The sequence below is a fragment of the Lissotriton helveticus genome, chromosome 1_1 (assembly GCF_964261635.1).
Source record: "Lissotriton helveticus chromosome 1_1, aLisHel1.1, whole genome shotgun sequence".
NCBI lineage: Eukaryota > Metazoa > Chordata > Amphibia > Caudata > Salamandridae > Lissotriton > Lissotriton helveticus.
Window position 1 is genome coordinate 1,139,389,896 of NC_136057.1, and position 144,179 is coordinate 1,139,534,074.

The window sequence follows — 144,179 nt, forward strand, 5'->3', positions numbered from 1 at the left end:
GCCTTTACCTAGTTGTGGGCAGAAACCAACAGGAAAACCCTCTGCATATCATTGGAGCCCAAATACAGTGGCATCACCTGGGTGGGGGCAAGTGGGGGCCCACGATCCGGCTGCATTCACCCTGATGCTCCATGTTAAAACTGTTTAGCTAGACCTGCAGGAGGAAAAAGTAGGGCAGTGGAAAAACCCAGGGCTAATGAAAATGTAGACAAGAAAAATGATAGAAATGAGGTCAAGAAAAAGAACTAAACTAAGAAAGACAAGGAAGAGAAATAAAAAGCGAGAGAGTAAGGAAGAGAAAGAAATGAGTGGTTGAAGGGAGAATGAATACATGTATGATTAAGATGAAATGGGACAGCATATGTATATATAGGTGTATATATATGTGTGTGTGTATATATATATATATAGAGAGAGAGAGAGAGAGACAGGGGCAGAGAGGGAGAGAGAGAGAGAGAGAGAGAGAGAGAGAGAGAGAGAGAGAGACAGGGGCAGAGAGGGAGAGAGAGAGAGGGGGACGTTTGTCTTTCTTCAAGTCCTACCAGCGTTACAGTTGTGCCCCCATTATAAATCATTTCTAGTGACGCCACTGACTCTTGGTAATGCATCACTATATAAGAGTGCGCAATGCTGAAAACAGAGTGGCAGTCTGTACTCCGAGGCCTAGTGATGGGCGCAGGCCTGGATGGGTGCTGTCCCAGTACTGTCCAATCCGACTTGTCAAGTTCACTTTATGCTTATTTGCCAGCTGTATTTGTTATCCAATCTTTTCCTACCACGTGCCGCCTATATAGTCGTTTCTTCGGCCCTGTCGAATTTCTACTCTAAAGGGGTTTCCGCCGAAGCTCGTCCAAAATTCTGACATCGGGCATCGACCGAATATCGTAATTTGTACTTGTTTTGAATCAGAATAGTTAAGGCGACCGTCCATCCAATGAGGATTCCTGTTAACTAAAAAACCTTCGTCAGAGACTGAACCCGCTTGTTTATAATCTGATACTGTGGGTATTAATATTTTGAACACTTAACAGTACAGTCGAAAGAGGAAGGAATACAAGAAACATTGAAGTAAATATATATTTAAGGAGTTGTATTGCTTTTATGAAGTATATGGGCGTTTTTTGAACCATTTAACTGTGCTTAGATGGTCAAACTGTGCCTACATGTAATCGATAATAATACCGATTTATTACAAACCTGTTTTTGTTTGTTTATCTCAAGGTTCGTCAAAATCAATCTATCCATCTGTCTATCTGTCTATCTATCTATCTATCTATCTATCTATCTATCTATCTATCTATCTATCTATCTATCTATCTATCTGTCTGTGTCTGTCTATCTATCTATCTATCTATCTATCTATCTATCTATCTATCTATCTATCTGTCTGTCTGTCTGTGTATGCCTGTCTGTCTATCTTGCTATCTGTCTATCTACCTACCTAACATATGTCGGGCTATCTAGACCTTTCTGTCTCTGTCTGGCGATCGTTTCAATTATTGGCGCACTTCTAGCTATTTGTGTGAATAATCTAGCAAGACATACAACCTGTCTTTCTGCCTGTCTACATTTACCTGTCTCTGTCCCTCTCTCGCACACGCATGCAGTGTATATTTAAATCTTGCATATATGGTTAAATATGCTCTTTTCCTCTTCCTTGCCACTACAAGACTCGCGCATTGGCCGCCTTCCAAGTACAGGGTAATATAGATTCCTGCCCACGGCCACTGGCGTGATTATGGATTAATTCGCGTGTTCTAGGGGAGGGCGTGTTCCGTGATAGCCAGTGTCGCGACAGAAGGTGCGAGACACCTCTTGAAAAATAGTGTTGTCTTGTGACACACCTGAGAGGAGCCCTGCGCACTCTTTAGAGTGCAGCCATGGAATAGGAGGCTAGCTTCCAACGCCGGAAGTACCAATATGTGTCCTCACTGCCCCTCTAGGTTCACGGGCGCCCCCTTCTGGTCGACCCCGGAAGCTGTAATGGATGCCCATATAATGCGATACTTAGACCGACATTTAATATTGCTTCGAATGCAAAACGGGATTTTTGGCCCAGTCATAAAGATAGCGTCAGGGTTCAAGTTTTTGGACGAGAACTACTACAATGTGACAGGAGAGAAAGTCCTCAGAGCTCGGACCGATATTTTGTCGGCTTTGTCTCTTCACACCTTGAGCACCTTTCAGAGCAAGTTCAACCTTTATAGCCCGCACTCTTAGAAGCAGTCACGCGTCCAGATGTGTGTGCGTGATAACAAAATCCAGCGTGATCACTGATAACACTGAGTAGTGTTTCTCCCCACGAAGCCCGCACCAGACGTGTTAGGCCAGGATTCGCGTTTTGTTATGTGGACTGACTGTAAGGTCTGTGGAAATGTAAAGAGGGGTTTTTGCCGCCCCAGAGCACCCCTCGGCATAGGATGTGACGTTAGGGTCAGAGCTGCTGAGCTGCTGACTTTGGAACAGGGGAACCCGGTTTAAGTCTCGGCGTTGTCCCAGCACCCTGTGATTCCGGACAAATCACTCAATCTCCCAGTACCTAACAATGAATGCGTTCTTGTGTAATGTAAATGGTGCTCACTGCGTATATAAAGCGCGCCGATCAGTGGCAGAACTAGGGGGGTGCGAGGGCCAATACCTTCCGGTCTAGTAAGCGCTATATAATTAAATAACCTGCGAGGAGAGGAGCCCGAAGCACTTGTGCAAATAATACCTGCCGCTCAGGCGCTGTACTAGTGAACAGGAGGCGAGCAGACCGGGCCCTCGCGCGGATACTAGGATGAGCGCTTCAGAGGTGCAAGATGCACAAGTGCACTGTGCAGCGAGCTTCTTGTGAGCCCCACTCACCCGAGACAGCGGCAGGAGGGTATCTTTCCCCCGGCGTTTGAAGTAAAAAGCGTAAATTAATGTACCACGGAGATGTCAAAAGTTAAATCCCGCGGGAGCTTCTCTGACCCCGCTCTGTTTGGCGGAACTCTTTATTTCTTTCCTACTTTCTACCGCTCCTTCTTTCTTCGACGTAATTCCCTTCCGTCCCCTCCCCTTTCTTGTTGCTTTCTGGTATGATTTTTGCGGTTCTTCGGGTTCATCACTTGCAGTAAAGCGCGGAGCTTCCACTGAGGGGAACGAGTGTGTAAACGCGGCACTGTAACCCTGCAGGGCTCACTCTTGGCAGGAGGGGCTTCTGGGCAGACGGAGGGTGCGCTGCAGCATGGGCCCTCCTGCACCTCCAGGGCGTAGGGCCGATGCGCGGATATGTGAGGCCGGGGTTAATTTACAGTAATAATCTGAGGGGAGCTGTGAGGCGACTTCACTGCGCACTCTCGGGCAAACCTCAAACCCACCCCCACCTCAGTGAACTGACAGGCAAACTGTAGAATGTGACGACGGGGTGCGACCCCCAAACTCTGTTTCTGCTAAAGTCCTGGGCTTCGCTCCTATGACGCTGTTAGCGTGCTAAGGGTGCGAGTAGCCCATTTTATGCAGAAATCCACTTTGGCTCATCACAAAAGTGAATTTACACTCACAAATGGGCTTACTCACATATAATTTAAATGTCACCATACATTGAAACCTCACAGGCGTGATCTTCCCCCGCCTGCCCTACCAAGCGCCCGTATGCCACCGCGGGTCATTAGCCGCACTCTACAAATTCACCCGACCATACCATTTAGCCTGTGCGATGGTCTTTTCACAGGGGTAAGAATGAGAGTCCAGGGGTGGCATCCCTCAAAAAGTTGAACATCTTTCGTCTCAGCAATTTTGCAGATTTGCAGTGGTTGACACAGCAGCCACAAGGCGCAGTCCCACCCCCGAATTGGAGAATTATTTCTCTCCGGGACAGGAGCAAATCTACAGCAAGGGTGGGACTGGAGAAGCTCCAACCCCAACACTGGTGTGTGTGAGTGGGTGGGTTTAGGGAGGTGTAGGGAATGCCTTGATTCTTTTCCTTCACAAGGAAAACATTGTGTAAGTGTATAACTCTCTCTATATATAGCTATATCTGGAAATCAGCAAAATAGTAAATATACATCCCACTTATCCATCCAGACAGCTTTCAATCAAGTGAACCGATATGCAGTGCAATTAAATGGGAACCATTTTGAGATCTGTGTTTTAGCAAACAATGTATACATGTGTAAAGGCACACCTGTTATAAATGCAAAAAATGCGTAGGTGTGAAATCTGAAGGCTCAGTCCCTACGCATTTCTGAGTACAGGAAGCAGTACTACTGGTGTACTCTTTTACACACCTTTATGAATAGTAATTGACATGTCAAACTCCGAATTAGCAGAAGTGGCAAGAGGACCCAATCTTTTCTACTTGGGCTAATTTGATATGAGAATTGCGCGAATATCCCCATGTAGCCCCGTTTTATACATTTAGGGCCAATTCATAAAAGCATTTAATAATATGTACAAGTATGTCCTCTTCCACCTTTTTGAGGGTCGTAAATGAATTCCTGGACTTGCATTTGGGACACTCATGCATCCTCTGTAAATTCACACAAAGTTGCAAATGCACTTGAAACAGAAGCAGAAGTGAGCAGGGATCAACTTCTGTGTTTTGTTTTATTCAGTGATTGCTATGTGGTATTTAGGGGCACACTCAGCCATTAATGAATGCCAATCAATGCTTGTCTTTTTTGTGGAAAGGATGTGGAGCAAGAGCCAGAGCTTCCGACTTTACCGCTGGGGAACCAGGTTCCACTCCTGGCGTCAGCTCACCATTCTGAGCCAATCACTTAATCTGCTTGCGCTCACCTAAAATGAATGCGCTCTTGTGAAAGGCAGCTGGTGCTCGGGTAAAGCGCTCAGGTACTTTCATGTCCAAGTGGCGCTATATAAAAGTGCAAAAAACGAAGTACTCCTCTGAAACTGGTGGCGGTGCAAGGAGAGGGGAGAGCGGTTTCCCGGGGAAAAACAAAGGGAAATTGTTTAGGGCATTGATGCGTTGTATTTCCGCATGTGCACATCTACACCTGCCACATTCCCGTATTGGAGAATATTTACGCAAACCCCCAGAGTTTGTGACAGTCTCAAGACCGACGAGTAACCATTGAATTCCGTCTCGAGCCTAGAAAAATTCGAACTTTGCTCCAAACTCTGGCAAATGTCTACCAGAGAAGCATCAGACGCTTAAAAGAATTGTCATACACGGATCGTTATGTTTGAACATCAGTAATGTTGACCTGACATCTAGTCGAGTGATTTACACAATCGTGCTGAATAAAGCGTGCGCTTTCACTAAGCCATGTATATTTATTTTATATTTTTGTACATTAAACCGCTCTTCTATTCCGCCTGACTTTGCTGTTTTTCATTTCGTTTAGTACTTTCTTACCGCCTTTATTTCTTCTTGGACTTAATTTCGTCCTTTTTCTTTCCTTCTGTTTTTTTTTAGTGTTCCACACTTTCTTGCCGTTTCTTTATTTTAATATTTTCCTTAGCTGTCTCTTTTGACATTTTGTCATTTTTGCTCTTTCGTTTCTTGTTCTTTTATACATTTCGCTTTTGTTCCTTCTTCCTTTTTCTCTTTAATTCATTTTCCATTTCTTTATGCCCTTTATACAGTTGTTTAATTCGTTACCCTTCGCCCTCTTCCATTTTTCATCGTTGATTGGCGTCTTTAGTTTTTCTTTCATGTCGAGTCATTTCAAAATGAGCAATTATTCGCTTTCCGAGATTTTTGAACGTTTACTTTCATGGTTTACTTTCTCTGTGTCAGCCCGAGACAGACCTCTGTGCGAGGGGCACCCTATCTGTCCGACAAAACGAACTCAGAAATGGAAAATACATTTTTTTCAAAAATTACGAAGTCCCTGCTCCAGATGAACACCCAGTTTCGCCAACATCCACAACACACAGAAGAGAAAGCAGCCGAATCGGTAATACATGTTAGTAAAATGTTATTTTTTTAAATATAAATATGGGTCGAAAGGACAATATATGCGAAATTACAAATATAAATATAAAATATATAATATAAAAGGTGGGAAACCAAGTGCATCGTCCCTCCACGGGCTTATCTCGAAATGGAGGCATGCTGTTTAAAAAGGTCTCTTGCGATTGGCGCTTCTATATTTTAAAAGTGTTAAACGTGCAAAACCTGTTCCTTGTGACCTTAGATGCCAGCCTTGCCAGGTTTCTCTGTATAATCACGTCCAAGCACTGGAGGGACCAAGAGTACAGATCGCCCTATGTCCAGCCCCAAGCCCCCACCAGCGGCCCTTGTATCAGTGGCGCCCCCTTCCAGCATACCGCTCGCATTTATTGTTTATTGTCTGATGCAAACCCGCAGTCGTGGCTTCTTCATTAACTGCATACTTCTTGTGTGTAACGTTGTCACAGGCTAGTTTCACGGTTTCTCTCTAGCGCCAAGAAGTCTTGAGGCAAACGAGGAGCTTTACAAAGCAAGCTCTTGACTGGGACAAGGATACCATAATTGTTTAGCCAGCACTGGACTCCACTACAGACCCCGGCAGGAGCCCCCTTCGGGAATAATGATTAGAAATTTAGTGCCCATAGTCTGAATACGAAATAGAAGAAAAATGAAAAAAAAAACTACATTTTTGTCCTAAAGCCGCCCTTGGAGCGATGTGTTCTAATGTGCACGCATCCCGGAAGTGCCAACGCGACTTCTGAATGTTTAATCGGTCTGCCTCCTGGCAACAGATGATCATTTGTAGGGACAGGGGCTGAGAAAAGACTGCACGGAAGTCGAAAAGCAATCGATAAGGAAACTAATGGTGGTTTCAGAACAGATGCCTGTGAAGTTTATACTGTCCAGTATTCACATGGGGAAGCGACTTACGGGGCACGTCTGGCAACATCCATCGCTACTGTTTTATCTTATTGTGTATCATTTTAATTGTGCAGCTTCGCCTGCCTACATTCTTGTCTGCGGTGCTGGCAACACGAGGCTCTGGCAGTGGCAATAATGTGCAAATGACATGTTTATAATCGTAAATCGTGCTGGATGGTCCCACGAAATGTAATGTCAGCTCCCGCCATGCACCACAACACAGGGTCCTGTCCGCGAGCTGTATCCGGCTCAGAGAGTGATTCATTACTGTCCTTGGGGCACAATGGAGTCCTCTGAGCAGGGTGTGAAGGTGCCGAGGGTATCCGCGACCACCACAGTCAGCTGCCAGTCCTGCTGCCCTGTGGCATGGGGTGGGCAGTGCTACGTGACATGCAGCGGGCCCTGCAGTGCGGATGGCCTCACAATAGGCGGGGTTTCCTACTGTCTCTGCAGTGCGCTGGGCAGTAAGTCCGATGGCTCGACATAGAGACTGTTGTCCAGCTGGTCAAGCAGAGTCTTGGGCAGTAATGCAGACGGCTCCGGAGTGTGGTGGTTGTCCTGCTGGCTGTGCACTTTTCTGGGCAGAAACGCTGCTGACTCTTCTGTGAGAAAGTGGGTATCCGGCTGGTCATGCAGAGTGTTGGGCAGTAATGCTGGTGGCTGCGGAGTTTGGTGGCTGTCCTACTGTGCAGAACTACTGTTAGTTCATCAGTGTGGATGTGGGTATCTGCCTGGTTCTTTAATGTGCTGGGCAGTAAGTAACGCTGCAGGCTCCCCAGTGAGGTGGGTGTTTTTCTGGCGTTGCTGTGTGCTGGGCAGTAAGTAACGCTGCAGGCTCCCCAGTGAGGTGGGTGTTTTCCTGGCGTTGCTGTGTTCTGGACAGTAAGTAACACGTCAGGCTCCACAGTGAGGTGGGTGTTTTCCTGGCGTTGCTGTGTGCTGGGCAGTAAGTAACACTGCAGACTCCCCAGTGAGGTGGGTGTTTTTCTGGCGTTGCTGTGTGCTGGGCAGTAAGTAACGCTGCAGGCTCCCCAGTGAGGTGGGTGTTTTCCTGGCGTTGCAGTGTGCTGGACAGTAAGTAACACGTCAGGCTCCACAGTGAGGTGGGTGTTTTCCTGGCGTTGCTGTGTGCTGGGCAGTAAGTAACACTGCAGACTCCCCAGTGAGGTGGGTGTTTTTCTGGCGTTGCTGTGTGCTGGGCAGTAAGTAACGCTGCAGGCTCCCCAGTGAGGTGGGTGTTTTCCTGGCGTTGCAGTGTGCTGGACAGTAAGTAACACGTCAGGCTCCACAGTGAGGTGGGTGTTTTCCTGGCGTTGCTGTGTGCTGGGCAGTAAGTAACACGGCAGGCTCCACCGTGAGGTGGGTGTTTTCCTGGCGTTGCTGTGTGCTGGGCAGTAAGTAACACTGCCTGCTCCCCAGTGAGGTGGGTGTTTTCCTGGCGTTGCTGTGTGCTTGGGCAGTAAGTAACACTGCCTGCTCCCCAGTGAGGTGGGTGTTTTCCTGGCGTTGCTGTGTGCTGGGCATAAGTAACACTGCAGGCTCCCCAGTGAGGTGGGTATTTTCCTGGCGTTGCTGTGTGCTGGGCAGTAAGTAACACTGCCTGCTCCCCAGTGAGGTGGGTGTTTTCCTGGCGTTGCTGTGTGCTGGGCAGTAAGTAACACTGCAGGCTCCCCAGTGAGGTGGGTGTTTTCCTGGCGTTGCTGTGTGCTGGGCAGTAAGTAACACTACCTGCTCCACAGTGAGGTGGGTGTTTTCCTGGCGTTGCTGTGTGCTGGGCAGTAAGTAACACTGCAGGCTCCCCAGTGAGGTGGGTGTTTTCCTGGCGTTGCTGTGTGCTGGGCAGTAACCACGCTCTTGTGGGTATTCTGGTGGCTTTATAGTGTGCTGGGCAGTAGTGTTGGTTGCTCCCCAGAGTGGTCGGCATTCTGCTGGCTCTGTAGTTTGTTGCTGTCTTTGTGGAGTTGCAATAGTCTGGAAATTGCTGCTGGCTCCACAGCCGGTTATTCTGTTGGCTTTGTAGTGGCTGGTGTCCCATGCTGGTTCCACTGGTGACGAGTAGTCTGCTGGCTCCGAAAGGCTGGGCAGTGCTGCTGGCCTGTCCTGGACTGGGCAGTGCTGCTGCCTCCTGCAGAGGGCTGGGCAGTGCCGCTCGTTTTGCAGTGGGCTGGGCAGTGCTGCTGGCTCTGTCCTGGGCTGAGCAGTGCTGCTGGCTCTGTCCTGGCTGGGCAGTGCTGCTGGCTCTGCAGTGAGCTGGGCAGTGCTGCTGGCTCTGCAGTGGGCTGGGCAGTGCTGCTGGCCCTGTCCTGGTCTGGGCAGTGCTGCTGGCTCTGCAGTGGGCTGGGCAGTGCTGCTGGCCCTGTCCTAGACTGGGCAGTGCTGCTGCCTCTGCAGTGGGCCTGCTCTGGCTCTAGCAGACCTCGGGGGAGCCTGGGTGGAGTTAGGCCTCCCCGCTTCATATTCAGAAAGGTGGGCGGTCCCAGCTCCATCCTGCGGAGCCTCAGATATAAAGCCCCTTCTCGTCCCTCCGTTCAAGACAAGAGACGTTTAAAAGGCTCCTCACAGCAGCAGCCCCGGCCTCCCCCGTCTCCTCCTCCCCGCGGCCGCCTCATTAAGTGATTATGGATTTTCTGAGCGAGAAGTTTGCCCTGAAGAGCCAGGCCAAAGGCAGCGAGTTCTTCCTGGGCGCCGGCGGCCTGGAGCACGTCATGGAGACGCTGGACGGCGGCGAGGCCTACTACAGCGGCAAGGGCCCCGGGGGCAAGTGCGGGCCCTACAGCGGGCTGCCCCGGGCCGAGCAGCACGGGCGCCTGGACCGGGCCTCCCCCTGCCAGGAAGGTGAGTGCAGCACCGGGCCGTGGGGGCTGGAGGGGCACCGCCCTAAGGTCTGTGTGCCCCCTGTTTGGGCATACCTCTGCCAGGGGCAGTGGAGGGGCGGTACACACCACCCTCACAGGTAAGACTACTTTCCGATCCTCGACATAGGCTCACACCACTGTCTGCCCACTCCTAGGGGCAGCGGCAGTGCAAGGGTGGCGGGAAACCCCCTCGTGCATCACCGAAGCTAGAGTTTCATGTCTCGCTGCCCATTCCTGGGTTTTGCTGCTGGAATGACAACATCCCCCCCCCCCCCGCCCCTAACAGCAACATTTACTTATTTCGCATTTGTGTAATTTCCTCTCCTCTCTATATTTTCATTTTCTGCTGTCCTGTAAATGTATTTTCTGGTTACTGCAGATAAATCTTGTATTATATTTATAAAAAAAAACTGGCGAACCAAAATGTATCTCTCATTTGCAAGCGAATGTACTAAAATGACCTTCGGTGAATGTGACTGCTTTTCACCGCATGCTCACATAGACACTTCTTTGGCGCATTAATTTATAACATTCGGTTGATTTTAAATTCAGTCCGCATCAGCAGTGCGTTCGTCGAGAGATGATGTTTTGGTGACAAGTCCGCTCAGATTTGATAAACACCGCCCTCTCATTCACCTCCGCAAGTGTTATTTCAGATCGTGGAGCCAGAGGAAGGGAGCGTGCAACACTCAAACAAATGTCATTTCTGTCAGCGGCAAAATAAATGCACGTCATTCAGAAGTGTCTGAGCGTGAGGTGAAGCAGCAGGCGCGAGGCCTCCTTCGTCTTCGCACCAGAAATATTGGATTTTAACAATTTCAAATAAATGACCGCGACCCTGATCAAAATGTTCTTTAAAAAGAAGCCCCAGTCTAAACGTTAAAGTTGCGAAATATGGTAATTTAAAACGTTTTGACAGCTGGAATAATACGACATTTGGAAATGGCTTTTAATTTGTCTCTACTTGCTGACAGTATTTTAATATTTTAAATGCGTATTTATTTGTGTGTTTTGTTCTTTTTAATCACCTATCATAGTTCGAGTTAGAAAGCGCATATGTTGGACCTTATTAAGATATAAGAGGTTTAACATGCCACTGGATAAAAATTACAATCAATGGAGATATGATAATAACAATATTATTAATACATTTGTTAACGCTTCATACAGCAGTTTTGCCGTGCTAAATCACGGCAAATAACAGATGTTACTTGTACCCAATTAATGATACTCAGTTTACTGACCTCTAATGGTTATGTGTTGTTTGTAGCTGGAGGCGGGCGCTAAAAGGCTTGCTTTGTATGAAGCCGCCGTGTCCTTCACACAAGCGCTCTATTGTGGCCTCGGCTTAACTCTCAAGAGTGGCTGGCGACCACTGCTTTATTGTTCTCAGCCACTGAATGTTTTGAACTATGTTTTTGTTTCTTATACTTGCATGACAGCTTAGTGTCTTCAGCAATAAATTGTCCCAAGTTCCCAGAGCGCCCAGGTCACTGAGCTCTGACTCTCAGGCGCTATTTTTCAAAGAAGGTATTTTTTCCGGGATATTTGTGCACCGGTGTGCTCTTCAGCCCGTTGTACCGTGTGCCAAAGCGTAGGTTTCGAGCACTGCATTTCATTGCAGGTCAGGACTTAAGCGCGGTATCAGGTCTCGATTTGCACCGCAGGAACTATTTTCCGGAGCAGAACGCCGCGGAGGTTCAGCGTAGGAAGGCGCGGATGGACACAGGCGACTGAGCCGGTCTTGACAGGAGCCGACCTTTGAGGACACCTCTGCTTCTTCGCAGTCTGGCATAGAAGGCGCTGGCCAGACCCGACTCCTCTCTCAGACGGATGAAAGAGGAGCTACATGTCTCCAAACACACAAATCCAAAGTGCTTAACCAGTAAAAAAAAATACTATATATGTATAAATACTATCAAGGTGAGAACACTTCTGTTGTATATCAATTTAAACAAAGGCTGTGTAAAATCTGTAAACAAACAGGCACACGCACATTCCTCGTGTGTTAAATTTGAACCTATCATAGGAATTGTGCGCTTCTTTAAAACACTAATTAGACAATCGATCGTTTTATCGTAAACGTGAACAATATTAATTTAGCTATTTATGATTGAAGCGCCATTTAAATTCAGTGTTTTTTCTTTCAGAAGGCATTTACTAGTTCTCCTAATGTTATGTAGAAAAAATAGCTACATGTATATTTTAAATAATCTTTTGATTCATGCAGTGGGGTGCTTTTCCAAGGGGTGTAAAGAATCGCACCTACCACTATATATATCTTTTTTTATGTGTGTTCCTTTTACTAACGATTACTCTCTTATTTATGCAGAGACATTCACGGACCCCTAATTCTAGTCCCAAATTTGAGGTGTGTTCTCTCTTCCAGAACCGACAGTTTTATTAGCTATCAGGGACCGGCTCCCACGTGTAACTGGAAAACATTTGTATTTTCTTTGGATCAGTCAAGTCCACTTCCGAGTGTCACCTACTAGATCAAGTAGAAAACATTGGTCACTGGGCATAGATACATGATGCGTTTATTGCTCTATCTACGTATAGATGCGTCTACCTTTGTTTAATGTTGTTATTACTGTACCGCAGCGGCGGGTTTAAAGACGACACGTTATTGGGGAAGTTCATCCGTGATTTTGCTTCCAGAATTCACAAACAATAGACCTTTTCTTTATATTGCAATTTTCAACTAATGTTAAACCATGAGCCACATATTATTTTGCGTACCATGCGACATCAAATATGTGTAATTTATTCCATTATTTTGTAAACAAATATGACCTCCAATTGACTGAACTCCGTTATTTGTGGGGATTCTGTCATAGCCAACCGCTATAGAAAATAGTTCACAGGTTTGAATAAAATTCTCTTAAATATGGACTAAAACAACAGCCAAAGTAGATGTCAGTTTATGAAAGCCGCCAGAACTTCGAGATGGCATCACGGGTCGCAATGTGTGGCAGCCGTTTTTTCGCATTCATTTTTACATTTTGAACACGAATTAGGTTTCTCTTATGTTTCAAGGCCCACCTTTCGTGCGTACGACCTTATTAAATGTTATCAGTACATAGCCAAACACATGCGTTACAGTCACAACTTTTTTGAAAATAAATATTGCAAATATTTGCGTTTTATACATAATTCTAAATATTTTTACATCTAACGTGGTAATCAATTCAGTGAATTATGGATTTTACAGCCATTGCTGGGTATGAAATAGCACTTTCTGATCATGTAATCTATGTGTCTAGGTGCCTTTCTGTATGTCAGTCTAATACACACACACACACACACACATATATTATATATATATATATATATATATATATATATATATATATTTAAAAGACTGAAATACAATAATTTATTGTTTGTAGTGATGCATCATCTCATGTTGTTTTCTTTAAATTAAGACTATCCCCCAAATATTTGTACTTCCTACACGATGGGAATAATTAAATGTTTACAGTGCTGCTGTACTAGTTATTGGAGATATTAGTACATTGCATTGTTTGAATACAGCACTTTTGCCTGTACCGGGATACGCTGGGCCAAATTTATGGCATTTTGGCAGAGGGCAGCGAAGAAATGCACTTTGCTGTGCTGCCCTACGCCAAAGTGAAAGGGAAGGAATGCACCGTATCTAAGCAATATGATGCATTTCTGTCCTTTCTGCCTTTGCTGTCACTGTTTTGGCAGCCTAGAGCCAACGTAGTCACCCTTGAACCATTGTGCAAGGCTGCCTCCTTTGCGGGCAGGATTGTTTTTGTGCACCTTCCTGCACAAAAACAATCCAAAGAGGCAGTTTCCATTTTTCTATGTGTGCTGCAAAATGCAGCACACATGGAAAGAGAAAAAACTGAGGAGAAATTAACATATTTCTCCTTGTTGCGCCTCACCTCAGGAGGCGTACTGATTCGGCACATCCTCAGGTTTACATCACTTTGTTCATCTGGGGCAGCATCAAATTCCATAGGTATTCTGTGGGAAAACCCACCGCAATGCCCAATGAACGCCTTCCGGGTGCAGAGTAAGGCGATGCAGCGGTTTCAGCTGCGTTGCCTTACTCATGATTTATGAGGCCACTCCAGCCATCCAGGGTGCCTTTGTGTGGCCTCATGAATCTTTATGAGAGCCATGCGTCATGCATGAACCACTTTACGTGGTGCAAAAGTGATGCGGGGCTCTAACAAATAAGCCCCTCAGTGTCTTCAAAGACATAAACCTGATTGGTTGACACCAATGCTGACCCATCTCCTGCTCTTGGGCTTGATCTCTCTGTCCATCATCTCTGCTATATTCTTGTATTCACTGCAAACACTATATCTGCAACAACAAAAATGAATATTTCACTCGATATGCATGATTTGAATGGAATATTACCAAAGGATTATAAAATAGGCCATGTACTGATAACAGGACAAACTGTTAATCATGCCTCTATCTCCACCTTTCCATTTTTAAAGTGCTTTGACGCGTAACACCAACTATTCACAGGTTTCTGCAGTATTCTTCAATTGGTATCAGCCAATAAAACCAACAACTAAAGAATCAACAGGGTAGACAGGAAGCATCTGAAATTGTGAAATAAAAACAATGCCCCTATTCAGATATAAGGTGATTCTCTACACAATTGTGAAAATTTGGCATCTGTTTTGGAGATCTGCTTAGGCTAAAACGCTGAACTCCATCGTTGTTGAATTAGTGTTTGCGGACGCGAAGTAGAAAGGTTTGTTGGCATCAACGAGAAGAGATTCAGTGTTGAAGTTCGTATCTGTGTTCCATCAGTACTGCCACCATGGAGGTGTATTTGTGCCACGCATTTGCGCCACTGCGCATGGAGAAAGAATAGTGACAGCAATGCAGACAGTACAGCCAGAGCAGACACTAGCTGGGCAAGGGTCATTTCGTATGCCCAGGGACATCTGATTCTCCATGCAGGCAAGCACGGAACAGCTGAAATAATAAGTGCAGTATTTATGTTAAGCACTCTGGGGCATATTAACAAGGGAGATATCACCGCTTTTTCGGCACATAGAGTCGAAAAAGCGGTGATTTAATTATCGCATTATGTACAAGGACACGCAAAAATGGTTTAGCGTGTGTTTCCTTGAATTAGCAACCATTTTTCCCCCACTTTGCATGTCAGCAAAAAATATCACCAATGACATGCAAAATAGGCATTCCTTTCCATTACTCCATGGAAATGCTCGCTGACACGGCATCGTGATAGTTACAAGTCTCGAACAAACCCGCGATGGGATAAAATAAACTGTGCTAACCACGGTTATCACAGGTATGTAATGCCTGGTTTAAAATTTACTTAGCCATACTTATAATGGCAGGTGGCTTGCCAGGTTAGGTCCTCGCTTGCCTATTATCAAGCTTCGCATTAGCGCACTCCCAATATCGCTGGATTCCTCACGCTAATCAGCGCTATCGTTGGATTTACATCTCCTCTGTAAAAAGCGTTGATGATACGCTGCTAACCCGGCACTTTAAACCAGCGATACACAGCAATACAGAAAAACGCCCTAAGCACGTTTTGTGATACTTATCGCATTCTGTTGATGATATGCCCCTCTGTGCCTAAAAAAAAATGCACATGGTAAAAAAAAAAAAATGCACCACGGGACAGTAAAAATGGAGCAAAACAGAAAAACAGCATGGCAGTAAAAAGTATTGATCACAAAATAAAGTGGAGTGAAATGTGTTACCGTGTAGACAGTGTGGCCCAGGAGTGGCAAGGCACAGACTTTAATAACTATGATAGAGTGAATTTTTGTGTGGAGTCTTTGGGCAACGAGTTGCTCGTGTTCTCATGATAGCATCTGCTTCACGGCAAAGCTGCACTCTCTTCACTCCCACCACATTTATAGTGAATATGTGTCCCATAGAGCGCCTCCAGGTGCAGTCAGAGCGCTGTGTGCTGGAGGAAGAGACGTCAACTAGTCCCTCACTATTGAACAGCAAAGTCCAGGATATTATGTCCTTATGTCTGAGGACTAAAATAGGACACTTTGCTAAGCAAGAAAAGAGAAAAGAAAGTGAGTCTTACAGAAAAATGCAGATTAACACACCATTAAATGTGTATTTACGAAACCAACTGGCAGGAAAGTAAACCCCTTAAGGTACATTTGTGCTTTTTTGGAAGCTTGTTATGCCTTTACGGGTATCAGTGTGCCAGCAGTGCGAGTCTTGAAGAAAGGGGCTGATTTAGGATTCACCATGTAAGGCGCGTGTAAAGGAGCCTTTGAACTTACTGAGTGTGAGGATGGGGATTGGTGGAAAGCGGGCAGAGGCAAGTTCCAGCCGCTAGGAATGTTCTGCTTAATAAAGATCTTGCACAAGAGATTATGGGGGAAGTTCTGAAAGTCAAACCACATATAGGGCCCAAAGTAAGCTGAGCAGAGCATTCTGGTTCAGACATTTGGGAGAATTCTTCCCTACAGACATAGTGAGATGGTGTGACCTCATCCCATGTGGGCTCCATACCTCATGGACTAGAGTTTGAAGGTTAGCCCAAGCATGTTCAACGAGGCAGAGTAAAGCTTTTGCGCAGGAAGTGGCAACATCTCTTTTCTGCAGGAACAAATCATGCAACTGATTGCAATTTATACATCGTAAGGAAGCTAAGTGTGTACCTAGACAGTAGGGGGACCAGAATTTTAAAGCTAAAAACCAGGACATTTCACAAAAATAGAAGGACTACAACTGTAATTCAAATGAGCGCACAGAATGACAGCGCTCCTCAAAAGAGAATTACAGAACAGGCAGTAAGAGCGTACATAAAATGCAATTTTCAAACCCAGTAGCTTGCCTGTTAATTAAACTGCTTTCTTGAAACAACTGCTAACTATCCCTGCTTTGTAAAACATAAAAAAGCACCTCCCACCGTTTTCAGTTGACCATCTTTAAAAACAGAGACATGAGCTAAATTTCTTGAAATCTGCCAGGACAGCTTGTGAAAAACAGGGACCATCCTGGCAAATCCGGGATGCCTGGTCACCCACACAAAACATGTTAAAGCCGAGATTGGCATTGTTTAGAACACCAACTACCACCACTTAAAGAGTGGAAACATCTAAGGCAAGATTCTTCTGCAGTGCTTGAGCAAAATGAACAGCGTTGCTTTCTAGATAGCCATTTTTACTTCACCGTCTATTTGCACCCTTTGAATTTTTATTGATTTCACAATCAAATGTTGGTTCTGGATAAAGGCAAGGGTGAAGGGATCTAAGCAGCAACATTTAAAAGTTGTAATAACTGTGGCAAGAGTGAAGGAATCTGAGCAGAAAAGTTTGAAATATGTTCTGAGTTTGGGTCTGTAAAAATACCCGATCTGGGAAAGGTATTTGCATGTCTTCATCACACCGTATTTACCAATGAACTGACGGCATGCCTGCAGTCAGAAGGCATGCCTGCAGTCAGAAGGCATGCCTGCAGTCAGAAGGCATGCCTGCAGTCAGAAGGCATGCCTGCAGTCAGAAGGTATTGTGGCCTTCAAGGACAACAGCAGTTTTCAACTTGAGTCTCTAGTAGGCGATTTTTTCCAGGCACATTTGAACAGAAAAGTTATACTCTTCCTTATCACACATAAAGCAGAATAACACAGATTTTGTAAGCAAGAAAGAATTTGGTATATGTAGAAAACTATGTGGAGGGCCTGGATATGCAAAGGAAACACGTACACAGGAGTGCTCCTCATGGACATTTCCACCCCTGGAAAATTTGCCTGAAGTACACTTCTGGGTTTTGTTAATCAGGGAAAATGCATACATCTGTGTTTTCTGAGGCATAAGTCCAAGCATTAATGATGTGTATCTTTTCTGGTAATCAACCTCCCCTGTGACTTCAAGAAGGTGTTAGGCTGTCTCTCAAAGAGATACAAACTATAGTAGTCTGAGTGTAACACTTAAGCTCACTGGGGAAATTTGATTTTGTTGATGGCCCATTGTAACCTGAGGCAGCAGAATCTTACTAAATACTGAGTGATCACAGGCTCAAATCACCAGCCTCTAAGATTGGCGAATGCTAAAGGATAGCTTTTAAAGAGTCGCTAGTGACATTGGGTTAATGTAATGGGGGCAAAAGAGGCTGCTGGGTCTTTAACAAGAAAAATAGAGGTAGCAATGTTTACCGCTCACTACCTCTGCATTACTACTTGCGTACACATACACCAGACTCGCCAACTTCTAAAAAAAAAAATGGATGAGGTGGGGCCTTGGCAAGGGCGTGGCTTTGAGTCGAGTAAGGTATTTTTACCTCTCTCCCAAACCTTCACTAGGAAAGAAAAAGCTTCTAACTCTGCTGCTGATGTTGTGAGGATGTTTTGCATCCAATAACCGACATCGGCTGTGCAGAGCATGAAGCACAAGATGAAAACCCACTCTGTGAAGGGGTTTGCAACACATCTTTTGTGCCACTCTGTGATATTCAGTGTTCACCAGGAGACCATGTAAAGGGGGCCGATATTGTTTCTCACAAAGTGGTACTATGTGAGTTGTCAGGTCTGATCCACACAGGCACACCTTGTGAAATCCATCTATCTATCTATCTATCTATCTATCTATCTATCTATCTATCTATCTATCTATCTATCTATCTATCTATCTATCTATCTATCTATCTATCTATCTATCTATCTATCTATCTATCTATCTATCTTTCTATCTATCTATCTATCTATCTATCTGTCTATCTATCTATCTATCTAAAGTGGAACACCATCTGAGTAATCTGTGAATAGGATCAAACACATGACATTCTCTCACATTTTCAAGTTATCCAACCCAAGTATACCCAGAATCACATAACAAATCTCAAACATGCTCAAGCAGCAATCCCACCACACTGCTGAATTTTCTGTATTTGTAAGTCTTCTTGACAAACATACATTCATCCAGTTCTGATTCTGTGAGTCAGCGTGGGGAGTCCGTCAAGTGATCATTTTGATCAATGAGATCCAAACTAAGGTGCACAAAAATGTTTTGTGAAATGGACCGTAAAATACCTTTCTTTTCTTAAGAAAATGACTTTTTTAAATCAATACCTATTTAAGTCAAAATACGGGTGATTGTGCGCTTTACAAATGTGGATTATTATCATAAATCACGAGGCCAAAGGCCGAGTGTTTTTTAAATATCACCAGAACCCCAAGTTGGCATTATAGGACTATATTACTTGTGCTTCCCATTTTTTAAATTAATAAATGATGTGTTTATTTTGGAGTAGTTACCTTGAAAGAGCTGTTATCTTTAAAGCATAGCTAACAGTTGACACTGATTGGAATTAGAATATTTGGTTTATATTTCTTTAATGAATAGCTGATAAAACAATGGAGAGTTGCACAGGTTTTATGTGATTTTATGGTGGCCAGCTGTGGCCGGTGGAGGGAGTTCCGTGGGGCAGACAGGTGGGGTGGGGGAGGGGCGGGGTGGGGGGTGGTAAACACCGGAATATGGATGATTGCAGGTAAGTAAACAATTAAATTAAAAAAACGAATTTCGTTGCTCGCCCTGCATCGCAAAATGCGATGCAGGGCGTGCTACGAAATTTGTTTCGCGGCTGATGGTGGCTACTTCTACCAAATAATTATAGATTTATTTCATTACAGCAAAATGTGCTGATTTCAATTTTGTTTTTATTTCAAATGGATAAAAATGACAATGCTAGCGACTGTGCCGCTTAATTTACCTTTTGGTTCGCATAATTTAGACAATGTTGCCAGATAATTGAGATAATTTTGTCATATTATTGTAGTGACCCTGACAGTGGTAAAGCTCTCAGAGGTGGTTAGGGAGCTCTCATGATGATGAAATCTGCATTTCGCGTTGTGCAGCAAAACAATGCTTTGTTGCTCAAAGACCTATACAGCCATGACGCGCTTCAGCCCGTCACAGGCCTTGATCACATGACACGCTCTGTCAGGTTAGCAGTTCTTTATACCGTTTTTTTCTCTTTTTTTACTCAACCAGTGTTTATTTAAAGTGACACGTGCTTAAGTTTAGAATCATGGAAACAGAAGAAAAATTCAAGTTCGAACGGAATTAGGGGAATAATAGCAAAACAGTTCTTTTTTTATAAGAAGTAGACGTTCACGTAAAATACCGTAACTCAATTAATTTTGCTTAAAATTTCCAACAATTGATCAAGAGTTGTCTCAAACAATTTCATCCCATCTGTATTACCCATTTGCTAAAAAATCTTTAAACTAATTGTAAAAAGGCCCAATTTTAGTTTTACATAAAATCATTGATGTAAAACATATTGTTATAAATACCTTAATCAGAATAAATAGTCCTTTAACAGAGTGAAATTTCACAAATCCAGTACATTTGATTTTTTCGTTCAATGTAAACTTGTAGACTTAAAGTGCAAGTGCTTTGCAAATCTATTGATTTTGTGATAAAAAAGACTTTTTAAAACCCTCTATAAAAACGACTCATTTACCCTATGTGTTAGCCAAAACCCATCCATAAATAAGGTCAGGCTCTGACACAACACAGGATATCAGTTACTCAACCACCGAGTTTTTATTCCAGAACTTTAGCCAACATGATGCGTTTCGGCAGAGGCGCAGGCCTTTATCTCATAATTTATGTATATATACATTTTACACAGTAGGTCAGAGTTTCCATAGGAAAAGCATTTTTAGTTTTTTTGTTTCGCTAATAACTTTGGGACTGTTTGATAAATGTGCTCAAATCTTTTAAAAAAAACTTTCAAAAGGTTCATTCACTGTGGCTCCTTCATGAAAAGTTTCATGCCGATCCATCAATCGGGGGTGGGGGGTAGGTGGTGACCAAGAAAAAAAGGGTTGGGCAAAACATTGATTTCCCATGTTAATTCTTCGGAAAGTTTGATCTTTGATACAGAAAAACAGCTGAACCGAATTACACCAAATTGGGCATAAAGTTAGGAGTTCAGTGGGAAAGGGCACAGCTGCATCACCGGCACTGTCACAAATTCAATTGATATTTGTTGACAAAGAAATTGCCAAACATGATCCACATAAATGGTTACAGCCACTGACTGATAACAGCAATCACAACCCAAGCCATCGCAATCACAGCCCAAGCCAGTCATTATGTAGTCTCGATCTATCTATCTATCTATCTATCTATCTATCTATCTATCTATCTATCTATCTATCTATCTATCTATCTATCCATCCATCCATCCATCCATCCATCCATCCATACCCACCCATTCCATCCATCCATCCATCCATCCATCCATCCATCTATCTATCTATCTATCTATCTATCTATCTATCTATCTATCTATCTATCTATCTATCTATCTATCTATCTATCTATCTATCTATCTATCTATCTATCTATCGTGTCCAAACCCTTAGCATGAAGGGCCAAGCACAACGGAGAAAGCATCTATACTTTCTGAAAACTAGATACATTGAAGTGCCTTTGACCGCGGATTTTACTTCAGCCTTTTGGTTTCCTTCCAGTTCCTGCATAACCTTTTGTTGCTTTTAAATATCTACACGGGTTTCATTCAGACAGACCGTATTTTTGTTAAGGTTCTGCTTGTCAGTGGTGTGTTTATATTGGAAAAGAACAAGGCAGACCCACGGTTTGTTTAAATGTTCTTAGTGTGAAGGCAAAGGCCTTTTACATCTGTACACTGCAGCTACAGGATGCTACACCCTTTCCAAAAATATTATGATGTCACTCACTCAAGTATTCTTTTCGAAATATACATTTCAGAACTTTCACCTATTCTGAAGTTTGTGTAGGAGTTAACATAGATTTTGCCAGCTAGACTCTGGGGTAATGACTTTTGAATTAGGCCTTGCAGTGGAATAATTGTCAGAGTTCTCAGTCAAAACGATTCTTTCCCCCCTCTCCTTGCAGTGAACTATGGCATTGCCAAAGCGGAAGGCCCGCCCCTGCACACCGAGCTCGGCCGCCCATTGGAGAACTGCTGCACCATGAGGGGCTCTCCCGTCAAAGGCTTGCAGGAGAAGGGCGACCTGGAGGAGCTGGGAGACAAATGCGACAGCAACGTCTCGAGCAGCAAGAAGCGGCGGCACCGCACCACCTTCACCAGCCTGCAGCTGGAAGAGCTGGAAAAGGTCTTTCAGAAGACCCACTACCCGGATGTGTACGTCCGGGAGCAGCTGGCACTGAGGACGGAGCTCACGGAGGCCAGAGTTCAGGTGAGAGGGGCAACCGTGTAAACAAGAGCAAACCTACCTCTCTTTTACTCTGTTTCTTCGTCTGTTAGTTCTCCATTCATTCTGTGTTTCACACCACTGATAACAATTTATTATAACTGCTTTTTGGTTGTTTCTCTAAACCCAGACTGACATATCGCATACACAGTTTTTATCTGTGTTGTGAGATTGTGTCAGATTTAAGAGCCAGCAATATTTGATTTTGTTGTGCAGAATGTTATTGATTGAAATTCCACTAGCTGCAATGTAAAATACAATTTTACGTGCAGTAGTGTTCTAACACAGAGCACCGTGCAATTTACTTCTGAGAAAATATAATAAAACTTTCAGCTTTTACAGCTGAAACTTTTAAAAACGCAGACCCAACTATGTCTTATAATGTGGCCCATAGACTCTCTTGTCTCACCCTCTAACTATGATCTTCTATTTATGATCAACGTCAATCACGTTCTTCATTCCTTCCTTTGTCCATTGTCTTTACATAGGCAAAAAAAATCACCAAAATGTATTAAAGTTCAAAGGAAATTTTACAATCCAAAATCAACAATCTTTTACAGTACTCGACAGCAGATGTACATTTTCCATTCAATGAATATTTGGAAGACGTATTCGACTTTGTTAATATTGAAGATGTGCATAGAAAGCATAATAGACTTTCATTGTTCATAATTAAGTCTGCATGATTTTTATTTACTAATCAGCAAATCAAGTTTTCCCCCAAAAACTTGTACATGCCCCAAAATGCAAATCAAGTTCCATTTTACCATTGTAGAAATGTATTTTCTCAGTTACAAATAGATTAGTTACACAATCAATTTGTGAGAACATTGAATCTATTTATAGAAAAAATGATTACTTTGAGATAGAACAAAATTGGTTCATTAAAATGTTTTATATTTATTTGACAAACAGTGACATCCAGGATTGCAAAAACAATTGTATTGTGAAAACCGCATGCAATGTTGTGGATGTTTGGATTTAGAGATTTCCTTATCAGAATATCAATCTTCCTTCGTGGAAAGAAATCACCCATTATGAAGTGCATGCTACATAACACGTTCCTTTTATTGTGTCACAGTTTGTCTGATGGCTAACAAAGGAAATATTGATATTGTTACATTGTGAGGATATACCGCTCATCTACTAGTTTTGAAAGTTTGATATGCATGCAGTAAAACTGCCCTATTTAATATAGCACAAATGAAATGCAAGCATTTCCGTGTCAATAAATAACACACATGCAAAATACAGGATGGTTTCACAGAGTTTGTCCACTGTAAAATATCTTACATTGAATTAATAATCCTTAAATTAACTTGGACTTTTTATATGAATCTCTATTGTAGAAAAGATTAAATGGGCTCTCATGCGATCATAGGAACTGAGGGTGCTCCTTATCCCCTAGCTGAGTAGTAAAATGCATTAATAAATTGGGGGCATACGACCCACTACAATCCTGGGCCCCAGTGCCCTTGCCCCTGCTTCACCATTGGCAGCTATTGCTCAGAGTGAATGTTACCTTCTGGAAGTCAAATACAAAAAGCCCTGGCTTTATTTGTTGAACTTAATTTCACCACAGGCAAAATATTTCTGTTCGTGAAATAAACCAGCCCCTCTATACTCATTAAATATAGTGCCTTTTGTAGTGTCTTTTCTCTACTCCCCAATTATGGAAAGCCGCTTAATTCTGCCGTTTGCAGAGGCAAATTATAAGTGATTCCTAGATGGAAAACTACCTGCAAGGTACTCCTTGAAAACCCACAAATGTTTGACTTCGAGACTGTTCACTTATATTTTCTGGCTACCAACCCAGGCATGTCCAGAATGCCAGCACCGACCCTAAACTTGTCATATCAGCATGTCGCCACAAATGAATCCTTAAATAACTTGGGCATCTTGAGCGATTATTGCTGAATGAAAATTAAATAGAAATGGCTGTGTAGAAGATTTCACCTGTGCTTGAAATGGGAAAATAGAAGTGCAGGTACTCTGTGCCAGAGTACTTGCCGATTTCTGAAAAGTGCAAGTACTCTCAAATTAAAAGTATTACTTCTGTCTTGAGAAGTGCCGGTACTCTCCCTCTCAAAATAGAAAAGTGCCTGGTACTCCGTACCGGACAGTACAGGCCCTTTTAAAGCACTGGATATCACATTTAAATTGTTGTGAGAAGCATCCTTGAGAGAGTCTAGAGTATTCTACAGGAAAAAATAAATTGTGGTGAGATTACTCACATCTTTTTAGGCTAGCTACCTGGTGAAACACTTTAGTGTGTCACATTCCACCACTTTTCTCCCACACTGCAGTGTTTTATGAGTGAGATCCGACCATAAGCAAATCAGTCTGATGAAAGGCTGAGTCCAGCTGACTTGCTGGGTTATGTTTGTCTGCATGAAACAATAGCAACCCACTGCTCTTGGATCTCCACCAGTGTGATGTGCATAGATTCTTTCACACACATTATACTGATTTGAGTATACTTATCATATCATCAGTTATGTGCATGGAGTATATTTAGTGGTTAGCCATACATACCACATTACCCTTTTATAAAATGTGAAATATTCACAGAGCAGAACATAGAAAAATTCCTCTCGGTTTGCATTTGATAGCATCAGTTTAGACTCTTGTAAAATAACTCTTGAATCTCTATATTTGTTTTTTCATTGGTCTCAGCCCTAAGTCCTTAAGTTACATTAATTAAAACGTTTTAAAATATAAACGTGAAGTTATGTGAAGACATATTTAGGAGAGCAAGTGGTAAATCTGTGTGCCGGATTTTAAATCAGATGTTGCCACATTATAATGATGTTAACCATATTTTATCCATTTTGGCTGGAACATTGACCTGGCTGAAATTGAATTAATTAACAGGCGCCTTAGCAATTATCAAAGCATGCTCCTATAAGGTAATGCTTGAGCGGTATAGGTATGCACTGGCAGATTTACACTCAGAGAGTCTAGTTCAGAGAGGCAGTCTTCAAAGAGTTGCAAATCTGCTGCCATTGAATTACTTGGAGTCGATTTGGAGGTAATTTTCGACTTTAATTGGATTCACAAGGAGTTCCACTCCTGGGAAAACCACAACAGTCATAAATTTCCATAAGTCTCAATGGTAAAATATACTCATGCACATTTTCATATCAGTGGTAAAAAAAAAATTGTATATTTAACTTGTTTTCTCCCCTCGGGAAAGAGTTTTCATCTGAAGAAACGTCTTCTTTTTCACCGCTATTAAATTTAAAAGTGTTGCCTTTTGTTTTCCACCCTAGAAAGCCACTCAACTCCTGTCGTTCATAGGAATGTTTTTGCGTGTGATTCCAGGGTGTGAAACTACATGCAGGCGGTTTTATACACATGGTTTGTGACAGTTCATTTTCCTCCAAAATTTGATCCCAGTAATCCATTTGCATTTGCACAATATTGCCGAAACAGTCAAGAGATGTTCCAATAAAGTTACCTAGCGGCTTCAGTTTAGTTCCCTATAACATTACACATGGTATTATGAAACACTTCGCTAGTGCCTTCAGTTACAACATCAAATGTACTTTAGAAAGATGGAATAACACATCATAAATCGTCACTCGGTGTGTGTGTATCATTCACTGTGCTAGAGCTCTTCACATTCGTACACACACACACACAGCAGAACTCTGGAGTGTATGCCGAATCAATCGATCCACAGTACCTTTATTAGCTTTTTTTATGTGAGGATTTCTGATGTAGCTACTGAGATCATTACTTGCTTGCCTAAGAGGTGATTTCTGGTGTCAAGTGTAATATTAGTAAAGATGAGCATGTTTGTTTAAGTTTGTATTGCTCTTTGACTTTTACATTCCTTAACCCAATGGTATGCTCATACCAAATTCAGCTCGTCTTTAAACCCTTGGCCGCGGCGGTAATTCCACCGCGGCGCTAGGGAAAAGGGGGGCCGCACGGCGCCACCATGCTCGTGACGGAACAACTACGTCACGAGCCGCGGTGGCGCTGTGCTTGTGACGGAATGGTTCCGTCATGGCCCCGCCCGCTCAATGGAACGCTCAGTGCAGGCGCGGAATCCACGGCCAGCCGCGGCCCGTGGAGGGTGTTTAGGTGGGGCAGGGAGGCGGGGCGGGGGAGGTGCAGGGTGGGGGGGTGCTAAAAACCAGAGTATGGATAATTGAAGGTAAGTAAAAAATTTAATTAGTAAAACGAATTTCGTAGCGCGCCCTGCATCGCAAAATGTGATGCAGGGTGCGCTACGAAATTCGTTTTATTTATTAAATTGTTTACTTACCTTCAATTATCCATACTCCGCTTTTTAGCACGCCCCACCCTGCCCCTCCCCCGCCCCGCCTCTCCGCCCCACCGAAACTCCCTTCACGGGCCGTGGCTGTCCACCCGCGCAGGCGCGGCGGCCGGGCCATGATGGAACCATTCCGTCACCAGCACAGCCCCACAGTGGCTCGTGACGGAATGGTTCCATCACGAGCACGCAAGGGGTTAAATACATTTCAATGACCAAACTGTTCTGCAACCAGTAAAATATCTATATATCTATCAATATATATCTATCAATATTTATATATATATATATATCTATCTCTCTCTCTCTCTCTCTCTCTCTCTCTCTCTATATATATATATATATATATATATATATATATATATATATATATATATATATATATATATATATGCTCTTGTAGTTAGCCATATAAAGCATGTTAAATCTGTTTGTTTTGGGGGACAAACCTTTGTGGAATAAACATCTTAATAGTGTCACACCAATATGCGGCATTGCAAAGTGGTAGTAGTTTTTGGTCAAAAACGAAAAATACTGTTAGAAAAATATAACATTAACAGTTCACTTAACTAAATGTATAACTTTACACAACTATAGCTTGAAACATACTGCATCTTTTCACTTAGCAGAAACACTCTGTGCTGTCCCTGTAGTATATACTGATGAAGCACCAGAGACAACTCTGTTATCTGATCCTATAATGCCACAGCGTGATAATAAACCAAAGGACCAGAGGCTGAGTGGGTTAAAGCATGAAATGACGTTTTTCGACCCGTCATGTATTTTTTATTTAATGTGGAATACGGAAAAACATATGTTTTCCTTTAGTTGAAATGCAAAACTCAAGCTGTAATGTCTGCGAATTTAAGGAAAACAATTGACGGGTGTTCTTGTAAATTAACGGTTTGGAAAAATCACTGCTACATTTAAAGAGCTAAAAGTGTCAAACTAATACCTATTTACCTCCATTAATGCAATAATACTCGAAAACCATCGCATCCGCATAAAACAATGGTTTCAGAGCCTTTTCCGAGTCATCAGAAAATTAACATTCAGATGAATGAAGACATTGTGAAATACACATACCGTCATGGTCAAATTGACTTATTTTTGGTTGTTGAAACGTCCACGGCCCATACGGCAATTTCTGTTTGCAGTCGCAAATTCTTCACAAAGAGCTGCTATGTAATCGCTTTACACAGTTATGGCACATCTCCAAACCTACAATACATGGGAGTGGGGCATGTAATGTACTGGTCTGGGCCTAACTGTTACAAATGGGAGACCACACGTTGCTTGTTCTGGTGGTCAGTACAATGCCTGCCACGCCCAGGGTCCTGGGCCCTTTAATAATTACTCAACGTGCCCTCCGTGCTAACGTCGGGCAAAACCAACTATCCCACGCTTGTGGGGGGGGCGGAGCACCAAGGCTATCTCGGCTGTGGGCCACAGTGGTTGCGCCCACACACTGCAACACTACATTCCTCCTTTACCCCAAAGTGAAACATCAAAATAAACATAACATGACTTATCAAAATGCAGAACATAGTCTCTGGAAACTGCAAGGATGCAAAAGGAACAGTCTTACTTTTACGTAGGCAGAAGTACAGCTCGAACTCCTTCACCGTCTGCATCGGGCCACAAAGTCTCGGTACCTCTGGGACGGCTTCGGGCAAGGGCGCAGATTGTACCTGCTTTGGCTGCGCTCGCCTGATGGAGTTTGAACTAGTTCTTCAGAGTCATTTGCCTCGGTAGCTCCTGGGTAGCTTTGGGCCACCTGTGACTCGAGTCCACTTCGGGCCGGTGTGGTTGAGCCTGTTCTTGGGTGTTCCTCCTCGTCAGGGATGTCTCCTTCCGCTGCTTCTCTTGGGCCTTGGGTCGGTCCTGGGCAGGGCTCTGCGGGGTCGGGGAACTCGTCACTTTCTCCACTCACGATTTTCTTAAAGAACGATACGTTTCTTGTGACTCTCTCTCTACCTCTTGCCGCCGTGATCATGGTGCCATTGACGTTGATGACAGTCCATGGGTCTAGCTCGAATGGGAGACGGAACTTCCTGCCTGGATGGCGGTCTTTCACGAGCACCCGGTCGCCTACTTGGATGGGGCTGTCCGCAGCTCTTCTTCTCCGGGATGCATCACTGTTAGACTTTGTTCGCTGTTCCGTGGACCGGTTGCAAGGAGTTGGAGACGATGCCCACATGGGGTGGTGTGGGATAGTGTCCATAACTACCCTATTGAAACATAGATGGCTTGGAGGAACCCCCGTGGTGCAGTGGGGTGTTAGCCTGTACTCCCGTAGGAACTGGTAAAGGGCCAGCTCTAGGCTTTGGCCGTCTGTCATTGCAATTTGAATAGTCTTGTTCAAAGTCCTCATCAGCCTCTCAACTTCCCCGTTGGCTTGAGGCCATCTTGGGGTTATCTTACGGTGTTTGATGCGGTGTGATTGTAGGTATTCTGCTAGTTCACAGCTGTTGAAGGGGGGCCCATTGTCTGTGCGTAGTTCCTCCATGAGGCCATGGGTGGCGATTATCTTCTCCAGCTTGGGAATCACCTCGGAGGCTGCGGTGGAGGGCAGGATCTCGATTTCGGGGTATCTTGAGAAGTCATCCACCACCACAAACATGTACTTCCCACCGGGAAGGCTGCCAAAATCTGCGCTAGCGCGCACCCATGGGGATGTCGGTCCCTCCTCTGTGATCACAGGCGCTGGGGGGTTGGGCAGGCTGGTCGCTAGGCACACGGGGCATCGCTGGACGACTTCTTCTACTATCTTGTCGAGTCCTGGGAACCAGAGTTTGCTCCGAAGTCGGTTTTTTGATTTTACAATGCCCTGGTGTGCGCCATGGGCCAGGAGGGCTGCTTCCTGTGTGAGGCTGTCATGCAGCACCAGGCGAGGGCCTCTCAGGAGACATCCTTCCGGAGAGATGGACAGTTCGCCTCGGACTTGGTGGAGTGCTCTCAGTGTCGCTTGGGCATTCAGGGTGCGGAAGGACGCTGGACTCTGGAGTGGCTTCCAATTTCCCGACTTGATAGCCTGGATGGCGATCTGCAAGCAGTCGTCGTCCTTGGTGGCTTGCGTCACGTCTTCTAGGGAGATCGGCAGGGGTCTAGATCTTTCCACAATCATCCTGACGTATTCCTCAGTGGCATCGGCTTCAGCAGCTTCCGCTTCAGTGACCGGGCGGGCGTGCCTCGACAGGTAGTCGGCAGGGTTTCAGGTGCCGGGCCAATACTCCACGGTGAATTGGAATTCCTGGAGCTGGAGTACCCACTTCTCAATGCGAGGGGGGGCCGTGAAGATGACCCTTGGAAGAGTGGGACGAGGGGTTTGTGGTCTGTAATCACTACAAACGGGTGCCCGTACAAGTAGATGTGGAAATGCAGGCACCCCCACAAGATGGCGATGGCCTCCCTCTCGATCTGTGAGTATCGTTGCTCCGTTGCCGTGAGGGTTCTACTCGCATACGCCACGGGGGCCCATTCCCCGCATGCTTGTTGTTGAGTCAGGACGGCTCCCAAACCTGTCGGGCTTGCGTCCACCACGAGCTGTGATTCGTTGCGAGGGTCGAAGTAGGCCAGGGTCGTGTCCACTGAGAGTGCTGCTTTGGTTTTCTGGAAGGACTCTTGCTGTTCTGGCCCCCACTCCCAAGTGGCTGTAGACTTCGTGAGGTCACGGAGAGGGCCGGTGAGGTCTGACAGAACTTTGATGAACCTCCCGCAGTATGTGACCATTCCAAGAAAGCTGCGGACAGCGGTCACAGAAGTTGGGGCGGGAGCTTCGTGGATGTCTTTGACCTTGTCAGGGTCCGGTCCTACACCCTGGTCAGAGAATTCGTAGCCAAAGAAGCTAATGTCTTTTCGTAAGAACTCGCACTTTTCCCTGTGGAGGGTTAGACCCCGCTCTTGTAGTCTGGCAAAAACGGCTTGGAGGCGCCGGATATGTTCATCCAGGGTCGGGGCATGGACCACGATGTCGTCGCTTACATTTAACACGCCGTCCAGCCCTTGCAGGACATTCTGAATGATGTTCTGAAACACTTCTGCTGCGCTTCATATCCCGAAGTTGAGCCGGGTATACCTCCACAGGCCTGCGTGGGTGGAGAAAGTTGTGATCGGGCGTGAGTCTGGGTGTAGTGGAATTTGGTGGTATCCTGACCTCAGGTCCATCTTCGAAAACCACTTTGAGCCTGATAACTCTCCAATGATGTCGTCTATGGTTGGCGTCAGATGGCGCTCTCGCTTGATAGCGAGGTTGGGGATGCGCATGTCAACGCAGATCCGCACAGCGTCGGGTTGCTTCGGTTTCTTGGCTACCACGATGGGCGACACCCATGGAGTGGGCCCGCTTACCCTTTCGATGATTCCAGCTCTCTCGAGTACCCGCAGTTCCGCTTCCACTTTGGGTCGTAGGTGGAACGCGATACGTCGGTGCCGGAGGGCCACTGGGGCGACCGATTGGTCTATGTGGAGATGGATGGCGGGTCCTTTCAAGCAGCCAATCCCCTCAAACAGTGAGGTGTGTTCTAGCACAAGATGGTCGAGGCTGTGGGCTTGGACTGTGAGTGCGAAGTGTATCAGTCCCAGGTCTTGGGCCGTTCTGCACCCAAGTAGGAATCCGGATCCCTCTTGCGACACATAGACCTTGGTGTGCAGGTGAGTGGAGTCGTGTGACAGTGCTGTCTGGAAGACCCCACACAGGCGTAGTGGGCGACTGGTGCCGTAGGCGTATACCTGTACTCTGGTGGGATGGAGTACTGGTGGAGTGTCTAATGTCCGGTATACGCTGGCCGCCATTAGATTGATCGTCGCTCCGGTGTCAATCAGGGCCGCCACAGCTTGATCTTGCACGTTGACTGTGCACATGGGTTCTGCGGATGGTGTAGCTGCCAGGGTGTTGAGCATTCGCACAACGTGGACGGAGGCTGCATCGGCATCGTCATCGTCCATGTCGCTGTTGGTGGAGGTGTTTGGCAGTGGTTCTAGCTGTCTCACTCTCCGGGGTGGGCCACCCTGCTTTTTCTTCTGTGTCGATAGGCACACACTTGCAAAGTGGTTGGCTTTTCCACAGGTGCTGCAGATCTTTCCTTGTGCCGGACATGCTCCGTTGTGGGGCGTCGCTCCTCCGCACCGTGCACAGGCGCGGTCGTGGGAGGAAGGAGTTGGGCCTGGCCTCCCTTGCCGGGGTTGTCTCGTGCGTGTCTCGGTGGCACTGGTTTTGATGGCGCACACTGGTTCCACTTTGACTGCGACTGCGGGTTTTGGCTCCATGTGCGCGGCTCTGGCCTTCGACAGTTCTTTGGATCGCCCTAACGCCAGGATGTCGCGCATGGGCATGTTGTCCGTTTCCAGGACTCTTTCGCGCAGTTTTGAGGAAGCGCAGCCTTGAATGAACTGGGCGCGGATCTCGTCGTCGACATCCGGGAGGGTGCACGTGCTGGCCAGCTTCTTTAGTCTCGCATAGAAGACGTCTACCGATTCTTCAGGGAGCTGGCGGACTTGGCGGAGCAGGAATCTCTCATAATCCGCACTGGCGAATGGTTCGAAGTATTCCGTTATGGGTCCGCATAGCGTGGTGTAGTTCCGGGGCGGGCCTCCTCCCACCACGTCCTTCGAAATGTCGTGGATCGCCTCGCCTCCTAGGTGCAAGAGCATCACACGCCGTCGTTCAACCGCGATGTATGCCGCCAGGAAGTAGTTCTCCAGGCGTTCCACGCATTTCCTCCACTGAGCCGCCTGCGACGGCGGCGTGCCCGTGACTGCAAAGGGCTCTAGCGGGGGCACGGCGGCCATGGCCATTGGGGGAAATGTTAGGAGTCGTCAGCCGGGTATGCTGGTTCACCAGAGGGCCAGGAGCACAGGAGCACGCTGGGGGTTGCTTCCCGGGACCTTGGAGTGTCCAAACAGCGTTGCACGCGAGATGCGTGAGGAACGGCAGGGTCGCCTCACGCGAGATGCATGGGAACTGGCAGGGGCCGCAGCGTTGCACGCGGGAAGCGTGAGGAAGCGCACGCACGGCGCACGTGGTAGGTCCAGCGGCGTAGGAGGCAGGTGCTTGGCCGGAGATGGGAGCGGGTGCACGGAGGAGGCGGCGGAGGCGCCGGGGCAGCAAAGCACGCACCTGAGACCAGCGAGGCCGCTTGCCAGGGTGGAGAGGCGGGGCCAGTATGCTGCGGGCCACCGTCGCAGGATGTACCCACTTTTTGGGGCGCCAAGGAGCAGCGGTGGGTCCCGATGGACGGGGACACAGGTGTTGCGCGGCAGGGCCGCCGTCCGGTAAGGTCGTCCGCCGGGGTGTAGGGCTTTCTCTTCCGGCAGGGGCGCTGGACACGCCGTTAGGGACAAACCGCAGGGGCTGCAGCTGCAGGCTCGGGAGTGACCTAGCGGCAGTGCGTGGCACGCGATGGGCTGGCGAGACCACCTCGTCGCCAGTGTAATGTACTGGTCTGGGCCTAACTGTAACAAATGGGAGACCACACGTTGCTTGTTCTGGTGGTCAGTACAATGCCTGCCACGCCCAGGGTCCTGGGCCCTTTATTAATTACTCAACGTGCCCTCCGTGCTAACGTTGGGCAAAACCAACTATCCCACGCTTGTGGGGGGGGCGGAGCACCAAGGCTATCTCGGCTGTGGGCCACAGTGGTTGCGCCCACACACTGCAACACTACAGGGCAGTACTGTGTAAATATATTTTCAAAAGCTGCTGTTGGGACAAACCTTTCTCTGGCACAGGTTATTAATATTTGCCTTGAAGGAAGTGGTTGTGTTGAAGCACTTCTTGAGTTGTCCCTGTATCTTACTAAATTGCATCACTGCACATAGCATGCCAGTGCTTTATTTGTAAAAGAATGAGAGCAGTGCACAAAACTCTGCTCAGAAGTCTTTATTCCACCTCTTGCCTCTTTAATTCACCACCAGACGCCCCCTGCTCATTTATTTCACTCTTGCAAGTTCCTACTTTCTAGGTTAGTGATGGTTTTTCAGTCTATTTCTTCCTCCCCCTTTCCGTTTTGTTTGCTTTTCCCTCTCTTGCTCTCTGCAAATGTCTGATGCAGACAAATAAGTGCAGTTCCCCAAAAATGCGTGCCGTGGACTCAAGTTAAGCTCTGTAGCATGCCATAAGAAATAATTTCCTTAAATGTCTTCACTTATATAGTCAAAAGTAGCTTCAAGAGGGTTAGTTTTTGGTTGCCCTATTTAAAGGACACAGGTCTTCACACACCAATCTCCACTTATGTGAAAATATATATCATCATGAGTGTGCTCATCTGCTTAAGTATGGAGTTTAGTGTCTTGGGTATTAGTCAGAGAGTCAAGCAAGTGTCACCATCTAGCAACACGAAATATATATGTAGTGCCAGTCAGGGGGTATGTCTATTTGGTGCTCATATGTACCTCAGGAGTTTTTAGAGCTAGTGTGTTCTCATTGCACTCTCTGGCTGATACCTAAGGCATAAGAGCTCTCCCTACATGAGGAGACAAGCCCACTTGCAGTGGCGTAGCAAGGTCAGGTGGTACCCGGTGCGGAACATTTCTTGTCATCCCCGCCTTGACAAAATGGCAAAAATATGTGTTTAAAACACATATTTTTGCCATTTTGTCACCCCCTCAGTGATGACACCTGGGGCGACTGGCACCCACTGCACCCCCCTTCCTACGCCACTGCCCACTTGTGATCAAATGTTTTCACAAAAGTGAGGAGCAGATTCTATGATGGAGCATGCCATCCTTGGATGGGTGCTGACCCAGCATCCTTTAACTAGAATAGCCAAAAAAAACAAAAGAGAACTGTAGGAGAATATGTTTAAATAAGTACGCGGAGAAATGTAATAAAGTTACTCCTTTGTGTGTGATATGAGTTCCATTATTATTGTACTGTATATTAATGCTGATGATTCTACCTATGTCTAATTGGAAGGTGCAGTCTAGTTGGTCTGTTTTTCTCTCTTCCCAAGTTATTGATTTTTTTAAATTAACTTATACAGCCTTGAGAATTGCATGAAAACAACCACAGATTGCATATGTTGCATCACTACAATCTGCTCTTTCCCCACATGTGTTGTTCTATATTGTCTTGCTCTTATGTAGTACTGACTGCACTAAATAGATCTCATTTATGAAGCAGTGCTAATGTTTTACAGCTGTGTTTTACATAACATATATATATAAGGTATTGTTCATTGAGTACACAGTCTGTAAACGGAGAATTTGAAGCTATCCTGATCACATTGTTTTTTGTGTAATTTATTGATGCCTCTTTTAGTTTCTGATTTTAAAACAAGCATGTTCCAACTGAGCATCTGAAAAAATCACAGTGCAATATAATTTCAACAACCCACTGGTGCTTCGCTCTAAACAGATTTTTTTTCAGGCAGGAAGGAACTCGATTGTCCACTAGTGCTTTGTTACTCAGCCGTTGAAAGTTTCTGCTTCTCAAGTATATTCATTTAATACGATCAGTTTCACAATGAAAATGTAGGTTTTTATTTCGTAGTTTTGGTTTGTACTATTCACAGTCCCCCATTTGCAGTTTGCCCATAAATAATGTTGCTAATGTAACACACACACACCAGAAGCAAACCTTAACAAGCAGGCCACAGATCAATGATTGTGAATAATAATTCGCTGAATGGAAAGAGGCAGAATCTAGAGGATGAAATAGCTAAAAAAAAACTTACAAGTACACTTATGTTAAAACAATTTGAAAAGTGAGGGTGATATAGCATGGCAGTCTCTTTGTAAGTAAAATATGTGAAAACATGTATTACAGTTACATCCTTACATTTAGTAACATGAGACTAATAAGAAACAAAAGAAATGCAAATTAAACATTTCCAATTACTTTTATTAATTACGTTTTGATTACTTTATTTGCTTTAAATGTCTCTTCTTTTAGAGAAACTATGTTTTCAAAATATTCCCATTCAGACTCATCCTATAAGCAACATTTGCAGTTGGTAATATTGTAAAGTGGTTGTCATATTAAATAGCAGTATTTGGATGCTTCAAGGATCACCGGCTATCCGAAAGATCAACAAGTTGCATGTTCACATACTGATTATAAACAGCAGAAATAATGCATCGGTTGTGGGAAAGAAATGTGTGTAGTACATTATGAATTTCAAATACAAATGGCTGATACTTTATAAATACAATATAAACTAAGAGCTCTGTGTTTTATACTTATATTATCATTTACCTATCATTTTGGTGTTCCCTTGGGTGCTTTTTCTTTTTTTGATTTGTAGTAGGTTTGTAGTGGTGGAAACTCAATATATTTACAATTTGACCTACGTAAATACACAATATTCTGTATAAAATGAGTTTTTATCGAATGTAAACTCATAAATCTATAAAGTGAGGTGCCTGTGTCATTTACACACTTTATTATGGCCATAGCCATGTTTAGAGGAGTGTGTATTGCCATATTGTTGTTACCCTCCCTCCATATATAAGGAACATTTTCAAATGGATGGATGACACACCTTTGCTTAAGAATGAAATATCAAAGTAGATCTCCTTAACATAATATAAATATTATATATTTGTATCAATCTGTATATCTAGTCATCACAAGAGATATTAGTCATTACATAACCAAAGAATTGATTAAATTACATTGCAAATTTATTCATACATTCACCACAAGTGACATCAGTAACATGAAAACTTTAAAATGCCGTGTATCAGTACTCATGAAATTTTAGAGAAATCCATGGGAATTGTCAAAATGGACACTGTGTAACGTATAATGTAAATTGGTCTAAAAAGCAAATGGAAAGACAGCTTTACATTAGGAAATATAGTCTCGCTCGTGTTTCTATAATCTATGTATGCATGTATGCTATATGAAAAATATTATAGTGTCTTCCATACTTGACTACAAAAGTTCAGAAATATAAATGATAAGTATTTTTTAATCTGTCTTTCCATTGAATTCCATCACTCTATTTTCAAAAACCCAGCATTTATACGCTAATAATAAACAGCTATGTATAAAAATCCACTTCCCAGATGACAACGTTTTTCTTGCCAGATTCTCAAAGACATTCTGTTTTGGATGACTCATCCTCATCTCAGGCTAACCCTTTTTAAAACAGAATTCCTGATGATATCTCCCCTCATATGTTCAACAACTGTTCAAGTCCTGGCTAAACACACGTAATGCGTTGGACCGCAGCCCATATGTTACAGAATGCTCTAAATCTCTGGCATTTTTATTGGACAAGAATTGGAACTCCCAAGCTCACATACATTCAATTACAAAGTGGTGCAGAACCAACTTAGACTCAATTGAGATATAAAAACATTAATCTTTGAAAATAGTTTCAGACAATTGGTAGAATCCTTTATTTTATCGAGGTTAGACAATGACAACTCTTTGCTCACAGAATTTTGTAAGTTACACATTGTCCATATCAAGAAAGGTATCCATTTTACTGCTAAGCCACGAATTGGCACTTGACATTATGATCACATTACTCCAACCCTGATCACATACAAATGGCATCCTATTTAGGGCAGGTGTGCTCTCAAGCTGGCATGACCTTGGACCTGGGGATCTGGGTTCAAGTCTCGGTAACGACGCCAAACATCCTGTGATTCTGGGCAAATCACTTAATCTCCCCATGCCTAACAAAAATGAATGTGTGTCCTCATGTCACGTAACTGGTGCTATGTAAAGCGCTCTGATACCCGATTCGGTTCGGGTCTAGTTCGCGCTGTATAAAACTCTGCAAAAAAAAAAATCTAGCCCAGAAACTGTTCATCTCAGTTGGTCAGCACTTCCTTCAGAGCTCTGACACACTACCTAAAAACCCTTTCTTCAAAAAAAGTTTTAAAAAAGAGACAAACCTTCTCAGGAAGTGTACCCAATGTTTGTGTCTCCATTCTCCTGACCATCAAGGAAAACCCATCCGTCGAGACCTTCAAAATAGACCTGACATATTTGTTTTTGCAATCTTACTTCGTTACATTACCTATACCGGGAATAAGTCATGACTGACTGACTCCACGTGCAGTGTACAATTCACACAATTACTGAGAATATACATATGCGTTAAACCAATTGCTCTTTAATTGTCTATTATTACTCCTACAATTAGATATTTTGTAAATCTGTTTTATAATGTAAAGTTTTTCTGATACACTCACACACACACATACACACGCATACACACACATGTTCATGCCTATACATGCACAAACACACACACAAACACACACACACTCTCTCTCTCTCTCATATGTAGTATGGCTTTGCTTTCTATAGAGCAGCTGCAGCCCGTGCAGGTAAGAACGGCGGGGCAGTGGGGTCAGGTGGGGCGATTTCAACATACGACCACGAGGAAAAATTAAATAAAAAATAATAATTTTTCCTCATGGTTGTATGTCAAAATTCAAACCCCCCACACCCCCCACACCCCTACCCAGCCCCACCGCTCTTACCTGCATGGGCTGCGGCTACTGTAGAGTGCTCTGTTACCCTTCAGGTCTAGCCCGTAGTATACAGAAATTTAAATAAATAAAAACATTCACACAAATAAATACATTAGGATTAACTGCTGGTTTTACTGAAACCAGTCATGCACCAGAGAAGAACCTGGGCACCATTGAAAGTTGTGTTTTATTTAGAATTATCTTTGTAGTTAATGTCTGTCGTTAAGCACACGTTCTTCTACTTAAATGTTATCTTCTCATTGAGCGCTCCTTTTTGGCATGATGTATGATAGCTATTGATGATCTTTTTAATGTCTTTCTCACTGAGATGTTTATTGGGCACGTCAAAGTTTTGAAGTATTGTTTTGTGATTGTTACGTTTGGAATTGTATTATGCTCTTTACTGAGTATGAAATGGAAATGTCATAAGATTTCTCATTAACATTGCTCTACTGTATCTTTAGAGGCCGATTTCGTAATCTGGAAAGAATATTTAATAAATAACTATGCATGAAACTTTTACAGAGGCGTCCAACTTTTCTTATGTAGAAAAACAATTAATAAAATAACGCCGTGCGAGAATCAGTTAACATGCTTAATATTAAACAAATATAACATACACAAAATATACGATCCAAGAGACCCATTTGTGCATTTAATACATTTCAGACAGAACAGTCATCCTTTCTCATGAAGTGCAGAAGTGTTCACAAGTGTTTTATATATATGGACCTACTGAAGTGCATTTTTTAAAAGATGGCCATGTGCACTTACAGATAGTGTAATATTAACATACTCAACATTATCAAACATAATGTTTCTATTAAAAGTGACTATTTTCTATTTTTGTCATATTCTCCCATAAACCTAAATGTGGATTTTTCTTCTGATAAATCTATTTTAAAGTCCTGTAAAACCGGTTTATATTGCACGTCACAGCTTGATCCAGATTTTTCGGTTTGGTCTGTCTGTCTGTTTGTCTATCTATCACAACATTTAGTAAAATCGACCTGCAGCCCTTGAAAAAGGTGGGTGGTGCTTATCCAGGTTTGCCAGCTATGTACTTATAATCCAAAACTCCTCAAAACCAAAGAAGGACGGCAGCACAGAATCGTCGATGGAAAATGTACTAATAAAATAGTGAACATCCATGAGGCTTTGTGTCAGCCTTCTCCACCTACTGGTGTGTTGAACTGTCACTCACATTTTCCTTTTGCTCATAAGAGAATACAGCATGGGACAATGGTTCAGCCCATATCATCCATTGGCTCTTTAAAACTGTGAGTGACAGCATTTTGCTTGATCATGTGCACATCCACTTACAAAGAACTGCACTTCACGGTCAAAGTGGGTAGGTCAGTCAATACATTACATGTGTAATGCATTTTACTTTTTATTCTTCATAATTTTGTCATTTTTTTAGACATTCATATGTGTTTCAGGTGTACCTACAGTATATTTCACTTTGTGCCAATAGGAATCATATGTTATTGGGAGCGCACAGATATTTATTTCTCACTAAGTGCAGGATTTGAAATATAGGTGTGAAACTTTAGGAAGATGTTTGGCAGTGCAGGGAGGATGACTATGCTATCACAATCTCTGGGTCTGCCTGCACCGGCCTTTTAGGTTTTCTTATGCTAGTCTATCAACCAACCCCTGTGTTGGAATTCAAGTTCCTCTCCTGGCGACAGACCACTGAACACAATTGCACCCACACAGCATATGGTGCAAGTGAGATAATGGGGGAAACATATATGCTACTTTAACACATGGGGCTCTGCAATCCTGTATATAAACCTTTCTTTAATTTCTTTATAACCTGCGACTTGTGACGCACCTAGTATAAAGAAATTCCATCAGAACTCAACTGTATTAGCTTTTTACAGTTGAGGTCTGCTGTCCCGATGCCTGCTGCCAGCAGCCAATGGGCCAAGGCAGGCCAGTCAATGGTTTATAATTAAAGCTGCTGTTCAAGGAATGCAACAAAGTGTGGCTTTTTTTACTCTTCTCTGTTTTTGGGTCTTGGCCTGCGATGGCTGCGCAGACATGCGCAGTCGAGCTGGCGAGATTTAATGACTTAGAGTATTTTTCACTAGCGAGGTTAAGCCCCGCACCTCTTTTCCATTGGCTGGCATCAACGTTAATGCTAAACGGTGGTCAGCCATTGGAGAAGAGGTCCCAGTGACGTTCTTCTTTCTCTTTAAGCCCCGTCCTTTTCAGACTGGGCTCCTTGACTTACTGCTGTGGTAAAAGCTTTCTTATCTTCTTTATGGGGCCATCTGTTTTGCCCCATAAAGAAGATAAGGAACCTTTTACTCCAGCAGTAAGTCGGGCTCTAAAAGAGAAAACTCAGCATTGTGTGGTTTCCGGGGCACGGCCGGCCCCTTTTTACCCGCATTGTTGTTCTTTCGGTGAGAGGCAGACTTCTATTGTCCCACCCTCTCTCCCACTTCATTCTCTCTGGGGGAGGCAGCCCTTATCTGCTCTCAACTGTCTCACAACACGTCCTGAACATGCCACACAGATAGCGGCGAAGTGGAGGAGAGCCCGTTGAGACAGCGGGGCTGAAACACAGGGGAACTGAGGCCCGGCGACCACGCACAACCGGGGGAAACAGAGCTTGCCTGACACAGCCTAGGAGGGGGGTACACAAGCTGCTCAGTAGTGCTCAATGGTCACGGTGCGCTCCCTCCTCCTCAGTTTGCACCGCATTCATATTCATGGTACGCCACATGCAGCAGCGCGGCCGCCAAATGTCCCGCACTGCTGCAGGCCTCTTGGGTGCTATGTTATGTGGCGGCCGCGCTGCTGCACATGGCGCACCATGGATATGAGTGCGGTGCAGACTTAGGAGGAGGGAGCGCACCGTGACCATTAAGCACTACTGGGCGGCTTGTGTTCCCCCCTAATAGTGTGCACATAGGCGTTCAGGGAAGCCCAGGGAACTGCATACCATATCGATCTGCTATATTGCTAGGAACTGCACACTCCTGCAGATAGTCCCAAACAGGGAGCAAGGACTGCTGGAACTGGGCAGACCACCGTGAAGGCACACAAACCAGAGTGGGCACTCCATGGTGCCCGCGCCCCCGAATCTTCCCCCGACGTCCACCCCTCCGCCCCTGCACGGTGCACCCCGAACCAAGTTTCCGCCCGTCATCCCGGCTCTAAATGTCGACCTCCTCCACAGAAAGGAATGACAACAATCTTGCCAATACACCAAACCGTCCATGAAACATGGGCACAACCATTATCAAGGTGAAGCAACACCCGAATCTTCAACCCACAACCTTTCTAAGCAACCATGTTTGGTATCCATGCCGCGGAATACATAACAGTATACATAGTGCGCTTGGTATTGGCGCTAGAGGCCTGTATACGTATTGTTCCGTTGCTGGCTTTTCCCTGCGTTTCCTTCTGGTTGTCTGCGCTGGCGCGCACCGCACAGAAGGCCTCAATAAAAACACCACGAGCCAGCCAGCCGGGATGGCCTGCACGAGGACGAGTTCGCTAGCAGAGGTGCATTCTTTTTGGCTAATTATGCTGAAAAATGCATCAAAAGCAGCAGATTAGCATGGCACACATCAGAGATGTACAGACCCCTTTAAAGCAGTATGGTGGGGAGGGCATGGGACGAGCCCTCACCACAACCCCTCACCCCTCGGCACCTTTAGGCTTTGTTTTGATGTGATGATGGGAAACCTGAGCAATATTTCAAAAAATCTTTCCTCCTAAAAATTATCTTTTCTCGCTGCCTATTGACACCTCGAGAGGCAGCGGCAACATTTGTATCCATGCTGTTCTGACTGTTGTCTCCTTCATTAAACCTCCGCAGGCACAGGGGGGGGAGCCCAGCTCCCTGGTGGCGATCTACCATGCTCTCCGGTGCATGGTACAATCGGTGGTACTCGTCCCAGCCGCACCACCCTGCTCCACTACTCCTGTTGTCTCGCACCCCCAAGAGCATTCAAGGCATCAGGCTATTTCCGAATGCCACCAAACTGCTCATCCTTCGCTCGCTCTGATATCCTTATCTCTATACATTCCTTCTCCTGGACGGACTCCTCCCCCCAACCCAGTCCCTCCCTCCTTTACCCTGCAATCCGATCCGTTGCTGCCTCTTCCATGGCTACCTAATTGCTTCCCCTGGCACGCTTTTCGCCATGTTTACAGTGGCCTTGAAGGGGCCTTCTTGTGCATCCAATACTCACTCAGCAGTTTTAACCGAGCAAGTTACCTTTATTTATCCATCGACATTATAAAGCTATGCATGAAACATATTACAAAACCCAGTGAAGTGTCTTCTCTACCAAGAGTTCCTGCACCTTTGCCTACATTAATCAGCACTTAATGAGGGATAACAGTTAAGAGGTGAAATCACCCTCTTCTTAGAATGATGTTTTCAATCTGTGTAAACAGCAACCGAGACATATGCACGAATTTCTCGCATATACATCCCGATCCCTTTAAACTGTACTTTTTGTACTTTTGTCTAGAAGTAGACCCCACCCCACCATGAACTGCTTCCACCACTACGTGCTCCCGAACCCCCCGCATTCCTTCACTTTCATTGAACCCCCGCAGTCTGGGACACACTCCGCCTCACAGGTGCCCACCCATCCCCCTTTAGCCTCCTCCTGAGCCATGCGACCCTCCCCACATCCCTCACTCTCAAATTTGAGCCCCAGCTCCAAGCATAAGCCACCCCCATCTTGTTACACCTCAACCTGCGCTCCTGAGCCCCACCCCCGCATCCGCAACCCTCAACCAGCCTCCAACAATTCGAAAGCCGCCCCCGTTTCCCTGCGCCCAAGCCTTCACGTGTGCACTCGTTAACCCCCCACCCCAAAGTTCTCACCCAACCTCACTGTGATCGCTCTCATCCCCTCTGCCGCTATTTCAGTTGCGCTGAGCACCATGGCAACCCTGCTCCATCCTGACGCGCGCCACTGTCCAGCCAGACGCCGCCTTCTCCAGCCACGTTTGTGTAGCCCTTTTTTTTGTTTGTAACATTTAGTTTGCTACCTCGTGTGTTTTGTTTGCTCTTGATACATGCACAATTGTCACTATTGCCTTATGTAACGTAACGTTTGCTTTTTTAACATGCTCACTTGTAATTTTCTCCTCACGTATCACTAAATGTTCCTATTTTGAAGAGCTCTGACACCTTTGGGTAAAGTCTGCGCTATATAGAATTGCATAAAATAAATAAATAAAAATGCTCGTCCCCTTTCCATGGCGCCCCACTGAGAACAAATGCTCTTTTCATCCGGTTATAGCAGTTGTGTAAGGCTAAATGAGAAGAGTTAATATAACACCCATGATAATGTGCTGCATGGCTAAATACTTTAAAGTTTCCTAAAGGCGAGACCATTGCATTGCAAATGCTTGTTCTAGCTGTATAGTGAGAAGCAGAAAGGAATTATTTATGGGAACATGTTTATGTTTTTGCAATCATTAGGTAATTATAAACAAGTTGCCAGTTTGGAAACATTCAGAGCTTCTGTGCCTTTTTTAAAAAAACAGACTTGTAGTAAACTGATTCTAAGATCTTTTTGCAACAAATAGCTAAATGCTGTTTGCACATAGTTAATTTTACACTGTTAGATTCTATTGTTAGTAAAGATGCGTTTTTATATGCATGAGCTACAAATCAAAGATTTAAGTGGTCTGTGGGAATGGCGAGGGTATGACCATGTATTAAGGAATAAAGTACCCACTGCCTTACATGATAAGGCTATTGGTAATCAAAAGGCAATGATGTGACCATGTACTAAGGAATAAATTACCCCCTGTCTTACATGATAAGGCTATTGGTAATCACCCTAGAGTTCCTTAACCTTATAAAGGCACTCCCCGGTGATTTGCAGTATCCTTGTATTGTACGCATGGGGTACTTTATCCCATATATTACTATTAAGTGAAAAGTGGACAGTGAAGAGGTGCCCCTGATGTGCTTGGTCCTCTCCTCTTTCATAGGATATGGCAGGGTAGGTTGTTTGATTCGAAATGGGCAGAGATAACCACCATCACTTGTTGTTTGTTATTGTTGATCTTTACTTCTTTACCAAAGTCGGTTAGGAGTCCATTCATTTAGGTCAGAGTATTCTACTTATGATGTCTGCACTCCCATCAACTATCAATCACTCTTTCTTTTGAAAATTTCGTTTGAACCAGCTTTTCCACCTCCACTCCTTCAGTCTCTAAAAACATAAAAACATATTTCAAAGCGGCTTATATCGAGTTGGAATATCAGCTGCATGTAATGGGCATAAGTATAAAATGTAAGCCCCAAGCATTACATACGAGTGGCTAAAGGGACCACATAGCCATTGAACAGGTAGAGCTGAGCACAGAGACTTGAAGGTATTTGCAAGGGGCATTGAATATGCTGGAGGAGGAAGTAAGCATGAAGACATCTTGGATGATATTATCAAAAGAGCCCTGTGGAAATACCAGGCGTGTATATTTATTTTTTGCATTCACTCAGGGGACTGTGATATTACAGAAGGGCCTCAGATGCTTGTGCGGCCCCTTTTGTATTATAGATCGCACTAGCTAAAATGCATTGCTGGCAACAATCACATGGGGCGTTACTCCATTTGCCTGTGCTACTTTGCCACTATGAATGCCTGTAAGGAGGCATTGACTCTGAGCTACAAAGCGCCACACCTGCGTTCAGGGTAGCCACCTGCACAGTGAAAAGTGGACAAGTGGCTTTCACTAACCGGTGCTCCTTTCCTTAATGCACTGCTTGAGAGGCAGGTACGAGGCTGCCCTGGTGTCAGCGCAATCATTGTGATAGGGTGCACTGACCTGGTCTACAGCCAGTTGAAGGTGCTCTGCGCACATACAACGGCAGTGTGCCCTATCTGTGGGCAGCCACGGCCCATGGAGGGAGTTTCGGTGGGGCGGAGAGGCGGGGCGGGGGAGGGGCAGGGTGGGGGTGCTAAAAACCAGAGTATGGATAATTGAAGGTAAGTAAACAATTTAATAAATAAAACGAATTTCGTAGCGCACCCTGCATCACATTTTGCGATGCAGGGCGCGCTCCGAAATTCGTTTTATTAATTAAATTGTTTACTTACCTTCAATTATCCATACTCCGGTTTTTAGCACCCCACACCCTGCCCCTCCCCTGCCCCGCCTCTCCGCCCCACCGAAACTCCCTCCACGGGCCATGGCTGTCTGTGTGATGGACCCTTGAGTCAGGTCAGTCAACAAATCAAAACAACATGAAAGAAGAATGCCTGTTTTCCCTATCTGTTTAAACATGGCAAGCAGTGCCAAATGGCACGTTTCCAGGACGAATACTATCAGAGCATTGGCATTACTACCATTTCCTGCCAGCCAAAAATAATCCTTCACAGTCACCAGGGCTAATTCGGTATTTCAAGCTGATCTGACGCGAAACCGGCGATAATCCAGAATAACCCTCTGAGATCAATTCGGGTGAAATATCTTTCCAGAAGTTCTGCCATCCATGGTAGGAGAAAGATAAGACAGAAAGTAGCTAGTTCTATGGGTCTAACCCAGACTTTTCAGGAAAATCTGTATTGCTTTTTCTATAAGAGTAGCAGGTTCAGTGCCCTGTTCCAAGAAGGTATTGATGACATCGTAAATTAAAAGACCTACTGTGGTTCCCAGTTTTATAAATAGACGCACCAGGCGAGAATTAAGATATGTCCTCTTATTTAAAATGAGAAAAACACTTTGATAGACCTTTCAACTTTATCTTAGAGACTGCGTTAGATATGGGGCCATATGTATCGAGCCTTTTTCCCGTTTGCAAATGGGCAGATTCTCAGAATCGTTCCGTTTGCGAATTTGAAAAAGCCTTTTGGTATGTATCATCCCAAAAGGCCATCGTAAAATAGAGAATTGCAAAATTTGCGATTTTCTATTATGTGAATGCAATTAAGGAATTGCAAATTGTGATTCCTTAAATGCAATTCTGGAAGCACCAGAAATTTGCTATTTGGCCTTGAGGAATTGCAAATTACCACCAACTTCAAGTTGGTGGTAATTTGCGATTTTCTTTAAAAAAGCACTTTTTAGATTTTTTAAAAGTGCCATATGTCGCACATACATGCCCTTAGGGCATGTTTGAGCACAATATGTGCACAGATACATATTTCAGGGGTGCAACAGGGTGTCCTTTTGGCACCCTTTCAACCTTGAAATTGCATTCTCAATTTGCGATTCTCAAATTGGTAATCGCAATTTGAGAATGTGTTCCCATTCATTCCTAGGGGCCTCCTAGCCCATAGGAATGAATGGGAAGGTATTCCTTAATTGCAAATCTCAATTTACGATTCGCAAATAAGGAATATGTAGGATTTGCAAAAATGTTTAGCAAATCCTACATCCATTGCATTTTACGATTCTCTAATTGTGATTTGCTAAAATTCGAACTTTGAGAATCGCAAAACTCTTTCTTGATACATGTGGCCCATGGAGACGTCTAGAAATAGGGAAACATATTACCTTTCCCCAAATGATTTCGAGAAATTTATGTTTCTGACACAAAAACATTGGAAAGATTGTTGTGAAGGCTGGAACTTCCTATTTAATTTCCAATTTGTTAGTGATTTCATTCAATAACTTGAATCTTTCAGTTGTGGGCCGGGGAAGTGTATGACGTTTATAGGGCGCAACGCCTTTAATGTGTTTTTATTAAAAGAAATGCATAGCTTGGAGACTAAGTATTTTCAGCCGCCTGGATCGGGTCAGTGAAATAGTCAGGCACCCTAGACCCCCATGTGGCAGGGAATCTGAAACTCATTCAGAATGAGTTTGAGGGAGGTTTTCGGGACTGATGCTATTGAAAAAGACAGTGGTCCCCGATTTCTTCCCTACATGGAGAACAAACAATGTTATTGTCAATGTTCTAATAGAACTAGAGCTGTTCAGACTGCACGCACCTGGCACGTGATGTTTCCAGGACCCCTTCATTAAAAGAACTTCTTGCCCTTCACAGAAATTCATATTTCGGGTCTCTATCACATCTGGGCCCTTGAGCACTACTGTTGCTAGGGGCAGCAACACTTTCATAATAACCACGATTTGAAGTTGGCCATCACTCGGTAAGAAAATGAAACATGTGCCTGACATTTTGGATTTGAGGTGTTGTATCCACGGGCAGTTCCTTTAACTGAATTTGAGCAGTACCCGCCCAGCGGTTACTGGGTTGCATCTGTCAAACAGATGCTCAGCCTTTCAAATAGTTGTTTTAGAGATGTTTTTGGAACACTGGAGGTATGAAAAACACATAGGTCTTGATTCATTAAGCGTTTGGCTGGTCATAAACACAAATATTCCTGGGAATAGTGGGAAGTTACGCATGCGTAAGATATGCATACATCGTAAAACTTGAAACATCCGAGATATACATATATAGATGTATGTGTTTGTAACTCTATGTCAAGTGTGCACAATGTACTATCGGTTAAATATGTGCCACGAGCTTGGCGCCCAGGGGGCTTGCAAATTAGTGTCCATCGGCATGCAATGCAAATCTGGAAGACACACCAACAAGTTTTTGCACATTTGCAAATGTGTAATGATACAAATGCCACACCTCTCGCAGAACCATTTTTTCACCCGAAAGGATTTGTTTGAATAATTGAAAAGTAGTGTCAACTTGCATCATTCTATCCTGTGTCTTGGAAGAGCATGCATATGAACAGTATAAAAAAATAAGCAAAAGCATAAACCATTAACAAAAATGAATGTGAAACTTCCTAACCATGTGAATGTGGGCATATGCGTTGCTGTCATTACACATGCTTGGAAATTTTAAAATAGACTTGTCTGCCCCTTCTGTACTGATGTCCCACACACACATTTGCAAGCAAAGCAAAGCTTAACTTAATCAAATATGCATTTTAATGAATTACCATCGTACTTTAGGCACAAAGCTATCAATAATTACTACATTGCACGTATTGAATTTTTTCCTCTTGGCCCAAGGTTTGGGTATGAGGGCCATCCCAGTGCTGATGAAGTAGCATTGTGACATCGCAAGTCAAGTACAGTGTTGAGATTCTCATGCCAGAGTGGACTGAAATTCTTTCACTGCAGTGGAGATCTGCCTACCTTCTACTCTGGTTTTCCTGATGCTAAGGATGACTTTTTATTGGATTATTTCTAATAAATTATAGGGACATATATATTTACTGAAAAAAACAAAGGCTAAAGTAATGTTATGTTAGGTGAATTTGTCAGTGACATCATTAATGTTTTGAACTAAAAAAAAAAAGCGATTCACCAGTTATAGTTCGAAAAGCTACCTATATTTCGTGCCACAACCATGCACACTTTTTTATCAATACTTTTCACTGCAAATGTTGCAGTGATGTTATCAATGATGTAATTAAAGATGTAACCAATGATGCAATATGTGGGGTAATTAGCAGTGCATGGTGAGGCCGTGAGTTATAGTTACCTTAGGCCACTATTATAGTTACTTGAGATAACAATAACTGCTGAATTTCTATGGTTCGGTGCGTGTGAAATCTGAACCTAACTATGAAGCCCCCGTAACTTTTTTGGGGGTGAATTTCTAAGTTTAAAAAAAATTCTCTTTTCTAACTATAATATCCCTACATCTTTTGGTTTTTTTCAGTGGAGTTCTACCTTTTTCAATGCGATTTCCTAGATATAGTAAGCCTGTAACCTTCAATTTTCACAGTTTGTTAAACTGTAAATTGCACTATGATTTGACTCATAAGTTAAATTTGCTAAAATACATTTCCCCTAGTTTTTAAATACATTATTTTCACACCTTTGTTCTTATTATATATTTTGATTTTTTTTAAATTTAAGGTAAAGTAAATTATGTAGTCTTTCTATGTATGCAATGCACCAATTTTTATTTTACATTAATTTGGATGTAAGGATCAGTTGCAAATCCTCAAAGAAATAAGGAGTCTGCTGGTATTGCACACATTCAATACTAAAACAGCATAAAAGCATTTGATATTACAATTTTCTATAAGCGTATCATGGTCTGTGCATGGGTGTGTGAGTAACTGTGTGGGGGTTTGAGTGCTTATATGGATGTGAGAGTGGGTCTGTGAGTGGCTGTGTGGGTGTATAAGTGGGTGTTGATGTGTGAGTAGATGTGTGAGTGACTGTCAGTGTGAGAGGGGTTTTGTGGGTCTGGGTCTGGAAGTGGGTGTTTGAGTGGCTGTATGGGTGTGTGAGTGTGTAATTGGATGTGTGGGTGTGTAAGTGGGTGTTTGAGTAAGTGAGTGGCGTGGGGGTCTGGAAATGTGTGTGTGAGTGATTTTGTGGGTCCGTGAGTGGGTGTGAGTGTGTTAGTGGTTGTTTGAGTGGGTGTGTGAGTATGTATGTAAATGGCTGTGTGGGTCAGTGAGTGGGTGTGTGAGCGGATTTGTGGGTCTGTGAACAGGTGTGTGAGTGGCTGGATGGGTGTTTGAGTAGGTGTTTGAGTGGTTGTGTGGGCTTGTAAGTGGGTGTGTGAGTGAGTAAAAACAAAGTTAAAAGTGAAGAAAAGGGGGCAGGGTAAAAACACCCTGCCCCCCAGGCCCCAAAATTGTTTTTTTTTAAACGTCCGAATGCGGGCTGGGTGCGTGAATCCGGATGAAAAAATAAAAAATATTTAAGTGGGGGCTCCCCCACGTCATTTAAATGAGACTCCCGGCGGGCCAGGTCCTGGGGGCAATCGTATAATTATACCACCACCTCCTCGAGCCCCGGGACCACCACCACCACCTCGGGGCTTTGAAAATGGAGGGGGGCAGTGTGCCCCCCCTCCTGAAGCACTTAATGGCCCTGGGAAACACCACCCCCAGGGCCTGCTTCTGTAATGTCTCGGGGTGTCCACCCCCGGGACATTGCTGTTTGCTATGACAGGGCAGGAGCATGGCTTCCACCCTGTGTGAGAAAGTGGCTCTATATATACTGGACCAAGATAGGGTACAGTGTGTATTGAGTCAACAAACCCCAGAGGTATAACTGAGGTTAAAGCCAGGTGTGACCTTATTCTCTAAAGTGGTAGCTTGGTCGAGCAGTAAGGCAGTACCAGAGGACAGTGTAAATCATTTGTTGTACCCACTCAGTCAGCAAAAGGTTTCACACACTCAAAGACTGAACTCCAGGCCAATTGATTTTATATCAAAGATATAATTGTTTTATTTTTAGAACCAACAGGTATCAAAATATACTGTTCCCAATATGAGAGGTCTCAGATGAGTACTTTGCAGAAAGGCAATACATTTTGTAAACACAATAGGTACAGGGGTTGCAGTAGGCAACACAATTCTAAACACAATTTAGCATTTAGCTCAATGGGTTTTTCTATATAAATACAGTTGATTACTTTGTAGATTACTCTGGTAGTTCCAGGACTGGATCCTAGATTCAGTCCTGGGATCTAAGCTGAAAACAGTTTAGTAAAAACGTTTTAGTTATTGCAGTGATTTTCAAGGAATATTAAGCTATTTTAAAAGTTCCTACTTAAAAACTTTTCAATGAAAATCTGGCAATGTTATCCAATGGGAGAAAATTCAGGTTGCAATTAAAGTACGATCTCGTTACTTTTGTAATCCAGTACTGGGCTCCTAGGTCCAGCACTGGGGTCTCAACTTAAAACAGGTAAGTAATTATGTTTCAGTATTTGGATTTTTAAAGAATATATCAAGTTTTCAAAAGTAGACAGAAGAAATTTCACAGAAAAGAACGCAATGGATTCCTATGGAGAAAATTCAAGTTACTAATAAACCTGACTAGGATTACTTTTGCGGTTCAGTACTGGACTACAAGGTGCAGTACTGGCTTCTCTCCTGATCACAGGTAAGTACTTCGGAATTCGGTTGATTTTATGGGAATATTTTAAGTTTTCAAAACTTCACACTTAGATTTTTCGAGTCAAACCAGTCAATGTTATCCAATGGCAGGTAAGTGAGTTACCGGTTTCCAGGTGAGTACTCAACTGGGGAAATTAGGGTCCTGGTCATAGACTCAGGGGTCCCCCAGGTTCAGGTAGGTACAGTTGGTTCACCCTCAGCGGCACAGGGGCAGCCGGGTGCAGAGGTAGTGAGGCCCAATGTTATCCAATGAGGGGCAGGGGGCCTACGCTTGGTGGCTGCTGGCTAGCAGCCCACGCGGCTGTGGGTGCCCGGGCTCCTGGTCACTTGCTCAGGGCAAGGGGGGGAAGTAGGATAGGACAAAGGTTGCACAGCCAGAGGCACTTGGGCAGCTGGGTGAAGGGAGGGTGATTTTGAGCCCTCGGGCGCTCAATGTTATTCAACGGGAAAAGTAAAAAGGAAACAAAGGCTGCAGACTCGGGGACGGTGATTCTTCAGGTGCGAACACCACTTCGAGAGGTAAGGTGGGATCTTGGAGAAGAGGTAGTTACTCCAAAGGCAGGCACAGGGGGCTGCAGGGAACCGGGTGCAGGGGTTTCTTTTGGTGTTGGGAATCTTACCCTCGGCTGGTCGCGGTTGGTGGGGTCCCTGGTTCTGAGGCTGCAGGCGTTGTCTGGTTCATCGAGGAGGGTCTTTGGGGACTGGACTTCGGGTCCCAGTTGCCGGGGGCACGTCCTCATCATATTGGATCACTCTGGCACGGGCCGGGCTCGACTGGTGCAGAGTGGGCAGGTCTTGAGCATCCTGGCTGGCACCAGGGGGTGGTTGTTGAAGCAGAGGCCTTGCTTATGGGAGTCCCAGTCTTTAAGAGGGTCAGGGCAGGCAGCTCCTCCGGGTGTCCCAAGGTTTCTGTCCGCAGGGTCGCCGGGATTAAGCAGGAGCAGGTTCCAAGGTCGACAGGCCGGTAGGGCTGGGGCCAAGTCAGTGGGTGTCATCCTGTTGGTAGCAGCTTCACTGCGGGTCTTCTTCTTGATCTTCTTTCTTCTTTTCTTATCAGGGTCTGAGGAAGGAAGGTTCAGGGTGCCCCTAAATACTAAATTTAGGGGCGTTACAGGTAGGGCAAGGGCAGGGACCAATAGGTCCCTGTCCTGGGATGGGTACACCCCCTAGCCTGCTCCTCTCCTGTGGGAGGGGGCAGGAGCCTAGCTGTGATTGGGCAGGGCTCCCCATATTCAAAATGGCCAGAGCCCGGGGTTGTGCTTCAACTCGCCTCTCCCACCTGAGGGGTGGGGTTGGCACAGGCTGGCACGCCCCCCTTCCAGACGTAGGGTTTCCCGCCAGTCTTCCCACCAGAGTGGGGGTTGGAACTGGTGGGGGTCAGTTGCTGAGTACAGCAAATGGTCTGGAGAAGCTCACAGAGGCAGCATGCCTTTGAAGCTTCCCCCTGCCAATCCTGGGGGAGGAGACCGAGCACCTCGCCCAGGATGTGCATTGTTGCAGGCCCAGGAAAGTGTGGGGGGCTCTCCACTCAGGGGTCCAGCAACATGTCTGCTGTGTGGCAGCCTCTGCAGCCACTCAGACCAGACGTGGATTGTAGGTTAGGTTTTCAGGGGGCATCTCTAAGATGCCCTCTGGTGCATTTTACATTAAATCCCACTCTGGCATCAGTGCAGGTTTAAGGTGCTGAGAAGTTTGGTACCAAACTTGTCAGTCTTCAGTGTAGCCATTATGGTGCTGTGGAGTTCGTAATGACAACCTCCCAGCACCATATACTCTTAATGGCATCACTGCACTAACAGTGCCCAGGAATGGCTCTGGGTACTGTAGCCACTGGATTCAAGCAAGCCTGGCTGAAGACGGCTGAAATGCCAGAAACCGGTCCTGGGAAGCTTGATTCCGGTCCAGAGAAGGCATAGCTTGGCAGTTCGGGCTGGACTGTTCCCATGAGGCATAGGGTCAGGCTGATTTGCATATGGCCATATCTGAACTAGGGTGGCAAAGTGGGCTAAAGAACGGTGATGGATTGAACCCAGATCTCTTGACTGGGTGTGAGTGTTTGATTGGTTCAGATGCTCTGTCCATCACCACCCCCTTTTGTACCGCTCTGGGTACTGTAGGGGCACAGGGCTCATGCACCTGTCCCCACACCACTGGCAGAGGGGTGACTGAAGTATGCCAGGGCAGTGGGTTTTGTGGGCATAGCACACAGGGATGTGTGCCATGTCGACTCTCTGTTTAGGTCTGTACTTAGACACTCAGCCTGCAAAGGCAGTGTGTGGGGGCCAGGGTACAGGGCCCCTAAGGGTGGCACAATAAATGCTGTGGCCCTTAGGGGTCTTCTCTGGTCACCAGGTCCTGGGCACCTAGGGTACCAATTACTAGGGGCTGAGATGCCAATTGGGTTTTGTTTCAGTATAGCTTTAGAGAAGGAACACAGGCCCTGGGTACCTGGTTGGCAGGAGCTCAGGGCACACTCAGTCAAAGCACATCAGCAGTTCAGCAAAAAGTGGTGGCATACCAATGCAAGAAAGATGGCACATTCTCACACCCTGTGATAGCAAACTCTGGTTTGCTTCGTTGAAGCGAGAGGAGGAAAACCTCCTCTTGCTTCAATAACGGAAAGGAGAATTACTTTTGGGCAAGGGAAGCTGCATGCTAGCAGCTCACATTGCCCTAAAGCAATGCCGGCTCCCGCAGGAGGCGGGGAGCCGGGGTGACCGTGGGGGCATTGGGGCTCCTTCCACGGTCCCCAACAGAGAGACCAGGCCCAGGGGGATGGTATCCCCTGGGCCAGAAGTGGTCTGGGAGGGGGGCCACCCAGCCCCCCTCCCCTTTAAAAAAATAAAATATTTAGACGTGGGCATGCCTCGCGGGATGGGGTTCCCGAGGCGAATGTAAATTAATGAAAGTGAACTTCTTTTTTCCAAAAAGTTTGGAGTTGGGACCCTAGAGCGGTGCCCTAGTGTGAACACGAAGGGTGCGTGGCTCTCAGCGCGGCCCCCTAGTGTGAATACGAAGGGTGTGTGGCTCTCGGCGTGGCACTTGAGTACTTCTCAGGTTTTTAAAACACCAAGGGGCATATTCTCAAGGACACATCGCCAAATTAACGGCACTTTATCGCAGCCAAAATGGTGATAAATTTAACGCACCATTCACAAGCTGGTGCAAAGAGCCCATATCACCAGTTTACCAGCGATAGCAGCCTCAAAAAACATTGTCACAGATGACCCCGGCAAATATCGCTAATGAGATGCAGAGTAGGCATTCCCGTGCAAAAAGCAGTGAACACACCACTTCGCAACATTCTCAACGACCAGCAAGATCGCTGAAGAGAACACTTAACAGGCGATAAGGTCTGTTAGCACCAGGAAGTTTACACCTGCTCTGACTTGGTGTAAAGTCGGACTGCAACCTGCAACATGTAAGGGACCCCAGCCCACAGCCACACCTGAACGACAACAGATGCCATGGAGCCAACGATCATGCAGCTCGGACACCCAAAAGTGCCCGCCCACCCCGCCACCACCCCCTTGTCTGCCATCCCCCCTGAGACCCCGACAAACAAATGTGACAGCAACCTTCCGAAATCTGTAACGTAACAAATCGACTGATGTCGCACAGTTATAACAATGAAGATGTATGTGAGGTTAGACAAATGAGAATTACAGTCATCCATGAATTAACATATTTTATATACACAAAACAACAAAATAAAAGTAAGTACAGCCATACCGTGTCATCCCTTGATAATCTGTGAATCACAGCCTGCAAAAGCAAGATAAGATTGTGCGTCATGCGCTCATCAAAGGAGAGAGCGAGAAAGAGTGAGAGAGAGAGAGAGAGAGGAAGAGAGAGAGAAAGAGAGAGAGTGTGAGAGAGAGGAAGAGAGACAGGAAGAGAGAAAGAGTGGGAGAGAGGAAGAGAGAGAGAAAGAGTGTGAGAGAGAAAGGATGAGATGGAGAGAGAGAGTGAATGCCAACACTGCGGACAAAATCCTCACAGCTCACCTTTCCGCCACTGGTGTGTCTCCAACCACATGCTGGGACATACTGCAGCCCTCAAGCTCACTCATTTGAAACATAGTATAGAATCAGTAATGGCAGAGTACATACAACTGCACATGTCTTCATCGCTGTGCAGCCCCGGCTCACCCAGGCTGCTGCAGCCCATCCACTCCCACCGCCAGTGGTGTCTGCACGCCGCTACGCTCCCAGGCTGCTGCACCCATCCACTTCTGCCGCCAAGAGGTGTCTGCCCGTCCCTGCGTACCCAGGCTGCTGCACACCATCCACTCCCGCTGCCCAAAGGTGTCTTCCTGCCTGTGCGCACCTAGGCTGCTGTACAACATCTACTCCCACCGACCAGAGGTGTCTGCCCAACCCTGCGCACCCAGGCTGCTGCACTCCATCCCTTCGCACCGCCAAGAGGTGTCTGCCCGCCCCTGCGTACCCAGGCTGCTGCACCCCATCCACTCCCGCTGCCCAGAGGTGTCTTCCTGCCCGTGCGCACCTAGGTTGCTGCACACCATCCACTCCCACCGCCCAGAGCTGTCTGCCTACCCCTGCATGCCCAGGCTGCTGCACACCATCCACTCCCACTGGCCAGAGGTGACTGCCAGCCCCTGCACACCCAGGCTGCTGCACACCATCTACTCCCACTGCCCATAGGTGTCTGCCCGTCCCTGCGCACCCAAGCTGCTGCACACCATCCACTCTCACTCCCAGAGGTGACTCTGCCACTGCATACCCAGGCCTCATTGCTCACTTTTCCGCCACTGTTGTGTCTCCAACCATGTGCCGGGACATACTGCAGCCCTCAAGGTCACTCATCTGAAACATAGTATAGAATCAGTAATGGCAGTGTACATACAACTGCACACGCCTTCATCGCTGTCCCACCCCTGCGCACCCAGGCTGCTGCACCCCATCCACTCCCACCGCACAGAGGTGTCTGCCTGCCCGGCGCACCCAGGCTGCTGCACACCATCCACTCCCACCGCCTAGAGGTGTCTGCCCGCCTCTGCGCACCCAGGCTGCTGCACACCATCCACTCCCACGGCCCAGTGGTGTCTGCCCGCCTCTCCGCACCCAGGCCTCACTGCTCACCTTCCGCCATCTGCGTGTAGAAAAGGTGGCCCACCACGTGCCGCTGCAAGCCCCAAGCCTGGGGCCCGCGGACAGAGCACCCTCCACATCATGCAGCCTTGTCTTGATTTTGCCATGGAAGAGGACATACCAGTTCACCCGGCATCATCGCAGGCTGCACATCTGCTCAGGCCTTGTGGTGCCACTAACTCTGTGACCAGCAAGGCCACACCACGTGGCGGTAGGCCCTCACTGTCCGATGGCTCAGGCCTACACTGCAGTCCAGCAGGTTACACAAAATCTGAGCTGTCCGGACCACCGGGACGGGGCATTATCGCAGCCTGCACATCCGCTCAGCACTGTGCCGGCCGTAGTGCATCTGGTGCCACCAAGTCTGTGCCCCAAAGTCATGGAACCTCTATGATTGGATAACGTGGTGCGAATGCCATCATGTCACCTCCGGGCCAGCGGAATGTGATGTCGCAGGCCCCTGGGCCCACATGCACACCACACGGATACACTCCAAGAGAGGTCAGAAATGGCATCAAGCACGTGCACCCGACCCTTTGTATTGGCTGTGTCATGTGTCCTGTGATGCCAGTGCTTGATGGGTGTGGTGTGGGTGTAATCAGAAATGAGGGAGTGGCTGTGGCATACTGACAACTAGACCTGTGACCAGCAGATCACTACAATGAAAACCTGGGCCATGTAGCATTGTCGTCCCTCCCTATAAGCGTAAGTGGAGTGGGCTGGCCTGGCGTATGCCAGTACTGCGTGAGGCTGTGAACAATGGTTCCGGAGCTCTGGGTGTGGTTTCGTCCTGGGTTGTATGAGGAATCAACTGATGCGGGTGTCCCTGTTGTAGTGCCGCCGCCGCCAGGGTCGCAAGCGACAATGTGTCACCCTGTGACCCAAGTTCTACAACATGGCCAACATGGAAGGGAGGGGGAATCACTGACCGTACATTCATCCATACTTCTACACATGAAAGTTCATGGACATAGACATGGAACATCTGTTTGGATATGAATGTTTATTGCACATTCAGAGGAGTGTTGTAACTGTAGCAATACAGGGCCCTGCAGAGCCCAAATTTCAGTTTTTGGCACATGGAGGGCAGCCAATTAGAGCCAAGCTCATGCTCGGGGGTTAGGCTCCACCAACATATTTACTTATCCACTCACTCTGCCAAAACCCAACACTTATAAATTCACTTTACACTCTCTTTGCAGTACTGTAATGATCCAATCTCTACCCATGTACTTATATAATGACCCAGACAAAGTTACATAACCAAAGTCTTCCCCATTGTCACATGTAGCATGGTTGCCTGTGCTGTACATAACACAATGTAATATGGCAGGGCTCATGGGCATTATGCTGTGCTCGGCCCCTTTTTATTACCAGGGTCACATGTCCAGTGACGTCTGTGCTGGATGCTTTTTGGGTGAGTGTACGGCAGCCCTCAGGGGATGGTTGGTGCTGGCAACAAGTATAACAGTAATTATCGAATCAGACACAGATATTCAATCCTAAAAGGTCCATGACATGCGCTGCACTAAGGTAGGGGCAGCAGATCTGAAATCATACACAAAAGATTCTATCATAAAGGGTCCTTGATGTGATGCACTGAGGTAGGGGCATCAGAAGCATTCAGCGTGTGCGCAGCCAGCGATGATGCGTGGTGCGGGCGGGCCGCACTGGGAGCAATGTGTCTTGCCTACTGGACTGCGTCATCTGCAATCGCGACTCGATCTGAATTGTGAGCCCTGCTGTCTGCAGTGTAGATAGAAGGCAGTAGTCAGCATAGACATCGAGGAATGCTTTTTGTCACTTCCTTTTAACAAAATCTGAGGACATAGAGTACAGTTCACTCTGCAATTAATAAATCAAAACTGAATTAGAACTGTGGGCTCTGCTGTCTGCAGTGTAGACTGCCATTCAGTGTTCCTTTGGACTTGCAAGATGAATTTGGTCATTGTACTAAAGCTATAACTGATATAAAACCAGTTCTTGAAGCAAGGATACTAAAAGGATATTGTTTGGATACACTTGGAGGACATTGACTTTGATTTTGGTGCACCTTCCCTTTTGTACATGGATTACGTTATAGTTAGTTGCCTACTGAACTGTGAAATTAATGAATCAAGATTGAATGTGAATTGTGAGCCCTGCTGACCGCAGTGTAGGCCAGAGGTAGCAGTCAGGAAGGGTCCACAGCCACGTGGCATTGACTTGAACTGCACAGTTAGTGGTACCTGAAGCACTCAGCGTGTGCACAGCAAGCAATGATGTGAGGACCGCACTGGTAGGAATGCCTGTTGCCTACTGAACTGCGTCATCTGCAATCGCGACTCGATCTGAATTGTGAGCCCTGTTGTCCGCATTGTAGACCGGAGGCAGTGGTCAGCAACAGCCCACAGCCGCGTGGCATTGAGTTGAGCTGCACAGTTAGTGGCAATTCAGCATGTGTGCAGCCAGCAATGATAAGTGGTGCACTGAGTTAGTGGCACCTGAAGCACTCAGCGTGTGCGCAGCCTGCGATGATGCGTGGTCTGGGTGGGCCGCACTGGGAGCAATGTCTGTTGCCTACTGGACTGCGTCATCTGCAATCATGACTCGATTTGAATTGTGAGCCCTGCTGTCCGCAGTGTAGGCCGGAGGCAGCGGTCAGCAAAGGCCCACAGCAACAAGCCGTTGAGTTAAGCTGCACAGTTAATGGCCAGAAGCATTCAGCGTGTGCGCAGCCGGCAATGATGCGTGGTCCGGGCGGGCCGCCTTGTAGCAATGTCTTTTGTCTAATGAATTCTGCCTTAATAAGGCTATGTGGCGATGACTTGTGATGCACTGAGTTAGTGGCACAGAAGCATTCAGCATGTGCGCAGCCTGCGATGATGCGTGGTCTGGGCGGGATGCACTGGAAGCAATGTCTGTTGCCTACTGGACTGCATCATCTGCAATTGCGACTTGATCTGAATTGTGAACCCTGCTGTCCGCAGTGTACATCGAAGGCAGTACTCTGTACAGACATAACACTGCGGTGCTGTGCCGCTGGGTTCACAGGTGGCCTGTGTCGAGGAGGCCGGCGGTCACAGCGGCAGCCTCGTGGCAGGGTGAGGGCCGCCGCTCTGGCAGACGCGTTGGCCTTCCCAGAAGTGAACCACACCCAGAACCCCGACCTATTTATTCCCACTCCTACACTGGAGTGGCATACGTTGGACCAACCCACTCCGCTTCCGGTCCTGCTTACGGGGGGGGGGGAACGACACAGCTAAATGACTGAGATCTTCACCACTTCCTGAGGTAACATGGTTGCGTCCACTGTCCACAACACTACAAGCACCAGCACTATATGTACACAAGGAGAGGTCTGTGCTCTTCATAGTGAGATCTGCCCAGCACATCACCGCTACACTTGGCATTGTGTGCATTGTTGTTGATGGGTGTCTTGCCTCCTTCACACCTACTTGGTTCCCACCTCTCCCAACATTCAGCTATTGTGTGGCTGAGGGGCCATGCCGTTTTGGGTAGCTCCACTGTCTTGTTCTGCACTGCCTCTGTGGTAGTAGGGGGAGGTGGTCAGGCCCCCAGCGCATTCTGCTGCACCGCGCCCAGGAGAATCTCTGTGTGGCATACACGCGGTCCAGCCGAGATCACAATTCAAATTGGGTCTTGATTGCCAGGATGGTGTATCGAGGTCTATGCATTATCGCAGACTGCAGACCCTCTCAACTCTGGTGGCACTAACTCAGTGGGAGGCCCGTGTCGGGCAAAGTGCCTCGGCTGACACCAACTCTATGTACTTCAAGTCATGGGAGATAATGGAAATGGCATCGAACACTTGCGCCCGGCCTTTTTTATTGGCAGGGTGACATGTCCTGTGACGCCTGTGCTGCATGGGTGTGGTGTGGGTGGAAACCAGCCATGAGGGAGTGACTGTGGCATGCTGACAACTAGACCTTTGACCAGCAGATCACTACAGGGAAGACCTGGGACATGTAGTGTTGTCGTTCCTTCCCTGTTCCTTCCCTGTAAGCGTAAGCGTAAGCGGAGTGGGCTGGCTGAAACGCGTGTCCTTCACAACTTCACCAATATGGGGGTTTGAATCCACGCACCCACCGAGATAGGTACATGATGAGTGCCTGACTCCACCTTTTTCTAAAAAAATATATATATATATATTTTAGTATTTAATAAAAAAAGAAGACATTATATACTTTTAATAACAAACAAAAAATGACAAAAACTATTTTTAGGATATTAAAGTTACAAAATATCACAACAAAATAATAAAAATTACTGAAAAAACATAGTTGTAAGTAACATAATTAGAAAATAGAATTTTAAAAACCTTTGAAATTCAGAAAAAAACAGGTTTCAGGGACGTTTTAGTTAGAAATTAGCATTTAAAAAACCTTAGAAATTCACTGAAAAAAACATAGGTTTCAGGGACGTTATCGTTTGAAATTAGCATTTAAAAAACCTTAGAAATTCACAGAAAAAACTATCGGTTTCAGGGACGCTATAGTTAGTTGGACATTTCATTCATACAAAATCAGAGAAATGTGTCTGTTATAGTTAGTAGAGCTAATTATAACTCGTGCCCCCCGCAATGCACTGCTGATGATGTCACATATTACATCACTTGTGACATGGTCAGTGACATCACTGATGGCATCTCAAATGACATCACTGATGACATCATCCGTGTGATAATCTGATGCACCTCCTCACACCCTAATATAACCTTTGATACACCTACTCTAAAATACAGACTACGATTTACGAAACCATAGACACACCAATACCAGTTACTACATACGCACTCACTGATTCTTAGGTTTACACACACATCCACTCAGTCACTCATTCACCCATACAGTAACTCCTACATGCAGTCATTCATCAATACAGCACTATCATATGCACTCATACACCTATACATACACTCACACACCGTCACTCATCCATAGACTTACTCACACACCTCCTCAGTCATGCAAAGAATCAATCACACCCATTTACTCACCTATACAGTTGTACACAGACCACCTCACTTAAATATACAAATACTAACACGTACTCTCAATCACTCATACAAGCAGACACTCATCCATACAGCCACTCTCACAGTCACTCACTCTCACATATAGCCATTTATATACCCCAAAAACTCACATATACTGCCTTTCACATATGTAGTTACTCACACATATACCACTGGGACATCATTTCATTCACCAACACACCCATACACACACTCACCCACCCATACAGTCCTTCACAGATGCACTCTTAAACCCATACAGCCAGTGAATCACCCGCTCCCTCATCTATGCACAGAGTCATCCACACTCCACCCACTCACAAAGACACTCGGGCACCCATTCAGATACTCAGACAACCAATCAATAACCCATATAGACAGTCGAATAGCTACTCACCAACCCATACAGCCGCTTATACTCTAACTGGCAGATTGATACAGACATTTACACAGTTTACTCACTAACAGTAAGGTATGCTTAGTCAGTCACTTATACAATCAGTCATACACCTACTAAATCATCCATTCAGACACTTATACACCTTGGCATGAATATATATAAAACATATTTAGACTTTAAAGAAACACACATTCACTGGATGATCTCATGAGTGATGTCATTAGTGATATCATTTGAGATGTCATCAGTGATGTCACTGACCATGTCATGAGTGATGTAATATGTGACATCATCAGCAGTGCATTGCGGGGGCGCTAGTTATAGTTAGCTCTACTAACTATAACGTCCAAATTTCTCAGGTTTTGTACAATTGAAATGTCCAACTAACTATAACGTCCCTGAAACCTATGTTTTTTCAGTGAATTTCTAAGTTTTTTAAAATGCTAATTACTAACTACAACGTCCCTGAAACCTATGGTTTATTCAGTGAATCTCTCTCTCTATATATATGTATATATATATATATATATATATATATCAAACACAAATTGCCCTAAGCATTCGCCAAAGCACTCGACAATGCTCTGGACCATCCGGCCTTCCTTCAATTGCATGCCTTCCTGCTTCACAGAATTAAAATGCCTGACGCGTTTCAGGGTCGAGGACCCCTCTTCAGAGGCTGCTAAAAATAAACCACAGAGTCGCTTCACTTCATTTCCGGCTGTATTTAATTAACAAGCCCCCCAGTGGGCGTTCGTTCATTGCATCATTACACTGGAGTTGCTGGGACTTGTAGTCCGTGAGGCGAAAGTCATTATTTCCTTTAGTAGGTCTGCGTGTAAATTTTGAAATCATGCTTTTGATTTAATTACCTTAGTAGGTCGTGTCACATTTCAGCATGCTGCGTTATATGCAGAGCATTGTGCCCACGAGTCAAGAAGGTAAATGACTCGAGCCTCATCCTGCTGGATGTCGCTTTTCTTCCAACAGGCGATGGTGCAGTGGCCACGGACGGGCCGCCGTGCAAAGTTACCAAACACGAATTGCCCTAAGCATTCGCCAAAGCACTCGACAATGCTCTGGACCATCCGGCTTTCCTTCAATTGCATGCCTTCCTGCTTCACAGAATTAAAATGCCTGACGCGTTCAGGGTCGAGGACCCCTCTTCAGAGGCTGCTAAAAATAAACCACAGAGTCGCTTCACTTCATTTCCGGCTGTATTTAATTAACAAGCCCCCCAGTGGGCGTTCGTTCATTGCATCATTACACTGGAGTTGCTGGGACTTGTAGTCCGTGAGGCGAAAGTCATTATTTCCTTTAGTAGGTCTGCGTGTAAATTTTGAAATCATGCTTTTGATTTAATTACCTTAGTAGGTCTTGTCACATTTCAGCATGCTGCGTTATATGCAGAGCATTGTGCCCACGAGTCAAGAAGGTAAATGACTTGAGCCTCATCCTGCTGGATGTCGCTTTTCTTCCAACAGGCGATGTTGCAGTGGCCACGGACGGGCCGCCGTGCAAAGTTACCAAACACAAATTGCCCTAAGCATTCGCCAAAGCACTCGACAATGCTCTGGACCATCCGGCCTTCCTTCAATTGCATGCCTTCCTGCTTCACAGAATTAAAATGCCTGACGCGTTTCAGGGTCGAGGACCCCTCTTCAGAGGCTGCTAAAAATAAACCACAGAGTCGCTTCACTTCATTTCCGGCTGTATTTAATTAACAAGCCCCCCAGTGGGCGTTCGTTCATTGCATCATTACACGGGAGTTGCTGGGACTTGTAGTCCGTGAGGCGAAAGTCATTATTTCCTTTAGTAGGTCTGCGTGTAAATTTTGAAATCATGCTTTTGATTTAATTACCTTAGTAGGTCGTGTCACATTTCAGCATGCTGCGTTATATACAGAGCATTGTGCCCATGAGTCAAGAAGGTAAATGACTCGAGCCTCATCCTGCTGGATGTCGCTTTTCTTCCAACAGCCGATGGTGCAGTGGCCACGGACGGGCCGCCGTGCAAAGTTACCAAACACAAATTGCCCTAAGCATTCGCCAAAGCACTCGACAATGCTCTGGACCATCCGGCCTTCCTTCAATTGCATGGCTTCCTGCTTCACAGAATTAAAATGCCTGACGCGTTTCAGGGTCGAGGACCCCTCTTCAGAGGCTGCTAAAAATAAACCACAGAGTCGCTTCACTTCATTTCCGGCTGTATTTAATTAACAAGCCCCCCAGTGGGCGTTCGTTCATTGCATCATTACACTGGAGTTGCTGGGACTTGTAGTCCGTGAGGCGAAAGTCATTATTTCCTTTAGTAGGTCTGCGTGTAAATTTTGAAATCATGCTTTTGATTTAATTACCTTAGTAGGTCGTGTCACATTTCAGCATGCTGCGTTATATGCAGAGCATTGTGCCCACGAGTCAAGAAGGTAAATGACTCGAGCCTCATCCTGCTGGATGTCGCTTTTCTTCCAACAGGCGATGGTGCAGTGGCCACGGACGGGCCGCCGTGCAAAGTTACCAAACACAAATTGCCCTAAGCATTCGCCAAAGCACTCGACAATGCTCTGGACCATCCGGCCTTCCTTCAATTGCATGCCTTCCTGCTTCACAGAATTAAAATGCCTGACGCGTTTCAGGGTCGAGGACCCCTCTTCAGAGGCTGCTAAAAATAAACCACAGAGTCGCTTCACTTCATTTCCGGCTGTATTTAATTAACAAGCCCCCCAGTGGGCGTTCGTTCATTGCATCATTACACTGGAGTTGCTGGGACTTGTAGTCCGTGAGGCGAAAGTCATTATTTCCTTTAGTAGGTCTGCGTGTAAATTTTGAAATCATGCTTTTGATTTAATTACCTTAGTAGGTCGTGTCACATTTCAGCATGCTGCGTTATATGCAGAGCATTGTGCCCACGAGTCAAGAAGGTAAATGACTCGAGCCTCATCCTGCTGGATGTCGCTTTTCTTCCAACAGGCGATGGTGCAGTGGCGACGGACGGGCCGCCGTGCAAAGTTACCAAACACAAATTGCCCTAAGCATTCGCCAAAGCACTCGACAATCCTCTGGACCATCCGGCCTTCCTTCAATTGCATGCCTTCCTGCTTCACAGAATTAAAATGCCTGACGCGTTTCAGGGTCGAGGACCCCTCTTCAGAGGCTGCTAAAAATAAACCACAGAGTCGCTTCACTTCATTTCCGGCTGTATTTAATTAACAAGCCCCCGAGTGGGCGTTCGTTCATTGCATCATTACACTGGAGTTGCTGGGACTTGTAGTCCGTGAGGCGAAAGTCATTATTTCCTTTAGTAGGTCTGCGTGTAAATTTTGAAATCATGCTTTTGATTTAATTACCTTAGTAGGTCGTGTCACATTTCAGCATGCTGCGTTATATGCAGAGCATTGTGCCCACGAGTCAAGAAGGTAAATGACTCGAGCCTCATCCTGCTGGATGTCGCTTTTCTTCCAACAGGCGATGGTGCAGTGGCCACGGACGGGCCGCCGTGCAAAGTTACCAAACACAAATTGCCCTAAGCATTCGCCAAAGCACTCGACAATGCTCTGGACCATCCGGCCTTCCTTCAATTGCATGCCTTCCTGCTTCACAGAATTAAAATGCCTGACGCGTTTCAGGGTCGAGGACCCCTCTTCAGAGGCTGCTAAAAATAAACCACAGAGTCGCTTCACTTCATTTCCGGCTGTATTTAATTAACAAGCCCCCCAGTGGGCGTTCGTTCATTGCATCATTACACTGGAGTTGCTGGGACTTGTAGTCCGTGAGGCGAAAGTCATTATTTCCTTTAGTAGGTCTGCGTGTAAATTTTGAAATCATGCTTTTGATTTAATTACCTTAGTAGGTCGTGTCACATTTCAGCATGCTGCGTTATATGCAGAGCATTGTGCCCACGAGTCAAGAAGGTAAATGACTCGAGCCTCATCCTGCTGGATGTCGCTTTTCTTCCAACAGGCGATGGTGCAGTGGCCACGGACGGGCCTCCGTGCAAAGTTACCAAACACAAATTGCCCTAAGCATTCGCCAAAGCACTCGACAATGCTCAATTGCATGCCTTCCTGCTTCACAGCAGGATGAGGCTCGAGTCATTTACCTTCTTGACTCGTGGGCACAATGCTCTGCATATAACGCAGCATGCTGAAATGTGACACGACCTACTAAGGTAATTAAATCAAAAGCATGATTTCAAAATTTACACGCAGACCTACTAAAGGAAATAATGACTTTCGCCTCACGGACTACAAGTCCCAGCAACTCCAGTGTAATGATGCAATGAACGAACGCCCACTGGGGGGCTTGTTAATTAAATACAGCCGGAAATGAAGTGAAGCGACTCTATGGTTTATTTTTAGCAGCCTCTGAAGAGGGGTCCTCGACCCTGAAACGCGTCAGGCATTTTAATTCTGTGAAGCAGGAAGGCATGCAATTGAAGGAAGGCCGGATGGTCCAGAGCATTGTCGAGTGCTTTGGCGAATGCTTAGGGCAATTTGTGTTTGATATATATATATATATATATATATATATATATTTATATATATATATATATATATATATACATATATATATATAATATATATCTATATACACGCATACATGTGATGTTTTGAATAGTAAGTCTGTACTTACTAGCTATACTCAACTTCACGATATAGTGGCAGTCAATAATCTAGATTCAATATTTTTCGGAATGATAATTAAATATTAGTTTTGTGGTAGAGCAGTTTGTGAAATGCCAAATAGACTGAGTTGAATTTTAAATGTGCAAAAAGAATGCATGTGGTAAGTTGATAATGCACATTTAAATCATACTTGTATGTATCCACTTTGTTCCTATCACTTTGGAATAATGTGCAATTTGCATATGTTGCAAGTCAGACTTCCAGTCTTAAGCAGGGAGGTATCTATCAGTGGTGTATCGATGCAGTGGCACGGGGCCCAGGCTTCTGAAACCTGAATATTGCAAAATGTACTACAAAGCCAGGAGTCTGGTGGCTCATTTCTCCTGCCTGAACCAGAGCCCATGGCAACATGGTCATAAGTTAGACTGGCGCCTAGTTAAAGCTTTGTAGACTGGCACTTCTATTTTTGTCATGCTGTTGGAAGTCCACCTAAAACTGCAGAGGAAAAAAAATATTTATATCTAGTTGAAACTATTCAATTTCACATGCCAGAGATCTTATGCTCCATAAAATGTTTTTCCAAGATTAAAATGCTTGTTTAGCCCATCTAGTTTAACTGAATTGTGGACAACTCAGACATATGTCATTTTTTTGATCTTGTCTGTCTACTGACTGTGATTTATGGCAGAACATTTGTTTTTATTAAGGAATGGGAGGAAAATCGATGTACTGAATCAAGATGGCAGCCGCATGAGCGGTTGAGTGCGATCTCCTTTCCCTCCCTGCTGATTGAAATACAAAGTGAGATAGAGTTCCCGAACCTGGACCTGGACATGAGTTTGGGCTATGGCAGGAGATTCTGCACTGGTTTCGATCCCTGCTGAGGTTAGATAGCCTAGCCTCGCTGTCTGTCCACAGATTGATGTGGCGCATTCTCTGTGTGGTGAGCTGTTTGTACAGAGCAGTCTGCCTTGCACGGTGCAGCAGTCAAGGACGTGAACACGACCTGATCCTGGTATGCCTCCTTAAATATTTAGCTCCTTGTGGGACCGTGCTGGGGTCATGGACCGTGCGAACCTGCCGGCAGCGGCTCGCACATCCAGGCTGAAACAGGATCACAGCAGAGAGACAGCACGGAAGCCATCACCTTCACATTTCGAACCCTGGCTGCAAGGGAAGAATGGTGATATGGCCACTTTAATGATCAGCATGGCAGGAGCCCAGCCAGCAATTACAGATGATCTCCTCAAAGCAGCTGGTGCTTTAAAAAATATATCAACAACACAGGAAACTCAAACAAACAATTGCACAGAACTACCAATAAGGGTTACAATACCTGAAGAAGCTGTGATAGATGGAGGCAATGTTAGTGTTACTGGAAACATCTAACCAACACGATTACTGTCTGATGGGGGCCCTCCTTGTGTAGCTGCCAGTGGAGCATCCAGTTTGTCTGCTCTCTGTTAAAAAATGGAGATCCAGTATATCACCTCTGCCCCTAGTAAGGCCGGAGCTAGGTTTAGTGGCAGTGACGTTGAGGCCATTGGTCCGGCAGTGGTGGGGGAAGGAGAGACTGTCCCTGGGCAAATGAATGAATTATGAGTACTTCTATAGCACACGGCTACTCAGAAAGAGTGTCCCAAGGCTGTTTAGGTGACTAAAAGCAGAAAGGAGGCATGGGCCACTGATCTCTTGTTTTCCTACTAATAATTGTGAGTGCTGGCTATGCTGGTTAGGGGTTGGAGAGTCTCTTGGCCACGTCTGCGTACACAGTCTCGGTTTCTTTGTCAGCTGCACAAGTGTTTGTAAATTTGTCCAGCTCATACGCATTCTTCAAGTATCGCTATAATCCCATCATCTCTGTTGGGATCTCGTAATTGTGGTATTTTTTTGCTACAGTTGGCAATGTCTGCTGCTTCGTGTTTTTGATGTAAGCAGAGAATTTGGAGAATATATCCATTCCTGCAGTATTGGATTATCGATGCTTAGCAGCCAGTTAAGGGTACTTTGATAGTGCCAGAAATCTCCTCCAGGAACTCTTAAATTCTGTTGATATCAGTCTTGACCTCACCGTTAATGGTTAGGAATGGTGGGTGCGTCCCAGGTGCCAAATTGTGAAGATCAACTTGTTTTCTTTTCAAGCAACCAGCGGTGGCGTAAAAGAGGACCTCTTTGAGCCAGAGGATCACAAGGAGCCGTGGCGAGAAGGGGCAGGTCCAATTGCTTTCTCCATCAATGCTGGCCGGCGCTGCCAAACGATGGAGTATCAACTGTGTGATGATCCTAGGATGGGCGTGAGGATGAGGGATCTATTTTGTCTACTTCGCCTCTCCCTGTGCAGAGGAAGGAGATGGTTTCAACAGAAGGATACTCCAGTCTGATATTTTGATTCCTGCTGCCTTGAAACCTGAGGCAAACCTATAACATCTGTCTCTAGCAGTAGTATACAGGCTTCTAAAATAGCAACAGCCCTGTTAGAAAATAATGAAAATAAACCAGTTTCGAGTGGTTCTAGTAGCACCTTTAGCACTTGTAGAAATCATGGCAATGGAGACTCTCTGTGATAATCCACGTTTGGCTCCAGGAGGGACCTGACCACAACACATGGCAACACTAGAGCAACCACCTCAGATGGTGAGTATGGCGACGATAGACACAAAGCAAACACAGAGGCAGAGAGTGGTGGCCAGCATTACTTGCGGGTGGCAGGGCGGGGACAGGTGGTCATGGGGATGGTCACGCGGGGGTGCAATATAAAAAATAAATTTGCCTTGCCGCCGGGTCTACGTCTCTGCTCCTGCTCTCCTCATTGAAATCTAGGAACAGGAAGCACAGCCAGGCCCCACTGACCAATCACAACAGTCTAATGCATTGTTGTGATTGGTAAGCACCCAGACTCCCCTGACCAATCACAACGCTGCAATGCAGCGTTGTGATTGGCTGAGTGTCCTGGTTCGATGCTCAGCCAGGGAATGGAGTTTTGGGTATGTTTTCCACGCAGGCTGTAATGTAGCCGGAATGGAGAACAGGGAAAGTGCGGGCCACCCAAAAAGTCATGTGCACTGAGGAGTGGTCAAACGACTCCTCCACTGCCCTGATCCGAAAACAGAGCAGCTCCGCCCACCCGCATAGCAGCACAAGCATAAAATGATAATAACTCAAAGTTATTATCATTTTATGTTTCTACTTAGCACTGCTTTAAAGCAGTGGGGTGATGCTCCTCTGCCATAGCGTAGGAACCGCCACTAGTGTCAGATGATTTATAGGAGCCTGGGAAGCACTTCTTTTCATTGACTGTGGGCGCAGAAAACTCAATTGAAGAAGATTTGGGCGGATTCCATTAGTATGTCAAGTGCCTTATCAGAAGAGTCAAGTGACTCAGCAGCACCTGAGGGTGCAAGGGGTCATAAGAGGACAAATGGCAGGAATACAAGGATTGTGAAGACTAATAATCTGGCTATCCCTGCACTGAAATGAGATTACTTCGCAACTCAACATATGTATGAATACCTCACCAACTTGCAGCAGAGCACATCACAATTCGCAAAAACTACCACAGCAACGCCAAAGTAGTCATTGAATTTTGGGTCTTGAGGAGGTTGTTGAAGGCAACAATGTTAGATCCTTTGTAATAAAAGTATCCAAGCGTGCTTTTTCTAGAACTTAAATCTTGGAACTGCGATCAGGAATTCCAAAGGGTCCATAGGTTTCTACTCATGCTGAAAAAAACAGACCAACCACATTAAGATGGTACTACAAAGTCCATGGCCATTATTGTTTATTTCAGAAATTTTCGGTTAAGGCAAGCATTTTTTGAGAAAGCACACCCTGATTCTAAATGGAATTTTGAAGATCTCCCTTTTTTATTACCAGGCCAGACTTCTGCCACTTGACTGTTGGAAGGAGTTGGAGACCCAGGCAATTTATAAAGCCTTGTCAAGAGAAAAGGGCAAAAGCGTATCTGATGAATCCCGCACATTTGAAGATCAATTTCAAAAACAAGATTTGTGTCTTCACTTCTGAAATGAAAGCTAAACAGCATTTAGAGGGTTTAGCTTAATAAACTGAGGTGGAGATCGTCACGTTTAAGCCTGTTAGACTCCTTGCCATCTTTTGTCATATCTCGCTATATTGATATCATATGGCTACTTTTATTTAGGTAACTTTGGAAGTGATGTATAGATGCTGATCTGATAACTTTTCTGTTTTCATTACTCTCACACCTGTTTCTCGTTTTCGGGTGAGGGATTTTTGGTACTGTAAGTGTAGAAGCCAGGAAGGGGAGTGGCGTAACCCATCACTCAGACCAACAAAGGTCTAATTGCTAGAAGAGAGTGGCATTGGCGGAATTGAGGGAGGGAGTGCCGAGGGTGGCTTCAGGGGACAGAGGGTGGGAGACCTGGGTTTGGTAGAGTGGGAGGAGGGTGGATAGAGGGGGAAGGTAACACGAGGAGATTAATTTTTTTTAAAAAGTCCCCATGATTGTTGGTTTCAATCAGTGAGTAACATTGCAAGAAATAGTATTGTAGTATATGTTGAGATGTTGATAAGGCCAACGGAACATGTGATGCCATGGCTCTGATACTTCTGGATGCTGAAAAGGCTTTTGATCTGGTGACCTGGGTTTATCTATGGGCTGCAATTAGGCGGAACAAACTTGGTCACAGTTTTGTCAGCGCTTTTCAAGCAATCTATAGGAGCCCAACAGGAAGACAGGAAAAAATGGGGAGGGAGTCGGAGGCCTTCCAAATAATGAGAGGGACAAGGCTGAAATACCCATGCTCACCTCTCTTGTTTGCTCTGTACATCGATCCGCTGATAAGAAGATAAGAGGTCAATTAGTTAATAATCCTGATAATGTATCATGGTATTAATACAAAGATACTTGCATATCCTGATGATATCACTGTGGTGACACCTGATCCAAAGGGTTCTGTCAGTGAGATAGAAAATGAGGCCTTGAGTATTCGATAGGGTATCCTGTCACTATTTCAACAAGAGTAAGACCCAGTTTGTTTTTTATGAGCATATCCAGCTGGTGGATAATCGCAGAGTAAGACATGCAGTCTATCTGGGGGTTCATAACACAGCTAAAGTTGAACAGATAGTCTAATAAAAGCTGGCTACAGCTCTAAAATCGATTAAAAGTGATTTTAGGCGAATGGATAATCTGCACTTAACAATAACAGGGCAGTGTGATGTTATTAAAATGCTGTTTTTTGCCAATATGTTCAACATTTTTTAGGGCTATACCCCTAGAATGTGACTGATGCTGGTTTAAAGGGATGGAAGAGATCTCCAGCAGCCTTATTTGGTCATATGCTAGAGCTAGAAGGACCATCAAATTCATGATGTTACCTAGGGCAAGAGGTGGTTGGGCAGTACCGATCTCTAGGTACTATTATTGGGCACCGGCACTAAAATACATTAAGTCACTAATTGTAGTTAAACAAATTTACTCCCAGGCGGCAGAGGAAATGCCCTCCAGTTAAGAATTGTTAAAGTGGGAGAAGGCTAATGTATGTTTTTTAAGTTGTTGGAGCTGAGTTATTATAAAAGATATACATTTAAGACTGTTCAAGGTGCATAAAGGATCTGGGCACTGGTAAAGAAGAAGATTGATTTTGGGCGTTTTAGCCATTATATTTGCAGATCCCTGTTGATCCCAATCATTTTTTTTTATGAATATTGCATCAGGTGAGAAATGTATGGAGTTGAGAAACTTGGTGATTTTTTAAAATTTAATTAGTTAAAATTATTTGAAGAGTTACTAATAGAATCTGGTTTGGAAAAGAGTGTTATAAAAATATGTATAGATCTTTAGTTTAAGGATTTTCTGTTAAATAAGATTTGGAGGAATAGCTGAGTTTGAGAAGGAGCACTTACTGGAGCAACTTTGTGGCCAAGATAAGCCACATTTATGAATGTTTAACCCCTTGTGTGCTTCAGACGGCCCCGGCCGTCCGACATCATGGTGGGCGTATGCTGATGACGTGTGCTGATGACGGCCGGGGTCCAGCCGGATCCCGCCCACTCAATAAAACCCCCCCACAAAAATTCACGCAGCGTGGAGCGGGTTAAGCGGGCACATGCCAGACGACCTCGAAAAGCAATCAGATAACTGGGAGAGAAGGCTGGAGACTACAGACATCATCTCTTTGGAATCTCTGGAATTAGGCCAATCCCTTTTGCTATCAGTTCGGCAGCAAGCGCAGCATTATGAAATATTATACAATCTTTATTACACTCCGGCTAGAATAGCGAACTGGGGGAGGATTGCAGGGCTTAGCTGCCCACGCTGTGGCAGCCAGGAGGAAGATATTGGGCATATGTTTTGAAACTGCCTGGCGTTAGACTCTCTCAAACAAGGGATAACTCGGTTGTAATGGAACTCCTTACAAGCAAAGATAGTTCTGTCTCCCCACCTTATGCTTTTGGGGGTAGATAACAGTGTAGGAGGTGCTGATTTTCAATATTTTCATTTTGTGACCATGGCCGTATCTCGAATTTGTATAGCTACAGCCTGACTTAACACAGATCCTCCGATGTACCATCAGTGGCTGGCGCTGCTGCGCTCAATATTCCATCCGGAGAGTAACCTATTTCAACGTAAGGGCCAGAAGGCTAGGAAGAGGGGAGCTCTGATCTGGGGCCCTATGGTTGGGTGGCTGCAAGTGAAAAATCATTAGCCTCTAGTCATTTTTACAAAACCGCAGAAAGATAATCAGTTAAACATGTATATCCTCTTTTACGTTGGGAAAATGTTCTACTTCATATACATTTTGGTAAAATGTATTAAATTAATTTATTGATAAGGTTTTTTATGTAATGAATTTTGAAATCAGAGCAATATTATGAATCATTTGTAATGAATTATATGTATTGAATTATCTTCATGTTTTTTTCTTTTACTGTATGCTCCTCTCGTGGAAAAAATAAAAATATTATATAAAAAAAAAAGTAATGGAAGGAAGATCAGAATCTGTGTATATATATTTTTTTTAAAACATTTTTATTAGCATTTGTAAACAGTGCGATACAATGTCACTCAGAAATAAAGAATATGGCATGCATTGGAGTAAGGGACCAGAAATCCTTGTAAATACATTATTGACACAAGAGCTGAATATTACATATGGCAAATCAAGGGTCGCAGAGTACATCCTGGGTGAAGCCGCATCATTCGGTATCAGAGCCAGTGTCGTCTGCATCAGAAGGTGGGTCACAAATGTCTCCTCTATATTTATTCCATGCCCCCCATACCCTTTTCCACTTCTTAGGACATCTTCTGTTCCGGTACACAGCCCGTTCTGCAATCATTGCAGCGTCCATGTCCTGTTTCCAGGTCGCTATGGATGGAGGCAACCCCCCACCCCACCTTTGTGCTAAATTCCTCTTCGCCACCATCATACTATTGTCATCCAGTTTTGCCCATATAGCGTGAGATCATTGGGCTCCCACACGTTCAGGAGGCATCGTTTGGGGTCTGGGAGTATGGATATTTCCTCAGATTGTGACATGGTGCGCATCACTTGTGCCCAATATTGCGCAATTTGGGGGCATTCCCATATTGTGTGGTAGAAGTTCCCTATTTCCCCGCATCCCCTCAGACAGTAAGGGTGTGCAATCCTTGTCATCTTGTGTAGTGCATCCCTTGTGCAATAGGACCTGTGCAATATACGTAGTTGTACTAGGCGTAAACGCGCGGGGATACCTATTTCTTTTGGAGATGAAGTCGCCTCCTGCCACTCCGTGTCATCCATGTCGCCACAGTCATGTACCCATTTCTTCCGCAGGGCCTCTAGGGGGTCAGGCAGATTATTTACAAGTTTTCTGTAGGTTAGCGATGTTGCTTTTGAAGGCATAAAGTCCGTCAGTAGTCTGTCCTCTAGTGGGTACGCCTCTGGGATATCTGTGCCAGGTTTGAACACCGTTGTCAAGGCATGACGTATCTGTGTATATCTGAAGCGTTCAGTCAGCGCCAGCTCATATTGTTGTTGCAGTGTTTCGAAAGGCAGTACGTGCCCTCTCTGCCACAAGTCTCCAATGGTGGAGATGCCAATTGCATCCCAACGGTCGAAGCCCTTGGAGTGCCGCAACAGTCCACGTTGTTTTATGTCCCATAGCGGGGTGAGCTGCGTTAGCACTCCGCGCCATTTCAGTCTGCGCAACGCCGCGTGCCACACGGTGAGAGTGTGCCGTAGTGGGCCGATTTTCGATGCTACTAGCGAAGCATCGTACAAGGGAGTCAGCATTCCAGAGAATCCCAACTGCGCCCTGTCCGCCTTTAGGGCCGGCTCAGACTGGGGAAGATGAAGCCACTGATTAACAATCTTCAGCTGTGACGCCCAGTAGTACAGAAGCACATCTGGGAGCGCTATGCCTCCGTCGTACCAGCCACGCGTGAGTTTGGCTTGCGCTATTCGAGCAGGTTTAGAGCCCCACAATAGCACTGAGACTTGTGCTGCGATGGTTTTAAAGTATGCGGGGGGGACCGGATAGGGCGTGTTTTCTAGAGCATATAGAAAGCGGGGCAGGGCCATCATTTTGAATAGGGCAGCCCTGCCCAGCAGTGTCAGCGGTAGCGACTCCCAGTGTCGAATGTCGCGTTTGAGGCGGTCAAGGGGGGGCTGTAGGTTTTGCCTGTGGAAGGAAGCAGGGTCAGCTGTAATGTATATCCCTAAATATTTAAACCCGTCGACCGAGATCCATAGCGGGCAGGTGTCTGGCAGGCTCGGCGCCGGACCGCGCAGTATGTGCATGGTGGACTTGGACCAGTTGATCGAATAGCCGGAAGCTCGACCGTAGACCGTGAAAACATCTAATAGCGTGTTAATCGAGCGCCTGGGGGCAGTGAGATATATCAGCACATCGTCGGCGTATAAGGAAATTTTATCTTCCCAGTCATTCGTCCAGCGGATACCCTTGATCGTTGGCTCCCACCTTACCCATTCGGCCAAGGGTTCCAGGACCATGGCGAACAGCAGCGGGGAGAGCGGACAGCCCTGGCGCGTGCCTCTGAATAAGGGAAAGTCCGCCGAGATATGGCCATTCGCCGAATCTGTGTATATTTTGCTAAAATTATTTGTTAGAATTTTTCATTTTTGAAGAAGAGATTTAAAGAAAATAAAACAACCCTAATTAAGCAATAATGTCCAAAGTTAATGCCACCCCCAGTTACATTTTAACAGGGTGAAGTCACAGGACCTGTGACGAAGTTACAGAATTCGTCTTGCCCAACAATAACTACCTAGGAAAACCGCTGATGATATTGTAAATTGTAAATCAGACTCTTAAAACGTAGGGTGAAATCCACATAATTGATTTTTAGATGATGTGTTTTCATTGTACTACGTAGATGGAAGATTAGAAGAAACATACATGTTTGATGTTTTTGGTGTTAAGTCTCTGTCGGTTTTGTCCATTAAACTGTATTCTAGTGAATTCCTGCCTTTGGGGGTTTCAAAATGTAGTGTGTAGAAAGGGTCATAATACATTTTAGTCACAATAGAAATCATTTAATGATGGTGCATGCTGATTGTAGGAATTGTGGTGATTTCTAAAACGACTTAACCCCTTCGGTGCTGATGACGGAACCGCTCCGTCATCAGCCGCGGTCGCGCTGTGCTGATGACGGAGCGGTTCCGTCATGGCCCGCCCAGCTCGATAGAACGCTCATGCGCGGCGCGAATTCCGCGCCTGCGCTGAGGGTTCTATTGAGCGGGGCGGGCCATGATGGAACCGCTCCGTCACGAGCACAGCTCAACCGACGCTGGTGACGGAGCGGTTCCGTCACCAGCATGCGCCCGCCGGTCGGCCGCTCAAAACTCGTAGCACTGCGGCGGAATAGCCGCCGCAGTGAAGGTGTTAAACCTGTTAAAAATGTTGATCCTCTGCTGGAAATTGATGACCATGCTCGAGAAAAAATGGGTTTCTCTTGTGATTTTCTCATGTAAAGTATGGGATCGCAGTTACTGGTCAAGAAGGACATGTCGTTCATGAAGTCATCCTTGTGAGAAAACAATGGCTGGCATGTCGAGTGAAACATGTACATCCTAGTTGCAGTCTGTTATTTGATTCTGCGGTGTTCTACGGCAGCTTCTTTGCAGTGTGCTACTCAACAACCTGAATGCTAACATCCTATATTCCTGATAAACGTGTCACACATCTGAACTCCATATTCCTTAAATAAATATAATTGAAATCCTTGTCCATGATGTAGACAGCAGTACATTTTTTTATACATGATCTGATTTATTTTGTCATAGAAATTTCTAATTGATACTCAAGAAACATAAAATAGACATATTTTCTATAAATTCTCAAATATTGGTTTCAGTGATATATGAGAACAAGACTGTCATCCTGAGTGAAACATATTTCCAGTGGCAGCAGCAGTCTATCAATTGATTCTCCAGTGTTCGATATTAGCCGCACCACTGAGTGCTAATGAACACCAGGAACGCTAACATTCTAAATTCATTGCAAAAGTGAGGTTCTGTAGGACACCATGTTGCTGGAATATGGGCTGTATAATTTAAAGCCATTCCTTTAGAGCATGCTGAGTTAAATGTTTTGAAGGGTTTATCATTCTAAAAATAGCTTCTCCAGCAGCATCTATCCTAGTGAAGGCACATTCTGGGAGCTAGGAGAACAGTTCCTTATTAGAACACTATGATTTTCACAAGCAGCTGTTAAGGAACACGGGCGTAATGATATATTGGTGATACAGTAATACAGTAATAGGGCTTGTCTCATGTGCTAGTTATGAATCTTCTGGGTAGCAACCTATCACAAAACATCATTTTGGTAGTGTACAGCTGTCTAGTTTGCAATTTTTGTTATACTTTGGTATTATATCAGAATAACCATTGAAATTATCCACAGTAGGGAACCAGGGGCTAAGGGGGCTCAAAGGTGAGCAGGCCTCCAGAACAAACCTGTTATTGCCATACTGGTTTTAAATTTTTATATTTTTTATGGAACCGTATTTAATAACAAGTAACTGCCTAATTTAGGGCGTAGGCCTGCTCCTCATCAAATTGGGTTTTGGCAGGGCGTAGGGAGTCCTATGATCAAGCATGACATCTGGCGGTGTGTGAGGACATCCCATCACATTTCTGTGTTGGTCTAGGAGCAAGCTGGTATTACATGAATACATTGCACAATGTGTCAGATTAGAAGATTGTTTTTTAATCTGGTGGCTTCGTTGTGTATAACATTCTTTGGTATTATCCTTGACCCGTACTGCCTCATATTCTAGTCTAGTCTCTGGTAAAGCCATATATTCTCAAGTGGCTTTGTCTTGACATGGAGTATGTCTAACCAATACAATACAAGTCAATACTTGCAATTATGCATAAATACACATATAGATTTATACAGCATTGCTATTCAGGTTGACTGTGTCGAAGTCCAATACCATACTCTAGCTTTGTGTCCTCTCCATACATCTCAATAATCATTAATGCCTTTATTTTATTGTATTTTTTTGTGCTGCAATGCACTGGTACCAAATCACTTATTTTACGTGTGGGTAACATAGTAGGGGAAGTAGCCTTCCAATACCCAGTGAGAAAATTAAATAGATGGAGGCAATGTAGAATGATTGACAAATGGGCATTAAGAGTATCATTATTTTAGGTGTTTGTGGTAGAGAAACATTGGAGGTATTGCCAAAGGTTTGCATTGATAACTTGCTGTCAAGGCTTGGGGGAAAATGGTTCCAAATTCTGGCTTCCTCGGCTAGAAATAACTGATTTCAGCTTTGTTTGGTTCTGTTCTTGGGAGTGTCCATCATCAAGGAAGCTTTGCTTCTGAGTCCTATGATGTCATCTTATCTGGATAGTGCATGAACAAGGACTTTTAGGTATTCTGAGAGTTCTGGGTGATGCTGGCTGCTTTAAAGTTCATTGTAACTTCACCAGGGATCCAATAGCGTTCTATAAGGACTGAGGTGCCACTGTCAAATGTTTTTAAAGCCGAAGAGTCTGGTGGCTGATTTTAGGAAAATAGTATTTGGGACGTCAGTGCAAGATGTTGTCATGGGTCAGGTCCTGATGTTTAAAGCCTAGCAAATGGAGTCACCCCAGCACTGCCTATAATTTTACAGAGCCATGATTAATACTACACTGTCATAGAACTGTGTCTGGTGTCACATTTTTGTTCGTCGAAGAACTGTTAACTAAGTGTTTTATTTCTGTACTTTTTAAAACAGGCTTTGTTTAATGGCTTTTGATATGGTGGTTGATGATATGGTGGTGGTTACGTTCACTAATCAATGTTATCATCAGTTGGAATCTTTTAACAGTTCTTATAAAGAATTTATTTCCCAAATTAAAAAAGTAAGAACGGTATATGTATATTAAAGGAGCAACGCCATATTTTTTTATGTTTCTGTTGAAATTTAAAAGATATTCTTAATTCTTACTCAAAATAAAAGCTAGTCGACCTCGAGTCTGTTAATTACATTTTCGTTCTTATATAAGCAGTACTTTTTATCTCTCCTACTGGTCAAAAAAACACTTTGGGTGGTGAGTGATCATCCAGCTACTTATAGCATGGGAGGCTTTTCAAAGTCTTTGGTGCCTTGTAGAGGTCATCTTCTGGAAATCTGTGCTCAGGAAGCAGGTCAATGGTCAGAATTCTGGCAGGGTTGACTCAGCCTTCCAACCTTCTGAGGGTGATCGCCTGGGTATCATTGAGTTTGGAGCAACAACGGATGCATGGCATATTTTATTTTCACCTACACAGTTTGCTAGTGTTATGACCTTTAACCTGGAAGCATATAATCATAACAGTCTGTATAAACTTTTATGAATGCCTTTGTTTCACTCAAGCACTCTTTGCAATTTTATTTCTGGTTTAATTATTTATAATCCATAAATATGTTAAAAACCAACAGATATGAATACATACTTTTTTTTAATTTGTCTTATCTACGTATGGCGAGACCTTCTCCTTGGAGTCTAATTCCTTGCTATTTGATATATTTCTTACTTTTATTTAGAGAATAAAAACAGATTTCCTCGTAGAAACAGGCCCATCGGTCCTCGGTTTAAAATGTTTGGAGTCACTTGAAAAATGAAGTAACTTGAAATTCGTAAGCTTTATGTGAATTGCAAGGCAATTCCAATTGAAGCAGGCCGCGCGTCAGTGCCGTGCTTCGGTTTAGCTCATACCCTATAGGAAAAAATGTTTTGTGTTATAGAATAAAATCAGTCTGATTCGCGTTTTCGAACTGCGGTCGTAGAAGGCGACGGTGTCCTTCTTTGTTAAAAACAATGATGGATAAAATGGTCTGAAGGGGTGACCCTTCGACCTCCCGCCGCTCCCCAGATAAAGTGATCGTTCTTCGGTAGGCAGCCGGGCCGAGAGCCGGGAAGGCTCCGGTCATGGTGATAACGCATCATGACATGCATGCGAGGCCATGTGCTTTGTGTTAAGGCCGTCCCGTGCCCTTCATACAATAGTCACAGGAGGGAGGGAGGGAGAGCCGAACCTCCATCACTGAAACCCGCCTTGAAACTTACTCAGGGCCTCTGCCCGCTATTCAGCACTCGGCTGAGCTCCTGCTATGCCCGGATCTACACACACACACTCACACACACTGTGATTTAAATGGGCAGGTACTGTCCGGTACTGAGTACATGCACTTCTTTAGTTTGAAAGGGAGAATACCTGCACTTCGCTGCACTGCTCCAATACATTAAGGAGACAGTGCAGCACTTCTCTTCACAGGGACAACTCCTCTAAATAGTCAGGACCTACACTTCTGTGTTTCCCTCCTTTAAAACACACACACGCACACACACTTCCTCTCTCCCTCCCTGCCCCTCCCGCCTCCCTCCCAGAGAGATAAGCACTGCCACTATTGGTTTGACCCTCTTGTGTTCTTGCAGACGAAGGTGCTCTGAGCTTATGTGTCTCAAAGGGCGTATCATTTTGGATGTATGACATGATTGCAATGATGTGTTTCGAGCATCATGGCACTGCTGTGCTCGACGATTAATGTAACATAAAGTGTGCACAGGCACCAGTGCACTATTATATAGCGCAAATTTGGCTGAGGGGCATTGCAGCACTTTACATGAACACAAAGTTACATTTACAAGGTCTGATTTCCTTAGGCATGGGGAGATCAATTGATGCGCCCAGAATAACAGGATCTTGAGTCGACGTCGGGACTCAAACCTGGTTCCCCAATTCTGATGTCGGCATCTCTGGCCCTTATCTCTTCAAGTCTTTTTACCTTTGACCCTAGGAACTAATGTACATATGAACATATTTTGAAGCTTCACTGGTGTGAGCATACAAATGGAATTGGCTGAGTGGGATGTTGAAAAGCACATTCCTCTGGGTGGGATGGACCCCAAACAACTCCCTGCATCCTCCCTTTATTTGTAACTTCATCTCCAGATAGAAGCTCTCATTTATGGGGAATTGGCGTAGGGCAGCGCTGCAAGTCTTCTTGCTGCGCTGCTCTACACCAATGTGAAAGGGCAGGAACGCACCATATTTATGAACTATGGTGCATTCCTGTTCTTTCCCACTTCATTGGTGCACAATTTGCTGCCTACACCATGCAGCAAAGGTGTCTGCATTGCATCCAGGATTTTTTTTGTGCAGGACAGAGCAACTTCGTGCACAAGAACAATCCAAGAGGCATTTTCCTCTTTCCATGTGTGTTGCAAGATGCAGCACACATGGAAAGAGGAAAAAACGGGGAGAAATACAAATGTTTCTCCTCGTTATGCCTGCTCTGGGGAGGCATAAGGTTTTGGCTCTGCCCCAGGTTTACATGATTACGTAAATCTGGGGCAGCGTCAAAATCCATTGGTGTTGCATGGGAAGCCCACCGCAAAGTCCATGTAACGCCACCCTGTCACAGAGAAAGACAAAGCAGTGAGATCCGTAACATGCCGCAAGAGCAACACAAACCTTAAGAAACATTTTTGAAGCCCATAAAGCCACTTTGCTTGACCATGAGTGGTTTTAAAAATCAGGAGCAATTCAACACAGCGCAAATCGCTGCATTGCATTACTCTGCCCTGGAAAGGCTTTCCATGGGTGTTAAATGGGTGTTCCCTTCCTACTGCAATACATTTGGACTTCTAGATTTTGACACATTTTGATGCACCAAAATCTTACACCTGCCCAGGGGAAGCATAACAAGGAGAAATCTCTATTTCTCCTTGTTTCTTCCTCTTTCTATGTGTGCTGCATTCAGCACACACTAAACTTGGATTTTGCCTCCCAGGATTATTTTGCACCAGTAGGTGTCCTTCTCTGCACAAAAATAATCATGCATGCAACGCAGGCATGCAGGCATCTTGCACCATGGTGCACGGGTAACCCCATGCGTAGGGGGCTACACGGAGGTCCACGTAGTTGTGAACAAACTCCATGGACCTCCACTATGCTATGCTACTCTACGCCACCCGCCTCCACCCCCCTATATTAATAATTACTTCTACATGTTTTACAATGAAATTAAAACCACTGACCTGGCATGCGACTTCCCCATGTTGCCCACCTCCTCTTCCTTGTCGTCCGGGTAATTCTTTGAGAAAATTTCAAATGCTCGCGCACCTGTGCAAGAGCATTTCTTGCGAGAAAAGGGCAGGCGCGCGCACATGCACATTTTTCTCAAAGAATTACCCGGACGGCGAAGAAGAGGAGGAGGGCAGCCCGGGGATGCTCATGCCAGGTAAGTGGTTTTAATTTAATTTTAAAACATGTACAAATAATTGTTAATATGGGGGGGATGGAGGCCGGGGCTGGCCAACTCTGCTCCGCTACTAGTGTGCGGAGATTTGCCTTATTTGCCTTCTCCACGGAACACGGAGGAGGCAAATCTCTTCACACTCTGCAGGCGGAGCAGAGGTCTCCACCCCGAGTTATGCATGGTTGCCTATATTGGCGCTGGTCTGCCAAAAAGGGTGCTAGCGCTAGGTAAATGACAGGAATGTGCCAAATCTCAGTTAAATACTGCACATGTCTGCCCTTTCCCTATCACGCAAGGTGCCATGCTGCGCTGCACTGCGTGACTTTCCAATAATTTAGGCCCTAAATCTCCCCATGCCTAAAAAAACCAAAATCTGTCCTTCTATAATGGTGCTCAGGTGAACTTCGTTAATGCCTTTTGGACAAGTTTGCACAATATGAACCTGCAGAAAATAAAGTCGTCGTGAAGTGAACATTGTTGGGTTTTTTATTTTACAAGAGATGTAATTCTTTTGGGAAAGTGCCAAGCATGTGCAATAACCACCTCAAAAAACCTAGGGGCAGATTTACAAGCCCCTTGCGCCACTTTTGCGTCACTTTTAACCCATTTGCTGCTTCGAACGTTCAGCGCCAGTGCTGAACGTTCGAAGAAACGGGTGCGGCCGCGTCGGCCGTTGGACGTGCGCAGCAACAGGGAGGTAGCTCGTGCGACGTCCAACGGCCGACGGCAGCAGCGAACGGGTTAACATGGGAAAAGTGACGCAAAACTGATGCAAGGGGCTTGTAAATCTGCCCCCTAATGTTGAAGGATACTTCTCGCAACAAAAGATTTTGCTGGAAACCTCTTTTGCAAAAGTTTTGGCAAACGTTTCAAGTTTGTAAAGATGCATAACTTGTCACTTTGAATTTTTACTTTTTAGAAAAACTATTTTCTCCAGAAGTGCAAGGAAAACCTATTTCGTCGGGCGGCAGAGAAGGATAAGCCACTCAGCTATTAGAAGCAATGACCTAGCATTATCGAGGTGCACGTCTGGCGCGCGACAATAGCCAGCAGCAGACTTTTTCATCACCGAATTAGGCTGAGGGGTGTCCTGATATCAAACGTAATCACCGGCAACCTCTGAAAAAGTCGGTGAAAGAGGCGCATTTGAAGGGCTACACGGGGGAATCCGCAGAAGCCAGTTCCGATGTTTTAAATAAATTAAATCCCCTCATAATCGATAAAACCCAAGACCTACAGATGCCTTTTCGTGCTTTTAAAAAGTCTTTGATGGGAAGCAGAAGCGAGGGAGGGAGAAGGGAAGTCTCAGGTTTTTCAAGTGAACGCAAAATTGTTCTTAGCGATCACAGGATATTTTTTTTCTTTATCGTGTTGGGTTGCATCAATTTATTTCACAATCACTTACAAGTGACTGAGTCCAGAAACACCACCGGCTGCAGTGCGTGTGTAATGTTTCTATAGTGGAAGCAACCTCCGTTGACCTTTCTGAAAAGGGCAACGGCGAAGGGTCCTTGAGTCAAATGTAATCTGACTTACAAATACTACGTCCGTGAGTGGCACTCAGTTTTGATAACATTTCTGGGGCGAAAGGTTAGCATCTCATCTATTAACCCCCGAAAACTGTCGGCTCGTGGAAGTACTCCCGTGAGCGCCAAACTGACAGGGCAGGGCCCTTATTGTCAAGGGTAGTTTGTAATCTATGTTGAACCAAACGTGATCCCCACACATCAAAGGCAGGCCCAGCTGCCACCATTCAGTTCAGTCAGGTCACAATCAACTCCCCCAACCCTGCTGGTGTTGGACTACATTTATCTGGCTAGTTCCAGATCGGAAACTTAAACAAATGTATTGTCTGCACAGAGTGTAAATATTCTGTTTCCCCTTTCACATGCTGCCAATTTTTGTCTGTTAAGGTATTTCTCCATCATTAAAACTCACTGTAATTGTATAGTTACATTTTATTATTGTATTGTAGCATTTATATAGCTCTACTGTGTGAGGCACTGTTGCGCTTACCTGCAATAATAGCAGGCACCAATGTGTATGACCTGTGGTTGGAATTGTGTTGTCTGTGTTTTCAGCGTATGTGGCAGGCGACTGAATAGGGAAAATAAAATAAATAAATAAAACCACTTACCTTGCGCTCACCGCATAGCTGACTCCGCGATGCTGCGATCGCAAGGTAAGTGGTTGTATTTATTTAATTTTCCCTATTCCGTTGTATATCAATTCCCCCCGCTCTGCCCCGCCCCACCTCTCTTACCTGTACCGGTTGTGCCTGCAATGTGGGAGGTGTCGTAGATGATGATCACTGAGGTTTGGTCATCGTGGGGCATATTATCAAGACAGGAGATACAATTAGCGCTGCTTTATCGGCAGAAAACTGCCGATAAAGCGGCGATAATGGGCTTGATAATATGCTCTATGCAATTCCAATTGAAGCCCATGTTAGATGTGAAGACATCTAACATGGGCTTCGATTGGAATTCCATAGAGCATATATCACTGACATTATAAAGAATATGTGACTGTTTTGGACCTTCAAGTGGGACTATACTAAAGTACCCAGGTGACCAGCAGTTTAGCAGATATTTTCAGCCATAGCAAACCTGTCCGAATACTATTGAATTATTACTTGTATCAATGTCCTCCAATTCCCCGCAGAATTCAGTACTATCATATTTTATATGTCTGCATCAATCCCATAAGCACACGCTCCGTTGTAAATCATATTACGAACACAATTTTAGAACAACAGCTTTTGTTCTTTTCTTGTTTTCTTTATTTTCTCCTTTTTAGCCAACTAGTGTTTCGTCATGATGGGGTGTACCCCAAGTCTTCCTTAGGGCTGTGTTTCCTGTGATATGGTTTGCTGGATCAATCCTTAATACCGGTTTTAATTCCGTCCCGGATATCAGAAAAGCAGATCCTTATGTGACGTTTCAATGTTATATGATATTGTGATCCTGAATCCTGGATAATCCTAGAGGTGATATTTCCAATTCTAGGGCATGCAGATCATTGCATCCCTAATCATATCATTAAGATTAATCGTCTTCTCCTTTATAATGTTGACAACTGCTTTTATCAAGTTTGGGAGTGTGAGGTGAGTATGTTCCACACCGTCGCATCTATGAATTGTGCCACAAGTGTCATTCGAAGTAGGAGGTGGGTTAGACAATACTTACTATGGTATTGCTCTGTGAGCAGGGACTATTGTGTAGAGTCCTCCATCTCACTAGTCAGGTAGAAGATTTTCAGGCATTGAGTGTTAGCGGATACTTCTAATATTGGGTGGTGAGGCAAACTTGAGAAAGGCAATGCCTAATTAATATATTCTACACTTTTGTCTTGATTGTTGCTTGGCTGTGATATATGGACAGATATCCTCATCATGTGAGAGATCCCCAATTCTGTCTCCTTGGCATAGTATGCTGACTGGGACTGTCTCATAGCTCTGGGCTGTACATCTACTTATATGCATGTTGTTCTGGTTCTTATTTAACCTTAGAGGTTGAAGTTGGTTTCTCAGGAACAACCAGGTTTTCACCTCTCTCCTGAACGTTATACGTTCCTAAATGCATTGATTCTTAGCTGGCAAAGAGCTCTAGAGGTTGGATGCCCTGGCCCGAGAAAGCAGATCAGCATACCGATTTCTATTTTATGGCGGTATGACTATCCTAAGTGCTAGCCTAGAGTGTACAATCTTGTTTTGTCTGTAGTGCTTACATTTTATTTGTAGGTCTTGTGATTCTTTTCCTTGGGAAACTCTGCATAGCGCTTTGAAAATTTATGGTCTAGCTGCCAGTAAAGTGCTTGCAGAATTAGCATCATGTGTTCTCTGCTGTTAAGGCAGAGGAGAAGTCTTGCTTTAGTGTTCTGAATCCATTGTAGTGTGCGTATGATGAAATAACTTTGCCAAAATATGGCTATTGGCACAATGGAGTTTTCAGAGCACAAGTGCGAGGATATTGTATTTTTAGTAGTATCCAATATATAGAAAGATGCTCCGCAATGCTTTCATTGTTATTGCCACCTCTGAAGACTATTTCCACACATCTTTCAGCATTTTCATAAGGAATTGCTCAGTTTAATTTTCCTGAGTCAACTCCCTCCACTCCCAGGGGCTACACGCCATTGATTTGAGCTCTTGATCATGTTTGTCATTAAAGTTGTCTCTTTTGCATTTGCTGTTGTAATACACTACACTCCTGGGTTGTCAGTATATTTTGCTCATGCATCCTCTGTCCTCACTTATCTCCTCCACAGTATATATGTTAAGGCCCAACTGTTCCTTGTTATGTCCCTAATACACTTCCTCTCTGACCACATATATTAACATTCATTTTGATATTTTCTCCTTGCGTGCCCTAGAGTCCAAGATTACCCTGATTTATTGTTGTCGTTATTTCCCTTTTTCTTGTCCTGAGGCACTCGGTTGCATCAACAATGAGGGGACGTCAAACCGTCTTGTAAGCAAACCTAATTATCACAGAACTTGGGGGCGACGGGTAAGCTGGCTGTGGAGCCTCTACGAGCAGTTTTTATGCTCAGGGGGGCTCCCGCCTCCAGCTCCCACCAATCCAGGCTCGGACTGGCCCTTCTACCACTCGAGTTTTTCCCAGGGGGAAGCTGCTCAGAACTGGGTGGGCTTCCATCACCCAATGTTAAAGCACCTTAGGCCCCATACTTGTTGTGGTCTCCTGCATGGTGGAAATGTGCAGCGGTTTACATTTTTTTGTCTAGTCTGAATTATTTTGCAGTCTGACTCTTTACAGGTCCTGTCCTCCTTCCCCTGTAGCTCAGAGATCCTCCGATGGTCTGGTCCTACTGCTCTGCCCGCGCATTTCCTCTTAGGGAGGAATGAACCTGGCCACTGGCCCATCTTCATCCGGGTGATTTAACATCTAAGGTGGGAGCTTTCAAGCAGAGTCAGCGCGTCGAATAAAAATGCCAGTCAAACGCACATGAACTGGAAGCCTCCTTGTTTACAAGGGCCTGGTGTTTTATGGCCGTGAACGGCGCTCCTTCCAGGTTCATATATTAGGTCTGGACAGCAAGCTATTAGCTGAGGTGCTATCTGTGCAGCTGGGAATCAGATAAAAATGAAGTCGCATAAAGAAGTGCCTGGATCGCAGCACACGCTGTGGTTGGTGGTCGCACTCCCCCGGAAATCACTATGCCTGTGGCTGTGGAACATTTGCTTGTATTTTCAAGTGCCTTGATTAAAACACATTATACGTTATGCAAGTTCTATAATATTTATAGTATTGGCATCGGCATGGCGGGTTAATAGGCCAATAATACTAGTGATGTGAAACATCTGTGTTCATGTATCCTCTTTTAGAAGCAAACTTAAGAGCAGCATCCTTCTTAAGATATTAGTACGGGCTCGTGGTTCTGTGGGATGTCTGAATTGTGCCTTATTGCGGTGCTGAGGGCTGAGTTTGCGTTGTGTGTTTTCCCACGGCTCTAGGATGTCTGAACAGGGGGCTGCCACGCAGCTTTAGGAATCATGCAGTTCTGGGTCTGTGGGTAGAGAGATTGTTGTTGCCTGGGTGTGACATGTCATGTTTGATGGTGTGAGTGCTGTGGTGAAGTATACACCCAAAGTGCTTGTCTGTTTAGTATAACCCACCAATCATCTAGTAGGTGGCCATCGTCCGTTTCGTAGGTCCAGGCTAGCAGCCCTTGAGGTGTGTACATGGTAAGCGTTCGATTAATTGTCTCGGTGGTTGCATGGGGTGATGTTGTGCGGACTCTGGGGCAGGCAAGGGACATAGAGGAGGTCAACGAGAAGCAAGGGCAAACACATGGGTGAAGGTGTGAGGAATGTAGGCAGGGTTAGAGAGGTAAGACACGTGTGTATGTTATACTTACTGTAGCATGTTGAGCGGGGGTGGCCTTTGGAGCACTGGTACTTGTAGGATTGTATGGGGCAGTCTAGTGGTTGGGGTGGAGCTAGGAGGGAGGAGCAGGAACGGGAGGAGCTAGGGGGACAGGAACCGGGCAGTTAGAGCAGGGACATGAAGCAGGTTGGACGCAAGCAATAAAGCTCCGTGATTCACAAGTAATGGTGTTTGTGGTCATTAGTAGCAGGATGCTACAACTGGCGACGAGGGTGGGATGAGCAGACCCCCACAAGCCACAGCACCGTGTGAAACCGCCTTGTCCCCGCAGCGTTGAGAAACGAGCTCCGCTGCTGAATGTGAAGACGGCGCCAAGAAGAAGAAATCGCCGCTACATAGAGCCGCCTCAGAGAGAGGCTGGCAACCAGTGACCCTGTCCCCTCCGGAGGCCCCGAGGGAAAGAGGGAGATGCAGCAACGAGCGTTGGAGCACTCGAAAGGTCAGAACAAATCGCGCCGAAACGCGACATAGTTGAATGCATGCACCCCCAGCACGTACAGAAAGAACAGAGGTCGGGAGCCCACCCCGACTCTGCCTGGCACCCTAGAAGCAGAGGACCAGTGCCTGAGGGAAAGATAGTGCCCCGAGAAGGTCTGGCAGCGAGCGCAGTCGAGCGCGGTGGACCTGGAGCCTCGGTGGCTCCCGACGCCGGAAATCTCACGCCCGATGCGTGAGTCCTGGCTTGTTGTCGCCACGTGGACTCGGCCCCTAGTGCAACAAAGAAGCAGAGGACCAGTGCCTGAGGGAAAGATAGTGCCCCGAGAAGGTCTGGCAGCGAGCGCAGTCGAGCGCGGTGGACCTGGAGCCTCGGTGGCTCCCGACGCCGGAAATCTCACGCCCGATGCGTGAGTCCTGGCTTGTTGTCGCCACGTGGACTCGGCCCCTAGTGCAACAAAGCGGGAGCCCACCCCGACCTCACCTGTGGATACGTGAGGGACCTGGAGAAGCGCTGATGTCCCTGGGACCGACGGCCGTTGAGTCTGCCTGGCGCGGTGAGTGAGCACCGGAATACAAAACAAAATGAATGGAAAGCAATGAGGGCCCAAATCTCGTCGAAAACGAGATCCCCAAGTCGGCGGCCATCTTAGAGACAGGCGATTTCCTCCAATCCCCTGTCAGGAATCTGAGTCGGCCATCTTGAAGTCAGGCCAATAGCACTGACACACATAGAAGAACAACCAAGAGTAAACAAGCATTGGCAAAAGCAATAACAAAGACAATCAAGCACAAGTAAATGCAAGAGCTGCATTAGGACACGCAAAAGTGAATGCGAGACCAATTAACGCAAGATATAAATAAAGACAACCGTGAACACACCGTAAACACAACAAGCACTGGCAAGTGCAAGAGACACACTGAGAGCAAGTACATGCTTCAAGCATAAACAGACATGAGCAAGCCTTGATGCAAACAAGCATAAGCTGACACAAATATCGAATGGTACTAAAACAAGCAAATGCAAGCCCAGAACGCCACGGGCACGAGCCAATACAGACCTGAACATACCAAGCACGGATAAATACAAGTCCCGAAGTCAGCAAACACAGGCGAGTGCACACCCTAAATACACCAAGCAACTACAGATCTGGAATGTAACGAACAAAAGCAAGTACCGAAGCAACTGTCCCGCGCCACGCAAAGATAGATGATCAACAGTAAGGAGAACCCCAAATCACCTGCAGTTAGCGGGCCACCCCAATAAAAGCGGGAAGGTGCTGCGCCAAGTGTCATGTGTGGACCAGCTGAGTGGTGGCCATTTCCGAAATCAGGAAATCCAAACCCAACTCAGTGAAGCCTCCTGAAACAGTCGTGCTAAAGGCGGACAGAGTGGTGAACCTGCCCGAAATCAAAGGAGACGGCTGGACACGGGATCCTGGCCGAAGAAAGTCAGCAGACAAGACGGGAAACAAAACGAACAATTCTACGACGATAGCAGATAAAACACACCTCCCTCATGGCGGCGGTAAAAGCAACCCACCGGCCCAGTCCTTGCATTGAAGTACCACCCCCAGTGTCACAGACTGACGGTCAGAACTTGGGTCCCGAATGGAACCGGTGGCTGGATTCCCTGGACGATTTTCTTGATGCAATCGATGAACAAAGGGATGGAAAATGTCTGACACTACTCCTCCAGCTAGTCGGTCATGAGGGCCGTCGCCTAATCAGATCATTTCCCAAAAGGGACACAGAGAGCTATGGAAGACTCCAAGTGAAGCTACGTGCCCATTTCCATGCACCGGTGGAAGTGGATCATGCTCGCATCGCTTTCAATACAGCGCGGCAGGAACCAGGAGAACCACTGCCGAGATTCATTACCCGGTTACTAAGTCTGGTACCCTGCTGCCACTTCAACACATTTACTAATGAAGAAGCAGTTCGGCTCCGAATAATCGAAGGCTGTTCAAGCGCAGACACGAAGCGCAAGATTCTTCAGGAGCAATGGTCGCTAAAGAGAATCATCAGAGGGGCCGAGGCTGGAGTGCGAATAAAAGCAAAAGACTTCTCGAAAGACGTGCGTTCAAATGTCTGGAAAGAGGCACCCGTCATGCCTCAGGGAGAGGCCCAGACAAACAAAGCTGAAAAGAGGGAGGGTGAATCAGAGTCAAGAAACCAGAGACAGAGCGTCAGGGAACACTCCAAGTCACCATCACAAAAGACCAGGATGAATCAGGATTGCGAAAGCGGTACTGATGCAACCTCATGGAGCCATTCAACCTCAAGGAGTCAGTCAACAGATGATGATACTGATTCAACCTCACAGAGTTATTCAACCTCAAGGAGTCAGTCAACCGATGATGAGAATGATTATGAAACAGATGAAGTGTCAAGTGGGACAGATCACACCCATGGACAAAATGGCAGATTGCTCAGCAAGAAGGCAAGAACGACGAATTACGGAAGATGGGACCTATCCCGTCAATGCCAGAAATCAGCACATGAACAACCCCGGCCATCCTCCCGCTATGCACCAAAGTCTACAGATGAGTCCGAGGAAGCATCAAGCGGTGAGACAAATCATCCCAATGGCACGGACGTTAACACAAACAACAAGCGAGAAGAAGAAACCAACCACATGAGGAGTGGCAAGCCACTCCGACACCGAAAAGGGAGGGGCATGTACACTCCAGACAGTTGTGTCAACGAGAAAGCGGAGAAGGGACCATTGATGTCCCGTGAAAAGGGTAAAGACCAAATGCCCCGAGACCAAACTAATGAAGTAAACGATCCCTCCACCGCAACAACACAGAAGACACAAAAAGAGACATACCCAAGGAAATGCTCCGTAGATAGCTCCGACCCCAGGAGCATGTCATCCCAGAATACCAACTCAATAAACGTATCAGTCACGACGCCCTCAAAAGATCGTTCTCGAAGGAAATCGGCAACCGACTCCTCCGAGTCGGAAGACATGTCTGTCCGATCATTCGGGTCAACAAAATCATGGTCCCGACCACGGCAAAGGCATCAATCACCCGGACGCACAACAGAATCAAAGGACAACACGTCATGTCAGTCATCGCCACATCAAGACATGAATAATATACCGTCACCCCTGATGGGGTCAGAGAGGTTGACTCAAAGAACTGACGGAAGGAAAACAAAGAAATGGGACAATATCTACCAAGTGGTAAAGGATTATCCCGTCACCCCGCGGGGAGGACCGAATACAGTGACAGAGATGAACTGTCACCGAATGAGAGACAAACAGGCACATGACCGGGTGGTCAAGGGTCTCGCCAGCCTCAAACACGAGTGGGAAGGGAAGAAACAAACAGAGGCAACACATGAGTCCAAGAATCGAGACAGGACATCCACATCAGATAATACACTAATATCTGGCATGCCTGGCGGTGAACAGAAGAACAGTGCGGTTCCCAACCTGACAAGACAAAGAGAAACAATTCCACAGGTGGGAGCTCAGAAGAAGACCAGCTCATCGTCTGCTCCCGAAGGAGATCAATCGACAATAGACCAAGGGTCACCAAGGAAGGCAGACAGTCACTGCCGAGCTGAGCCAGTAGCAGTCACACAACAAGAAAGAACCACGATAACTGTGGAACCGAATAATAAGCAGCCCACATGCAATGGGTTGCATTCCCAAAAGTGCATTCCCGCGGCTAAGGACATCGTGGCTAAAACACCGGAAAGACTGATCAAAGTCAGGACCACCCAGGATTCGACACTACTGACGCTTGAAGAACAATCTGTTCGTCAACCCGTGTGGTGGATTGAAGACTTACAAACAATGTGGAAACTAAGTTCATTTTGTTAAGAAGGGGGGAGATGTAGGATTGTATGGGGCAGTCTAGTGGTTGGGGTGGAGCTAGGAGGGAGGAGCAGGAACGGGAGGAGCTAGGGGGACAGGAACCGGGCAGTTAGAGCAGGGACATGAAGCAGGTTGGACGCAAGCAATAAAGCTCCGTGATTCACAAGTAATGGTGTTTGTGGTCACTTAGCAGGATGCTACAGTACTTGTGGATCCTGATGGGCTTTTTTTGCAGGAGCTATACCTGTTAGGAAATAGGGGAGCCCTACAACATGCTCACATGGGGAGGTGGTGCATTAGTTTGTTGTTAAAATCAGGGATTTGCAGGGAGTCGGTCTTTGCTGCTGCAGTGCATTTAACGTTCTTTGTGAATAGTTACTTGAGCCACCAAAGCATCTACTGTATTTTTGACCCATGTGGATTGTGTGGTGGGGAGCAGCTGTTTGAAATGGGCAAAAAGAACCACTAACAATATACATGAGCAATGGAAGCTCATACTACAAGCACCAGGCACATTATTACTCAGTACTTCGAAGGACACTGGTGTTACAGCTGCATCTTCAATACAAATGGATATTCAGCTGCATTATAAGCCATTTTTAACACCGATGCTATTATAGCCTTTTACAATAAAAAACCCCCATTGAGGATACAGTTTGCGTGGCTTAAATCTCCGAGCCTTACAAATTTCAACTTCAGATCCAAAAATATTTTACAATTTAGCTAGCAAAGTTTTTCAAGGTCACATTCATCACGGTGGGCATAGTACAAATGTTATGAGATTTTAGAAAACTGTTTAGTTGGCCCACCGCAGTACCTGATGTGGAGATTCCCATGCAAAGCATGCAGAATGTGACAGACCAATTGATAAAAGGCAATTGTTATAAAAAGTGTGTTGCCACAGTTGTTCTTTGACTATCACTGGCGCCGTTTGTACAGCGAGTCGAATGTAAGTCATTATATTTCATACACAGAGTATCTTATGCTACAAGACTGCCTTCACTATGATCAGATGTTAGATACTATTCCTTTGACTGTGTTGGGACAGAAAAGTCCCTCTCATAGTGATATACACGTACCCCTATCTTGAGTGTCCCCAACTGTAATGATGTCTGGATTCTTGGTGCTGATTTTTTTGTCATGAGCGAACACGGATCATGCGTGTGCGCCATGACATAGACCTGTTTCATGGATTACGGTCTGTTTGGACCGGGAGGGGCACTCAAAGTGCTTCTATCATAGTGGTAAAAGGCTACTGCTTTGCCAGAAGTTAAGCAGCATCAGCGCAATGTGGTAGCATACTGTATAGTGATCAGTAGAAGTGAACAGGTCTTTTTACCTGTGTCACTGGAGCGAGGACTACATGTTCACTAATGTAAAGCTCTGCTGCTGTGTGCTTAAGTCACCCTTGGCCTACATCAGTTTACTATGCAGTGCTGTGTAGTGGGTATGTGTTATATGCCTGTGCTGGGTGTTTGTTTGCCTGTGAATGGGACGGACAATACATGGAAGAGATAGTGCTGCGCAATGCATAAATGTTATATGCATTTGCTGGGTGTTTGTGTGCCAGTGAATGGTACAATACATGGAAGATTCTGGGTTGCATTTTGGCAGACCCAGGATTAATTGGAGGAGAAAGAGGAGATACAGTAATCCCTCCAGACAGATATGTTGATTGCTGCATTATTGTGAGCTGAGTGGGACACCTTGTAGAGAACGGAGAGTCAGGCTCAGCAGTATAATTCCAAGGGTGCACTTAGATTTAGAGAGCGGTCACTGGAAAGGGGTCACAGCACATCTCAGGAAGGAGATTGGGCAGATAAGAGAATCATAAAGAGAAGGGCTGAGGCCATGGGGTATCCTTTAGATACACAAATCACAGTGGGTAACATCCAGGTGTGAACCTCTAGTCACTCCCAGGCCTGTGATTTGGAGTCGCTCCTGCTGTGACAGACTGCTTTCTGGAGGAAGGGCATGGCAGAGGAGAGGACACTTCAAAAGGAAGTAGACCTCCAACATAAACTTCAAAGACTCAGACTCTAAACCACATTAGGTGTCTAGGGATGGACTATAAGAAGGGGAGCGTGAGGCCCCCAAACTGTCAATTGTCAAGTAGTCAGTTGGGCTGTGCAAGGAAGGGAAGATCTCTAAGACTTCTGCCTGTGACCAGGACTGGAGGCTAAAGCCTCTCACTGTCCCAGCTGGGTGAAGGGGCATCACCCAGGGAATCCAGGACCACCCACTCATGGATCACCAGTGCCTGCTGGCTTGCCAAGATAAGTGTGCTCTGTGAGGAAGAGAAGAGCGCTGGGGAGAGCAAGGTCCAGTGAGAGATCCTGACAATTGACTCTCTGAAGTTAGATGTGAGGAGAAAGTGTCTGCACCAATTGGGTCATATCCTGTCTGCAGAGGGAACTGTGCGAACCTGTGTGCCAGATAGGCCATCACGAATATTGCTGCCATGCCGTTTGGGCCATAGCCTGTGTGTCGAGTGAAGTTGAGTACCCTGTATGTCAGGTGGGGCCACTGTGAAGATCACTGCTGTGCTGATCAGGCCATAGCCGGTGTGTGGAGTGAGCAAGGTGACCAGTATACCAGGTGGGTCCACCAGAAAAAAGTCAAGGAGCGCAGGTGGTCCACACTGTTATCAAGAGGAAAAGACAGCCAGAGCGACTTGAGTGGAGCCAAGCCACGACTGAGGATCTACAACATGAGCATCAAATCCCCCCCAAGTGTGGGTAGGATCCATGGAAAGTTAACTGGCATTTGAGGAGCGTCGAGGATCCCCGACTGCTGTCCCCACAGGACTCTGTGTGAGCAACTTGAGGGCACCCAACAACTACACCTACAGGGTTGCTTGTGTGATAGTCTCATGAGACAGCCACTGCAGCTTCAGTGCCCACAAAGTGGGTGCTCTTGGAGACACAGATCGTGCAGGTTCTGCTGGTATGAGTAACACTGATTAACAGGCCAGAAGGCCCCCGGAGAACTTGCCTGCCATATAGCGCTTTGGCACTGGAATACATTAGACTTTAATTGGAGGTGGAGTGTTACTCTTGAGAGTAGGACTACAATTGGAGCTTAACCCGAATGTCACTTATAGACAATGCGGTAAACCACTAATGCTAGCGAAAGGGAAGTGGGACTCATGAACTGCTTACTGAAACACTAGAGCTCTGACCTCAAGGACTGTGTGTATTGTTTGTTAATGCCGTATTTTACTTTGTGTTGGTATATAAATACTCTTCTTTAATAAAAACAAGTATTTCAGTGGGCAATCACTTTTTGTTGCCATCAAACGTTTTTGAGTTGTGAGCCGGTATTCTCCCGCCCCAATGTGTCTACCTCTCCCCCCGAGAAGCTTTGGACTGCTCGCCCGCACTACCACTGAGAGTCAAGTGCTGAAGGGGTACTGCCCAGCTGCTTAGGATCCATAGGTCAGGCCCTTGGACATCGGGAGTGTAAAAGTCTCAACCTCCATGGTTGGACTCAGTAGCTCCTGCTTGTCCCGTGGCCATCTAAACTGAGTTCTGAAAGACCTTATCTTGAAATCCTTTACTGAAAATCCCTCAAGGAGCCTGTGAATTTATGTGCTCTGTTTCTTTTTCATAAAACTGAACCTTTTGGCTAACGAGAGTAGGAGGAGCTAAGCGAAGGAGGGGAAAGCAGTTCTGGGACAACTTGCCAATGTGCCTGCAAGAATAGGAGTACCATATAGTATTAAATAACCTTTAAAAACAAGGTAATTTCTCTTCTTCCTGCCTGGACTGCAGATTCTCGTAGTATTCCATATCCAGCAATGTTCCAAATATGTTTCTTAATGTCACTTTCTCATAGACCTTCTTAGTGGCACTTATATGCCACATATATGCTCAGTGCTTAATTTGTGCTGGAGGTTGCAGGTGGTGGGCACCAGGACTTATTTTTCATCATCAAAGTGTCACTCTGAGCTACAAAAGTCGAAAAGGAAGAGTGAAGGAGAAAAAGATAGATAAGAAACCAGTGCCAAAGACAGAAAGCAGGAACGTAAAAGAGCCTGCAAAAGTGTGATGTAAAGACAGAGGAAGGTTAAGGAGATGGAAGAAAGAGGCATCAGGTAGAATCATGTCTAGTGAGTCACCTGATCACTCTAAGGTTTTAGCAGGCTCTTTAAGGTCTTTACATTTAATGTAACTACTATGAAGGACCTAGCAATTGGAGCAAGAGGCTAGTGACATCAGTCAGACTTTGTCATCATCATCACAGGACTCAGGTGAGCCAGTACTTAACAGAGAGGGCAATTATGCCTACATTTTTTATATGTATGGAGAACCTGTTGAAAACACAAGCTCCTAATCGGTTATTTTGGACCAATCATCCTTCTTCCCCCATCTGGTTGTAATTGTGAAACGAGAAGATGTGGCCTAATGGCTAGGGCGGTCGCCCTCAAATCTGAGGAACCTGGTTTGAGTCTCGGCAACTGCGCACAACATCCTGTGATTCTGGGCAAATCACAGAATCTCCCTGTGGCTAACAAACATGAATGTCTCCTTGTGTAACGCAACTGGTGCTCATGTAAAGCGCTCTGATACCTGATACCTTCGGGTCAAGTTCACGCTATATAAAACTCTGAAAAAAAGAAAGATATGTAGTATGGTGCTAAGTACCACTGTGCACATTAGAGTGGCATTTGCTATTCTCAACATGTAACGTGCTGCGTACTCTTGGACAGAACTGTTGCGTGCTGTCACACAAAAACATATTCAGAGGCTTGATGACAGAGTACCCGTCTTTCTTTTGAGCAAGCTGTGGTCTTACCTCATATATTATTACCATCCAAAAAAGAAGAGACTTGCTCCTTACAACTCCTTCAATAAAGTTTAACCTCCCTGCACATCTACCAAAATATATCTCCCTCTTTTATCGCTCAAAGAAGACTCAGTCTCTTTACTTCACAGCATGATGTTCCCCGTCTTGGACTTGGGCCTGTTTGTTTAATTTCTTCCTGATGCGCCAGCTGAAAATACATCTCACAAAGAGAGAGGATAAGAGGAAACAGAGGTGTATAGTTTGAGATGTTATTATGTCTACATTACACGAAAACTCAAAGACAACTTTAATAGGCAGCAGGAAACGTGATGCTTACAAACACCTGTAAGCAACTTAGAGTTCGATGTATCAGAGGCTTGGGGTTCCTGGCGTTTGACGTTTTGGTCTGTACCAAAAGAATTTGCAATGATCATTTTGGGATTTCATGACTTAATTTGCAATGATTGTTTTAGATTTCATGAGTAGTATCAGCACGGCATCCATCTTCACAGTGACTTGCGACATCCAATTATATTGAAGAACTAAGATGGCTGAAGCCTTCGCTTATTTCCACTGCTCCCTGCTGCTGAGAAAAGATAATAAGTAGGCCCTGATTTAGAATGTGCCTATCATCGCATAATTCAAAACTGCAAAACCCTGGCATTTGATATCAGCAGCAGTTGGCACTAGATGTGTGCTAGTCCACTTCCTTCTTTTTGACTACTGAATGACTTGTGGCTATAGCGCAAACAGAAAAGAACAACAGGCCTATTGGGCTTAACCACTTTACCCCCATTTGCTAGGATCTGGACTATGTTCCTTTGGTGAGGCCTATGAAGTTTGAATAAAAAATGTACATTTGTTTACTAATATTGGGGGAAAAATAGCTTTGTGACCCCAACTCTCATGATCAAATCAGTCCTAGTAGGATCCACTGCTAATTTATAGCCAACAGACATGCATGTAACTTTCAGATAATTGTCGGAGGCAGCAAATATTGCACTTGAAAGGGCTCTATATTACTGGGTAATTGTATTCACTGTAAAAAATATGCCAGTTTCCTCGAAGTACCCAACAAGAAAGCTTCGTTCTGCACGTTTACCTGGCACTGACATTTGCCCTGTGCAGCATGGGCTAACGGGTGGCTGCACTCTCCCTAGTGTACTGAGCGAGCCAACCTGCCTTGTTAAAGGGCTGAACCCAATAAACATAAGTGAATGACACAGTCAGGTTGCTGGAGGTGAGCACTGTGGTCTCAGCCAGTCTGTGACGTACAGTGCATTCATACTTCCTACTCTGACTGTCAATGCTGCTGACTCTGCCACCTGTTGGCCGTTCTATCACCTCCGCGTATTTGAAATGGATGTTGGGGTAAATTTATGAGCTTTGTGACGCAGTGCAGTACAGCTAGTCGCCTTGCTGCGCTGCACTGCGTGACAGGGAAAGGGCAGGAATGCACCATATTTAATGGAATACGCCGTAATCCTGTCCTTTCACATGTGCTGGTGCACAACGGGCTGCCTAGCGCCAACGCAGGCACCCTTGCATCATGGTGCATGGGTGACTGCGTTGAATACAGGATCGGTTTTGTGCAGAAAGGCATATTCCTCTTCCTATGTGTGCTGCAGAATGCGGCACACATCGAAAGAGGAAGAAACAAGGAGCAATATACATATTTTTCCTCGTTATGCCTCATCTGGGAATGTATACGATTTTGACGAATCTCCACGTTTTCAAGTTTGTGCAAATCTGGGGATGCATCAAAATCCATGGGTATTGCGTCGGAACACCCATACAACACCCATGGAATGCTTCCCTGGGCAGAGTAACGTAAAGCATCGATTTGTGCTGCGTTGCATTACTCCAGATTCTTTAAGCCGCACAAAGTGGCTTTACTTCAAAAATCTGTCTGGAGGTTTCCATCGCTCTTGTACCACTTTGCTTGGTAGAAGACCGACACAAACGACCCTATAAATAGGCCCCGTAGTTTGTATGGCTAAAGGTGTATTTTATGGCTGTCCTGCCACTAACAACAATGCGTGTAATGGATGTGTATTTATTCGTTGGAATGTTTGTGCCTTGCTTCTTTGCTGAGACTTTGAATATTCACTGTTCTGAAAAACTGTAGAGCAGGTGAAATACAGGGCAATTATTTTTTGTTCTGCTAATACATATGATCCTGACTTTCTTCTTGATTTAATTTTTTTCTGAGGCATTAATGAGTAGCAAGTTTGTATCTACAGAAAACACCTGCTGCAACATCCATGCTGCACATGTTGGGGCAAGGCCTGAAGTCAAATGTTGTTATGTCCCACTCCATAATGAATGAAGGCAAACTGGTGCATAATCAGCTTGTCTCGTGCTTTTGCCCTTGTGGAATTTTGGCCTCTGGGACTGGGAGTGTGGGAACAAGGGAAGCTAAGGCACTTGACCCACAGAGCCAACAAAGGGACCCTCCCTTCTTCCAGCTGTTACTAGTTAGCTAACTCTTCAGTGGAAGTCCTTATGACCCACAGTAGCTTGTAAGGCAATGCAGATGTGGTCGTACTGACCTTCTGTGAGACATTAATTCACAGTTTAGGATTTAGGTGAGGGATGTCGCTGATTTACTGGTTTAAGAGCAACAGTCAGGAAGAGAAACCAGGTGGTGTGCCAGGGCTTACCAATTGTAAAAAGAAGGAAATAGCAGCAAATACAAGAGGACTTGAGAAACAGTGCATACTGGCATGAGGCCAGAGGTGTAAATTGATCAAAATCAAAATGGCCGAAGAAGAGTCAACACATACCCTTCAACCCACTAATGCCACTTAAGAAGGGAGGTCACAGGACCTTAGTCCCCAATGAAGTCGCATTGTACTTTACAGTCTTTATTTTTTTTAAAAACCTCAATACTGCAGCATGTCAATAAATGGTGGCTTGTGAAAATAACAAAGAACGAATTGCTAAAATAACCATAGCTGATTGCATACTCACTTTTATAACATGGGTATTCAGATCGTTCAAGCCACAGTATTTGGAAAGCTCTCTGCATGGGTGACCCACATTAAATTATGAGTAGAAGTGCTACCTCTAGTTAACCCTAAATGAACCAAATAGAAGAGATACATTGGAAGGTTTTCAGTCAGGGTGATGTTGGTCATGTATGTGGCACACAACATCAGGAATCAACCCGGACAGTGGTCTCATTTCAATGGCCGAAGAAGCCTGACAGGCTAATCCTGTACTATATGGATTTCTATCTAGGATCAACAGAGAGGAGAAAACATTACTGAACAAGGTACAGAAGCAAGACTAAACAATGGGGGCCTAAAGAAAGAGTTAAAAAAATAACTTATTTTGAATAAAGAAAACACAGTACCGCAGGTACAATATCATAAGGAAGAGATGCATCTTATGAGAAGAAAAATATAACAACGTCAAATAACCTTATGTAGAGAAGTAAAAGGAACAATTAGGTACGTAATAAATAATCAAGTATATAGATAGTTTTTTTAGGAAGATGGAGAAAAGAAAGAGCAATAACGAATAGATAAAGGGAGAGGGAGGGGAAGGAAAGATGGAAAGGGAGTGTGAGGAAAAAGAAGTATATGAAAGTGTTAAATTAAGGGTGAGTGTGTAGAAAGAAAAGTAGTGAAAGGTAGCCATAGTAAGTCAGATTTTATTTCATCACAGATAAAGTTCCACGTAAAGAAAGAGTTAATACCATAAAATACAAATTTCAGTCTCATGCTAAGGGCTAAATGTTTCTTTGGCCAACAAAAATGCCAGATGACAAATTAAATATACTCAATGAGTTGTGATTGAGTGAGTAAGGCATAACCAAAGTGTTTTAGGGATAAAAATACAAAAATATGTCTAATCGAGACATAATTTTTAGGTCTTGCCTGAGACAACGCATGCACTGCCGCTTGCAAGACATTTTGTGTTTTAGCCATTCTTATTGCCAGACTCCTGATTGATCAGAGCGTGCCAGTTTCATTTTCTCTTAGTTTGTTTCTTGCGTCCATTGGCCAAGTACTGATTGCTTTGATTTTTTTAAATTATTATCCTTCTGCTGCTCACACTCGGATTGAGGTCCTTTTTTCTTCCTATCCTGTTGTCATTGTTGTTGCTTTTTCCCTCGTACCAAATTCTGCATTGTTGTGTGCCTGTTGTTGCTTGTCCCCGTATCCCATCCACATCATTGTTGTTTCCCCTCCACACTCCCACTTCATGTCTTGCCTATTGTTCTGCTTCCCTTCACCCCTTCCCCTCCTGAGTCACTGCTTGTTCATTGCTACTTGCACCCTTATTTTTCATCCCCTGTTCCCCCATCCCCTGCAGTTTCCTGCCCTGAGACACCCACCATCAGCCGCTCCCACTCCCTTGCACCCGTTCTTGCTTGCAACCATCCCACTTGCCCCCTCCTACCACCCACCCTCTGTCGCTTGCTCAATCCCAGCCCCACCACTCCCACCACAGAAAAACACATTGACAAAGTCAAATAGCTCTCCCAAAGGCAAAGTAGGACATTTCTTGATGCAATTGAATGAGAGTGTCTTTTTATTTTTCAAAACCTCCATTTATAGCAAATGGTTTATGCATCACACATTCGTTGACATATGTGGATGGTAGAAATGTGCTTATTCTGTGTGGGAATGTAATTTTACTCGTGGGCTACGTCCTTAAAAATACATTCACTAATAATTGTTTTCTCTCCTTTTATAGGTGTGGTTTCAAAACAGAAGAGCGAAATGGAGAAAGAGGGAGCGTTATGGTCAGATACAGCAAGCAAAAAGTCATTTTGCTGCCACCTACGACATATCTGTCCTCCCACGGACAGACAGCTACCCACAGGTAATCCGACTGCTTGATTAGGGAATGCCTGTCTCGTGAGACAACCTTGACATATTTGCCCCCATTTATCATATTCTATGAAGGTTTAAAGAGTCGAACTGACCAGACCAGGCACCAGGCATTTCCCTGGGATGCTGGAAGGGTGAGACTAGTTTTGCAGGCTTAAAGGCCAGATTTGTTACTGGGGGCCGGTTTTGCAGTGGTGATGCAATATCGGCAAGCGTTTCCAACCTCCCGGGCCTAGCAGTGCTCCCCAGGGGCTGGCCCAAGAAAATTGCCAATGCTGCTTTGGGTTCCCAGTCTGGCCCTAAAGGGTTCATCTTATCCTTATCTCTTCTGCAGTAGTCTGCATTGTAGTGTCTTGTTTGTTCACCAATCAACCCACTTTTCTATGAAATATTTTCCTTCCTTGACATTACTACGCGCATGAGAGGCCATTTTGTTTTTGCATGCACGTAAAATGGTTGTGGAATTATGGTACAGTGCAGAGTGTCCATTCCAGATTGTTTGTGTCTGCTGACTCCTTACAACAAATAAACACCGGCCAGTCTGATGAAAGAGTACCTTCGGGTCACTTTTAGTGAACCATAGACTGCGGTGGAAAAAAGATTTCAAGAAATAGCCAGCTCTTGCCAATGCATCTGTTTTCTTTTCCTGCTTCCCAGTCCCTGGCCAATTGTGTTCTATTTTTTTTTCTTTCCCTCTGGAGGACATCTTGTCTTCATGCTTCAAAGCGGTTACATATCACTTTGCCTAGTATGCTTTCATTCACATGTCAAATTATTGTTGTCCTTATAGATTCTTATTATGACTTTCAGCTCGAACTTTTTACATTGAAATGTAAATTGTGTATATATGCATAGAATTGGGAATTTGTGGCATCCTGCTCTTTCCCTGTTTGTCTTTCACTGTGTACATCTGTCAGCTTTGCTAACTGAAGCTTTCTAAAAATAAATAGAGTGCAATTTAATATATAATTTGCCTAGCTGGTGGATTATGCTATATGATTTGGAGATTCATTACATTTATTATGCACTTGAGGAGTAGATTTACTAAAAACACATGCAGTGCAGCGCAGCAACTTCACTGCAGCTCAGCAACCAAAGTCGCTGCGCTTTGTTGAGTGAGAGCAGGACAGCACCATATCTAGTAAGGTATGCCAGTGCTTTAAATCGGCTGCTACTGTCCGGTACTGAGTACCATCACTTTTTTATTTTGAGAGGGAGAGTACCTGCACTTCTCAAGAAAAACGTAATGCTTTTAATTGGAGAGTACCTGCACTTCTCAGAAAAAAGCAGGCACTCTGGTACAGAGTACATGCACTTCTATTTTTCCATTTCAAGCACTGGGTATAGCACTGTCCTGCACTCTCACTGCGATGGAACACAATCAGGCTGCCCAGGGTTTGACTGTGACATAAAATTGGCCGGGGCACTAGAATAAAAGTGGTCCCTATTAGCAAATCAGATAGCTAAAAAAGTGGCCTGCATTTGCGAATTGAGGCCATTTTGAACTTGTAAAGACACGCTATAGAGATGATTAGTTAGGTGTATGGACACGAATGTATTTGTGCTTGCTGCAGGCAATGTTTGTGGTAATATCCGGACATCAACAGTAAAAATCGCCCCAAAATATAATAAAACAGGCCCTCAAACACCCTCCAGAAAACTGTCCCACACACTAAGTTTTCAGATCAGCACATTGGGCACTGCCTAATTGTCCTACAGGCCAGTCTGACCCCGATGCTAGGACCATACACACCTTTGCACCGTAGTTTTGTACTGGAAGGTAATCCTACCACTACCAAATAACTAATTACTATGCCTAGACAAATTTTAAAACTGTTACCACTTTAGCAGTGTGCTGTACAGTGTAGCATGGATGTATGACGTTACAACGCATACTTTTACAACGCATACCTTTACCACGCATTTTTTACAACACAACATCCATTACAACGCATTTCATTACAACGCATGCCATTACAACGGATTTTTAAAAACAACCTTTACAACGCATTCCATTACAACGCATTCTACCTTTACAACGCATACCATTACAACGCATAACATTACATTGCATGTATGGTAAGTGTTGGATACTGTAGGGGTAAAAATTACTATTCTAACTCCAGGGGGGTGCATCAGTAGGGTAAGTGTTGGATAGTGTAGGGGTAAAAATTACTATTCTAACTCCAGGGGGGTGCAACAGTAGGGTAAGTGTTGGATAGTGTAGGGGTAAAAATTACTATTCTAACTCCAGGGGATGCAACAGTAGGGTAAGTGTTGGATAGTGTAAGGGTACTATGCGTTGTAATGTTATGCGTTGTAATGGTATGCGTTGTATTGACATGCGATGTAATGGATGTTGCGTTGTAAAAGTTTCGTTGTAATGGTAGTGCGTTGTAAAATTTGCGTTGTAAAGGTTGTTTCCCGTGTAGCACACATCCAAAGTTGGACAGGTTTGGAGAAATAAAAATATTTCTCCTTTTTTTTTTTTTTTTAAGAGTTTATTGCATAGAAACACAAAAGCATACAATCGTGCACCGATACACATCCGCATGGGCTGGGTTCACCCCGATATCCTATAATTCACACAGCTTAAATGCCAACAACCCGATTTGGGCAGTCAGCATCATATGTCTGTCACACATCTTATGGTATAAGTGAACCGTGTCTTCTTGCCCCTTACGGCATGTGCCCCCAAATGAGGCCTTGGAACTTACAGCCAATAATCTTCAATTTACATCAGTCTCTGCCAGGCTGTTCAAGGACCGCAACACCAGCACCCTGCTCGACAACCTCGCCAATCTTGGACTCAAGCAGCTGGTGTCCACCCCCACCCACCTCGCCGGACACACACTCGACGCAGTCTTCTCCTCCAGCACAGACATCGACTTCAGCCACGCCACGGAGCTGCAATGGACGGACCACAGCTGCGTCCACTTCACCTTCAAGAGAACAACGACCCACCACCACCAGCAACAGGCAGCCCGCAGAAGCTGGAACAAGATCACAGCAGACCAGCTCGCCACCTCCCTGAGCCAGCACCCTCCTGCCAGCTCAGCGAACCCCAGCCAGGCCGCCGACAACCTCACGAAGTGGATCAGCATCTGCGCGGACGAGCTCGCCCCGATGGGGACCCCGCCCAGCAGACCCGGCAGCAAGAAAGCCCCGTGGTTCACCGACGAACTCAAGAGCTCCAAGAAGAACTGCCGAGCCCTCGAGAAAGTCTGGAAAAGGGATCCTACACCAGACAACAGGACCACCTTCAAGCTGGCCACCCGGAAGCACCACCAGCTGATCCGCGCCGCCAAGAAAACTGCATTCAAGGACCGGCTGGACAACAACGCACACAACTGCAAGGAACTCTTCAACATCGTGAAAGAGCTATCCAACCCCAGCGCAGGAAACAACGACATCACCCCATCGCAAGACCTCTGCAACTCCCTCGCTTCATACTTCCACAACAAGATCAAGGACATACACAACAGCTTCAACACCCAAACAACGCACACCAAGACCGAACAACCACCCCCCACCACCACCCTTCACGCCTGGACCCCGATCAGCACCGAAGACACCATCCGCACGATGAACTCCATCCACTCCGGATCACCGACCGACCCCTGCCCCCACCACGTCTTCAACAAGGCCGACGCCGTCATCGCACCCCACCTGCGAGACATCATCAACACATCCTTCGACACCGCCACCTTCCCCGAGAGCTGGAAGCACGCCGAACTCACCGCTCTACTCAAGAAACCCACAGCGGACCCCACCGAACTCAAGAATTACCGCCCCATCTCGCTCCTCCCGTTTCCCGCCAAAGTCATCGAGAAGACCGTCAACAAGCAGATGACCGCCTTCCTCGAGACGAATGGATCCCTCGACCCCTCACAGTCCGGCTTCCGAGCCAATCACAGCACCGAGACTGCCCTCCTCGCCGCCACCGATGACATCCGAGCCCTGATGGACAACGGAGAAACAGCGGCCCTCATCCTCCTAGACCTCTCCGCAGCATTCGACACTGTCTGCCACCGCACCCTAGTGCAACGCCTCAGGAACGTCGGAATCCAGGAGAAGGCACTGGAATGGATCATCTCCTTCCTCGCTGGAAGAACACAGAGAGTCCGCCTACCACCGTACAAGTCAGAGGCCTCCGAAGTCATCTGCGGCGTCCCCCAAGGATCCTCGCTGAGCCCCACCCTCTTCAACGTCTACATGAGCCCCCTCGCGGCCATCGCACGCCAACACAACCTCAGCATAATCTCCTACGCCGACGACACCCAGCTGATCCTCTCACTGACCAACGACCCCGCCGCCGCCAGAGCCAACCTGCACGAAGGGATGAAAGGAGTAGCCGAGTGGATGACGACCAGCCGCCTGAAACTGAACTCTGACAAGACGGAGGTCCTCATCCTGGGCTCTTCACCCTCCGCCTGGGACGACTCCTGGTGGCCTCCCGCCCTGGGCACCGCACCCAAACCGACAGACCATGCACGCAACCTGGGCTTCATCCTGGACTCCTCCCTCTCCATGACCAGACAAGTCAACAACGTCTCCTCGGCTTGCTTCAACATCCTACGCATGCTACGGAAGATCTTCTGGTGGATCCCCACCGAGACCAGGAAGACCGTCACCCAGGCCCTCGTCACCAGCCGACTGGACTACGGCAACGCCCTCTACGCCGGTACCACCGCCAAGCTCCAGAAGAGACTCCAGCGGATCCAGAACGCCTCAGCCAGACTCATCCTCGACATCCCACGAACCAGCCACATCTCCGGACACCTGAGAGACCTTCACTGGCTCCCCGTCAACAAAAGAATCACCTTCCGCCTCCTCACCCACGCACACAAAGCCCTACACGACCAAGGCCCGAGCTACCTCAACAACCGGATCAACTTCTACGCTCCCAAACGCCACCTCCGATCAGCCAACCACGCCCTCGCCGCCGTCCCCCGCATCCGAAGAGCGACTACAGGAGGAAGGTCCTTCTCCTACCTGGCCGCCAAGACCTGGAACTCCCTCCCGACCGACCTGCGCCTGTCCCGAGACCACCTCTCCTTCAGGAAGAAGCTGAAGACCTGGCTGTTCGAGCAGTAGCGGCACCCCCCCTCCCCCAGCGCCTTGAGACCCTACGGGTATGTAGCGCGCTATATAAATGTCATTGATTGATTGATTGATTGATTGACCTTTATCCATTAGCCCCATATCCCTTCCGCCCCCCCTCCTCTCAGCCCTCACTGAACTCCTATCTCTTCTCGTTGTGTACACTGCGTGTGGGATGGTCCCTACAAGGCAACGATGTGTATCGCCAACTGCTCAATATTCTACTACTCGCAGTCTGTCCCGTTTGTTTGAGTATCCGCTTCCCCTTGACTCACTCTCTCCACAGACCCCCCTCCCTGGTCCCACTAAGCTTGTGTGTCATGAATATTCCCCAAAAATTCTTTGGACGGCTTCTGGGGAGGGGAGTAATTCACTGTAATTCTCCGATTGTGTGCATCAGTACAGCATGTCGTGTGACCATTGCTTAATTGTAGGCACTGGTCCTCTCATCCAGCACAGTGCTACCACCCGTTTGTCGATAAGCAGACCCATATCCACCAATCCTCGTGTTGCCTTGGGTAGTTTTTTAGTGTATCCTAGGAGCGCCATTGCTGGATCTGGGGTCAGCTCCACTTCTACTATTCCCCCAAGAAATATTTCTCCTTTTTAATGCAGCCTCACACAGTTGGTCTTTTTGGCACAAATCCCTGTCTACTATTATTAATAGATATGACTTTGCATCAGAAACCATGGGAGGCTGCAGGGGAATACCCATGTACCACTCATTAGTGACTCCTTTATGAAAAGTAATGAAAAACAAGTTTTATGCTGGAAAGTTATTCTCAAATAAACATTTTGCAGTGGTTTGTTTCATGTTTGTGGAACAAACCCAGTAAATATTTCCTTGAAAAATAAAATAGGTGTTATGGGATTTTCTTTCACAAATCCTACTGGTTATAATTTACAACAGCTTAGAATCTGCCTGAAGGCAGCATTTTCAGCGGTCACAAATTAAGGGGGTCAGAAAATGGGAATTTGCAGTGAAGGATCAGGGGTACTGGGAATGCTAGGAACAGCCATTATGTTTCACATATGAGTATTCACAGATTTTTCCATTGGTGTTGTTTCCACTTTGATAGATAGAGCACATCTAACATAAGTAGTAAAATAAAAGGGAATATATGCCTGCTTATGGTTGTGAAATGTCTCAGACCACATGACATTTTCTACTGGTGTGAGCACAGGATTTTTCCAAATGTAATAAAAAAAAGAGGAAAATTATGCAAATCCACATTTCCCCTTATCCTATGCCTAAAGATTATCCTTGTGTGACTGTCTGCATGCATAGTGTTAGTACAAATGGGTTTTCTCCTGGAAATGTATGATTTTACTAGAGTTCCAGATGTAATGCTTGGGATTATTGTCACCCTAAAAAATTTAAATGTATGAAAATAATAGGCATAAGTCTTAGGCTCATACGTTTTCATGTGTTGTATGACAGGGCCTTTTGTTTCAAAAGGCAGAAAGTGGACAAGTCTTAGTCAGTTAGTCAATCTAAATGTTACTTAATTCCATAGTACTTTAATATACGCTAAATTAAGACATTTATCAATACTAAAATGTAGATTTAATTGCAATTAATCTTTTTATTACTTATCTTCTATTAGACAAGTAAGAAGGCAACTTTAATATATTTAAATAATTCACTGCACGTTATTTTGGAATTTTTTGCATTGTGATATTTCACTATAATAAACTGCCACATGATTTGATTTCTATTTGCGCAAACGTAATACTATTGTCTATTTACTTACATCAATAACTAAACAAAAATTCTCTATTTTATATATAAAACAAATGACTGTACATGAAGAGAAAGGGGCGAGAGTGCAAGAAACAAGTTGACATTTAGTTGGAACATAAGCAATTTAAGTCATACATTACATTGATGATATGTAGGCTCAATATCGAAAACAGAAAATCTGATCAAAATCTCATTTGAAATAATATTATCTCCAAATCACTCACTGTCACCAAGGACACAATGACCTTATACTTGAGTTACATTTGAAAAAGCTTTGCAAATGCTGGTAGTTTAATCCAGTTGCTTTGAATGATGGAAAGCAAGACCACAACTGTGAGAATTGTGTACAGTGTTAAATACAGGTCCCAGGTGAGCCCATGTCCACTTACTCGCTGAGATAGGATTGTATAACCACTGCCCAAAAGAGGACCACCAAATAGAAATCTCATCCTAACACATTGTTAGGCTAAATGTGGGCTATGTAAACTAGGCCTAGGTAAAATCCCGATTAGGCCAGAGTAATCGGAGCAGTTTTAGTAATTTTGAGTTACTCTTTGATGCGGAATTACCGTAATTGCATGGTTACTCCTGCTTGTGCAATTAAGAATAACTTGTGGGTGAATCCTACAGCAAAAACACATTTAGTAAAATCGAGCCTATTCCTAACGGTTTCTTAGAGTAAAATACATTCTTGTGTTCAGAAAATAGCACCAAATGCAATTAGTTATTTGGGGGTAGTCCTATGCTCATCACGCATAATTCAAGCATCACCTTGCAGAATTCCAAGTTAATTAATGTTTCTGGTTTGTAAAACACATGGAGGTTTGGAGGATATTGAAGTAGACACTCCTCCATTTATACCCGGGTGACAATAAGCATCCAGGTGACAGTCAAGCATGAAAGCTAATTTTCCACTTTCTTTTTTAGCTGTACCATATGTGATTTTCTTATCCGTATTCGTCCAAGTGGGGATGCTTTCTGAACAGGCTATGCTTGCTTTCTGACACTTTATAAGCTGCCCTAACCTCAGCACACAAAATTGTCACTTTAAAGGTTTTTTATTGCCCAGTTCACAAAATATAATAAATTATCCATCTTTCCCAAGTCTGGAATATCCTCCCTGAGCAACTTAATGAAGGAGTTGCAGGGCAATTCCAAGAGAGAATAGTAAACAATCTCAGAATGTGCCTTATGCACCACATAACTTAGTACAGCACAACCCAAAGCACAACTATTGGCACATGTATTCTATCCATATTTAAAAAAGTAATATGCGCGGCATCACAACTATGAATTTAAATGTAACCATTAAATGACATCGCAAGTTCCAAATCACTAAACAAAGCAAACGCATTCGTCACAGTGGTTTGTCACACATTTAGCTCCCTGTTTAGGCACATGGAATTAAGCATCTGTTTTCTGCAAACTCTCCTTTTGTGATCAGAAAATGTGTGCAAAATTATTTATTCCATGGGTGTCTGGAGTCAAAAGTTCACCGAAAAACAATTCTTATTTCTCACTAGGCACAACATGGAGAGAAATGATTCTGCTTCTCCATTGCTTGATAAAATGGACATGTCTTTTTCATGGACATTTTACATCTCCTTATTTTTGTTTTACACACCTTTTGACCAGATCTGTACGTGTTTAATGTCGAGCCGTGAGCCTTCCCTCACTAACAATATGTATGTTGATTGACATCTGACGCAGTCAACACTTAGCTCACACTTGTCTTTTGGGGAATGTAGAGGATGAATTCATGTAAGATAGAGTAGGGAAACTATTTAGGTGCTGAAAATAAAAATAGCAATTGTGAATAACTTTGCAGAAAGGTTATAGAGCAGACATTAAGCAAGATTCACAATTGTTTATGGTATGGAAAGGACATATACATGAAAGACGTAAAGGGATAGGCTGTATTCAACCCATGAATAAGGTATTAACCTGCAAATTTACATGAATGTAAATATATTGGGAATAGCTTAACGGTTATCAGAGTTGGGAAAGACGAAGAAAGCCATGTTGCCGTTCACAGAAGACTTCCGGCCGGAAGTTGTGCACCTAACATTGACCTAAATGGGCCAGGCATTGGTGGTGCAAAAAGCTTAGGTTAGTCTACCAATATGCCTATTGTTTTAGGATCTACGTGTGAAGGGGAAGCAAATGTGGGAAAATGGTTACTTAAAAAAAAGCACAATAGGTATCGCAAACAGAATTCTCACAGCTTTAGGAAATAGTCATCACAAAAATGAAATTGAATGCCGTGCGTTTACATGCATTATTTCCTACAAGCATAATTTATGCGTGTAGTGTCTTGTTGGACACATTGTTGTCCTTTTTACCAGCCACTCCCAGAGGGCTGGCTTTTACTCCCATCCCACACCCATCCATACAGGCGTCACCGGTCAGGTGACCCTCCCAATAGAAAGGCCCAAGCGCATGTGCTCCAGGGGGCACCCTCTGCAGAGCACATCGGGCGGAGAGCTCCTGATATAGTCCGGAGGGGGCCCCTCCACCAGTGCTTAATTTGAGGCTGTGCTTTCCGGTGCTGAGCACCAGCACTTAATTGGTTTCCGGTGCACCCGCACCTAATTGTCAACACCACACTTAGGGCAGTCTGCCACAAGGTGGCGCTGCTCATGTAATTTAGAGATAAGCAGTATAAGTCGTTTAGGACAACAATATACATTTAAAAAAAAATTGCTAATACCTGCCTCCCCAGCCATTCCTTTAGCTTTGGGGACCTGGATTAATCTGAACTGTAGCATTTACATGTTAGTAATTGTTTTGGCAGCAATGACAAGGGCGATGGGTGGTGCAAGCTGCAGTGGCCTCCTGGTAAGAGGCCTGGCACTTAATATTTTTCATATTAAGCACTGCCCTCCACGTACCTAACGGGGCCCCCTCAATTTTCGTTAAACCACTGCACGTGACCAGTTCTAAGTACCATACTAAGAATGTCAGTGTCCATTATTTCTGAAGTAGGTGGGCCTAGGGCCCATGACTTTACAATGCTGCGATAGTGTTCCAATCTATGTGGCACCCAAGGGATCCGTAAGCTATCATGAATAAATAAATTACTCCTAGCATAGTTTTCTCATGTAATTTATCTCATTTGTGAATCTTGTTATTTGTTAGCATGACATTGTATTGTTTTTTGTCTGGTGCTGCAGTGGGATTTCCAAACTGAACATGTTACCTTGCAGTAGCAAATCTCTTATGTATATATGTTATTATAACTAACAAAAAACACCAGATAGAGTTTACCTCTACAATGTTTGACGTCATTGGACCCTGCGTTGTCATTACAGGAATAACTAAGTCTCGTTTTCAGAACAATGCCTTTTCACACTTCTCTACATTATTTGCAAACACACCAAAAATACAAGTAAATGTAACATTTCTATTTTCTTTCATTCCAGATTCAGAACAATCTGTGGACAGGAAATGCGGCCGGAAGCCCCGTGGTCACTTCCTGCATGCTGCCGCGGGACACTTCCTCCTGTATGACACCCTACCCCCACCCCTCTCGGACTGACACGGGATATACAGGATTCTCCAACCACCAAAACCAGTTTGGCCACGTGCCACTCAACAATTTCTTCACTGACTCGTTACTCTCGGGGGCTGCAAATGGACACTCGTTCGAAGCCAAGCCGGAGTTCGAGAGGCGGTCTTCCAGCATCGCTGTGCTCCGGATGAAAGCCAAGGAGCACGCCGCCAATATCTCCTGGGCCATGTAAAATAAGAATTTATTTTCTGTTTACGGAGAAATGAAGGCACCCAGCCTCTTTTTACTATTTAAAGGATGGACAATAGGCAAGAGCCTGGACTCTTGCTTCTATTCAGGATGAATGAATGAGCCGGCTCAAGCGCTTACATCAGACACACAGCTTGTAAATATAATGTTGTATAAAGAAAACATGTAGTAATACCTTCCTGTATTAATCCTGTTTTAGAGGAAATCATTGTGTATAGTCAAGCAAATAAATATACTTCTGCAAAACAACTTGAAGCCAAAACAATTCCGTCTGCTCAGCACCAATTTACCTGCGATTCCACATTACTATTTGTAACAATTGTACCTATTTTTACTATTTTTATTTTTCTGTTCAATTTGCAGCTTTTCATATTAAATGATGTTATTTCTCACTCTTTGTGATCTGGTTATGATGTATTACACTCATGCCAAAGATTGTGCACGTGGCGGGCGATTCACACGTCTTTTTTTTAACTTGCAAATCTAGTCACCTTTAATTTTCTGCTTCACTTTAAGCAGGATGTTGCTTTAATTTTTCTTAATTCACAAAAATACAAAGGAGTATCTACGGAAATCTATGTAAATACTATGTACTTGTTCCGGGACGTGCAATCTGCTAACAAAAGTATGCCTGCATTCTGCCTTAACATCAGCCGTGGCCGGTGGTGGGAGTACCTGCCGGGTGGTGACGTGGGGAGTGGGAGGGGCGGGGTGGTGGTAGTAATGTATGGATTACGGAGTTTAATAGGTAAGTAAACATATAAATAAATAAAACGAATTTCGTTGCGTGCACTGCGTCGCATTTGGCAATGCAGTGCGCGTAACAAAATTCTTTTTATTTATTGATATGTTTACTTACCTGTTTAACTCCATAATCCATACATTACTACCCCCCACCCTGCCCCTCCCCCTCCCCACGTCACCGCCCGGCAGGTACTCCCACCATCGGCCACGGCTGCTTAACATATAAAATAGTTACATTATTTTTTAATTAAGAGGGAAAATATTTAGCCCTGTGGGTAAGGCCTTCACCTTTCACTCACTGGATGCACACTACTCCAATATTATTTGGTGTATGTTTTTGTGCAGTGGCCACCAGCACGGCTCCCAGGTGGTGGGGAAGGTGATGGGCGGTGCACAATGTTGAATTTAAATAAGATTAAATACACTAACCTTGACGCCAGGTCCCGGGACTCCATAAAACCTAGCCAGGCTCCCCTGACCAATCACAATGCTGCAATGCAGTGCTGGGAGTGGTAAGCACCCAGGCTCCCATGACCAATCACAATGCTGCAATGCAGCGTTGTGATTTGTCTGAGTGCAGTAGTTCGGTGCCCAGCCAGGGACTGGGGGCCTAGGCATGTTCTCCATGCCTGCATGGAGTACAGGGAAAGTGCACACAACTGTTTTGGGTGGCCTGAGAGGTCTGACCAAATAGTCATTGCGCACTTAGGAGGAGGGTTCTACCACTCCTCCCCTGCTCTGCAGCCCTGCCCGCCCCTCATGCAAAGCTGCCGTAGCAGGAGGGAGAAATAATATGATAATAACATTACGTTATTATCATTCTATTTTTTCCTTTTTTCACTGCTTCAAGGCAGTAGAGGAGCCGCCACTGCTTTTGTGTGATTCTGGGGAGGCAGGGGATATGCCAAGTGTTTATGAATGGTTACAAATGTGCAGGTTTGTGGGTGTTTCATTCGCTTTGCATGGTAACCGCTCCTATCACTTAACGTCCAACTGCACATAATGTGGGATACTCAGTCAGAAGTTCCATCTGCAGATGTGCTTTTTATCTGTAGCCTTTGACTTGAGATCTATGGAATAATGCCAGCAAAGGGTCTGTGAATCAAGCTCTTTGATTGTTGCCTTATTACAAGAACCTCTGTTACCATAGTGCTCTGAGAATTACATTAAAGGCAGACTCTCTGCCATTCATGCAGATTAATTTTTTCGACTGCAAAATATCCCCATTTCCAACCCTCAACTTTTTCTCCGAAGTCCTGACACTTATTTACATATATTGATTTTAGGATAATCAATTGACCTCTTACTGCCAATTGAATGTAGAAAATAGTGAAATAAATATATTAGTCTCTGAAAAATAAAAAGCTATTACAGATCCCAAAGCACTGTTTTTCCAGTGTTTACATTATTCTACCACTGCGAAGGAAATCCCCTCTTTTTCTTTTAAGAAAATGTATGTATTTAGATATTTTACGGCACAGTTATCATCTTTGAACTTGGGTGCAGGAATGCTTCGCCTACCAACAGAGCAGAACATTTACATAAACAATGTGCTACATTTATGACACAAACAAGTCGGTATGATGTTTAGAATTACAAAGCAGATCATGATGGTAGTTACGTAGGTTCATGATTAAAGCGGATCAGGCTTCTCTCTATTCGATGGTAATGAGTCAACCAGCAGGCATTCAGAGGGTGATTCATTAGGTTAGTCCTAAACAATGAGAAGGAGGTTGCAATGCAGGTGCGGCCCGTCCACTATGGTGGAGGAGCATCGCCCAATGGCTGGAACCAGCAGACGTACATAAAAAAAAAATGATAATGAGCAGTTATAAAACTGCTTTATTATCATTATATTTTACTCTGGAGCTGCTGCCGAGTCTTGGGGGGGGGGGGGGTCTTCTGGCAGCAGGAAGAATGGTGGGCTCAGGGCACTACCAGTGCGCCTGTAGGTTTGGCCGGCCTTGCAAACCGACGTGCACCTGTATATCTCCAAGCTATTGCTTGGAGATATCCGCAGGCCTCAGGAGCACCGGCTTCTAGTCCCTGCTGGAACATGGAACCAGTCCACTCCACCCAATCCCTAGTCTTCTCTCATGCTGGGTAATACCAGAATGAGAGTAAATGTAAATGTATGTATACTTGTAAAGCGCACTATCACCTTACAGGCAACCTGGCGCTGTATACCGCTGTGGAACCCTTCCTGGCTTTCCCTGTGAGATGCCCCCTACTGGACACCCCCAAGGTGAAGCCAGGCATCCTAGCACTTTAGAGGTGGAGATTAAGCAAGCTATTGCCCAGAGTTGCAGAGTCGGACCCATGATTAGAGTAGGAATCGAGGCGAGAATTATCGAGTCCGTGGACATTGAGCCCAAGACCCTGCCGCGTCGGGAATTGAACCCTGGTCCCGGGCCAGACCTCTGCATCAGGGTCTGCCGCTCTAATCAGTGAGCCACACTTCTCCAGAGTAGCATCTGGATTTGCGCAGGGCACTCTGGGAGCCTGTGCGATAATCATCACATCGGCAGCTGAAGCACCTGAGAGGTGGCGAACGCCAGGATTCAGGTAAATGTGTATTTATCTTTTTATCCTCACACCCCACCAATTCACCAAGCTAACGGCTGCCACTGCTGCAATGTAAATGTTAGATGGGGTGGGGGGGAGGGGCATTTCCAGATTTTTGAGAGATTTTCCGAAAAGGTGTACTTCATGGTCAAACGTTTTGTGTTCTTGGGAAAGTTGAGGCACATAGAGGTCTTACCTGTTAAGTCTTTGCTTTATCCAACTAGGGTCAGTTTGTTCCAATTGCATTTTGGGCTGTCCATGTTTAATGTCTTGTACAGTTTGCAGACAGTCTTGCAGGTACTACACTCCCCTAGAAGCAGACATTTTAATAAAGACAAGACTGAGAAAATGTTCTTGTTCTGGATATAATCCAGCTGCAGAGTGAAGGGCTACTTTTAGTGACATAAATCAGGTCTTTGGGGTCAGTGGATACAACTGTGGCTTATGGAGAACTTAATATAACCAGGGCTTGAAAAAAGTTCTTAATATCAGACAAGGGAAGAAAATGCCTCATGTCTCATATGATTATTAGATGGTAGTTTGAGCTCTTTAATATTGTCCTGATGTAGTGTCCTGGTTCAGTTTTGAGTTGAAGATACTATGCTGGGATTTAGCACATTAGATGGTTTTGAGTGTAGTACTCATTTTGTTCAGTCCGGTCACATTTTCATAGTTCATTACTCATTCTGTTGAGCTGTTTAGTCTAGTCAGTTGGGTCATTTGAGATTTGTTTGGGAAATGTTAGAAATTGGGTTACTGGTTGACTGGGGTGTGAGTCCTGGTCAATCAGCAACCACAGTCCTTGTCAGTGTAAGACACAAGCAAATCCTAAATTAAACTTTGCTCCACCCCTCTGGAAGCTTGGTACAGAACAGTCCGGCTTAACTTAGAGTCAATGTGTAAAGGATATGTGCAACACTTAAAACAGTAAAACAAAGAAAACACCACACAAAAAGGGATCTCATGCCAAATTTGAAAAATATAACTTTTTAAAATAGATAAAACAAGACCAAAACTATAAAAATCCAATCAGTAGGACTAGGAAAAAACAACGTTTTTTTTTAAAAATTGCACCAAAAGGTGTAAAACACCAAATGAGGGTATCTGGTCACGTCAGACCGGGGCAAAGTCCCTAATTCAATCTGACTGCAATGGAGCGTGGGCCGACTATTGGGATCCAGTTAGGCCAGCTGAAGAGAGTTCCTTAAATCTTGGTTTGCAGAGTGTTGCATGGATCTGCGTGGAAGATGCATCCCACAGCCTAAGCAATGCATCAATTTCGAGATGCAGCAAGATTGTGGTGAGAGGTCCTGTTGCATCGACTTCAAGGATCTCATTGACGAGGGCTTGCAATGTGAACTCCAGAGTCTGGTATGCGTCGCACAGTGGGGGTGATGCATTGATTCAGAGGAGCTACGAGGCTGTGATGCAGAATTCAGTGTCATCGTTGAGGCTGCCATTGACAAGAGATTGGAAGCCTATTATGTCCCTGAGGCTTTAGATCAGGAGACCAGTCAAGCAGCCATAAGAGCCACTCTGGGTTCTCTGTTTAAGTGATGCAGTTCCTGTTCTTCTCACCCAGGCAAGATGACAGCAGGTCAGCAAAGCAGGAGTCCAGCAGAGTGCAGGCCAGCAGAGTGGCAGTCCTTCAGCAGCACAGCAGTCCTTCCTGGCAGAGTATCCACAAGTCCAGAAGTGTACTGAAGAGTTGGTGTCTAATGTTCTTCTTTTATGCAGTGGTACCCTGGTTCTGGAAGGTGGAAGAAGCTTCTAAACAGTGGGTTTAAAATGCACAGATGCCCTGACTTCCCTGCCCCGTCTCCAGATTACCCACAAGGGGTATGCAGCCCTTTGTATGGCGACGGCGTGCAGCCTATTCAGGTGTTTATTGAGGCTGGGCCCAGCTCCTCATGGACATCTTGCCACTAAACGCCCTTCTAATCACATCTAAGCTCCCATTGTGTGTGGGTGTCAAGGAGGAATACACAAAGCTCAACAGCCAGCTACTCCCAGTCATGTGACCAGAGTCAGGTACCCAATGGCTAAGGCAAGAAAATGCCAGCTTTCTAAAAGTGCTACGTAAACAAATGATTGACGGAATGATGAATAAATCATACATTTGCCCCCAGTCAAGAGATCTGGGTTAAATCCATCATTCCTTTGCTCATCATGCCACCCCAGTTTAGACACAGCCATGTGCAAATCAGTCTTGACCCTGTGCCTCATGGGAACAGTCCAGACCGAACTGCCAAGCCAGGTCCTCCCTGGACCGGAAACAAGCATCCTGGGACCGGTTTCTGGGTATTACCCTTCATCAGCCAGGCTAGCTTGAATCCAGTGGCACAGTGAGCAAGGGGACCCACGTCTGGGCATACCCATCCCAGTAAGGGTGAAAAGTGCTGCGCAAACAAATGATGCACGGAATGCTGAATAAATCATACATTCACCCCCAGTCAAGAGATCTGGGTTAAATCCATTGTTCTTTTGCTCATTGTGCCACTCCAGTTTAGACCCAGCCATATGCAAATCGTATGTGTGTCTTTAACTTTCTAAAAGTGGCATTTTCAGAATTGAAATTTTAAATAAGACTTCACCATAAGTTAGAATTTTAAATTAGGATTCCAGAAACACCAAACATGAACCAGTCATCTTTTCCCATTTGGAAATTACACTTATAAAATGTAATAAGCCAACTCCACTATTATCCTATGGGAGTTAGGCCCTGCTCTAGTGACAAATGAATTTAAGAGTTTTTCAATACTAGGTCATGTAAAACTTAACAGTACAGGTCCTACTTTTTAAGTACATTGCACCCTACATCACACCCTCTCTTTGGGCTGTCCAGGGCCTGCCCTAAGGGTGACTTATATGTATTAAAAAGGAAGGTTTGGGCCTGACAAAAGCTTAATTTTGCCAGGTCGAAATGGCAGTTTAAAACTGCACACACAGGCTCTGCAATGGTAGGCCCAAACTGGTTTAAAGGGTTATTTAAGTTTGTTGCACAATTGATGCCAATTGCCCAATAATATCATTACATTTACAGGTGCCCTGGGAACATGTAGTACTACTTTCTAGGGATGGGAGACATAATTTACAACAAATGTGATACAACAAATTCCATTACAACGCGGTTGTTACAAAGACTGCATTGTTACATCGCAAAACATTACAATGCAAGTCGGTACAAGATCTTGCTGTAGGGGTTGTTACAATGACTTGCTGTAGGGGGCAGAAGGTGTTGGATTTAAAATCCAACACCTTCCCTACTGTTGCACAGACTGGAGGTGGAATAGTAAATTATACTATTTCAACATCCAGCACTCCAAACAGCAAGTCGTTGTAACGACTTGCGTTGTGATGGTAAGCAATGTAACAACGAGGTCATTGTAACAACCGTGTTGTAATGGAATGCACTGTATTACATTTCTTGTAACATTGCATATTCCTCGGGACTTATACATAAATTAAATGTACCAATTGGGGCTAAATCAATATTACCACATTTTACAGAGTGATGACATGTACTTTAGCTCTGGTTAGCAGTGGTAAAGTGCGCAGAGTCCTAATGCCAAGATAAACGAGATCAGAAAAAAATGGGGGAAGAAGGCAAAAAGTTGGGTGAAGACCACACTAAGGCTGACAGATCTAACAGGAAAAAAAAACAAAAATCTCCGGTTTTTGGGAGTTCAACTTCGTATTTTTCAGCCAGTTCTGTATTTTGAATATGCAAGTTTTTGCGTTAGGAGGCTATTGGGACAGTCCATTTAGAGACATATTCGAGCTTCATCTGCATAAAGGTGAAAGACCCTGTTTTTCTGAAGGAGATGTAAATGTTATCTAGTATGAGTTCAGTACGTATCTTTGTGGCACAACAACCATCGCAAAGTGACTTCTGATTTTGCGTAGCAAATTTCACATGTTAAAATGAGTTCACAAGTTAGGAATCAGGTACAGTTTACAACAGTGCCCCCGAACTCATATACTCATATAGAAAAGTAAGAAAGATGTTATGATCAATTTTCACAGACTCTGAGTGTTAGTTGTGTAACAGTAGAAAAAAGTGTCTCCTTTGTCAATGATTTTTAGGGAGCTGCTTTTTAACAGAACACGCAATAGGCCATAGGCGGTCACGTTACTCCGCCTATGGCCTATTGGTGTCTGTTACGCGCACCAAAGCCCATATGTCTTCAATTATCGTGGCCAGACACGGGCACGATAATTAAAGACATATGCCTCGCAGTGGCGCGCACGCGCACCACTCGTGGGCTTTTTTTTTTTTATCCATTTCACGGCGAAGCAATTAAATAAAAAAACAACCGCTGCCGTCTTGTTCTTTTACACTGTGTCGTTCGATCGCTTTCAGTTTTAACCTGCGGACTCCAACGTGCCTTCCCTAACATCCCTTGAGAAAAAAAATATTTATTTCCTATTGTCAACGTGCTGTTTATGTATTCTTGAATCAGGTGTATGTTTAGTAGTGAATTAAGTGCATTGTTTACGTCTTCTTGAATCAGGTGTATGTTTAGTAGTGAATTAAGTGTTAAAAAAGGCAAGTCAATGCATAGGAATATACAGACAGTACCAAGTTACCGCGTTGTTGGTGTTCAGCACCATGTATGTGCTAAACCCCCAAATAACTCCCATTGCATGAGAGCACCAGATCACCAGCATGTCCTCTCCTCTCCACTGCATCCCACATGGACATCTGAAGACGTAGACATGTAAAGCTGCTGCTGGCGCTCCAAAGGACGCTGCACTTCTGGAGTTTGAAAACCTATAAAGCTTTCGAGTAAACTGTCATGTCTCAATTTACCCACCAAGGCTTGAAAAACACGAAGCTGATGAGAATTTACATGGAGGGGTTTTATGGGGAAAGGGGTCTGTCATTCCTGTCGTGGAGTCTGACGGGCCCAGGACAAGACGCAGCATACGAGGAGCCGCTGTTCCATCAGCTCCCGGCATTGTAATAACCTTTCACCCTTCCCGCCAGTCTCGGGACATCTGGGGCACAGATGGGCCTCCGGAAGGCCGCGACTTCGGCCCACTCGCCCCACATAGATCAGACGCGCCTCCTCTTTCCCGATATATACACAATGGCAAACAAGCATTGGCAAAGGCAATAATTCTCACCTGTACCAGTTACATGCTGTGGCAATGTTTTGTAGCCGTAATATACATCAGCCCAGCTAAAACTAATTCAAACAAGCATTGGCAAAGCCAATAGGTCTCTCTCACCAGAGTAGGTGACGTTGGCAATGTTTTGTAGCCCTATTGTACAGCAGCGCAGCTAAAACTTCTGAAAACAAGCATTGGCATCTATTGGATTTGTCAATCTTTTTTCTTTAAGAGCTGCTGTGCAACGTGGCGTCAAGTTAAAAAAAAAAAAAAAAAAAAGGAGGGCCAGGTGTTCAATAGCATATTAAGCAGAATTGAAAAAAGTTCCTTTGTGTTGTTTTGAGCCACTATGCTTTTTTTTGCCTGCAGATGGTTTTGACTTTGAGAATGGCCCTGTCAAAAATTGCACAATGATTTTTGAGGACTGTCAAATTCGTCTTCTCAAGTATTTGTTGCCACTTATTCAATTTGCAGCACTCTGTTTTAGTAGCTGTAGTGGAAGGAGTTGAATGAGTTTGGGCTTCAGGTTTGTTTGTAAGCATGTGATTTCCTATGTTTTTAAATGCATAACCTCTGCAAAAAATCCGAATTGACAGATTTTCTTTGTCTCTTTTTGAAGCAATGTTGTGAATTTCACTGTTTTTGTTTACAGAGGATCAGCACATCATCTAAAACTTTGTTCAAACAAGTCATATAGGTTTCACTTTATTTACGAGGAATATATTCTTGTATAAATGAATGTATGTTTAGTGTGACTGGGGGGTTCAGTTGCTGCGTCAAAATGGAATTTCTGGTGTTACTTGGTTTTAGTGGGCCGGGTTTAAAATCCTCTTGAACGCCTCATATGTACTCTGTGCTCTGTGAGGGTTACCAGCCTGTGATGGCTGAAAGCCGGACGCCCCTCCATCAGTGGACGCAGCTGAGGGCGCTTGATCTCACACAAAGACAGACAGAGGCAAAGATTTAATAGTGGCCTGCACCAGCCTGACACCGAATTTTCCAGGAGACTAGCTTAATTTGTAAAATAGGAAGTGCCAGGTAAGTACGTTCTCAGGGTGTCACTGTAGCTGGAGGCCCCAATGCCTCCGCCGGTGCTGCCAGTGACAATACCAACACAGATACTAACCATCGCACTCCTACAATTTAGCCTATTCTTGGCCACCCACAACTATAAGAGTGGCATGGCGGCGGATATTATTTATTTACAATGTATTGTGAGTTGTTAAACACTTGTTTTCCTCATCTCAAAATCAAACAGACAGCGCCACCATGGTCTGTGGCGTGGGAATGAGACATTGTATACTGTCTGTTGCCAATGTGATGGACTCTTAAATGTATTCTTGTTTGGGAATTTTCTATCGCCTTTGTGGTGCACGTAAATAACAGAACTTTATCTCAGCGGTAAAGTGGTTTCTGCCTTCTCAACACTACAGTAAAGTACAGGTGGGCACTCAGCGTTATAAAGGGTAGGTAGCTGTTCGAAAATGAATGCACTGCTTGAAAATGCTATAAGACTCGAGTCCTGCTTAGTACAACTTAACAATGCTTTAATTCACTCAAAAACTATACTCCACTCTATTTACTGCAATCAACACTACACCCTTCAACTAAACAACCCTATACTCCATGTATTACAAAACACAACATGCAAATCCATTACATACCATACCACTCATCTTAAATCAACACCACTATACTACACACCACTCCAGAACACTACACTATACTCAAATTTACTAAACTACACTCAACACCCCTGTACAACAAATAGATAAACACTCAATACCACATAATTACTATCCACATAATTCCACTCCACACTACACAAGTCAACGCCACACAATTCCACAGCTAACATTTCCAATACAACCCACATAATTCCACCACATACACTTACATACACTCCATAACACATAGGCAAAATACATTGCCATTTACAGTACCAAACAAATGTGAGACCTATTGCATTTCCAACGCTTGTTTTTCTTGCTTCTCCTTCTCTAAGTTGCATAAGAAGGTCACCATGTGAGTGCTTCCTCCAGCTTCTTTCACAAGCTCTCAGACTTTGTCTCTGCCTGTTTACGTGGTGAAAGTACCAATGGGATGTTTTTCTTGCTCTTTTTAATGTAGTGGATGGAGGGGAATGGAAATCAGTTTGCGAGTAAGATTGATGTCATATTCTGGGATATGTGGCATGGGATCAGAATTTAGAATCTCTGCAGCGGTTAGCACAACAACCATGTTCTTGAAGACCGTAAACCAGATTTTCTTAATGCCTCCAATAATTCCAGTGTTCTTTTGATTCTCTGCAAAGGAGGAGAGCAGAGAAAGAGAAAACGGAGATATAAGTAATTAGGCCATCCTACTTCGAAAGGATTTCTTATGGGGTCTGTTAGAAATGGGATTTCCAGTTGGCTGAGGCTTGCGCCAAAGCCAGGCAGAAACCACCACTCTAGTCAGGGCAAGGGAGTTACACGCCAAAGATAACCCCTGCTCACCCTCTAGGCAACGTGGCGCGAGCAGTAAGGCTCATCCTGGAGGCTATGTAAGCTAAGTGTTTGCGCGCGCACCCAGCAAAAACACCCAAGGCCCACCACAAAGGAAACTCCACACAAGGTTATATATAAAAATAGCCTTTGTATTATACCCAACACATTAGATAAAAACACATACTTTACAATGTGCCTACAGGCACAGGCAGAATTTGCAGGGATGTATCAGCATCAGCCGACTCAGGGCTGAGACAGCGGGGTCCTGGGTGGGTCGATTCCTATAGTGGCCATCTTTGATTGGGGCAGCGTCACCATGCACCCTAGCGGACAGCATAAAAGGTCTCCCAGACCTGACGCCTAACCCAGCGTGTGTGTGATTACCTCCTGAGGCGGAAGCCGGGAGGCTGTGTTATTTTGCCTTACTATATTTTTGTAATTTTGCCTTATTTTATCTGCCTCATTGGTATTTTAATATATTGCACAAATCTCCCCATAATCCTGCACCACGCACCCTAACGGACAGCATAAAAAAGGAGGGCATGCCTCTGCGCAGCGGACGCGTGCAGCGGATGCGCCGAATCTGCGCCGGAGTCATGCCAGAGTCCTGCCAGTCTGCGCCCGTCCGCGACCAGGACGTGGCAGTGGCCAATCACTATGCCAAGCCTAATACACATTCCCTAATCAGGTATGATAAAAGAACCTTACTTAATTTAAGGCAACAGCATTGTGGTTTCCATCATGCTATCTCCTCTGACCTTACTACTCGCACCTTCCCGTGTATGCCCTGTAAATCCGTCCAGACAGAAAGCACCTCTATGAATCATTGCCCTCTTCTAAGCACCACTGTGCGGGCCCCAACCTCTAACAGAAACATTTCCATCAAACCAGACATCATTAACTGCCGCTCTCTTGTGAAACATTCGTTGGATATAGCTCAATCCCTCTCAGACAATAATTGGGATATTCTCTTTCTCACGGAGACATGGTTAGGAGAGGAAACTAATCCCGCCCTATTCCTAGCCATTCCCCCTGAGTATCACATCCTCTGCGCGAACAGGCAAATCGCCAATATTTTTAGATCACAATGGACCATCTCTTCTTTCTCTTATAATCAAATAGAATCCATAGAAGCACTTCCTTTTTGTATCCATCTAGCAGCCAACACTACTCTTACAGGTTTATTAGTATACCGCCCCCCTAAGTCAAAGGTTTCTTTCCTTCCAGACTTCTTGGACTTTGTTCTCCAGGCTAGCGCTTGCTATGCCAACTTTACTCTACTTGGAGATCTTAATCTCCATGTGGAGGACACCTCTGACCCCATAAGTTCTAATTTCCTCACCACACTTTCAGATGGTGGACTAACCCCTTTGATCTCCTGTCCTACCCATAAAGCAGGTCATACCCTTGACCTCATATGCTCTAACCTTACAGATCTTACAACTAGTATCCCTTATCCTGTGATCTGGTCCGACCACTTTTTTATTCCATTTTCTATAACTTTCTCCCATCTAGTCAGACCACAAGTATTAGCTAAAACCTCTGGTCGAAATTGGAGTAAGATCTCTCCAGATAGCCTAGGAGTAGAATTGGCCTCAACCGCTCCCCGGGATGCCATCGATTTAGATTCCAGGCTGAATAATTTCAATGACTGGATCTCATCCGCTATAGATTCTATCGCCCCTATCAGGCCTATCAAAACATTCCGTTCTATCCCCTCCTCTCCTTGGTATTCTGATGAACTACGAAAGTGTAAGTCCACCTGTAAACACCTGGAGAGGCGTTGGAGACAATCTTACTCGCCAGACAGTAAACAAAAATACAAATTAGCGCTAAAAAATTATAGGAAAAAGATTATTGATCATAAAAGACAGTTTCTAGAGGATAAAATTAATAGAGCTCAAGGTTCTGGAGAGAAATCTTCAATACTGTCAGATCTTTCACAAACCCCCTGGCCCTCCAACGACAGCCCCCGGTATCACAATCCCTCTGTAATCGTTTATCAGACTTTTTTGAGGAAAAAATTGCCACCATTTATGATTCCTTTCCCTGTAATAACAGCACCGTTCTTATTGACAACCCATTAGCACACTCAAAACCCTGCCTCGAACCTTCCCAAATCTTTTCGGATTTTGAAGAGATATCTCTCGATCTTTCTTTAGCAGAACTAGCAAAATGTAAATCCGGCTCGTCAACTGACCCTTGGCCAGCTAAACAATATACAGCCTTGGCTCCAATCCTCAATCCAGTTCTGAACAGTATCTGGAACAACTCATTAAGTACTGGTATTTTCCATGACTCGTGGAAACACGCTTGTACTGTCCCCATCTTGAAAAAGGCCAACGCTGACCCTAATGAGCCAGCCAATTATAGGCCTATTTCCTTGCTGCCAGCACCAGCCAAGGTACTGGAAAAACTAGTACAACAGCAGCTGGCAAACTTCTTGGAAAAGCATGGGTCATTCCACAACTCCCAACATGGCTTCAGACGAGGATATAGCACGGAATCGGCACTAATTGAGATGGCTGATGCGGTTCGATGGAAACTTGATGCAGGATCGAGGGCGGTGTTGGTGCTGCTGGATTTATCAGCAGCATTCGACACCGTCTCTCCTCCTGTCCTCCTCGACCGACTACATTCCAAAGGCATCGAAGGCCAGGCCCTGAAATGGGTATCCTCTATTTTATCCAACCGTTCACAAACAGTGTACACTCCCCCTTTTTCCTCAGAAAACCGTCCACTCAAGTGGGGAGTCCCTCAGGGCTCCTCCTTGAGCCCCCTTCTTTTTAATGTTTATTTCTCCCCCTTGGCCAAGCTGATTGATCAATCTGGAATCAAAGCCACCTCATATGCGAATGACATCCAACTGCTATTTTCCTATGATACCATCTCTGTGTCCACATTTGATCCTTTAAAAAACTGCTTACGAAAAGTTGCTCATTGGATGGATAAGAACTGTCTCCAACTTAATGCTGGAAAGACAGAGGTCCTTTTTTTCCACCAATCATCTCCCCTTGATTCCAACCTGTGGTGGCCACATGACCTGAGCACTCCTCCCATCCCCAAAGAGTCTGTAAAAAATCTAGGAGTTAGATGGGACTCCACCCTCTCCTTCCACACCCAAGTCCAAACAGTCTCGGCCGCCTGTTTTTCTAAAATAAGGATGGTCAAGAAACGTATTAATTTTTTACCCACTAACACAAGAAAAACAATTGTCCAAGCTTTGATTACATCGCATCTGGACTATGCCAATGGTCTGTATGCCGGACTTGCTGCAGGCCTCTGCCACCGCCTCAAACAGTACAGAACGCGGCAGTCCGACTAGTGTGTGGGATTTTCCTTCGGGAACATATCTCCCCACACCGCCGATCACTCCACTGGCTACCGATACAAAAAAGAGTGGAATTCAAAGCCCTTACATTGACTTATAGGGCAATCAAGGGTAAGGGCTCTGCTTACCTTTCCTCCAGCTTACGCCCCTACAAAAACATCAGACTCCTGCGATCCAGTTCTAAAAATCTCCTGACCACTCCGCGATTTAAAAAGACTCGATCAGGAGGAAAAACTTTCCAAATATGCGCCTCTTCCCTCTGGAATAAACTCCCGCAGGCCATCCGTTCAATCCAGGAAGAACTCCCTTTCCATAAGGCATTAAAAACATACCTGTTCTGCTAATACTCATGGAGAAAGAACTATCGTACCCTGTACACTATAGAAGAGACACAAAATAAATAAATACATAAATAAATGTATGTACAGGACAGGGCCACATGGACCACTGTCAGGAATAAGCACTTTTAGAACTAGAATACTTGTTAGAAATAGCACTTTGTAGGAATAATAATTCTTATAGGAATAGCGCTTAGCACATAGGACAATAATAACTGTAGCACCAAATAGAAAATAAAGCACACGACCAGTAACCACTGATGAAAGGTAAGTACCACCTACGCAACCCTAACCACCTTAGGAAAATATCACGCAGGGAACCAGGACCTCACTAGCAACACCTGTACTAGGAAGAACAACCACCTAAGTATCACTATACATTTAGGGGTATAGGTATAAAAGCATTACACATGACGCATAAAAACACATTCACTGGTGTAGGAAAAACACAATTGCACCGAAAACACATAGGCCATAAACACATAAATTGTCCCCAGGCCAAATGGCCTCTCTGGGGCTGAAACGCCCTGTGTCCAGAAAGTCAGGGCGGCTGCGCAGGCAGCCAAAGGGATTGTGCACAGAGATCAGGCCTAAACGAAGCAGCTGCCCACTAAGTGCTGGGCAGCTGGGGATCTCCTCTGGGCTTTTCACGCAGGAAAGGGGGCCCAAAACAACATGGGAGGTCGTGAGCCTCGTGGGCTCTAAACAATGATGCCCCCGACGTTGGAGTCCACCCTCTGGGGACTCAGTAACCAAGAAAATGCCCAAGAGCCTCTCATGGGCTCTGAATAAAGATGCGCCCACTGGGGGAGCGGCCCGTTGCCAACCGGGGCCGCTCTACCCTCAGGAATGCCCTTCAAAATTTTGGAGTCCCTCTCTGGGGGACTCGAACTCGCAAATGCCACCTGAGCCTCTCGTGGGCTCGACAGACGCAACTGGGGCCTCAGGGGAGCCTCGCAGGCTCTCAGTAAACAAATGCCCCCCCCGGACTGCCAAACCGGAGCCCCACTCATCGGGCTCCTGCTGCCGGTCTTCTGCACTCGCGGTCGGGCAGGGGGATCAAACGGAGCCCCACTCACCGGGACTCCTGCTGCTGCGGTCTTCGCTCTTCGTCCGGCGCTGCTTCCTGCGGTGGCTCTTCTCTGGGGCACCGGGGCTCTCCCTTTTGCACAGGAGTCCCGCCAGCCACTCCAGCCCGCCTGCTCTCTCGCGGAGGTCCTCTCCTTGCCGCGGGCTCACTTTTCCACATCGGAGCCCCGCCTGCTCCTCCAGGCGGCGGCTCCTCTCCTGGGCTGCATGGGCTCTACCCTCGCTATGGGAGCCCCGGGAGATGACGCCACAATCTTCCTCGGAGCACAGGAGCGCGGGGTGGGCTCCCGTCGGCTTCCTGTTGCTCCCCAGCACTTCCGAGTCACAGGAGCGCCGGATGGGCTCCCGTCCGCTTCCTGTTTGTAGCCTGCACTTCCGGGTCATCGAGGCAGAGCGGCGGCCCTCCTTACCTTCCCTTTGCGGCGGCGGTAGTTCGTTCTCCTCAATACGGGGTGGGCTTCAGTCAATTAAAGAAGTAAAACAGGGTGGACACCTGTTCTTGAAGTCAGCAAACAAAGGGGCGGCAAAGAAACGGAGTGGCACCCGTGCCAAGATTCGGCCAATTTGCAGGGTGAGCACCTGCTTCGTAAATAAGCACAAAGGAGATCCCCACGCCGGGGAATCCCTCGCCACACGCAGGGTGAGCACCTGCTTTGTAAATAAGCACAAAGGGGATCCCCACGGCGGGGAATCCCTCGAGGCAGGGAAGGGCAACTCGGGGCTGCAGGGACAATTAAAGCACTCCCAAGCGCTAGGGTCCCCTTCCCAAGTCCAGGGGAAGTATAGCAAAGCAAAAAGTCCTTTAGGAAGGAGAAAGCAGGGGGGGGAAGGCTGGGCCCAGGGGCCCGCTCAGTGGGCCATCCAGGCAGGAAGGCAGTCCTAGTGGCAGTCCTCCTGGCGCCCTGCAGCAGCAGGCCCCCCTCCAGTCAGGATGATCAGGAATAGAGAACCACATTTCTGGGGACACAGCCCCTTTTTATACAGGTAAATCCTTTGTCTGTGTGCAGGGTGGGGGAAAAATCAGTCGCAGCTGGTTTTGGAGCACTCTGATGTGCTCAGCCCCTCTTCTCATTCACTGGCCAGGCTAGGGACATTAGACGCATCACAGGGGGCGGCGCCAGCATTGTGTGGGGAAATCCTAGCCCTATTCAGGACCCAGGTGCAGCTCCTCCCTGTCATCACATGCAGATTTCCCCATTCACCAACGGGGCAGACCCATCCTGACTCACGGAGCCAGGCACACCAGCCAATCACAAGCCAGACAGTCACTGCACAGACAGGCCAACTTCTAGAAGTGGCACTTCCACACTAGACACATTCACGCCGCACACATCATCACGCAGCATTTAATCACACGAGTCCGCACATACCAAACTCGCACCTGCACTCCCCACGCATCAGGAACTAACATGGCCACATACATTCCCCATGCATTCCTATGGGAGGGCAGGCCAATCTCACCACACTCACGCACTTTACCCTGGGACACAGTGGTAAAGTGCGCAGAAACCAAAAGCCACTATCACCTGGTCACCATTAAAAAGCAAAAAGTTTAGGGTTGAACCTGCCAGAAGGGTCAAGTCCAAAAAGGTCAATAAATGAGCCCTAATTGTGTGTATGCGATTTGATCCAGAATATATTTGTGGAGCGTTGATCTTGTTATTGGGTTTTAATTCAATGTGTATTGAAGTCACTGATGACTTGGTTGTAATGGGGTAAAGATCTCGGTTAGCCATGAATGCAATGAATGGTGTGTTGATGATGGTTACACTCTATGTCTTGGTTGGAGTGAAAGGTATTGACGAGGCATCCAAATGAGGAGAATTATGATGTTCTGGTGATTTTGCAGTTTAAATTATCTTTTGTAGACAAGTTCAATTATTCCTGTCTTTACAAATCTGCCTCTAGGTGTATTGCTACATTAACGTCTTAGAAGTGTTTCAGTTATATATTGAGATTCTCTGCTGAATCAGGCTTGAGTGAGTTTTAGCAAGTCTAGAATTGTAATTTGGTAAAGAGCAGAAAGTGCTTCAGTACTGGCAAGTTCTTATATGCAGTTTAATAAGGTGCATTTTACTTGTGTTATTTTGACCAGTTAAACAGATCTTAAATAACATTGAAGGCAATTACTTAGCTGTGACAACATGATGTTAGTTTGACTTCTTATCTGGTGGGCTTTTCAAATAGATGACTCTGTTGCTCAAATTCAGGGACTCTTTTTCCAGTGCTGCCCTGTGCCAGTGTTGTGAGGTTTACTGAAATGAGAGGGAAATGTTGTTTTTATTCTGGCGGTAATGCTTGTGGTTAGTCTAAACAATGGTTGTCTCACACACAACCTTCTCTGCTAAACCTCACCTCTCTCTATGGAGCTGTTCTCCAGATTAGAATGTGGAAATGTGTTGCCAATATGTTGCCAATATGTATGACATCTTCATCGCAGTTATATATTGGCTGTATCTCTCCGTTTATTTGATCAGTGTTTGTTGTTCCGCTTCTTTGTTGACTGCTGTTTGCACTGGGTAACTTTTCAAAAATTTTGGAAGAATATTTTTTTTGTGTGAGTGCATATTTGTTTGTTAAATATAAAGTCATCTTTTTCTCATATTCTAATGTCCTGTTGACACACATTAAATATTTATGGAAGTCACAGCTTGTGTTTTCTCACATGATAATAATGCCCTTTAGCAGATCAGAACAAAATAATTGTATTACTTTTGTAATCAAATCAATACAGTGGGCTCACAGATACAGAATGGACGGGCAGGATTGCACTGGCCTACAGGGCAATCAGGCAGTCCCTGATGCAGTGGTCTTAAAGGTCATTGTGTGGGCTGTTTTTTGACTGTTTGTGGGCCTGCTTTCTGGTCTGGTGATTTCTAGGATATTAAAACAAACATTACTTGCAACAAGCCCAAATCCATGCAGTCTTCCAAACTTTGCAAAACGTATATACAGCTTGTCTTAACATGTTCCAAACTGCCTCAATTTGCAAACTTGTAACTTTTTTAGCTTTCCAATTCACTAATGGGGACCATTTCTATCTTGGTGCACAGGTCTATTTTCTGATCCAGTTCGACCCTGTGGGGGGCAAATGAGAGTGGGCACTTTATTGCAGGCAATGTGTCTGAGCAAGTTCAGTGCTTTCTTCTGATTTCAGGTGTGAGCTGCAGGACCCGAGGTTGAATCCCAGTGAAGACAGCTCATCTGTTTATCCTCTCTAGGCCAATACATTTACAAACTTTGGTTTTAAGTGATGTGATTATCTATCTATCTATCTATCTATCTATCTATCTATCTATCTATCTATCTATCTATCTATCTATCTATCTATCTATCTATCTATCTATCTATCTATCTATCTATCTATCTATCTATCTATCTATCTATCTATCTATCTATCTATCTATCTATCTATCTATGTGTCCAATCGACCGATTATGATGCATCTCAAGATTGTCAGTCAGACTTGCGTTGACTTCAATGTGAGCCTGTGTTCTGAACGAGAGCACAGGCTCCCATTGGAAAAAGGGGTGTTTGGGAAAACCTTGCACCCTGTGGCGGGCCACACTATGCATGGTTGGAATGAGGAGTCCCATGGGTACCCCAACGGGCCCCATTCGGTGGGCCCCGGGTGAAGGGGGGCCTGCTAGAGGCCCCCAAAGTCAGATTTGGCAGCTGTTTTGTGTCAGGCAGACCGATCCGGAACAGCTGTCAGAATTGGCCATCATAATCGCTCGTTCGGAAACCGTGTCCATAGAGCTGTACGATTCGACTCCGAACGACTAAGGCTGTGCAAATGCCATCGGAACTGATTCGGACAGCCCGAACAGTTTCCTTGCATCATAATTGGTCGGTCGTAAATGTGTCCGATTCAGTCGGAAACATAGGTTCCGAATCGGATTTGGAGAATCCGAATCTCATTTGTTGCCTTTCCAAAGGACATCTTAATTGGCCCCAAAATGTTTAAAAAGCCACAGGCAATGCAAGCAGTTCAGAAAAGGCTATTTTACACAACCTATCATGTTTTGTTTACTCTATCCACATTTCCCAACATAGCTTCACAACATAGGTATGTTTAATTTCCTTTTATTTACCAATATTAAGTCAAGACCTGCATTGTACAGCAGTAGGGTAGTTACTTCTATATGACAGTGACATCATTAGAACAGGGATAAAAAAGTATGGCATGGACGCCAGCAATATAACAAGAATGTCCACCATTATATACAAGGTATGCATCATCCACAGGAATTGACACCATTAATCTAAGCCCATAATAATACTGTGGTAGAAATCATCAAGTCTTTGATATAAACAAGGCTGATATTCAGGAGTGCTCTTGTGACATCACAATATATGAAGTCTAAAAAATAACAAGCACTACAAACATTTCTAGTAAAAATGTGTGGAGGAGGAGCATTTAAAAAGAACACATTAGCAATAAGTCTCATATGTGAAATTAAAAATATATCATAAGCAAAGGGGCTCCAACATAAGAAGGACTTGAGGCATAAAAAATTTGGCAAAGCTTCATGTCCATTCTTACCTTTTAATATTTACATTAGCATACCTACTCGGTTTTTGGCTCCATGCTGTTAAATATTGGACGGATTTGTTAGCATGAGCTGAAAGCCATTTTTGTATTTCTGGCAGCCATTTTGTTTGCCATGTGCTGCCACGTGCTCGCCATGTGCTCTGTCCTTCCTCAGTGTTGACTGCTCTTGTAATCTGCATAGAAACGATCTATATTTAGCATCTTCCACCTTCACACATGCCCAGAAGGGCCTAACTAGTAGAATGCACCTGCTTCTCTAGTATAACTGTCAGGCTATTTTTGCTGCTGTATGGAGAAGTGACTCTCCTCCCACTTTGTTGAGCATCTTAGTCATTTTTGCATGCTTATGTGAGCCAGGACTGCCCCTTGGTCTTATGATGACTATGTAACCCTAAGCATATATAAGGCCTCTGTTTTCTGCACTCCTCAGACTACCTCATTCAGTTGCTAAGGCGTCTGTGTGATGTAGTCTCACTCATTTGAGGTTAATAAAAATGCTCTTTTATATTTCAGCTTCTGTGCCAATTTCTTCTTTGTTGGTTTAAAAGGACCAAGTATCAGTGGGACCCCTGAGAAGGTTTGTTGTTTTCTACAAAATGGCGCCCAGCGTTGGGCCTCATCAGAGAAGTGGCTATCTAAGGGAGTAATCTTGTCAGGAGACAGAAATCTACTGTGGAGGACAGGACAGGATTCTACTAAGGAGGTACTCTGTTCACGGAGATTCTGGAGATTCTCTGTCTCTTCTGCCCAGTATATTTCTGATCTTCCTGATTTTGATCTTCCACATGATGTCACTCCTGACTGACAACTTTTTTGGCGTGAGTATTCTAAACAGACCGTTAGGTCATTCGGAACTTGGCAGTTAGAATTTGGACAACCATTTGTTTGGTAAGAGTCGTTCTGCGGCACTTGCTGTTGGTTTGATGTCTTGGATTGGTAAGGTAGTTTAGTAACGCTTACTGTGGCTTTTGAATTTTGGAATTTGTGTTGGCCAACTTTGGATTTGTATGGGATAGATATACAAATTGCAATTTGTGTAGGCAGGTAATGAGGGGACTTTTCTCTAGTTTGTATAAGATTTGAACGGCGCAATCTAAGAAGAGTACCTTAAGCACTACTTTGATTATAATATTTGCATATTCTGCAATATTTTTGGCATGCCTGTTTCAAGCGCACACCGAAGAATGTGTTGCTTTTTGGAGGTACCATAGTGAGATGTGAATTAAATTAGCCGGCTCCCTTGAAGGAATAGCTAGATAGGTTTAGGTATAAAAACATATTTCTTCCTTGGTGATTCTGTATCCCCATGGAATTCAAATATGGATATTTTTCTGCGCACGTTTATAAAAGGAGATATGCAGAGAGATTTTTTTCTGCCAGACAAAGCTAGTGAATTGAGTGTATTTTGGCTTCTTGGAAAAAAAACAGTGTGTTGGGCTGTTTTTTTGGCAGTCTTTTGGAATACTACTGAGAAGCGCTTCTTGTAAATATGACTTACAACTAGTATTTACAAATGGTTTGGTTTGAGAACAGTCTGTGGGCTGTCCTTTGTTTCTGTCTTAAGTGTTGATCCGAGGGTTAAATGTGTGTTTAAATGTCTATGTGGTTCGTGGTTTTACATTACAACTTCTGTGAGTAAATAGCGATTGCGCTCTTTGTGTAAGGATTGCTAGCCTTAAGCGCGCTGTATTATTTAATTCTGAGGGTATGACACCTTCTGTATATGTGTGGAATGAGCTCAATGTGTGTGTTTATGTTTTTTTTTGCTGTCATCAGTCTGTTATGCAAAATGTCATTTAATTAATATTAAATAAAAATTAAATTAAAATCCAGAAATGAACCATATGATATGCTAAATAATTATATGTTACTATTTAAATTCTAGAGTAAGCAACTATGCACATGTACAAACTGCTAATGCTTAAAAGATAAAATTAGAATTCACATTCAATAGGAATAAAATAGGCCTCAAAAACGAAATTGTGTGTTTTGTAATAAATAAACAATTATAAAGCATTTTCCTTGGATACATTGTATTAGATATTAACAGGCAAACACATCATCTGAATAAATTGAATTTTGCTGAACTAAACACATATAATAGACCAAGTATTGAAATGCCACAGTTTTAAATAGACTGTCCCCAAGCTAGGAAAAGCTTTACGACGGCTGTGTTTTTACTGCCGCTAAGCAAGCAGCTGTCGTTGTGATTGTAGGCCACGGAGAGACAGGAATGTTGACTCAGCCAGGATTTTGTCAGTTAAACACAGGGTAAAATCCTTCATTTCAGACTGCTGTTTGAAAAAGTTACAAAAATCAGGTTCATTATTTTAGATACCAGGAAAACATTTAAGGTAGGGATTTCCATTCTTAAAGCCTTTTACATAAGCACATTCTTGGTTCTGATGCTTAAATAATGACTATGACTGTCCTTTTAAAAAAAGTGGTGCAAAAACTTTTCATGTTTCAAGTTAGGCTTCTGTGCTTAGGCTTGTGAATGAATGCGTCTAAATATGATAGGCAAGGGATGTAGCTTGCTTTTCATGTGGAATTATCAAAAATGATTGTTTTTTTCTTCTTTTTTTATTAATTATGAAAAATTATTTAAAATAATAAGTGCCTTTATATTTGTTTTTTAATATTTATAAAGCTTAATATTCATACTGTGACCTCTTAGAATTAAAATTAAATTTAAGTTGTGTTGTACCGCATAATGAGGATATTTGCATATGGAATTTCACTCTGCGCAGGCGTAAAAAACTGATTTTTATAATGGTATATATGATTATTTCTGATTTCTCACTCCTGGGCTATCTAGAGAATATTTTGAGGATTACTATTATGCAAAAAAAGTTTTAGGATATTCATTTTTAAGTGCCCCAAATATCAAAATCGAAATTGGACAAAATGCTCTATTTAAACAGCATTTTGTTTTATTCAGGGCAGCTTTTAAAGTGCCTTAGGCTTCAGTAAATGCATACATTTAGGTATAATACAAATAGCTGACTTCTATATTGTTAGACAAGTATATTGCACACTGCTTATAATTGAAAATATGTATAAAAACCAGCAGAAGTTATTAAACTGACAAACAGGGGAATGGGTCAGCTTTCTGTTTTCAGGGTGACTTTGAATAGGGAAAGCTGCATGGAATACTTTGCACACAGAATAGGACAGCTGGGAGGAGTTAAAAGTCATTTCTATATTTAGATGCCTGGCAGGGCTCCCAGAGTAAGGTCTTTGTTGCCATTTTGACCTCTGAAACTTTTTTGAAGGAGAACAGGGGAGAAAAGGAGAAGTTTTACTTTTTTTTGGGCAAAAAAAACAAGCACTTTATGCACTCATGTGATAGAAAACGATATAATGTGTGAACTTTGATTAACAGATAAGCTTTGCCATATTTATACAGCACTAATGCTTAAAAGCTGAGGCAATGACATTTATTTTGACTTTATGTGCCCTCATGTTACATTTGTACATTTTCTAAAAGGATTGGGGTTTGGGTATTCATATTCTTTACCTCCTCAAAAGTGCTATGTACCTCCTATAACTTTGTTTATGCCCAGTTGCTACAAATAGGGGTTGATAGTGTTGACAGAAGTGAAACCTTTTTCAGGTTTCCTACTGTCAAAATGGGGGAAGGAGGCTAGCTCCTCTACAAATTAAGGCTAGGTAATACGTATGTTGCTCTCTCCTTTTCTCAATTTATTTTTAGCCTGTCTAAATTGTCTGTGAACTAGCAATGAGACATTTAATTAGCTATTCAGTAATACTATTTTAAACATTGTTAGCATTAATAAAATGAATACAATGTTATGTTACTGCCCATCCTGTTTGATGAAATTATGACAGGTTCAGTAGCCTAGATTGTTGTTCCCTTATTTTGACCTTTAAGGGGAGCTAGATGTGGGTAGTTTTTGTTCTAAAAGTCTTAGGTGATAACACCATTATTGTATGTTATTCCATGCTACATAGTTTTGCAAGGGCATTGCTAGTTTTTTATTAGCTAGTCTGTGTAAATAAACTGACAGTCCTTATTGGATCTGATGTTCCATAGTCTGGATCATGAAAAGTAGAACGCAGGGAAGATGCCCATGTGATCCTTAGCAAAAATGTTTAGAAGGAAATGTTGTTCTATAGATAAGAAACCCTGTTAAATTAGCAGTTTTAGATTTTCCTGCTGCTCCTATAACATGAGAGCATGGTCCTAAGCGTACAATGTAGGTATCGCCTACAAATCTGTCACACCTATCTCAGTTCTGAGCACTGAAGCTGACTGTGATTGTAATCATTTACATGTAGGAGTAAGGGTAAGATGTGTTAGTATTTCTCTGCATTTTATGTTGGTTTGTAGACCTAGTATACCCTGTCAAGCGCTCTGATACCCTCACGGGTCAAGTTTGCGCTCTATAAGACACTAAAATAAATAAATAAATAAGAAGAATCATTTTAGAAGTGTCTGCAGTCCTTTACAAGTAATGTAAAATCTAAGAGCAAAAGTGTAGAACATTTTTGTTTTTTTTTAGGGTTTTCAGATTAGTACACAGGAATACACCAATGTAAGGATTTCGGGTATGTCTGTGTTGTTTTTCTCTTTTCCTCTGAGTTTAGTAAATTAATACAGACTTCCTTTTCTGCTTGGGATTGGGTGATGTATTACTCGTCAGTTCACCAAAGAGTTCCATTTGTACTTGCCAATAGGTCCAGGCTGTTGTTTTTTTTTACTCTCACAAAGATAGATGGAAGTGGTTCTTGGGTGTCTTGCTAATATATGGGGCGTCCCAAGACCAGGAAATGTTTTGAGACTATCCTCTCTGTTGAAAGACTGTTTCTGTGCCTTGTCTAAAGACCTTTTGTTCTGTCCACCAATAGATATTTGCTGCTTTACAACCATTGCCACAGGGGCCCGGACATCAGATTCAGCCTAGGGAGTCAGCTTCAGCACCATTCCAACTAGAAGCCAAAGTGAAGGTAACCAGCACAGGCATTGCTGGCAACTAGGACCTCAGTGAAGGCGGAAGCCCTGGGATGTTAAGTGTGTACCCCTGCCACTGTCTTGGGCCAAAGACGGGGTCACAAATCAGAAAGCAGAAATCGTGGATCATGCCCAGCTGAGAGTCACAGACCGACTAGAATGGCGAGGAGGCCTTACTTGAGGTGACCCCTTTTGAAACAAGGGTTGCTTCAGAGATCCTAGCATCAGGCCTCTGAATCCTGGTCCCAAAGTGAATGCAAGTGTGCACCTTTGTTTGTTCGTCAAGAGATACCTGGGTACACTGGATGCTATGTGTGGCCCCAACGAATGAGCAGTGCGCCAGCAGAGCAATACAGGAGTTAGGGAAGGACTTGTGATTAGGATACAGGTGCTGTGTCTCTGGTGCCTGTTAGATTGAAGTGAAGAAAACTGGTGCACAGCCTGAGACACTGGACAGGTTCGCTGAGAGCCTTTGCCTGGTGGGTGACTGCCCTATCCTGAAAGAAGAGACTTTTTCCTTGAAACTGGGCTGTGATTCTTGAGTTGCGAGTTGTGCAGCTCCACCATGGAAACAACAAGAGCCTGCCTGTGAGGCTCAAACTGAAACAGGGAGAAGACTCCCCTCTGATTGGTTGTACAGCAGCTTCAATTTCTCCAAGGACTTCTTCTTTTTGTCAATAATGTACAAAAGCAAAAGACTGGGAATCAAAGCATACTTCGCCCGCACTAGTCTTAAGGTCCCTTGTCAATAATGTACCCCTTTAGTCGTCCCATTTTTGAGGAGAAGCAGCCCTTTGCAGCTCTTCGTTCTAATTCCTATGGCCCTGTGTGGTCCTCCTGTGGTCCTCCTGTGGTCCTCCTGGTCACAGATATGATTGATGTTCTAGCCCTCATAAAAGGAAAATGTAAAAGTCAATTGGAAAATGTTTTTATTAGATATGTGTTGTTGGCTATTCTGAATTACAATGAATAGTCACTGAAATGCATAGGAGCTCTGAAAATGTTTACTAGATGATTTTAGGATTTGCTTTTGCTTAGGACTAGAAAAATGATAATTCTGTTTGTAATAATGGTCATTACTCTCTCCTGCTGTTTGCATGTTAATTATGACCTAATGCTCCGTTCCTTTTGTATTCCTGCTTGTACACGCTTAATGAAATGTTTAAAATAGAAAATGCCCACCTAGGAATGAATTAGGATATTGATAAATTTATGAAAATTAATGTGCAAATATTTTCTATGTTCCTACTGGATCATAGGAATGTCTTTAGCTCATGCTAAAAGGTGCATCTGTTAAATATTGGACGGATTTGTTAGCATGAGCTGAAAGCCATTTTGTATTTCTGGCAGCCATTTTGTTTGCCATGTGCTGCCATGTGGTCGCCATGTGCTCTGTCCTCCCTCAGTGTTGACTGCTCTTGTAATGTGCCTTGTAATGTGCCTTGAAATGAACTATATTTAGCATCTTTCACCTTCGCACATGCCCAGAAGGGCCTAGCTAGTAGAATGCACCTGCTTCTCTAGTATAACTGTCAGGCTATTTTTGCTGCTATATGGAGATGTAACTCTCCTCCCACTTTGTTGAGAAAGCAGATCTTGTATGCCCATCTTAGTCATTTTTGCATGCTTAAATGAGCCAGGACTGCCCCTTGGTCTTATGATGACTATGTAACCCTTTTATTGTCAACAAGGGGTGGTGATGGACAGAGTCTCTGAATTAAGCAGAATACTCTCACCCAGTCAAGAGATCAGGGCTAGATCCAACACCGTTTTTTAGCTCATTGCACCATCCCAGTTTCAGAACCTGGCTGTATGCAAATTAGTCTGTCCCTGGCCCAGTGGATCATGGGAACAGGGCAGACCAGACTACAAAAGCCAATTCTTACACTGGGAAGGAAACAAGCTTCCGGGGACCGGTTTCTGGCATTTCAGCCGTCTTCGGCCCGGCTTGCTTGAATCCTGATGGTGCAATGAGCAAGGGACTCACATCTGAGTATACCCTTCCACGCTTATGGTGGACAAAAATATTTACAACAAGGGGTGGTGATGGACAGAGTCTCTGAATTAAGCAGAATACTCTCACCCAGTCAAGAGATCAGGGCTAGATCCAACACCGTTTTTTAGCTCATTGCACCATCCCAGTTTCAGAACCTGGCTGTATGCAAATTAGTCTGTCCCTGGCCCAGTGGATCATGGGAACAGGGCAGACCAGACTACAAAAGCCAATTCTTACACTGGGAAGAAAACAAGCTTCCGGGGACCGGTTTCTGGCATTTCAGCCGTCTTCGGCCCGGCTTGCTTGAATCCTGATGGTGCAATGAGCAAGGGACTCACATCTGAGTATACCCTTCCACGCTTATGGTGGACAAAAATATTTTCAACAAGGGGTGGTGATGGACAGAGTCTCTGAATTAAGCAGAATACTCTCACCCAGTCAAGAGATCAGGGCTAGATCCAACACCGTTTTTTAGCTCATTGCACCATCCCAGTTTCAGAACCTGGCTGTATGCAAAATAGTCTGTCCCTGGCCCAGCGGATCATGGGAACAGGGCAGACCAGACTACAAAAGCCAATTCTTACACTGGGAAGGAAACAAGCTTCCGGGGACCGGTTTCTGGCATTTCAGCCGTCTTCGGCCCGGCTTGCTTGAATCCTGATGGTGCAATGAGCAAGGGACTCACATCTGAGTATACCCTTCCACGCTTATGGTGGACAAAAATATTGGGTAGGAGTGTTCTGATTAACTCAGATACTCTGTCCATCACCACCCCCCTTTTTGAAATTATGTAACCCTAAGCATGTTTTCTGCACTCCTCAGACTGCCTCATTCAGTTGCTAAGGCTTCTGTGTGACGTAGTCTCACTCATTTGAGGTTAATAAAGATGCTCTTTTATATTTCAGCTTCTGTGCGAATTTCTTCTTTGTTGGTTTAAAAGGACCAAGTATCAGTGGGACCCCTGAGAAGGTTTGTTGTTTTCTACAATGCCACGTGAGACAACTTCAGCCAGTCCTCGGGTTTTAGCCAACTACACTTTGCATGTCTTTTTTGAAGCAATGCTTACAGTGTTTAATGCAAAACTACAATTCCCAGTATGCAGTTCACTCTCGGTTAAAATACCATGACTCTAAGAATGGTTTATATAGTATTAGAGGCCATTTAGCAGTAACAAGCATGTTTAACATTCCAAAGATTGTATTTTTCAGTTTTAAAAACATCCTCAAATACAGTATTGCTAACATGTTATTGTCAGGCCTGTCACCCCAAAACATATACAGTGTGATACTTTATCAGATTTGAAGGGGGTGAGGTACTGGGGTTTATTTAGAGGTCTCCTTCACATTTAGTCCAAGCCGTGACATAACCTCATATTCATTATAATGGCCCTGGTCATTTCTTTTTACTGCCACCATAGCACAGCACTGTTTTTATTGTGAATGTTACATTCCCCAAGAATAGACAAAGTTCTTCTTTTACCAGCGCCTTGTTCCTTGGCTTGTTTTTGCGACTCCTCGGGTTGAGTGGCCCACAGTTTAAAGACCACTAATGTAAACCTTCGTTCTTACCTTTCAGAAGAAATTAGCTTGTTCTTTATAACTATTTTCACAAATGCTTTGCTAATATTGTCAACTGTCACCCGGGTCAGTAGGTAACTTCACAACTGTCAAGATGTTTGTATAAGAAATGACTCTGAAGTTGTTTCTTGTGGATGCTTCCCCTAAACAATGTATTACTCTTTCACAAGTGAATATAACGATGCACACCATTTCCTTAGAAATGTTTTCTTTTAAGAGTCGTAAATCAACTCAGATCAAATTTGCTTTACTTTAAGTCTGATGTATTCGGATAAGTAACACAACGAATATTCCTTTTCTACTTGAATGGTTTCTTTATTATTTTCTTTACTGCTCTTTCAGGATTTTCTCGCTAGCCTCTTCCTGAGAGTGACAGGTTTTCAAACACTTTTTGGCCTGGGAAGCCGGGTTTCTGCGAATTGGAGCTGCAGAAGGGAACTGAAGTTTGGGTAAGGGAGGTACAGCCATGCAATCCTTTTGGTTGTAAATCTTCTACAGTCTAGAAGAACTGGCACCAGTAGCCTGTTTGGCATGGCCACTATACCTGGCCATACCCAAGTGTCTCTTGATCACAGGAGTTATGGTATTGTAGTGTATTGTAATTGCATTTATATAGCTGCTAGACTTGAAGTCTTGCTGAAATCCAGCTACGTCCTGCTCCCACCTTCACTCTCCATAATAGTGTAGGCATGTCCCTGGGCATGTCACTCGCTATCCAAGAGAGGACTATGAGTGAGGCTTCACTCACTCAGTGGTAAAAATGCTCTTGTAGAGCTGGGAACTAAGGGGGGAAACAGGGCACAACACAAATAAATGCACAGTCACACACACACCAACAAACACACACACGCGCACACACACACACACCAAATTCAGGACATCTCTTTCATTAAATAAACACCTCTGTTGTTGGTGCTGTGGATGCTCGTTGTGTCCGATGTCTGTTAGGTTTGAAAATCCCATTCCTGCAATGCACTCGTTTTATGTTATATTAGGTTAGCGGTGTGTGGCTAAATAGACTCCATTTGTATTCACGTTTTGCAACCCACTGAGTTAACCACGTAATCTACAGGCTTCAGTTAGCGAGTGTGACTCCATTTTGTACTTCGTAATGCCTATTAGGCTGCTTAGACTGTGCCTGAACTAGGCCTCATTACTCGTATTGCTTGCCTCAGCAGAACACTGTATTTCGTTATTATTTTCTCTTCTGTTCAAGGGTGTTTCTCGACTTACTAATGAATAGGCCATTCTGCCCTTGCATACCTATCCGAGTGTGTAGTTCTGCTCCCACGTTAGGAGACACCGAGACTCAGCACGGTAACCTTGAGTTGCCAATAGCATGTAACCATCTGGCAGGTGGTAGCTCATCCCTCTGTGCCCTCTTTGTTCATGTTCGGCCCAGGCCGCTAACTTTCCACTGTGGGCATGGTTGGAGGCTCTGGGGAACAATCATTACATGTTGTAAACTGTTGTGGGGGTCAGTCCCTCGGGAGGCATCTTAGGGTGCAGGTCAGATTGGACACCTCTGCAGAGTATTGCTAATAAATGTATGCTTGTATTCTCTACTGTCTGACCGACTCTTCATTACTTGGGAAGGCATAGCCGGTGGGCGTAAGTAACCCGAGTGGCCCCTAAGGTGCCACTTCCTTCATGTCTGTGGTGTCCGTTGCGCCTCTGTCAACCCTGGGGGTACTCCACTGAACTTACATTTCGTGAGTTCAAAGCTACACCTTCCTGTGTGTTGCTGCTTTGTCACTCCTGGATGTTGTCAATATGCTTCTTCTGCAGCAGTGCTTTCAGCTGTACCACAGGTGGTGCTGAGCCTCTGTCACTCCTTGTAGACTCAACAGACCATGTACTCTGGTTGTTTGTTAATTGTACCTCTCAAGGGTTGGGCATCTGTTGCTCCAAGGTTTCTGTCGCTCTTAGATAAATTTAATCTAGTATATACTTTGGTTGTTTGTAAATGTTGCTATCTTATATGTTGGTCCTTTAGACTATATGATACAGCTCACTCCTACAAAAAGATGAAAGGTACCTGCATGCACAACACGTTCTCGACAACACCTCAGACTTATGCATAGCTACAACTTCCCTGCACCATGAACAGAGCATGTCTGAGATTCTCATACACCTCCCCTAACACCTCCAATAAAGGCTAAACGAAGACCAGGTCTCTGTCAATTATGCACTCCAAATGGGAGCCCTGGAACGCAATGCAAATCAGAGTCCTTCATGGCCTCATAAGTAGTATGATGCACTATTTAAATCCCTCCAATACAATACACAGATTTTTAGTACATCTGCTTTCCATCTCCAGCTTGGTCATTTGCATACTTACTCGATTTAGCTCTGTGCTGTGCTCATGGACATACAGCAGTTCAGTACAACACAGAGCCCTGTGTAACCTCATCACTGTACTTAGCACCACAGCCTCAGCAGTGCAGAGGAAAAAAGTGCAAGTGATGCCCAGCCGAGACAACTGTGATGAGTGTGTGTAGGCTGATGGGCACACCGTCACTCAACAGATGCAAGCAATCTGAAGCTAGAATTCAAATTTGAAGGCTGAGGGGAAAAATTCCTTAGGATACTGTTGCAAGCATGCTGAAACCCGACTGCCAACAACACCACGGGGCAGAGGTAAGTGGCTCACAGCACTGAGATTTATGAACTAGATTTAGAGTTACTGAGCTGTGGTGTATGTGAAGTTACTGGAAAGAGATATGCATGGTCTATGTTTGGTTGCAGTGGGGCTAAAAAGAAGGAATATTCCTTAACAATATTTTAACTACAGCAAGGGCAAGATGTACAAAAGTTAGGCATAGCCATTTCCTAATTGCGATTTTTTGTGAATCGTACATAGGAAATCACTATTACTGATGTGTAAAACTCTTATGAATTTCATTAGCTATTCGTAGTGTGTCGCAAATAGACCATCCTCGTGAATATTAATGAGTTAGGTTCACAATTTGTGACCCCCTACAATTCGTTGCCATCACAGGGATGGTGGCCTGCTGGAGTCATCAGACTAACATGTTTGTGACTGTTCAATTTTCAAGAGGAGGCAGTGGTCCCTTGGACCACTACATGCTCTTAAAAAAATATTTTTACAACCATTCTTAAAGGGGAAAGGGTTCCTTAGGGACCTCTTTCCATTTGCGAATGGGTTACCATCTACTTTAACTAGCGGTAAATTGCAAATGTTTTGTGACAGCACTTCAGTCCAAAACATTTGTACATACCATTCTAATTCAGTATTAGGAAGGGACGCTCTCAACACTCCCCTTCCAAATAACGAATTGCAAAACCCAACTTGCATTTTGGTATCAAGTTACTAAATCACATTGGGGTTTGTACATCACAAAAATCATTCTTGCCGTTGCAAACATCCTGACTAGCAGAATCAGGGCATTTGTGTAAGCAAAAATGCTTCGTACATGTAGCCCCAAGATTCTATGAGCAGGTAATGGCATGATGATCTACTACCCATAGCTGTGAATGTAGCCTAGAAATATGGTCAATCTCTTGTGTTGTAAACTGTGGACAGAAAGCTAGTTGTGCAGTATACACCAGAAAAATCAGATTTACCGTCCTTTTGGAAATGTAACATGGTCTCAACAGGATCTGTGGGGCTTGGGACTCAGACATAATGTCCTCTACTTTTTAACTTATACACAGCA

At 44.8% G+C, this 144,179-nt stretch overlaps 1 protein-coding gene across 1 annotated transcript; it reads left to right on the forward strand.

Moving 5' to 3' along the window:
• The first annotated feature begins 9,423 nt into the window (after positions 1-9,423).
• Positions 9,424-112,117, forward strand: ALX1 (ALX homeobox 1). The gene is made up of 4 exons (XM_078656585.1): positions 9,424-9,646; positions 21,552-21,856; positions 100,982-101,110; positions 111,388-112,117. Exons 1-4 carry the CDS (start codon positions 9,424-9,426, stop codon positions 111,706-111,708), a joined length of 978 nt encoding a protein of 325 aa, XP_078512711.1. The 3' UTR covers positions 111,709-112,117.
• The last annotated feature ends 32,062 nt before the right edge of the window (positions 112,118-144,179 follow it).

Coding starts and splice junctions, on each gene's coding strand:
- ALX1 (XM_078656585.1), top strand. CDS start 9,424: ATGGATTTTCTGAGCGAGAAGTTTGCCCTGAAGAGCCAGGCCAAAGGC. Junction 21,857..100,981: donor TCACGGAGGCCAGAGTTCAG/GTGAGAGGGGCA, acceptor CTCCTTTTATAG/GTGTGGTTTCAAAACAGAAG. Junction 101,111..111,387: donor GGACAGACAGCTACCCACAG/GTAATCCGACTG, acceptor CTTTCATTCCAG/ATTCAGAACAATCTGTGGAC.